General features: G+C 33.1%; 13 protein-coding genes, 1 long non-coding RNA gene and 1 pseudogene across 25 annotated transcripts in view; 10 read left to right on the top strand and 5 right to left on the bottom strand.

Annotated features, from left to right (window-relative positions):
• The first annotated feature begins 380 nt into the window (after nt 1–380).
• Nucleotides 381–1,346, top strand: LOC144561866 (alkane hydroxylase MAH1 pseudogene; annotated as a pseudogene).
• An 834-nt stretch (nt 1,347–2,180) lies between these two features.
• LOC144561705 (cytochrome P450 704C1-like) lies at nt 2,181–4,913 on the bottom strand. Its single transcript, XM_078310770.1, has 6 exons — nt 4,472–4,913; nt 4,180–4,395; nt 3,764–4,048; nt 3,341–3,679; nt 3,055–3,258; nt 2,181–2,558 (listed from the first exon to the last, which is right to left on the bottom strand). Exons 1-6 carry the CDS (start codon nt 4,784–4,786, stop codon nt 2,379–2,381), a joined length of 1,539 nt encoding a protein of 512 aa, XP_078166896.1. The 5' UTR covers nt 4,787–4,913; the 3' UTR covers nt 2,181–2,378.
• Nucleotides 4,914–8,407: 3,494 nt separating this feature from the next.
• Nucleotides 8,408–8,977, top strand: LOC144561391 (putative ripening-related protein 1). The gene has a single exon (XM_078310358.1). It carries the CDS (start codon nt 8,408–8,410, stop codon nt 8,975–8,977), a length of 570 nt encoding a protein of 189 aa, XP_078166484.1.
• A 41,118-nt stretch (nt 8,978–50,095) lies between these two features.
• Nucleotides 50,096–53,144, top strand: LOC144561589 (Endosomal targeting BRO1-like domain-containing protein). 3 transcript variants are annotated; one of them, XM_078310594.1, is made up of 12 exons: nt 50,096–50,450; nt 50,700–50,985; nt 51,059–51,133; nt 51,228–51,286; nt 51,368–51,503; nt 51,630–51,726; nt 51,842–51,908; nt 52,004–52,102; nt 52,185–52,274; nt 52,365–52,519; nt 52,639–52,740; nt 52,847–53,144. In XM_078310594.1, the coding sequence occupies exons 2-12, from the start codon at nt 50,733–50,735 to the stop codon at nt 52,968–52,970; spliced, it is 1,257 nt and encodes a 418-aa protein (XP_078166720.1). In that variant the 5' UTR covers nt 50,096–50,450; nt 50,700–50,732; the 3' UTR covers nt 52,971–53,144. The 3 variants fall into 3 exon arrangements, with proteins under 3 accessions (XP_078166720.1, XP_078166719.1, XP_078166721.1); XM_078310593.1 differs by having other exon boundaries at nt 52,636–52,740; XM_078310595.1 differs by having other exon boundaries at nt 50,097–50,450; nt 51,074–51,133; nt 52,636–52,740.
• Nucleotides 53,145–53,252: 108 nt separating this feature from the next.
• LOC144561590 (GroES-like zinc-binding dehydrogenase family protein) lies at nt 53,253–55,729 on the bottom strand. 3 transcript variants are annotated; one of them, XM_078310597.1, is made up of 10 exons: nt 55,596–55,729; nt 55,389–55,525; nt 54,954–55,000; nt 54,536–54,858; nt 54,363–54,445; nt 54,200–54,275; nt 54,043–54,104; nt 53,860–53,955; nt 53,620–53,781; nt 53,253–53,533 (listed from the first exon to the last, which is right to left on the bottom strand). In XM_078310597.1, the coding sequence occupies exons 1-10, from the start codon at nt 55,636–55,638 to the stop codon at nt 53,423–53,425; spliced, it is 1,140 nt and encodes a 379-aa protein (XP_078166723.1). In that variant the 5' UTR covers nt 55,639–55,729; the 3' UTR covers nt 53,253–53,422. The 3 variants fall into 3 exon arrangements, with proteins under 3 accessions (XP_078166723.1, XP_078166722.1, XP_078166724.1); XM_078310596.1 differs by having other exon boundaries at nt 53,860–54,104; XM_078310598.1 differs by lacking the exons at nt 54,954–55,000; nt 55,596–55,729 and having other exon boundaries at nt 55,389–55,528.
• Nucleotides 55,730–57,415: 1,686 nt separating this feature from the next.
• LOC144562344 (Mitochondrial substrate carrier family protein) lies at nt 57,416–60,046 on the bottom strand. Its single transcript, XM_078311557.1, has 6 exons — nt 59,825–60,046; nt 59,649–59,724; nt 59,425–59,520; nt 58,764–59,268; nt 58,154–58,289; nt 57,416–57,821 (listed from the first exon to the last, which is right to left on the bottom strand). Exons 1-6 carry the CDS (start codon nt 59,939–59,941, stop codon nt 57,633–57,635), a joined length of 1,119 nt encoding a protein of 372 aa, XP_078167683.1. The 5' UTR covers nt 59,942–60,046; the 3' UTR covers nt 57,416–57,632.
• A 2,026-nt stretch (nt 60,047–62,072) lies between these two features.
• LOC144562194 (uncharacterized) lies at nt 62,073–66,059 on the bottom strand. Its single transcript, XM_078311364.1, has 10 exons — nt 65,748–66,059; nt 65,365–65,599; nt 65,179–65,265; nt 64,915–65,084; nt 64,675–64,817; nt 64,406–64,586; nt 63,578–64,097; nt 62,841–62,953; nt 62,506–62,749; nt 62,073–62,421 (listed from the first exon to the last, which is right to left on the bottom strand). Exons 1-10 carry the CDS (start codon nt 65,936–65,938, stop codon nt 62,194–62,196), a joined length of 2,112 nt encoding a protein of 703 aa, XP_078167490.1. The 5' UTR covers nt 65,939–66,059; the 3' UTR covers nt 62,073–62,193.
• A 7,709-nt stretch (nt 66,060–73,768) lies between these two features.
• On the top strand, nt 73,769–75,980 carry MIA40 (Cox19-like CHCH family protein). Its single transcript, XM_078311615.1, has 4 exons — nt 73,769–73,919; nt 74,802–74,836; nt 74,940–75,065; nt 75,623–75,980. The coding sequence occupies exons 1-4, from the start codon at nt 73,901–73,903 to the stop codon at nt 75,803–75,805; spliced, it is 363 nt and encodes a 120-aa protein (XP_078167741.1). The 5' UTR covers nt 73,769–73,900; the 3' UTR covers nt 75,806–75,980.
• A 3,064-nt stretch (nt 75,981–79,044) lies between these two features.
• On the top strand, nt 79,045–81,261 carry LOC144562385 (ribosomal RNA small subunit methyltransferase J). Its single transcript, XM_078311605.1, has 6 exons — nt 79,045–79,569; nt 79,661–79,759; nt 79,855–80,032; nt 80,512–80,615; nt 80,733–80,794; nt 80,894–81,261. Exons 1-6 carry the CDS (start codon nt 79,135–79,137, stop codon nt 81,009–81,011), a joined length of 996 nt encoding a protein of 331 aa, XP_078167731.1. The 5' UTR covers nt 79,045–79,134; the 3' UTR covers nt 81,012–81,261.
• A 2,485-nt stretch (nt 81,262–83,746) lies between these two features.
• LOC144561960 (ankyrin repeat protein) lies at nt 83,747–86,801 on the top strand. Of its 3 annotated transcripts, none has more exons than XM_078311067.1 (6): nt 83,747–84,012; nt 84,137–84,207; nt 84,550–84,598; nt 84,683–84,789; nt 85,235–85,314; nt 86,394–86,801. In XM_078311067.1, the coding sequence occupies exons 1-6, from the start codon at nt 83,964–83,966 to the stop codon at nt 86,656–86,658; spliced, it is 621 nt and encodes a 206-aa protein (XP_078167193.1). In that variant the 5' UTR covers nt 83,747–83,963; the 3' UTR covers nt 86,659–86,801. The 3 variants fall into 3 exon arrangements, with proteins under 3 accessions (XP_078167193.1, XP_078167194.1, XP_078167192.1); XM_078311068.1 differs by having other exon boundaries at nt 83,761–84,012; nt 84,509–84,598; nt 85,232–85,314; XM_078311066.1 differs by having other exon boundaries at nt 83,762–84,012; nt 85,232–85,314.
• Nucleotides 86,802–87,000: 199 nt separating this feature from the next.
• Nucleotides 87,001–90,184, bottom strand: LOC144561958 (hydroxyproline-rich glycoprotein family protein). Of its 3 annotated transcripts, XM_078311065.1 has the most exons (6): nt 90,046–90,184; nt 89,027–89,186; nt 88,465–88,598; nt 88,223–88,395; nt 87,651–87,850; nt 87,001–87,226 (listed from the first exon to the last, which is right to left on the bottom strand). In XM_078311065.1, exons 1-6 carry the CDS (start codon nt 90,080–90,082, stop codon nt 87,118–87,120), a joined length of 813 nt encoding a protein of 270 aa, XP_078167191.1. In that variant the 5' UTR covers nt 90,083–90,184; the 3' UTR covers nt 87,001–87,117. The 3 variants fall into 3 exon arrangements, with proteins under 3 accessions (XP_078167191.1, XP_078167189.1, XP_078167190.1); XM_078311063.1 differs by having other exon boundaries at nt 88,223–88,598; XM_078311064.1 differs by having other exon boundaries at nt 88,223–88,598; nt 89,027–89,141; nt 90,046–90,181.
• A 3,573-nt stretch (nt 90,185–93,757) lies between these two features.
• LOC144562363 (putative aquaporin TIP3-1) lies at nt 93,758–94,903 on the top strand. Its single transcript, XM_078311583.1, has 3 exons — nt 93,758–93,991; nt 94,094–94,341; nt 94,441–94,903. Exons 1-3 carry the CDS (start codon nt 93,859–93,861, stop codon nt 94,804–94,806), a joined length of 747 nt encoding a protein of 248 aa, XP_078167709.1. The 5' UTR covers nt 93,758–93,858; the 3' UTR covers nt 94,807–94,903.
• Nucleotides 94,904–113,042: 18,139 nt separating this feature from the next.
• LOC144562312 (GDSL esterase/lipase WDL1-like) lies at nt 113,043–118,418 on the top strand. Of its 4 annotated transcripts, none has more exons than XM_078311512.1 (7): nt 113,043–113,229; nt 115,543–115,679; nt 115,762–115,839; nt 116,842–116,982; nt 117,528–117,604; nt 117,701–117,850; nt 117,920–118,418. In XM_078311512.1, the coding sequence occupies exons 2-7, from the start codon at nt 115,569–115,571 to the stop codon at nt 118,131–118,133; spliced, it is 771 nt and encodes a 256-aa protein (XP_078167638.1). In that variant the 5' UTR covers nt 113,043–113,229; nt 115,543–115,568; the 3' UTR covers nt 118,134–118,418. The 4 variants fall into 4 exon arrangements, with proteins under 4 accessions (XP_078167638.1, XP_078167639.1, XP_078167636.1 ...); XM_078311513.1 differs by lacking the exon at nt 113,043–113,229 and adding an exon at nt 113,476–114,407; XM_078311510.1 differs by lacking the exon at nt 113,043–113,229 and adding an exon at nt 114,444–114,920.
• Nucleotides 118,419–137,352: 18,934 nt separating this feature from the next.
• Nucleotides 137,353–140,545, top strand: LOC144562303 (uncharacterized). The gene is made up of 3 exons (XR_013514049.1): nt 137,353–137,503; nt 138,647–138,757; nt 139,363–140,545. It is a non-coding gene; the product is annotated as an uncharacterized LOC144562303 (long non-coding RNA).
• Nucleotides 140,546–142,638: 2,093 nt separating this feature from the next.
• The window catches only part of LOC144562311 (GDSL esterase/lipase WDL1-like), a 3,406-nt gene continuing 2,474 nt past the window's right edge, over nt 142,639–143,570 (top strand). The window contains exon 1 of the mRNA XM_078311509.1: nt 142,639–143,439. Coding sequence (XP_078167635.1) covers nt 143,329–143,439 — 111 coding nt within the window. The 5' untranslated portion in view covers nt 142,639–143,328. The remainder of the gene's footprint in view (nt 143,440–143,570) is intronic.

The raw sequence follows: 143,570 nt of genomic DNA, 5'->3' as shown, positions 1-143,570 counted from the left end.
CCAAACACCTTCAATTGGAGTGTTGTTATAGGGTTGTAAATGTCCTCTTATCTTGCTATATAGAGTCACTATAGAGTGCTCCAAACACCTTCAATTGGAGTGTTGTATTTTGGTTGTGAATGCCCCCTTCTCTTGTCATTTAGAGACTCTAATCGAATGCTCCAAACGCCTACAATTGGAGTGTTGTTTTAGGGTTGTAAATGCCCTATTATCTTGTGATATGGAGACAATACTAGAGTGTTTCAAACACCTTTAATTGAAGTGTTGTTTTATCTCTCTCTCGCTTCTGTGCTTATGTGGCACAGTCAAGCTGAGACAAGGTGAAGAAGGCACTCCTCCCTTTCTTGGTTCATGCATCGAAACTATGTCAAGGTGTAGACATGCAAGATGTGTTTCTGCTATTAACTTTCGACATCACTACCAAATTGGTCTTTGGTATAGATACTAATCGCCTATCTATTGGGTTGCCACGGCGATATCTTTTGCACGAGCAGTGTATGATGCTTTGGAGACTTTGTTATTTCGGCATTTTATTCCAGTGGCTATGCGGAAGCTTTTACAGAGACTAAATATGGGAAAAGAAAATAATATAGCTGATGCATGGAGAGTGATTGATCGATTCGTCGAAAAAACAATTGAGAAAAGGAGAGCTGAGAAGAAGGCAAGAAATGGGTCAGAGAACTTGCCTTATTTGTTATCATCCTATTAGATGACAACAAACGGGCAAGGTAGACAAGTTCTCTAGAGATACGACTGTCACATGGTTCGTCTGGCTGCTTATGCAAAATCATCGTGTCGAAGAAAAGATCATAAATTAATTGAATTCAATTCCTCAGATCTTCACCTTTGATGGGATGGTCATATTTAATCCGGAAGATCTCGAAAAATCAGTCTACTTACATGCCCCACTAAATGAAGTGCTTCGGCTCTTTCCACCTCTTCCATTTGAGCACAAAGGGGTGTTGAAGGACGATATGCTACCGAGTGGTTTCTTAGCAACTCCTGGCATAAAGATTATTTTATCGATTTACGCAATGGCAAGGATGGAGGAGGTTTGGGAAAAAGATTGCTCATAATTCAAACCTGAACGATGGATTTCTGACAAGAACAAGTTGAAATATGAACCATCAAATAAATTTATGTCCTTTAATACTGGTCCAATGAGTTGTTTGGGAAAAAACATAACATATACACAGATGAAAACAGCAGCCGCTGCGCTGGTGTATAATTTTTATTTTGAGGTGGTAGAAGGCCATGTCATTGCTCCGAAGCTATATGTTGTTCTCCTGATGAAAAATGGGCTAATGATGAAAGTAAAGAAGAGAAGTGATGTATTCTTGAGATAGACTAATTTCTACTGGGAAAGTATGTTACTACTTCTGTGTATTTCAGTTGCTATGACTGTGATCCATTTATATTATCATCAGTATTTTCTATTTTGTCAACTCCACTAGTATATATTTATATATTCCTTGTATTATAAGGTGTAGGAGTATTTATAATATTTAGCAAGTAGTTTGGTTTTACTGTAACTATTCGAGTAAATTTATATGCTTCTTAAATCTAATATAATTTGAGAGAAAAGAGAAAGTAACATAAAAAACTTTTGTTTATTATTTGAAGCTTCAATATAATATTAATTTATAAGTTACAAGGTCTTAAGAGATGTTTAAGTATTCCTATCGTTATCTTCCTAATCAATTATATATTAAGTAATTAATTCAGCATATAAGCACAACAAATCATATATTTTAAGAGAAGATAGAATAGAACCATTCTATGTTCAAATTTCGCTAGTTTCAATCAAATCATAAACTAGTGGTCTTCTCTTGATCTAGCAGGCTATAATAATTGGGCTTGGGCTTTGCCTTGCCATATTTTTTCACCAACAATTTAAACTGGCAATCTCTGCTTAAAAATTGAACAGAGAGAATAATCGTAGTTCATTCAATTCTCGTCAGAACTGAATAGCTTCCTTAGCTTTTACCACAAACTGAATATGAGCTCCATAGCGCAAATAACGATTTCATGTATTGCCGAACGGCCCCACTAGAACCTAGCTGCCATGACAAAACATGGTCATGGGTCAAAGTGACTGGAGAGTTCCTTTGTACTATCTTTTCTCGTTTTCTTTCAAGTTGTAGTTGTAATTGAAGAAGAGAACGAAAAAGTGAGATCCCTAGACACAAATTTGCAACCATTTTTTGTACAAAGAAAACAGTGGATACATAGTTACAACCATTTTATGTTCAAATCAATAGGAGCTTACTCAGTTCTTTAACTTGTTTTCTTACAAAAATTACCATCGTTTTGGATATCTAGTTTGGACCCACCATAACTCCCCAACTATCCAATTACTTGACAAATAAAATGCCTTTTCATCTATGCATGGCACAAAGATGAAGTCCCCCATCAATTAGAAGTGTTATCATTGTTCTACATTTGACATCTCTCCTTGAATCCCACATTTCAAACTTGAAGAAATACAATAGAGTAGCTGCCACAATTTTTATCTGCCTATAGGCAAATTCTTTTCCCAAGCAGATACGAGGTCCAGCCTAGAAAACAAAACGAGTTTACTAATTACAAAATTTAGAACTCAAATGATACTGTTGCGATATGAAATATGTACTCAAACTTAAATAGTGAGGCTATAGTACTATGCATAGCGCACACCGGTCCATATTATGGCTCGATATCTTCAATTGCACAGTCCAAGCAGTCGATCCGAACCGCTCAACGTTATCTCAATATGAAAATGTACATAGAGTGCAAATTTTACATTTTTTAAATTCTTTTTACTATTTTTGAAATAGGTAGAAAATCAATCTAAAGATTCTCGACCATTAGAAAGTAGTGATTTTCTACCTATCCAAAAAATAGTAACAATTATAAAAAAAATATAAAATTCAGTCAACAAATACATTTTCATATGGAGATCATGTTGAGTGGTTTAGATCGACCATATGGGCTTCAGAAACGGAAATATGGAGTCATAGTACGGACCGGTGTGTGTTATGCATAGTACTGTAGCCTCACTCCAAATTAAAGTACCTGAAATGCAGTAAACTTGAAAGGGCTTTCTGGCATGAAGATGCCATTATTGTCAAGCCATCTCTCGGGTCGAAATTCATCTGCATCATCTCCCCACAGAAACTCCATTCTGCCCATAGGGTAAGGTTGGTAATTCACCAAATCACCTTTATTTATATCAAAACCATCTGGTAATGTGTCGTCCGAGAAACAACACTTTACATCCTACAAGAATGGACGATAAAACTATTTGTTTTAGGCACATAGTGGATATAATTATGAACAAAAAGGATGTTTAAGTTCTTACGATAGGAACTGCAGGATAAAGCCTCAGAGTCTCTGTAACAGCTGCATGGAGATACTGCATGCTGCTGATCACTTCTTCAGTTAAATAATTCCCAAAGTCATCAATTGTAACCTTTTTTTCTTGCAATTTTGTTGCTGATCGCACTTCTCTTGCAACCTTATCCTGTAAATGTGGATGCTTGCACATCATATAGAAAAACCATGACAGGGTCCCAGCTGTGGTGTCCCTCCCCGCAATCATGAAATTCAAGATAATATCTCTGAGATACTTATTATCAATACCACTACCAGGTTTTTCTTTTTCTAGGAGAAATCTGGACAAAATATCTTCCTTCTCCAGCTGTAACGAAGAAACAGATGCACAAATCAATTTTTAGATACTTCCACGATTTACTGGTTATTTGTAAATATAGTGTACCCTTACCATATCTTGCCCTTGCTCAGTCATTTGCTTGGTTTTTCTATCGATCACTGTATATACAAAATCATCTATCAATTGGAGGTTCTTCTTCATTGTTGCCTCTAAACCAATATTCAAAAACCTCTTAACTTTCCAGAATATGTCAAAGAAGCGATATAAAATCTGACAACTGGCCTCATCAAAAGCTTTTGAGAATGCCTTGCCCTTTTCTAGCCCAGACAACACGCCCAATTCAACACCAAACCCAATTTTGAATATTGAATCCATACTGGATTTCATCATCAAATCCTAAAAATGCCATATTTAAAAAATTCAAACAAAAAAGGAAAAGAGAAAGAGAGAACAATAAGCTGAAATGATGAATAGCTCTATATTGCTACAAGAAATTAAGAACAAAAAAAAATATGAACAACAATTACTTGGATATCCATCACTTGATTAGAAGAGGCTAAGTCTGATATTATCTCAGTAAGCCTCATTGCTGAGTTCCTAAACACTTGACTGCTGTAATCTCTTAGCATCTTTGTAGAAAATTCAAAACTAGCAATCTTTCTTTGTTGTCTCCACTTTTCCCCATCCACGGTGAATATCCCATCCCCTAATAAGTCGCTCATCACCTCATAAGTAAGATCTCCCTGCAGGTCATTTCAATTCAATTTTACAAATTACAAATACAATTGCAAAGTTTGAAACTTTATGGTCTAGAGGTACCTTTCCATAGTTTGCGAAGTTGGTTTTGAGGATATACTCCACGTTGGCAGGATCAACAGTGTAGATATAGTTGCCAAAGGGGGTGAGAATGCGAAAAGTCTTGTACTTTCTGGAGAGGCTGGTTTGATACTCTGCAAATCTGTGCAAATTGAAGAGGGTGTGAAAAATTGTACCAGCAATTGGTGGGTAATTTCGCTTCCTTCTTGAATGGAGCAACAGACGCCTAGTGATGAAGAGGTAAATCAGCATAGCAACAAAAGCTGGGGCAAAAAGCGAGGTTGGAATTGAAAAAATGGTTGTCAAAAAGGAATCCATGGTTGACTCTGGTTTTTTTTTTTTTTTTGCTTATGGTTGAATCACCAGTACTCTTGCAAAATTTAGAATAAATCTGAAAAAGGATTGGGAAACAATATCAATTCCAATCTGTGCTACTAAGCCCTGGTTTTTGTCTCGGGCAGTAAAGTTGAGTGCTTGGTTCTGAAGGGTCTGATCGGAACCAACTCCTTTTAGAAAGAGAAATAGAATTGACGAAATTGCAAATCCGCTGATCAGAATACACACAGCACCGAGAGATGATTTCTTTTGGAGCAATTTAGACGGAGATTTTTACTTCAACGAATTATCGTGAAAATCGGAGAGTTTTGACGAGAGTTCAATTCACAGAAAATAACACTATTTTTGTTTCCGTCGATACCCTTTTTGAAGCCCTTCGCTTCTCTTCGAATATTCTCTACTGAAGCGAAGAAGAGGGAGAAAAACGGAAAGGTTACCACAAGCCCTCTGACTAACCCGATTCTTCAAACGCACGTGATTCGTCAAACAACTCGTTTGATATCATTTTAGTATATTTTGATTTTGTCTACTTGTGCATATCTCACTCAGTTTTTGGATAAGTAGTGGGTTCATATTTTTGTCTACTTGTGAATATCTCAGTTTTTGGATAAGTAGTGGGCTCAATTGAAATAATGACAAGGAGCAAGCCGTAAGAGAAACGCACAAGTAGCTATCAGCATTGTTTTGAATGATACACATAATTTATCCTTTCATTATGTATTATTTTTTTACAAATTTAATTTATCCTTTCATTATGTATTATTTTTTTACAAACTTAATAGTCTTCTTAAAGAAAAATGTCAAAATGGTATCAATATAGTATACTGATAAATTGGATCACGTTTTGGCTTTAAGTGGAGCGTTTTGGGAACTTAGCACGCTGAAGTATTAGTTTTGTTGGGGTTTCGAGTGATGTAATTGATCTCTCAAAATAGCTCAGGTAACGATTGGTACTGTCTAGTACCGGTGCCACATATATGGTATAAATCTGTTATGTTCTGAAAATAGCTGAACTGGTTGTTCGATAAACATCTTTATAATACGGTGAAAATTCAGTGATTGCAAGTACATATTTTAAGGGTACAAGTGTCATTTTTACTCTATTGAAATCATTTCTCTTCTATTTTGTATGTTTTATAATTAATAATTAGAAAAGAATTCAATCCTTTTCTAATTTGATGCCAATCAACAAAATTTAATTGAAAATCGTCTCTATTGAATTATATTAAATTGAAATCAATTCAACTCCAAAAAATATTGGTTCCAATCACACCCTAATTTTGCTTTATATTTTTCCATTTCCACAAATTTGTCTTTTCTTGAAGCACAAATTTTGGATATAGTTCATGGAAGTCTCACATCACCGCCTCTTCTTCATAGCTACGAGCCTACGACCTCTTGAATCCCTCCCTCCCGCCCAATTTATCTCTGGTAAGTGTTCTTAGTCTCCCTCTGTCTGATTCATCCATCCAATTTAGAAAGAAAGGTCAAAATATACAATCCAACGACTATGGCAAATTGGAATATCATAAATCCCTAGCTAGTAATCCAACGACTATGGCACCATTCATTCCCCTCAAGTCATTCTTCACTGGGTGCCTCTATTTACACATGAAAGAAAGCCCCAGTTAATTGATTCAAAAACGAATAATTCAAAAACCTGTAATTGCGCAAGAAGAATTTAGCAGCCCTTGAGATATTTTGCCAAATTACCCATCCTTATCTCTTATAAAGCAATGAATAAGTAGTAGTAGTTTGGCCATCTTCTTCTAAATTCTGTGATTAATAAAATTTGTAAATCAGTGGTCCCTGTTTGGAGAAGAATTAACAGAGTAGCTAAAGAAATAGTAAAAAAAACATCTTGTTCTCCAAACAACGATTTTCAATAAATCTAAAGAAATAGTAAAAAAATTCCAAAAAATGTAAAATTTGGTCCTCAAACACATATTAATATGGAGAACAAGATGAACAGTTCGGATTGACCGTTAGGATTTTGCTAGCATATTCCCTAATGTAGATCCTCCTCAACTCAATCCTACTTATCTTCCTTGGTACAAACATGATCAATTAATCCTGCCTGGCTTCATTCCTTCCTTTCTTCAACGATCCTTGGTCAGGTGGTATCCTGCACCTCATCTGGTGACCGAGAATTGAAGGGGCAGAGAGAGAGAAAGGAGAGAGAAGGAGGGTATAATAGTCATGTTTTATAAATAAATATTGTTTAGTAAATTTTAAGTGCTTGATTATGTTATTTAATTGTTTTTGGATAAATATGAGAGTTTCTATGATTTTGAAGGGTAAATACGATATTAGAAACTTTTTTTTTTGAGAAAAGATATTAGAAACTTTTGAGAGAGAAATTATTAATATTGAAGTTTTTGAGGAGTACATGAAATTTCCCCTTCCTTTTTATGTCTAACGGAGGGATTAACTGGTGTTATAATTAATCAGTACAATCTTAATAAAATTTAAATCCTACAGTGCTTCGGATAAGGAGTCCAGTCCGAAGATGGGTCTAACGGAGAGGGGTTAAGTGGTGTTATAATTAATCAGTACAACCTTAATGATATACTATGAAACGGGTAGCAGATCTAGAATAACTCAGATTATATTAATTCTATTCAATGCCCTAGTCAAGGGTAAAACTTTAGTCAATGCAATTTTAGATGGGATGATGCGGACTAATTAGAATGCGGATAACAATTAACAGGGAATGTTGACTTTCTGTCCATTCTCTTCAGCCACCATGATGTTATTTTTGTTTTGCAAACGATAACTTGGTAAAAGCTAATTATTGACTTAGATTTTTTCATTGACTACAATAATTTGAGTAAGGCTGCTATGGATAGCATAACACTTTATGTGCTACGGTCTTAAAAATCTATCGTATAAACTGCAAATTTCGATCTAAGTAGCTCAGTAAATTAGTTATATTTTTTATGATTTACGATAGATAGCAAAAAATGACTTAAAAGTAAAAGAAAATTGCTAATATTTTAAATCATTTTTTGTCATCTTTCATAAATTATAAAAAATAGTAAAAAATATTCAAAAATAGTAAAATTTGATATTCTACAAGTTTATTATATAACTAATTTATTAAGCTACTTAAATCAAAGTTTGAAATTTATATGATAGGCTTTTGACGTCGTAGCACGAATATCCTTATGTCATACTCAAATAATTAGACCTACTTCAAAGTGAGGTTAGCGTGTGTTGTGATAATTAAGAGGTCTAGATGAGCTAAACTTTAAAAAATGTTGAATTGATTTTAAACGAAGAATTCAAACCGTTTATCTACGTACAAATGATGTGTGTACATATAGTCAATCTTTATTTTTTTTACCGCTTAATATGATAGATTTTGAAATTAAGTACTAACGTGAACCTAACACGCGCGCGCTGGCTTTGCTTAAATATTTATGTTATAATTTGTATTATATGCTGATTTTAATGCATTGTTTTCATATGATGTTATGTAAAACCTTTTTTAATATTAATATATCTTTGCCGCCAACTATAAAAGCAGTACTGCAGGAATATCAAGAATAGCCATCCCAAATCGCGCACTCTTTTCGACCCAAATTTAACAACTAATTAAAGATGTGTAATCGCTTCGTGCTTGCTCTAGCCACATACTTCCTCCTCACACAACCCTACCTTCTCCATGCAAATCCATATCGTTTCCTTGCTGAGTGCCAACCGAGCGGATACCTCAAAGGTACATCCACCGCGAATTGCAACACCAAGAACAACTCAGAATGTTGCGAGGCTAACAAATCCTACCCTCAATACCGTTGCTCGCCACAAGTCACAAGCAGCACACAGGCCCGAATGATGCTTAACAGTTTTGCCGAAGGTGGGCATGGTGGCGGCCCATCAGAATGTGATGGAAAATACCACCCTGACTCGGAGCTGGTAGTCGCGCTGTCAACCGGTTGGTACAACAAAGGCAGTCGATGCGGTAAGAACATAAGAATCAACGGTAACGGGAAATCAGTTCTGGCAAAGGTAGTGGATGAGTGTGACTCAGTGAACGGCTGCGATTCTGAGCATTCGTACCAGCCACCATGTGGCAATAATATTGTTAACACGTCTAAAGCTGTTTGGGATAGCCTGGGGTACTCCGGAAATGATGTGGGGGATGCTCAGATCACATGGTCTGATGCCTGATAATTAATTAATAGCCTAGCTAGCTTATTAGGTAGAAATCATGCCAAGTCATCAATGCTAAAATGTTGGCCTAGCAAGCCATTAGTAGCTTATGGCCTATTGGTGGGTCCTATCAAATTAAATAAATTTGATGACAAATTGGTTTGGGATAGCCTACGTACTAAGATTAATTATTTATCGTATGTTTGCACATGTACTGTTCTAGCTGAATAAAAGCCATGTTTATGTGCATGTTTAATTCGGTAATGTGCTTATTTCTTGACTTCAGAACCTAGCCAACAAATCTTGAAAATGACTCGGATATATATTGTGCTCCCTAAATTGTTAATAACAAGATACGGAATTGCTAATTACAGGAATATAATAGACTGTGTGTCTATGTCAGCTAGCCTCAATATTGCTCTCTCTTGATCTCTCTCAATATCTTTCCATCTGATTTCATTTCTTCTCCTAAATGTCGAAATTTTCTTCCAAAACTGTAGAATTGATCTATTTGTTCGTTTGGTTTGAAATTCATAGTACATGTAGCTGCACGGTCACGACGATAAAGATTTTTCTCCTCTCTTCCCCTTGATCTTTCTCTCTAGCCATCAGCTTCACCCTGATGCATTTAGCTCATCTTAATATTTGTATTAATTCATTTGATGGTCCCATGTTTCGTTGACACTTGATTCGTTTGGAAGGGTATTTGTGGGATTTCTCAAAATTTTATATAAGCGAAATGAATCAGATGTATGTTTGCGTAAAATTTGGTAATTATTAGACGAATTTTGATGGCCAAACCAATCATGCACAACAATACATGGACAGATTCATCTAGACGGATTGCTCATATCCCAGTTCATATTGTGGCAAGAAAGGTGTGCAAGAACTTTTAGAGACACGTCTAAAACACTATAGCAGCTACAAGAAGACATAACAATGCAGCGGCAATACACCTATTTGATATAGGTACTTTTGGCATCACTGACGGGGGTACCTGTACCACTGGTATGAGTTCTGGTACAGAGGGTGCAGAAGATCCGGCAGGGATGATTACTGGTAAGGATATGGGTAAATCAGTGTCTGGTACGACTTCCAGCACCACTGGAACGGTTCTGGTAGCGGTACTGGTCAGAGGTACTGACACCGGTACCCCTGGTACGGAGCCTGGAGACGAGATAAACTGCACCAGAGTTGGATGAGAGGCAAAGCAAGCAAATTTTTTGTTATATTTTCTAATTTTTGTTTTCTTAGACTCAATTCAAATTTTCCCTTTCTGTTTTTTACATTTTTTTTATAGCTCAACTTTGAGCTTTGTTTTCATTTTCAATTGTAGTTACAAAACCCTTGTAACTCGTTCAATGAAATCAAATGGGAGCATGACCCACGATTTTTCTCAAGAAAAAAAAATATTTGTCTAGACGGGTCATCAGATTGCTCTAGAATTTTTTATGAATTTGACTGGATTTTTCTAAGATTTATGGCTCATTTTCAAAGTATTTATCCTTTTGTCTTCGGATGGCTAAATCAAAATTTTGGGGAATTTTGGGGAAATTTATATATTTTGGGGACATTCAAAATTTTGATTTATATTCAATTTTCAATTTATATATAAATCACATTGAAAAATTTTCAATGTGATTTATGTAAAGCTTCGGATGGCTAAAGCGACCTTAAATTTACAATGTGATTTATATATTGAATTATGAGTGAGTCTATGGTACTATGCATATTACGATTTGTTACCGTGCTACGGCTCTATATTCTAGTTTTCAAATCCTAACGGTCGATCCGAACCGTTCATCTTGTTCTCCATATTAATATTTCTTTGGAGACCAAATTTTACATTTTTTGAAATTTTTTTACTATTTTTTTAGATTTATTGAAAATCACTGTTTTTGAATGGTCCATAATTTTCAGATCAAGTGATTTTCTAAATATCTAAAAAAATAGTAAAAAATTTTCAAAAAATGTAAAATTTGGTCTCCAAACACATATTAATATGGAGAACAAGATGAACGGTTTGGATCGACCGTTAGGATTTGAAAACTCGAATATAGAGCCGTAGCACGATAACAACCCGTGATATGCATAGTACCATCGACTCACTCTTGAATTATTATAAGAATAAAGCAAAATTTATTTTTTATAATTATTGCTTCAAGACAATGGCTTCTTTTCTAACAAAAAGTAACTACAAAACACTGTATCGTACCTAAATCACATAACTGACTTCAAGTTATGAGCTAATTAAAACTTGACAGGGCCAGTGGTACGCAAAACACTGTAGGGTAATGTATTGATGGTTCTAAATAGCAATTATTGTGTGGTCGCGAACAAATAAAAAATTATTGCGAATAGCGTAGTTGTAATGGAAGCTATTGTATATAGCATTTTGTTTTCTTTTAAAAAATTATATTATATATTTCTACTAATTATTACATTATTTACATTGGAGAATTGTAGTAACAATCAAATGACAACTAATTTAAGTTTATATTTTTTTTTAATTATACAAATAAGAAAAAAAATACAGGGGGATCATTTAATAGTTCATAGCTCGTATTACAGATTATAATAGATGAAGAGCAATTAATTTTAAACGAAGTCAGTACCTATTTGATTATTTTACAGATAACAATAATTGAAATCAGCTTTTAATTGAAACGAAGAGTAATAATTTTACAAGTGAATAATAGATGAAGAGCAAGCAAAATGAAGAATTAATATTTAAAATATTTTTTGATATAAAATAAGACACTAAATTACAAATATAAACATAAACAAATAGTTCAATTTAGCATATCTAACATGGCGGACTATGTAGCATCACAAATAGGAACAAAGCACATAAATTCATATAAATTACAAAAAATAAATAAATAAGAAACCAATGCAGTATAACGGTCAGCAATAACGTATAGCGCATAGCAGTAATAGCGATAAGTTATTATAGTTATAGCGGTCGTAACTGAATTAGCAAACTTTTATTTTATAACATAACTTTTATGGTCCGTCCGAAAAAACTATAGCATGACTACAACTAGTTATTTAAAACACATTGTTATAAGTAATTTTGAATCGTTTTTATTGTTATTTATGTGGCTGACTGTCAGCAATTGTATTTATTAAATATACGACACGTACGTGCAGATGATAAATATTCCATAAAAAAATACGAGCCTATAGTACTATGATATGGAATACGTATTCTCTGCATTAATTCAAAAGAGGATCTTTTGAGTTAATGAATATGAACCATCTGATTTTAAACGGAACTAATCTGATACTTGTTTATAACATAGGAGGTCTTTCAATATTAGTGCAGATTTAGTCTGCACGAATTTTAAAATAAATCGAACGGTTGAAATTCATTGCCGAGGATACGAATTCCTATGATATGGCGGATTGGTCGTATTATAGATAAATAGTTTAGTTTTTAAAATTTAAAGAGACTATCTAAAGTGTTTAACATGCATGATTTATATATCAAAATGTACTCGTAAACTTAATTTTTTTTTCCTTTTTAATATTACTATCATTTTACATAGGTAGAAAATCATTACCTTTTTGAATGATTTAGAATCTTTAGATCAAGTAGTTTTTTACTTATTTAAAATATATATATATATATATATATATATATATATATATATTCTTAAAAAAATTGATTAACAAATATATTTTCATATGAAGATCATGTTGAGATTCATATGTTGAGCAGTTGAGGTTGAATGTTTGAATTTTGAAAAAGAGATATTGATTCATAGTGTGTTATGCATAATCCTATAACCTCACTCTAAGTTTTAATATTTATAATATATCCATTAATAGTTCCTTTCATTCATTTTATTATTTCTCGTTGTTTAATATAATTATAGTTAAATGTCCCTGTGTAAGTATTAGAAATAAAGAAATTATTCATTTGTTTTCATAATTAGATCAATTATATAGCTGGTATTTTTATGAAACATACTACATTTTTTAATTTTCACAAAATTAATTCTATTGAATGTACCAAGTAATTATACTATGCGTTAGTTATATCTATGAGGAATAATTATATCAGGCGATAATATTTTTCGAGAAAATCTTCAAGCACAGGAAAATTCTTCAATGACATTGGCTGCTCTTCTCTTTTCTCGGGGCGAAGTCCGGAAAAAAAAAATCTCTAATATATATCTTAATTCTAACTACATAGATCATTGGTTGCTTTAAATTTTTGTAGTTCTTGGGGTAGGAGGTGCTCTTATTTTTATATTCTCTCTTCAAATATTTTTTGCGTTACTACTCAATTTCAGTTTTATTTTATGGTATGGACTGATTTGGTAATTTTGGCAATATTTTACATTAAATTTAGTGACTGTTGATATTTCATCAAAAATAATTAAATATTAACCTTCGCAAAAATTCAAATTGGCTGACAGATTGTAGAACTTACATAAATTTAATCACTTTTGATATATATAAAAAAATAGTGAAAATAACAATTTAATATGAGATTTTAAATTTTGATGTTATTAACAGCATTAGTAAACATTATCAAATTATTTTATTGCTAATTATTTTGATGCTAAATAGGTTTGTGTTCAATGGGCTTTAAGACCGTTCGGTCCGCTTCAAAAATTGTGTGCATGATAATTAAATCGGGAGTGTACTAATATTAAGCAGTATGTACGGATCGTAAAGCGAATCAGACAATCTTGAAGCTCATCGAACCTAAATAGTTCCAATGTCTATCTTTAATATATATTTAGAATCTGAGATAACAGGGGAATGAAAATTTAAATAAATCTATAATTAAGTTCTCAAGTAATGGCCGATGGAGCCCATAGGAAGGACAGCCAATTGTTACTTCGGTACAAAATGTATTTGGAGACCACACGATGGACTGTAAATTAAAACAAATTGTTATTAATCCATTGACCCAATAAAAACAAAGCAGTTATTATTGGGTTTCATGTACCCAAGGCAAAACGGCCTGTACGAGTTTTTAAAGGGTACTTATTGCAGAATTCACATCTTGTCCATTACCTGATAAGGGAATCTTTTACAATTAGTAGATTTGGACCGTTAATTTAACTTGGCACGAATCTCAAAGCCCAATAATATTGCCCCTCCGCTAGCTCGAATCTCAAACTGGCTAAATTTAATCTCAAACCATAAAGTGAGAGTAATCCTCTACAATACTTAGGAGGGTGGTCGGCATGGACTCCTTAGAGTGAAAGATTAAATATTTAATCCTCACTAAGGAGCACTAGTTTGTTTGATACTAAGATTAAGAACAAAGGCTTAATATAAATAAAATATTGATTATAGTGTGTAAAGACCTAAATACCCTTGCATATATTTTCTTTTAATACTTCACATTGACAAGTCTTCCCACTCAAATAATAATTTCATTAATTTTACTGTCTTCAGACAAGATGCATAACTTAAAAAAAAAAAAAAAAAACGATAATTTGAACCAAATAAAAAAGCAACATTCTAATAGAAGTTATTTCTCTGTGCATATATACTGACTTGTTTGATTATTTCTTATTATAATATATTTTGTTTAAAATTTGTATTCGTCATGGAATATGCATTGTTAAAAAAAAATGCACTTTGGAAGGATTAAAAAAATATGCATTGTTAAAAAAAAATGCACTTTGGAAGGATTAAAAAAATATGCAAGTAAGGCTTGGGTGCTATGGATAGCATAGAGGGCCACCGTGCTACGGCTCAATATTCAAGTTTTCAAAATCCAAACGGTCGATCCGAACCGTTCATTTTGTTCTTCATATTAATATGTGTTTGGAGATCAAATTTTACATTTTTTGAAAAAATTTTACTATTTTTTTAGATAGGTAGAAAATAAAATATCTTAATGGTGCAGAATTTTTTAGATCAAGTGATTTTCTACCTAACTAATAAAATAGTAAAAAAATTTCAAAAAATGTAAAATTTGGTCTCCAAACACATATTAATATGGAGAACAAGATAAACGGTTCGGATCGACCATTTGGATTTTGAAAACTCGAATATTGAGCCGTAGCACGGTGGCCTTCTATGCTATCCATAGCACCCAAGCCTTACTCAAAATATGCTATTCGATATGCACTTTTGAAGGAACATACCCATAACAGAAATACCTGAATGCACTGTACCAATTCAAATTTGCATCAACAATTGATTTAAGAGTAACAAATAAGAAGGGAACTACTTAGATTGCATCAAACCAAGGTGTACCAGTAATAGAAAAACACCGATATCATTGGTGCCAATGTACAGAGAGGTGCCACGAAGTATTTGTATTTTCTATTTACAATATAAATAAGAAGCACCAAGATTACAGTATAAATTTGACCCCATAAAACCAGAAACTTGTGTCCTTGCAACCATATAAAAAAAACAAAAAAAAACATAAACTGGTACCTATAACGGTACCTATGTCATTCCAACAAATTAGTTTCCACATCTTCGGCGATTTCCATTGCGGTTATGTATGTTCTCCCACAAAACATTTCTAATATCTGTTTGAAGCAAATCTCCAAGTTGTGTATCATTAAGTCCGTGGTTACTCCAGATTGCTTAACATCTTCATCATCTTCTCCCTCATCTACGACCTCTTGTTCCCAAATAAATATCACTTTCTAGCTTCTGCTTCGTTTGTTTGCTTTTTGCTCCTATTGATGTTGTCGGTGTTGTCTACCAGTAATTGATAGAGACTGGTACAATGAATCAATGAATAATAAAAGAGGATCTGATGAATAAAACCAGTGGCTGCCATACATATAGTGTTTTTATTTTATATTATTTTACTTAAACAACAATTAAAAAGTATATAAGTGTTATTTGAAAGGTTAAAAGAAAGTTGAAAATGTGAAAGAAAGATGCTTGATGACCTAAATTTCAATGAGTGCTCATTTATGCCAGGAACTGCAGTACAAAATTTGTATAATATCTTGGAAGTTTGTTACATATATATACCAGTAGTAGTGTTAAAACCATATTTGTAATTGCCTTTTGAGCTCAATTATAAGACTACAAGGAAATGTGTTTATTGAGAAGTAATACATAATTAAAGGCTAGCTATGCAATAGGGACAATTTGATGGTTGAGACACAGTTTGGATCTAATTGAAACTTAAGTGAGGCAAAATCTCATATACAGTTTTAGTCATGTTTATGACATAACTCATACTATAACAAACCAATCAATGGGTAAAAGTAATTGATTTTCTGATTAAATTAGACGTAAATTGTTCTTTTTCAAGGCACAATTTATCTTAGATGCTTTTATTATGAAAGTCCACTGCCTAAAGTAATGAAAGAAAAAGAAGGTTTTTGACTTCATATACAAAATTTAGGATTACTCGAAACTGAACAATTTAAGCGGACAAATTAAATATGATGATGACAAAGAACAACTAAAAATGAGATATTCCGAGTATCGTACTTTAAAAGTCCATTAACAAACTTTAGTTTTTTCCTTCTAGACTTTCTCCGCCATGAACTCTTACTTGGATTTAGCATGGCGGAACTAAAAATTTCATAAGAACAAAGAAAAAAAACGCTTGTTGTGCTTCGCCAAGGCCAACTCCTGAATCATGTAATGAAGGTAAGAACGGAGAGCACTTAGCTGATTCTGTTAAAACCGGCATCTTGAGATAAGAGCTTAGAAGACTTGAAATCCTCTGAACAAAAGGGATGTCATTGGAGAGAGAATCTCGATACGAACGAAGCAGGGCTGTCGGATTGGAAATCCGGTAGCTTAATCGCCGTCAATCTTCGCCGAAGAGAAACACCTCTTTTCTTTGGGAATCGCTCCACAACAAAGAGAGAAAGGCAATAAAAAAAATGAAAAGAAAGAGGACCCTCCTTAAGGAGTTCACTTTTAAGGGTATATTTGTCCGAAAATGTACTGTTTTGATCCTTAAGGAGACGCAATAACGCAAAGGAGATCGAATTTTTAAGGAGAGGGGGAGGACGACTTAGCTAAGGAGGTCTTTAATCCCGTCTAAGGAAGAAGCGTTCGTCAGACTTAAGGAAGATTAAGGCCCAAGGAGTTCTAAGGAAGCACCACCGAACAGGTACTAGGAGAATACGAATCCCTTATTAGACACCACCAAACCAACTGTAGATTCTTTTTTAATATGAGTAAGACTATGGTATTGTTCAATACGTATTATAAATCTATATTTTTATTTTCCAACTTCAAACAGTTTTTCTGATGATCACTTGATCTCAAAAAAATTTTAGAAATCTATAAAATTTTAAAAAAAGATAGAAAATCACTTGATCTGAAAATCCTGAATTATCCGAAACTAGTACTTTTCTAGTCCTAAATTTCTAGATCAAGTGATTTTCTATCTATTTAAAAGAAAGTAAGATTTAAGAAAAAATATAAAATTTGATCACCAAATATATTTTCATATGAATATCATATTTAACTTTTCAAATAAACGGTTTAAACTTTGAAATTAAAGATATATATCTATAGCACAATCCACAATATGTATATATATTACCTTAGAGTGTGGTCTACAAATAAAATGTATAATGGAAAGGGAAGGAAACGAATTCACCTCCTCTATACCGCAAATCGAGTGTGAACGAAATCACCAAATTTCTATACACAGTTTTCCTCAGTTCACTCTCATTTTTTTCAAGTCTCGAGCAAGTAAACGTCTCTGAATCAAAGGACTTTCCTCTGTTCCCTGTCTGGAGCTAACCTTTAACGTCACCTTTTTGAATTTACATTACGGGGGGCAGATATTACCAGTACATACATACTGCTCATTGCTCAATTGAAAGCCCTTCTTCAATTACAAGTATTGGTCCGTAAAATAAATAGATAAAATGTTCAGAAAAAATAATTGGAAACTCATATATTTCTGTTTTCTATTTCAGGTTGATCGAATCATTTAATCAACTTTACATCGAGGTAGAAAATAACAAAAAATTAGGTGGAGAAGTTATCCATTTTCTGAACTAGAAATCAGTTTTCTGGCTTAAAATGATCAGTCATCTTACCTTTATAAATAATATTGAAGTTTAAATTTTTATTCTCTAACTCAATGTAAAGTTGGCAATCTGAAGTTCGTAAATTTCTACCTCAATAATCAGCTCTCATGTTTTCTAAATTTTCACAAAGCATTAAAAAAAAAGTTAGCAATCAGCTGTTGCAGCTGGTAATGAACATTTTATCATTCAAAAACTGAACAACATTTATTTAATTATTTAGAACGAGTATAATTCTATTTCCAATTATTTAATTTTTTTTAGTATGTAGTGTATAGTTCTTTAAAATCAAAGGCCCAACTTTTATATCAAAATCATTGCACAAGAAATAAACAATAAATGCTTAGATTCTCAGCTAATTAGTAAACAGAAAGGCAGAAAATTCTATATCCAAAACCTTACACACGCTCATAAACAATTCCACTTTCCTAAAGGATCTTTAAGCACCCGATTTAAGCTCCAAAACCCACAAAAAAAAAAAAAAAAAAATGAAGCAACCTACATCCCCAACTATGTCTCTCTCCTTTAGATGAGAAAAGCAGATGCACAACCATCGTCGAAATTAAGAGCGTAGCTAAAGGGATCGTAATGGAAGCTTAGTTTCTCTCGCCTTCCCCTGATTCCTCTTCCCACTTGCCTCATTATCTCCGCTCTCAGTCTCCAGTAGAAACCGCACCCCCTTCTCTTCCCACCGCCGCCTCCTGTTTGTACGATCCCAGCTTCCACAGCCACAACCACCGCCGCCATAGAGAGCACGAGACCGAGAGAGAGGAAGAAAGGGACTTGAGAAATGATTAGAAAGGGAAAAGGGTAGGCTTTTGTTGAGAGTAGTAGTGTGACTGGGGGAGTGAGAGTGGGAGAATGTGGGTAAGAAAACGAAACGACGGATAAGACGGGGAGATAAGATGCGCACTCCCATCTCTGTCCCTCTCAATTCATATCACCTATAGTACCTCAAATTTTGAGTTTGGATTCGAACCGTCCGATGTATATTGCACGAATAGTAAAGCGTACCCTTGAATTCCACCCACGTCTAAATCCAAAATCAAAATTTGAGTTACTTTAGGGAGCAGGACTCTCTGAATGACAAAAGATAAAACTTACAGTTACAGAATGAACTCCCCAGTAAAGGTTAAAACACACACACACACTCTTTTGAAGCTAACATGTAGAGTGGGAAAAATGACACGGCGGAGTCAGCTTCGTCACAGAATGGTACGGTTACGGTTCGGAACGATACGGCACGTGTATCAGTTACGTGCTATGACTCGTGTGTTACGTGCCGTGATCATTTTTTGAAACTTTGACATGTCACGTGAAAAATCTAGTTACAGCAAGGCACGTAGTCACACGAGTCATGTGTAATTAGAACTATTAGATATTGATTAAATGGTGAATCTTGAATAAATTAACTTAAATTATAATTAAATGGTCGCGCGAGTCACATGAGGCACGTTTGGGCACAGCATGACCATTCGCATATTGCGACCATCCCTTAATATTTTAGTTACAGCGCGATATAACATGTAAAAAATTAACTTGATTACAGCACGGCACAAGATCAAAGTCACGATATGTTAGTCACGGCCCATAGCACGTTTTTTCCACTCTACTAACATGCTCCCTTCTACTTTTATAAGTTTCACATCTAAACTATGTGAAACTATTGTCTGGCTAAACTTGGGTCTTACTAGAATTTTCATTTGAGAATCATAATTCAATTCTGAAACCTAGGTTTATTTATAGTAACCAAAGAATATGCTTGACAATGATTTATCTTGAGATTTTCATCAAGAGTTACAATGTTTATTTTGGAGGGTTATTGTAAATTTTCATCCGAGATTCAAAACAGTAAAAAGTTCACATCACGGCTCTTCCGCTTTTCTCTTTCTTTTTTTTACCTTTCGCCCGTTTTTAGGAAGGTTAGGCAAATAGGCTCTGTTTCTGGTATGGTTTAAAAGGAACTGTTTTGCTCTTCAGACCGCTGTATTCATTGGAGAATTCCTCTGGACCATGCAACATAATACTTGGTTCCAAATAAAGAACAGGGATCGCTGGGACCACGGATCAAGAACAAGATATTCTCTGATCTAGTGTTAACTGAGATTTCACGAGCTCATGCAGTCATGCATGCCTCGTGGCATTTTTAATTGAATTTTTTTTTTTTTGAGGTTTAGTGGTAATCCTACTAAAAGATATATTAATAATTAAAATTGTAACAAAGTTACGACAACCCACAAGGCCACAAGGCAGGCTTGCCGTAATACTCAGGAGGTTATCATTTATTTACAAAAAAGGCCCGCAATAAGAATTAGAAAAGATAAAAAATTATCTAGCTCAATACATAACCTAAACCTAGACGAAGGTATTAATTCCCTATATAAATAGAGGTTTTCGTTGCTGTGAGAAGGTGCGTCGGTTCCTTTCCTTCCACAGTATCCATGCGCCTGCAGCCTATGCAGTATTCCTTCTCCTACCCTCGCCATGTAGCCTCTTGCTTCCTTTCCTTTTAATTGAAAAATTAACGAGCTACATTATTTATTATGTTTAAAAGTTTAGGTTATGGCATGCATATTATGGAACCGTGTTGTGTTATGGATTCATAATTTTTTTAAAAAATTGATATAATCAATATGAACATTAAATATGATCTAAATGAATTTGGAGAACAAATTTGATATTTTAAAAAAAAAAATTACTATTTTTTAGATGTATACAATTATTTATTTTTAAAATTGATATAATCAATCTAAACATGATCTAAATGAATTTGGAGAGCAAATTTTATATTTTTTAGATGGATAGAACTAGGGCTGCAAACGAATCAAACAGAATTGAATTTAACCTAGTTCGAGTTTGAGTTCGAACCAATTTTGAACTGAACTGATTCGAAATTAAAGTAGGGTTTTGAACTGAAAGAAAAGTTCACATTTGATTCGGTGCAATTCGAACTGAACTGGTTCTAAATTGAAGTAGGATTTAGAACTAAAAAGAATAATTTCGAATCGAGTCAGACTCAGTTCACGATTCGAATCAATTTCGAACCAAACTGGATTTAATTCGTTCCGGAACCAAGCTGGTTTGATTTGTTTCGAAGCGTGAGTCACAGTATAATATGCATATAACCATAGCCACACCGGTGTTGAAATTAGCTTTCGTTAAAATCACTTGCGTAATCTTCTACTGTAAGAATTATTGTTGACTTATTAAATTGTCGTCATGACTGCAATATTCTTCTTTTAATATTATTAATTGTTGTCATTATTTATGCTTTTAATTGTCATAATTACAGATCCCGTGCAGCGGTGCTTACATGTTTACAGTGAAGTTGTTGAGTGAGCCCCGGAGCAATCCAGTTTACAGGGTTTCCTTTGGACTTTTGTTTCATGGTTTTTATTATATTGGTTTTCCGTAAAATCCTTCAGTTCAAAATTGAACATTTAATTTTTTTATTATATTTTCAGGTCAGATCAGAAAGTATAAAGATCCCAAAACCAGCTTGTAAATTTGTGTCTTTTATATATAGAAAACATAACCTTAATATAAAACCAATTTTTGAAATTAGAATAATCTTTCAATGTTTATTTAATACTTATATACTACAGATAATTTACTATTTTCCTCTTATTACTATTACGTTATAACTTGTAATAATATATTATAATATTATTGTTATTTTCTTTATTATTTTATTTCAATTGTCATCATTTCGGAAATTCAGGTAGTATTTTAAGTGACGGTGAAGTTGTTGTGCTACAGAGAAATCCAGATTTCAAGCTATCTTTTGGACTTGCGGTACTAAAAGCAAGCTCCAGTGTGATATTTGCAAGTTCTCCATTGGAAAATTTTGTCCTGTCAAAATTCAAATTGTCAAACATTTAAAAATTTTAATTAATTAGGTATTATGGCGGAATATGCTGGGAAGTCTCTCAAAAAAAAAAAAAAAAGCTGCTTTCATTTATATAATTTTGTGGTTATCTCAAATTCTAACTGGTGTGCACATGTTAGCATACAACGAAACAATGGAGGCGTCCATTTTATAGTACTGGAGAAACAAAGAATTGCTTTTGAAACAGTGGTTTGGTGGTACTGGAGTACTGGACTACTGGTTATTCTTTTCTGACGGACAAAAGTCGCCATCGTGGGTCCACCAAAAGGGCCGTTGAAATTTGTCTCCTTATTGCAGCGAATAAATCTGGGATTCCTTTCTGCTGTTTGGGGGACGTATATTCGTTTCATCGAGTCCTTTACTTTTAATCAATTTGAAATTATTTTGTTCTTCAGTTTCTCTCGAATCTTTGTTTTCTTCTGAGAAATTGTTTACCAGTCAAACCTGTCGCGCAACTTGTTAAGCCAATTTGCATCTTTGGTTATCCCTACTACGGAACTAGATTAATAAATTTGGCGCGAGGTGTTTTTACTCGAAACTGTGAAACGCAACATGTTTATATTAAAACATGCTCAAACTGTGTTGCCAGTGTGCATATGGCAATATATATATTATAGGAGGAGAGACCACTCTACATTTTTAAATTTAAACAGTCGATCTAAACCATTTAGTATGATGGATATATTAAAATATGTTTGTAGATCAAATTTTATATTTTTCGTTTGAATTTTTTTTTATTATTTGTTAAATTAGTTCCAAAATTCGATGTACGAAATAATGATTTTGTTAAATACATAATAAATAGTAAAAAAAATTTAAAAAAATGTAAAATTTGACCAACAAGAACATTTTAATATATACATCATACTAAACGGTTTATTTTTATTTTTAATATGACATGGTATAACATAACATGATTAAGTAAGTATTTTGTCAGTATACATTAAGTCAGTATTTTGTCATTCGATACTTCGGAGAAGTGAGTTTCCCCGTAATGGAGGGACATTTGGTACCTAGGGGACCTTTTTGAGATTCGTTGCAGATTAAGATGAACGACTCATATGATCGTATATATATTCATATCTCATTTTACACGTTCATGTATTGTACAGGATATGAACTTTGAGTAGAATTAGGGTGTTTTTAAGCTCACCAAAGTGTTTGGTGAGCTTAACTCTAAAACTCATTAAATCGGTTTCAAATTATGAATCTGAATCATTAGAATCCGCCTATCTTACGTGTGATGTGTCTACATGTGAAATTTTAAAATATTCGAATTAGTTTAGTATAAAGTCAATTGGTCAAAATTAAAAAATTAAATTAATTTCAGTGCATTCATTTTTTGAATATTTTTTGACCGCTTGACTTTATACTAAACTAATTCAAATGTTTAAAAATTTCACATGTAGACGGATCACACGTAAGATAAGCAGATTCTAAGTTTCTAACGGTTCAAATTCATCATTTGAAACTGATTTAATGAATTTTGAAGTTAAACTCACCAGATACTTTGATAAGCTTAAGAACATCCTAGTTCTACTCATGAACTTTTGCAGAACACCAGAGAGAATTATTAATGACATCTCTAGGAGTATAGAGTGAGCGATATATTCGGTCTAAGGTATGGTCGATGGGATCAAGGGAGTGGAACTTGGAATAATAAATAGTTCGCCACCCTCCTCCCCCTCCCCCTCCGAACTCGTATCTTCTGAGATATCTCAAACTTTGTGTGACTTTAATCTCAAACACCCCCCCCCCCCCCCCCCCCCCCCCCCCCCCAAAATTCACATCCTCTCTAATACTTGATAAGGAAAACTTTTACGATTATTAGATCTGAACCGTTCCTTTTAACTTGGCACGAATCTCAAAGCCCAAAAATACCGCCCCTATGATGATCTCAATCCCAAACCGCCCCCCCCCCCCCCCACCACACACACACACACGCACAACCAACAATTACAATTCACATCCTCTCCAATCTTTTACAATTATTAGATCTGAACCCTTCTTTTTTAACATGGCACGAATCTCAAAGCTTAAAAATACTGTCCCCGACCCGAATCCCAAATCAGTTGAGATTTTTAATCTCAAACCGTAAAGTGAGGGTGATCGTACCTCGTGTCCCTAAAATATTCTACTTTTTCTAACTCGGCTTGCGAAAAATGAGAAGTCAGATCTATGAACTGTAGTCTGACATCCCACTGGGGACTTGTTGGTAACACAAGTACGGAAACCCTTAAAAGTCATGATTCATTATTTTAAATCACCCAAGGTAACGCAATATTTATATTTAGATCCGGACCGTTTAATCATAATCAACACTCATATTGAAGGGGTCCGAATCCCCTAAAGTAACTCGATTTTTGGATTTTAGATGGGAACCGTCTAATTCAAATCTGTCGCTTGGAATGTGTGTGCTTCACTTAGAGATGGATTGTCGCCGATTAAAATTGGACAATCCCAATCTAAAACTAAAAAATTCAGTTACTTCACAGGATCTGAATTCTATTAGGCCATGTTCGGCAGTAATCCCGAAAGTTACTGTTCACGTAGAAAAAAAAAAGTTCACCCAGACTGAATTTTTTTTTTTGTCTCACATGAACAGTAAAATCCAGTTCAAAACTTTCAATTCCTATACCCATTTCTATTCTCTATTAGACTGCCGATCAGGCCCTTAGACCCCATATATTTTACCTCGGATTGACTTAGTTTGAATTATGATCCAACGGATCTAAACATAAATTGTATGTTATCTAAGAGGATATAAAGTCATCTTAGTTCCTTGCCTTTTGAATTTTTTTACTTTATCTATTTTGCACATTACTAATAAGATGTTGAGAATTTTTTCTTTTGAAAAATAAATAAATAAAAATGGAGAATTAAATTTGTAAGTACTTCATTAGGCATATAGATAGATTTAACAGTTAAGTTTGGTAAAAATTAAATGTTACTTGATATGCATTAAGAATGATTAGTCTTGAAATTTTAAGTCACATGTACACTAAAATATACATCAAATTTATTATATTTATACAATATAATATGTAAACAATATATACATTTGTATTGTTAATTTTCTATTTAAATTATATTTTTGCATATTATTAGGATTGACAAAAAAATAATTGTCAAGTGATTTCCTAAAAAAACAATAACACTTATATTTTTCAATTTAATATATAATGATTAATAAGACCGTTTTGATGTTTTAAAAATTTGTGATTTTGTAGGCATGCGTTCAATTTATATAATTGTTCTAACTAGATGAATAATTCGAATCTGTCATGTATTCCGAGAAAACATTTGAATGCACAACACCTAATTTTTTCCAACCACATATTTTTTTTTTTTTAAATTTCCGTTCAAATCTGTCCCTCGTTTAAAAAATAAACTGACATAGTTAATGTTCGAGATATTGATATTAATATTTTTAAAATATGAGACAGGCATATAAAAGGAATATTTTTTATAAACTGTTATAAAGCAAAAATAAACAAACACAAACAAGATGGAGAGAATGTAAATAATGGCTATTTCTTATTCATATATTTCTCATATGTACAATACAAGATTACAATGCCTCTATTTATAGACTACCAATTGTAAATGAAAAGTTATTACAATAATAAATACAAAATGAATTCTAAATAGTAGTGGGATATAAATTCTAATGGTAGTGGGCTAGTGGAGATTAATATTGAGAGTTACAAATGAATGAATCATCCATTATATTCATAACACTCCCCCTTGGATGTCCATTATATAAGAATATGCCTCATTAAAACCTTACTAGGAAAAACCCTATGGGATAAAAACCTAGTGAAGGAAAAAGAGTACATTATTCTTTTAATGCGTATTAACTCCCTCTCATGACAAGATCTTTAAGTCGGCGAACTCCAATATTATGAACTAGTTTTTCAAATATTGTAGTAGGAAACGCCTTAGTGAATAAATCTGCTAGATTTTCACTTGAACGGATTTGCTGAACATTAATAGTATTTTCCTTTTGGAGATCATGTGTGAAAAAGAATTTTGGTGAAATATGTTTTGTTCTATCTCCTTTAATGTATCATTCCTTTAATTGAGCAATACATACAGTATTATCTTCATATATGATCGTCGGGATCATTTTTTCAGAAGACAAGCCACATGTTTGATGAATGTGCTGAATCACAGATCTTAACCAAACACATTCTCGACTTGTTTCATGTATTGCTAAAATTTCTGCATGATTAGAAGATGTGGCTGTGATCGCCATGATATAGCTGTTCCACCACATGTAAATAAATAGTCTGTTTGAGATCAGCCATTATGAGGATCAGATAAATATCCAGCATCCGCATAACCAATTAATTCTGATTTGGATACCTTTGAAAAGAACAAACCCATATCCATTGTACCTCGGAGGTAGCGAAGTATATGTTTAATTCCATTCCAATGCCTTCGTGTACGAGAAGAACTATACCTTGCTAATAAATTTACAGCAAATGATATATCTGGTCTTGTATGCCCAGAAAGATACATAAGTGCTCCTATAGCACTTAGATATGGTAGTTCGGGACCAAGTAGTTCTTCTTCGTTTTCTCGAGGTCTAAAAGGATCTTTATTCATATCTAATGATCTTACAACCATTGGAGTGCTTAATGGATGTGATTTATCCATATAAAACCTTTTTAGCACTCTTTCAACATAAGTTTCTTGATGCACAAAAATACCATTTTTTAAATGTTCAATTTGCAATCCAAGACAAAATTTTGTCTTTCCAAGATCTTTTATTTCAAGTTCTTCCTTTAAATAATTTACTGGTTTTTGAAGCTCTTCAGGAGTTCCAATGATATTTAGATCATCAACATAAACTGCAATTATAACAAACTCATTTCCAGTTCTTTTCATGAAAATACATGGACAAATTGTATCATTTTTATATCCATGTTTCAATAAATATTCACTAAGACGGTTATACCACATGCGTCCAGATTGCTTTAATCCATATAAAGATTTATTCAATTTAATTGAATAATGTTCTCGAGAACCCAAATTACATGCTTCAGGCATCTTAAATCCTTCAGGGATTTTCATATATATATCATTATCAAGTGAGCCATATAAATAGGCTGTAACAACATCCATTAGGTGCAAATCGAGCCCTTCATGTACTGCCAGACTAATTAAGTACCGAAAAGTTGTTGCATCCACCACAGGTGAGTATGTTTGTTCATAATCAATTCCAGGTCTTTGCGAAAATCCTTGAGCTACAAGACACGCTTTATATCTTACAATTTCACCTTTTTCATTTCTCTTTCGCGTAAATACCCATTTGTATCCTACTGGTTTTATGCCTTCGGGTATTGGAACTACAGGTCCAAAAACTTTTCGTTTTCAAGGGAGTTTAATTCTGTCTCGATTGCGCTTTTCCATTTTGGCCAATCATTTCTTTGTCGACATTCATTAATAGATTTTGGTTCATGATCCTCATTATTCATTACATCTAGCGCTACATTATATGCAAAAATATCATTAATATCAATTTTATCTCGGTTCCATCTTATTCCGTTCATGATATAGTTTATCGAGATCTCTTCATTTTTACTAATTTTAGATTCTTGAGTTTCTGCTGGAACTCCAATATTAGTTATAATTTGATTTTCTTCTGAAATTTTTTCTATCATATCCTCGACTTGGCCATTTTCATTCTTTGCTCCTTTTCTTTTTCGAGGATTTTTATCTTTGGAACCGATTGGTCTTCCACGCTTCATGCGTGTCATAATCTCATTAGTTTGTCCAATAGGGACATCGACTTTTATTGGAGCATTAGTAGCTGGTACATGTGATTTGGTCACTTTCTTTGAGTCTGTAAATGCGTCTGGCAATTGGTTAGCTAATATTTGCAAATGAATTATCTTTTGAACATTTAGTTCACTTTCTTTAGTACGAGGATCAAAATGTGATAATGATAATTCATTCCAACTAATGTTTTTTTCCAGCTGATTATTTTCTCCCCCTAATGTTGGAAATTTTGATTCATCAAAATGACAATCGGCAAACCTAGCCGTGAATAAATCTCCTGTCATTGGTTCCAAATATTTTATTATAGATGGAGATTCAAATCCAACATAAATTCCCAACCTCCTTTGAGGTCCCATTTTAGTGCTTTGTGGTGGAGCAATTGGAACATATACCGCACATCCAAAAATTCTTAAATGGGAAATATTAGGTATGTGACCAAAAACTAATTGTAAAGGAGAAATTTCATTATAGCTAGTTGGCATAATGCGAATTAGTGCTGCTGCATGCAAAATAGCATGTCCCCAACAAGATATTGGAAGTTTAGATTTCATAAGTAATGGTCTTGCAATTAATTGTAATCTTTTTATAAATGATTCTGCAAGTCCATTTTGTGTATGAACATGAGCTACAGGATGTTCAACATCAATTCCAATAGACATACAATAATCATTAAATGTCTGAGAAGTAAATTCACCAGCATTATCTAGACGTATTTTTTTAATTGGATAATCAGGAAAATGTGCTCTTAATCGGATTAATTGAGCAAGTAATCTCGCAAACGCCAGGTTGCGAGTTGATAATAAACTTACATGTGACCATCTTGTTGATGCATCAATTAAAACCATAAAATATCTAAATGGTCCACATGATGGGTGTATTGGTCCACAAATATCACCATGTATACGTTCTAGAAATGTAAGAGATTCATTTTTTATTTTCGCTGGTGATGGTCGAATAATCAACTTTCCTTGAGAACACGCAGCGCATGACAATTCATTAGATTGAAAAATCTTCTGATTTTTCAATGAATGTCCACATGAATTGTCTATTATTTTTCGCATCATTATTGATCCGGGATGGCCTAACCGGTCATGCCAAACTATAAACATATTCTTATTTGTAAACTTCTGGTTTACAATAACATGTGATTCAATTGCACTAATATATGTGTAGTATAAACCGGAGGAAAACATAGATAATTTTTCCAATATATATTTTTTATTTGAGATTTTGCTAGTTATATATAGATATTCAACATTTTCTTCATTAGTTGTCTCAATATGGTATCCATTTCGATGGATATCCTTAAAACTTAATAAATTTCTTTGAGACTTAGAAGAATATAGTGCATCATCAATATAAAGTTGAGTTCCTCTATGTAACAACAATATAGCTCTTCCGGAGCCTTCTATTAAATTTGTACTACCCGAAATAGTACTAACATTGGCTTCTTGCATTACTAAATAAGAAAAATATTTTTTATCTTTAAGAATGGTATGAGTTGTTGCACTGTCGACAAGACATATCTCTTCATTATTGATGTCGCTGTTAACCAAAGAAATATTCATTCTTGAAAGAAACATAAAAAAAAAAACTAATCAATATATATATAAAATGTTAATCAATGATACAATAAATGACTAAATAAAATTTTATTATTATTATTTTTTTATCACTAATCCAACAACAAAACAAAAATTATTAATCTATTTATTTTTATATTCTATCAACACTAATCAAGTGATTAGTTTTTATTGTCTTCGGTAAAGAAATCAGCAACATCCAAATAAGTAACATCAAGTTGGCTAATATCGAAATTGTCATCACAAACAAAATTTGTTTCGATATTTTTCTCCTTATTCTTTAGTGATGCTTGATATAGGTCAATAAGATGCTTTGGTGTACGACAGGTACGTGACCAATGACCTTTACCACCAGAACGATAGCATGAATTCTCTTGTTCTTTATTATGCCCACTTTTTTCTTTTTCAGTTTTTTCTTCATTATTTTTTCACTTCTGGTGGAGAGATATGTTCTTAGAATGATCACCACGATAATAACCTCTGCCGCGGCCTCGGCCACGACCTCGACCACGGCCACGGCCATTGCCACGTCCACGTCCTTGAAATTGTCCGGAATTGTTATGCATTGCTACATTCACTTCAGGGAATGAAGCAGAACCAGTTGGACATGATTCATGATTTTTCATCAAAAGCTCGTTATTTTGTTCAGCCACAAGAAGGCAAGAAATCAATTCAAAATATTTCGTGAAACTTTTTTCACGATATTGTTGTTGTAAGAGTATATTGGATGCATGAAAAGTGGAGAATATTTTTTCTAACATATCTTGATCAGTAATATTTTCTCCACATAATTTTAGTTGAGAACTAATTCTAAACATTGCTGAGTTAAACTCACTTACAATTTTAAAATCTTGTAATCTCAAATGCATCCATTCATAACGAGCTTTTGGGAGAATAACAATTTTCTGGTGATCATATCTTTCTTTTAAATTTTTCCATAAAGTAAGTGGGTCTTTTACCGTAAGATATTCAGCTTTCAATCCTTCATGAAGGTGGTGACGAAGAAAGATCATAGCTTTGGCCTTATCTTGTTTAGAGGCGGTATTACTTTCTTTGATTGTTTCTCCAAGGCCATTTGCATCTAAATGAATTTCAGCATCTAACACCCATGATAAGTAATTTTTTCCCGTAATGTCAAGAGCCACAAATTTAAGTTTGGCAAGGTTCGACATAATGATACTATCACAAAAATATTAAGTAAGTTAAATAATATTCCATACTATAAAAAAAAAAAATTAATATTGAATGATCTAATAATTCTTCTTCTTTTTTCTTTTCTTTTTTTTTTCTTTTTTTTTTAGTGTTGCATTGAACACTCTCTGTTTTATACGAATCAATATATATATATTTTAATGTAATTATTTAATACAAATCAAACTATCCGTATAATACAGAGAGCAAATCAACAAAAAGAAAATTAATTAATTAATTAAAATAAAAGGGAAATTTAAAGGTGTCGGAACTTTAATCATTAATTATAATGAAGCTTTGTTAAATCTAATACCGTATATTATGAAAAAAAATATTACAAATTATAAATTTATGATTAATATGTGGCTTCAATAATTTAATTCTATAATTGAACTTCGGGTCAATTGATAAAATTGATGAAATAGCTTCGGGCCAATTTCATTAACATAATTTATATTCATATGGCTTCGAGCCATTAAATTAACATAATAATATTATCAAATGGCTTCGGGCCATGTCATTAACATAATCTATGTTTAACACAAAATAATGTAAAATGATAACATAATATTATTAGATGGCTTCGGGCCATGTCATTAACATAATCTATGTTTAACACAAAATAATGTAAAAAGATAACATGATATTATCATAATATAATATAAAAAGGTAACATAATTAAATATTAAAAATATTACCTTAAACCTTCAAATAGTAGAGCTCTCGTGCTGATAACGTGTTATAAAGCAAAATTAAACAAAACACAAACAAGATGGAGAGAATGTAAATAATGGCTATTTCTTATTTATATATTTCTCATATGTACAATACAAGATTACAATGCCTCTATTTATAGGCTACGAATTGTAAATGAAAAGTCATTACAATAATAAATACAAAATGAATTCTAAATAGTAGTGGGATATAAATTCCAATGGTAGTGGAGTAGTAGAGATTAATATTGGGAGTTACAAATGAATGGATCATCCGTTATATTCATAACATAAACCATAATGAAAAAAAGAAGAATTTTTTTATAGCAACCTCATTGCTTGATTTTTACAAAAATCATAAGAACTGAAACGCCACTTCAGTCTGAACATTTTTTTTGGGACCGAAATAGCAATTCATCCCAAAGTGATTTTATAGGTTTTCATATCAATGGCCACAGAAAATCTGCAAAACTTTCTGAATCAAGATGCAATTTTAGTCCCATTATTTTATTTTTTAAACCTGAAACCTCTTTTCTCTTCTCTTCTTTCTCATTTCTAAGCAAAACCTGTTTTTTTTACCTTTCTAAACAATTTATAAGCAAACCCTAAAAAAAAAAAATGTTCGGACCGAAATGTCATTTTGGTTTGGGCTAAAAAAACATTGGACCGAAATGACATATCGATCCATAAATGTTATACCGAAGGCTACACATGTGTTTTCTGAAAAGATGTGAAACAACCTCGAGCTGAATTGCCATTTTGGTCTGAAAAAAAAAATTCGGACCGAAATGACATTTCAGCTCTTTATTATTTTTTTGAAAAAAAAAATCATAATAATTTTTTTAATTATGATTTATGAAAAAAAAATTATAAAAGCTCCTACGCTTTTTACCTGCTCTCTCCTCATTGGTCAGATTCAATGACAGACCTCCTTTCAATCTGTCTTGCCAGGTCTTTAGTTTTTTTTTTTTTTTAATTTGTAGCATTTTAGAAAAATAAAATTTAAAAAGTAACATCCTAAAACGAAAAATTATAATTAGTCTGCGCTTCATTCCTGTGTTAATATGCATTTCACTCAGGCTGAAATATCCATTTTTTTAATGAAAAAAAATATTGATGTTTGAATGAAACATTATGAATCAATGCCGACATTTTTATTTTTACTCAATTAAAAAATTATTTTAATAATAATAGCCACGGTTTAGGAATAATTTTAAAAATACCCAACCTTGGAATTTTTCCATGGTTCCAAGCTTTTTTTATTTACAAAACAGAAATTTGTATTTATTTTTTTGTATTAAAATATTAGAAATGTTAGATTTATTTCTTTGAAAATAGATGAAATACAATATAATTTGATTTATTAGAAAGACTGTAACAAATAACTCGGATCAACATTTTTCAAGCCGAATTTTTTGTGGCTATAAGAAAAATTAATATATTTCATGATGTGTTATTGTAAAAAAATAAAAATGCTTGAATTCTGAGTTATTGATCTCGATTGAAAAGTCACTTTTAAGTAATAAAAAAAATATTGTCATCTTTCTAGTACATTTAATTTATAAAAAAATGTATCCATTTTGAGAATTATTTTTAAATAACAATCATTAAATAACTTAAAGGTTTTTTTTTTTTCAAAAAGAGATACAACTTTTTATAAATTAAATGTACTAGAAGGATGACAATATTTTATGTATTACCTAGAAGTGACTTTTGAACCGGGATCAATAACTCAGAATCCAAATATTTTTATTTTTTTACAATAACATATAATGAAATATATTAATTTTTCTTACAGCCGCGAAAAATCCGGCCTGAAAAATGTTGATCGGGTTATTTCTTACGGTCTTTCTAATAAATCAAATTGTATTGTATTCCATCTATTTTCAAATAAATATATTCAATATTTCTAATATTTTAATATAAAAAAATAAATAAAAAATTTGTTTTGTTAAAAAAAAAAGTCAAAACCGGTTACCGGTTTCAATGAATTCAACAACCAGTTTTTTTTTTTAACAAAACAGAATTATTTTTTTATTTTTTTTATTTTTTGTATTGAAATATTAGAAATGTTGAATACATTTCTTTGAAAATAGATGGAATACAATACAATTTGATTTATTAGAAAGTCTGTAACAAATAACCCGTTCAATATTTTTCAAGCCGGATTTTTCGCGGATGTAAAAAAAATTAATATATTTCATTATGTGTTATTGTAAAAAAATAAAAATGTTTGGATTCTGAGTTATTGATCCCGGTACAAAAGTCACTTCTAGGTAATACAGAAAATATTGTCATTCTTCTGGTACATTTAATTTATAAAAAGTTGTATCTCTTTTTGTAAAAAATAAAAACTTTAAGTTATTTAATGATTGTTATTCAAAAAGAATTCTCAAAATAGATACAATTTTTTATAAATTAAATGTACTAGAAGGATGACAATATTTTCTGTATTAGCTAGAAGTGACTTTTGAACCGTAATCAATAACTCAGAATCCAAGCATTTTTATTTTTTTACAATAACACATAATGAAATATATTAATTGTTCTTACAGCCGCGAAAAATCTTGCGTGAAAAATATTGATCCGGGTTATTTGTTATAGTTTTTCTAATAAATCAAATTATATTGTATTTCATCCATTTTCAAAGAAATATATCCAACATTTCTAATATTTCAATATAAAAAATGAAAAAAAATTCAAATTTCTATTTTGTAAATAAATAAAAACTTGGAACCGTGAAATTTTTTCATGGCTTGGAATTAAACCGTGAAAAAATTCCACAGTTTGAGTATTTTTAAAATTATTTTTAAACCTTGATTATTATTATTAAAATAATTTTTTAATTGAGTAAAAATAAAAATGTCGGGAATCAATGTCTCGCCAGGAGTGAAATTCTGACTAAGCATCTTTTTTAATTTTATTTTTTTCAAATGCTACAAATAAAAAAAATCGGCTCTTTAAGTGCAGGAAAAGGAGGACCCAATACGACTATTTTTTAATTAGAATTAAACAAAATTATTCAAACGGATGGGGCATTGGGCGGAGGAATTTCTGTTTTTTAAATTGAGCAAGAAAACATAAAGAAGGACAACTTTCTGCCTGGAGCTTTTTTAGTAAAATTTCTTAGCTCAATGCCATTCATTTGAAGAATTTTGTTTAATTCTAATTACAAAAAAAATCTCCAATATTAGGGGTGTCAACCGGGACAATAAAGGTTTGGTGGAAGCATTTTCATACCCGTATCTGTTACAAATTGTCTTTATCTATATTCTACTCTTACCCGCTACAAATTATCTTATTCGTACCCTTCCCCGTTATGATTGTCGGATAACGAAATAGTAGCAGATAAATAACATGTAATACTAATATAATAATTAATTTTATTATTTATTAAATAAAACATTACAACATATACATTCATTTCATAAATGTATAGTACTTTATTGAAAAAATATCTAATCATGCTAAGCACAAGTAAACCAGTTAAAGTACTATTTTCAATGCTTATTAATATACATAATATATATAACTTTTTTTATAATTACCTGATTGGGTAACAGATAAAAAATAGGTTTTATTGGTACCCTTACCTGTTTAGATAACGGAAAAAAATCTTTACCCGTACCTATATCCGATAAGTTTAAGAAAAAATATCTTATCTGCACTCGTCTTATCGGATACGACACAGATTGGGTAAATGAATAAAAGGATGCCATTAACACCCCTGCCCAATATGCACCTTTTTTCCCAGTGAAGTCCACCAAAAAAAAAAAATAGTAAGACCAAAAAGCCCTTAAGCCCGACCCAATAGATTGTACCTTAGCATACAATTAAGACACTAAACACCACACGATATATTCGTTGTTGATTTTCTATTGGGCCAGGAGATCAACGTACTATAAAGGCTTAGCTGGATCGATAGCTCATGCTGCAACTTGACAAAAAAAGGTGTTATTTTCAGCCTATTTTGCTCTTTGAATTATCTTATTTATTAAGATTGCTTGCTAATGCTGTTTCCAAAACATGGTGTCACAACACGAATGCGACCGTACAACAAAGAAAGAAAAATAGTTGCGTACGCATTAACTCAGCGACACGTCATTATACAGTTCAATAAAAATGTACCAGTTCGTTTCATTTTGAATAGTTTTTATGTTGTCTGTTATAGATATAAAAGGCATGTTTCATGAGATGAAAATGATGAAAGAGACTCGGCAATATCTTGGGTAAATATTTTAACAGAGCAGTTTTAACTGCATGCAGCGCACAAGCTATAGAATCAAAACACCACTACATCTGATTATCACGCTGCATGAAGTCAAAACTTACTCTGTTAAAATCATTACCCAATATCTTGCGCCAAATAATTGAAACATTAATGCATTTGACAAGTTTTTTTTATGTACAATTGTACGTAACATCAGAAGGGACTGAGCTGTATTTATTTTAGTGTGCACATTTGCATGAAGAATATGCCAGATGCACAGAACACTATTAATCAGATCATCAGAACATAAAATTCATTATGTTTTGGTTTCCTTCAAATGACATTTTTAATGCAAATATGAAATTGAAAAAAGAAATATTCTCTCTCTATTTTTCTCATAGTATTTTTTTTACACCACAATCATTGATAATGGATTAAATTATGTGAAGAGCGCATGCACCTTATAAACAAAAAGAAGAAAAAAGAAACAGTTAAGATGACAGGCAAGAGTTTCTAGATATGTGATGTTTGGCTCATCTTGTTTCTGAAGAAGAAGATGAAACCATTTTATAACTTTTTTACTATTTTTCTTTATCCTCTTCTAGAGGATGAAATTCATTGCAAGAAAAAAATAAAATTAATTTTCAGTTTATAGTTTATGCGCGACTTACAACATCAAATAGATGAAAATCTTCAATCTATAGTTCTATACATGGCTAGTACAAACGAGTTGTCAACAAACTAACTCGGTTTGTGATTGGCTCAACAAAAATCAAATTCAACTTAATTGGTTTTAACAGTTCAAACTAATTTATCTAATTCGGTTCAACTTGGTTTGTTAACAACCCTAAACCGTACATCAAAGGAGCAGCCCAAGTTGATGAATCAGTTCAATTTCATGACATTATCATGAATATATATATATGTCATGAAATTAGGAGAGAAGGAATCCTAAGCAGAGCGATAATACAAACATTGGTAATTAGTTGTAGAGTGGAAAAAACGTACCGTGCCATGCTGTGTCGTGACTAACATGCCGAGACCAAATGTATCGTGATTAACATACCGTGACTTTGGTCTCGTGCCGTGTCATATCGTGACCAAGTTAATTTTTCACGTGCCGTGCCATACGTGACTAAAATGTCAAGGGGTGGTCACGCCGTGTCTAAACGTACCGCGACCAAACGTGACTCGCGTGACCATTTAATCATTATTTATATTAGTTTATTCAAAATTCAACATTTGATCAAGATGATCTAACGGTCCTAATTACACGTGACTATGTGTTGTATCGTGTCGTGACTAAATTTTTCACGTGCTGTATCGTATCGTATCAATTTTTTTAAAGATGATCACGGCACGCGAATGATCACGACACTAACCGACACACGTATCGTGCCGTTTTGTACTGTAACTGTGTCGTTCCGTGACAGAGCCGGCTCTGCCTTGCCGTTTTTTCCACTCTAGTTAGTTGTGAGTGTTAAACCAAAAATAATTAGTTCCAAGAAGGAACAAACATGTCGCCATTGAACACTTTTAGGCATTAATTTCTACCTTTTTGCGGATCTGGGCATGTACAAAAATCTCAGTCAGTAATTATCAGTATATATCAACCACAACAGCATGCCAGCAGCCAAGATACGAAAATATATTTTAAATCCTGTCAATTTCTTATCATGACACGTGGTTTGCTCATAAGGTTCACTTCTCCAGTAAGTTATTGTTGACCATTTAAGATAAGAAGGACACCCTTCTTGTCCTTGCTGCTCGATCAAATCATTGTAAAAGTGACCAACTATTGAAATTCTAATCGTCAATAATTTGCGGCTGTAACATTTTTTTGGCAAATTACTCCACAAAAAAAGAGTACAATTGAACGGTAGGCATAGTGCAAGATAAAACTTTCTTTTAATTTTTTTAAGATAGTTGGTGAATTTGGTTTGAAAGTACGTTAAGAGTTATGCTGATTTATTTAAAAAAAAAATAAGCACATAATAATTTTATACATAACCAGTCAATCCGGTCAGCTAGCCTAATCAAATTTACGATAAAAATTCAAATATAATTTAGTTGAAAAATATTATATTATAATTAATCTCATACAATTTAACACAAAAAAAATCTGTCTTATAGAACCCGTTTTAACCGACGAATGATACTCTTCATTAATGTGTCCTCTCTCTCCATCCTTCTCTTTCAAAGTTTTTTTTTTATTTACATTGTCATTCTTTATTAATAGTTTGTTTGCTACTAACTTTTGAAATACTAGATATTTTGTGCACCATATATGATATTTTTTTGTGTGTTTTTAAGTATAATTTCATTTGTTAACTAATATCAGCTAAACGGGTATTTAGTTTGGGAGATCCATAGCATTTAACAGTCCATAAAAATTGAGTTGATAATTAATTAGCCATAGGCAATCAATTGGAATTAGAGCTGAACCAATGCATCCAAAATATATACTAAATTAAGTTAAATTTAATGGCTCATTGAATAATGCAAATGTTCATAAAATAGTATAAAATCATTTTCTCTCACTTTGAATGAGTTAAACTTTGTTAACCCACAACTCATTCTTATTTTTTTTTAAGATAAGAAAGGAATCAAGCCCTTGACCTGTTTATATTTTTACAAAAATGAAACAAAATTTCCTACACCGAAAAGTTTAAATAGAAGGTTCAAAATACATGAGCTGAAAAGAAGGTACAACAAAATAGAAGCAAAAAACTTCAATAAAAAAACTGTAAAAAAACAAACAAAATAAAACAATATAGTAATTTAATAAAAGAAACAGTAGAGTTCAGTTAATGTCTGTCGGAGCAATTCATCAAGATGAGAAGAACAATATCTAAATATATGATTATTATTGTCCCTAACGAAATCTAGAGGTGAATATGATGACTTAAAAGACTTGAGATGTTTTTTCGTGATGTAGGTAAAACAAACAAATAATCGTAATTAATCAACAATGTAAAGTAAATAGCTAGATAGATATATAGAGTAAGAAAAATTGACACGCGGGATGATAATGGAGTTCGGCTTAAAATGCTTACGTCTTCAGGACAACGCAACATTGTCGGCACGCCTTCTCTATTACTCAAGGTAGAAAATGACACAACTCGTGACACGTGGGCCCAAACAAAGGTAAAAAGTTATGGCCTAACTCGTCTACAAAGTTCAGCCTAGCTAGAAGCTCGTGTTGGAGAGTTCTAGACAAATGATAGTCACACAAGTATACAACTATGTTTATATGTGAGCGGAAACGCTCGAGCTGGTGAGCCCTTGATGCCCTACAAGCGGAAAGTGGTGTGGCTATAGAAATGGAGTACTAAGTAGATCTCCATACTATCGAATAACGAACCAACACTTTAACTTAATCTAGAAGTAGATTAGTCAAGTGGATTTGAGATTATCAAATAAGTATTGAAGTTTTAGCTCTCTCAAAAAAGAAAGCTCTCAAGAACACATAATAAGTGTTTTTTGAAATTTAGAGGCAGCTAACTTAATTATGAAGTTAGAGTATTAACTCTATTTACAGAGGGAGCTCCAGATCTAGGTATTTGAACTGATTCGTTTAGTACGGTAAACTTTTGTTCGAAATGATAGTTCAAATGTATTGTAGTTTAGAGTTTTCGCTTTTTTTGAACTTTATACTAACCGTATAGTACGTTTATGTCTGTATCGAATGAATAATATATTTTATTCCAATTCTATGTAAACTAGCATACAGTAGAGACAATATCCGTTCATAACAGAGTGAAACTAGGAGTCTCTGGATGTTACGAGGCTTTTCCATTCGAACAGTTGTCACACGGAATAAATATTTCGTACTGCAACGCTTCATTATTAATCGTGCAGTACCTACCATTCAATACATTTCATACTGAATGGTTTGCTTCCATACCAAAAGAATAGTTTCATAAATGAATAATCTCAAATATATTTTACTTCTGTATTTGATATTACAATTTATAATCTTAATCTTCGTAAAATTTTGCTGATTTTATTAGTTTTTCAAACTTTAATCTTACAATTATAATATTTTTTGAAACTGCAAACTCACTCATACAATACAATGAAATTGTTAAATACAATTATATATTTCTAGCTATATAATGAAAATATAAAAAAATGAGTGGACTTTTAGATTATTATTTATTTGGAATATTATGATTGTGTAGAAATTACAAATAGCTGGTGATATAACATATAAACGCGTCTTTGAAGTAATGGCCACCTCATCATATACAAGTTCATAAAGCGGTGAAGGTGGTACGTGCAATTAATTAATTAAGTTCGTCTTGCCTTCTTTACAGCAAGGCCGTGACCGATTCTTTCTATTCTGAGTATTAATTCCTAAATCAAAGGAGAATTTGATCCCATATTTTCTTCATCCTCGTCTTGCAATTAATCGACGGTACAACCGCTAATAATAATAAATTAATAATCATATTATTAGTTCTCTTGCTTTCTTTTTGCAAGGTTGCCAGAACTAATCAGAATGTAATAATTAATCAAAATGCAGCAAAGATCTTCCCAACAAATCTATTTATTTTAATTTTAACTACAGCTGTCTATCAGATGACCGCCACGTGGCAAAATACCTCTTCAAATAGTTGTGTCGTGGCACGAAGATAGATGAGGAAATGTGTGCTGATAAAGATATGGACCAGTCAACCACGTGATTACCTGTTGACCAGGTTAATCCTCTCTAACTGCACGTGACTAGCCTGGAGGATTGATGTTTACAGTTAATGAAATAATGCAAACAAACAAAAGTTAGCTTTTTGCCGAGTAATTAAATGAAATGGATCCTATTGCTTTTAAGGCCTCTCCGATGCAAACATCACAACAACTATCCTTTTTTAAGACGTCGAATCCTTAGCTAACCATTGGTGCTTGGTGACACGTGGACAGTCCAGGTCAGTCCGGCGGTGGTCGGTGCGGGACGGTTTCTCCGTCGTCATATTTTTTGCCCATTTTTCTTATTTTTTTAATAGTTAAGGAGGTTTTTTAATCCAACGGATTCTTCTATGCATCTTTCTTGTGTGACGATTGGTGTGGTATACCGTATATATCCTCAATTCAGACTTCAGAGGAACCTTTTGAGAAAAATGAACTAAAATAACATTCGATATTGGATGTTACCATAGCTAAGAATCAAAAGAAACACTATTTCTTTACTTCCGATATCTAAGGAGATTCATATTCAATAATAATTGTATGTTTCTGAAGTAAATATGTTGAGAGCATGGTTAAATCCATAGTTTTGTGCTAATGCTTCATATATATATATATTTTTTTTAAATCTAAATGAACCACTCAGTATGATCTTCATATTATAATGTAGTTGGAGAACAAGTTATATATTTTTTGAACTTTATTATTATTTTTAAAGTACAAAATCACTATTTTAGATGATACAAAACCTTATGAAAACAATGATTGTGTACCTATCCAAAAAAGAGGAGAGTTCAAATGCATCATCATTTTGGTGCAACAATATGCACCACGTTCTTTATCTCTATTTTTAAAGTCCGAACAGTCAATCCGAACCGCTCAACATGATCTTCATAATAAAATATGCTTGGAGACCAAATTTTATATTTTTTAGAATTTTTTTACTATTTTTTAAGATATATACAAAATCACATTTTTAAGGAGATTCTTGACTATCCGATAAAGTCATATTGTACCTATCTAAAAAAATAGTAAAAAAATTCTAAAAAATATAAAATTTGGTCTCCAAACATATTTTATTATGAAGATCATGTTGAGCGGTTCGAATCGACTATTTGGACTTTGAAAATGAAGATAAGGGACGTGGTGCATATTGGAGCACCAAAATGATGGTGCATTTGAACCCTCCTCTCCAAAAAATAGTAAAAATATTTCAAAAAATATAAAATTTGATCTCCAAGCACACTCTAACATGAAGATTACGTCCAACGATTTGAATTGTATTTTTAGACTTTAAAACATAAATATGTGGAGCTTGATGAAAGCACAAAACTAATGATGTATTTTAATCCTACTTGATATTAATATATGTTATCCTGATAAGCGAAATTGTTAATACATATTTTTTTTTTTTGCATTTCTTTGTACTAATAGAGAATGATTATTCTTTACATGTTGGGCGAATGTTTGAATAAAATGCTGACTTTTATGTTTTAAAAATCTTAGATGACATCAGAAGATGTCAGATTATATAATTGTTGTAATATTCTATCTACACACAGAAAGTAGTAGGGATGGGCTAAAATGCTTTATAAAGCGCATGTCCTTGTACTTTATGCTCATATTTTCGTTTTCAAATTTCAAATAATTGATAAAAAAAATATTCAACATAATCTCCATATTAAACAAAATACTTAAGACAATATTTTATATTTTTTTTGAAAACATTTTACTATTTTTTATTTTGAAAATTATTCATTTTTAAAATAATAATTCTAAAATAATAATTTTCAAAAATTCTAAGAAGATAGTAAGATATTTAAAAAAATGTAAAATTTGATCTCCAAACACAAGAGATCTCATTAGGAATTTGGGTATATTACAGAGTGCACTTTTTTCTCAGACTGCAAAACCTTGGTGGAGGCGGTCACACAGCACAACCCACCAACAGAGGTTGACTGGAGAGCCTATACAGTTGTCTTCAAAGCTTGGGAGGAGTTCATGCTATATGAGGGGTTTGAATGTGTTCACATAGATAGAAGGGCAAATGAATTTACTGATAAACTGGCGAAATTGGGTAGGTTAAATGGTTGGGACTGTATTGGGTTTACCAGTTAGTAGAGTTTTCTCATTTTATTAAGCTGGATGTTTAGGACAGAGGATGCTATTAAATTCAGAGGTTTAGGTTCTAGTGAAGAATTCATGTATCTGTATCGACCTACGGGTCTTCTGGTAAACAAAACAAAAAAAAAAAAAAATTGATGTGAGAGAGAGAATAATAAAAAGGTGCTCCAACCTCCACTATCCCGTGCGTACAAAAGACTGGTACTTTTCGCGAGGATAAAAAGTGATTTTTGACGACGGAGTACCGTCATAAACGTGTTTTTTCTATTCGTGACAGTATTTTTTACAACGGAATACCGTCATAAATGCGTTTTTTCTCTCACAAAAATTGCCTAGTTTGTTGTTCTGGTGGTGTTCCTGTGTTGCTTAAAAATCCTAACACTAAAATATTTGCAACTTTATATGTACATAATAACCTCTCTTTCTAAACAACATATTTCCAGCTAGGTACCTTTACGACAGAACCCAAATGACTATGTTAATGACTAAGCATAACAAATATGCATGGAATATTTAATTGTATTTCTTTTTATATGCAAGGACGGAGTCAGACTTTCGAATTATAGACGTCAATCATATAAAAGTTTCTGCAAAGTTTGAAGATCAATTTTATCGTATTAGAACATTTTACTTTAAATTATATAAAAATCATACAAAAATACAAAAAAGAAAAAAGAAAAAAAGGACCCATTATCCCTTCTTCAATCCGCCATTGCTTATATGCACGAGATATCACAATTTTAATAGGTTTATTTTCAAATCTGGATTGAAGCTTCAATATGAAAACAGTCATGTTGTGATAATTATATCTACAAGATCAGGACACTGTAACTCTTAATAATTATACAAAAAATAATATTAGCAATAAGTCTGAGAAAACTTATAGATCCATATTTTTGTTTTCAAAGTTTAAACAGTCACTCTAAATCCCTCAACATGATTTTTATACGAAATTATACTTAAAATATCAAATTTAATAGTTTTTTTTATATTTTTTTTACTATTTTCTAATAGTTAGAATATCATTAATTACTTTTATACGGTCTGAGTCTTTAGATCCGCTGATTTTCTACTAATATTAAAAATAGTACAAAAATTCTTAAAACATATAAATTGTCAAATATATATATTTGTATCCTGTATACGAAGATAATGCATATTGAACGGATTAGATCGACTTTTTGAACTTTAAAATCGAAAATATAAATACATATCACAGATGTTGACTTTACAATTAAAGTACCATAGCGTCACTTTAATCGAATAGTGAAAAAGAATTTGACCAAAATGACAAAACTTCCACTGATCTTTAGATTCATAAATTGATTAACAATATATAACACATGCAAATCTAAAGGCACTCATGGTATGGTACAAGCCTTATGTACCAGCAACAGAATTTTTTTGTTATACTCCATAAATATTTCCTTAACCCGCACACTTATACTTTGATTTAGTTCTTCAAAACTTTTAAAGCCAAAACTAATAAGAATCTTTATCGAGATATTTAGACTGGAAAACCCATTTTGACAACCACAGCAAATAATTCCAACTCAAAATGATTCCGAAATTTGTATTAATAACCTTAAAAACAATTAAATTTAGAAAAACTAACCTGGTTTTCAACAAAATTCCAGAAGTATAATTCAGAACAAAACCGCTGAATAATTATCCAGCTGTTTTGGAAATGACATGGTTTTGCTGTTTAATCCATCTATTTTTTTAGAAGCTATTTTATATTTTTAATATTTTCTTAAAATCACTTCTAGAGATATATACAGATAGAGTACCTTAGAATTTGAATTTATTAGAAGGACCATGATATTTTTTTTTATTTACTCAGAAGTGGTTTTAGAACCGGAATCAATAACTCAGATCCAAAATATTTTTATTTTTTCCAATAACACACAAAAAATATTTTAATTTTGTTTACAACTGCAAAAAAAATTGCCTGAAAAATGTTGATCTGGATTATTTGTCGCAGTCTTTCTAGTAAATTCAATTCTATAGTGCTCCATCTATATTCCAAAAAACATTTCTAATATTTCAATAGAAAAATAAAAAATGAAAAAATTAGAACATCTTCTATTCAATTAAAATAAAAAATCAAATTTGATAACAACGATATCTGAATTTAAATTTTAAAAAAGAAGAAAAATCCTATTTTCGCTAGATAACAAAAATCACTAGATTATTTAGCGAAAAGATGTCTTCCAAAACCGTTGAATAATCCACCGGTTTCGCTCTGAATTACTGGTGGATAATCCAGCAATAAGGTTACTTATGAAATTTTATTGAAAACCAGTTAAGTTTTTTTAAATTTCATTATTTTTTAGGTCATTAATAAAAAATTTGGCAAAATTAGCTACTATCATTAATTTATTATGATGATTCTAAGACAGTAATTCTGTAAAACCAGCAAACTATTTAATTCCATTTTAGTATACCTCTAATTAATATTACCTTCATATGAGTATGTCATCTTCAATATCCACTAATTGGGTTTATATTAGGTAACTCCACAATATTCCAAACTTAAAATTTACTCATGATGCTTATTCATCATTTAGCATCTACTTATATCAGATATGAATTATCACAAGCATATGAAATCGTAGTTGGATCATTCTTCATTTTAATATTATTATCAAATTATTACAAATACACAATATAGTCCTTTAAAATTAATTGCAAATCTCTTTACTTCATGAGATTGTCTCAATCTTTCCTAATGGTCTATATTCTCCTAATTTGTACCATGTATAACAATCTTATTATAGACTGATTATTATGTATGAATTCAATATTCCACATATGTACTTAAAATATAACTGAAATTATAATTTCATTAAAATTCACATGTCGAGAATTTCAACTCCCACTGCCGAAATTTTTATTAATACCATTTAAAAAATAAAAATAAAGCAAAATACTTCTGAAATTGAGGAATATAAAAAATACCAGGGCTGCAAATTGAATTGGAGCCCCCAAAAAAATCTAAATATCAGTATATTACGGTGTATTTTTGAATTTTTTTTAGGCCTCTAATTCAATCTTGTGCCCCCCTTCAAGATTAAGACCGCAGATTGAATTGACGGGTCCGGTTATTTTTTAAATTCATACGAAAAAATGGTTTTTTTTTTAATATGATATAAATAAAATTTTCGGCTCCACTGTTTGCGTTATGCTCAATAAATCTGTCCACATTTTGTGTCTCAAAAATTCTGGTACTAAAGAGTAAAGATAGTCTACAATGATTATATACTTTTCATTGCGAATTAGATTCGTGAGAGTCAAAAGTTCTCGAAGCATCTTCAGATCATATCAACACAGACACCCAACCTCAAATATGTAACCTTTCGTATAGCGGGCGATACCTAGCTAACTATTCTAAATGTGCTTCTCATTATTATATAGATTTATTTTGATATCCTTTAAAAGTACAAATTTCAGGAGAATAGAGAAGTAATTTACATTTAAAGTAAATAGAAGGATTCAAATATCTTTATTTTATAGGCCTCCATATATACATTTAAAGTAACCTCTACTTTTTAATTTTCTAGATTCTAAGATTCTAAAATTTATATGTTAAAATAAAACTATTAGATTTGATCTACATTATTTTTAGTACATACACATAAAAATAATATTATTTTTTGAATTTTATTATATGAATTAGTATGTTAAAAAATTAATGTTAAAAAATTATCCAATTCAAATAACATTAAAATGTCATAATCTTTTACACGTGCATAGATATAATAATATATATCAAATCTAACAGTTTTATTTTAACATTTAAGTTTTAAGTTTAATTTTTTTTTAAATATAAAAATAGAGACATGATATAAATACAAAATAATAAAGGTATAGAAACCCTCCTCTACTTTAAATCATTATTATATCTTATTGTGCTTGTTATTTGATCTGGTAGTTGAGTTATTATTAGTTTATTACATCTTCAATTATAAGATGGCAGTAAGCCTATCTAATTTATTTTAAGGATATATTATAGAAGAGAGGGTTCTAATATCTCATATTTTATATCTTTGTTTTCAAAGTCCAAACTATTAATTCGAACCGCTCAACATGATATCCATACTAAAATGTGCTTAGAGACTAAAATTTATAACTTCTAGAAATTTTTTACTATTTTTTAAGATAGGTACAAAATCACTGTTTTTGAACCGTTTAAAATAGTGATTTTGTACATATCTTAAAAAATAGTAAAAATTTCTAAAAATTATAGTATTTCATTCCCAAGTATATTTTATTATGGATATCATGTTGAACAATTCGAATCAACAATTCAGATTTGAAAAAAAAAATATAAAACATGAGGTTTGATGAAGTAAAAAAAAATGAGATATTAGAATCCTCGTATTAAAAATCCCACATGATATAAGAATATAAAACTTGTCAATTCTATAAAATGCAACATGATTAAATTCCACAGGAGAACCATGAACAGTAACTGGCCAACCACATAATGACACGCAATCTACCTTTCAAATTAACTAAGTGGAGTTGGTATTCTTTATTTATTTATTTATTATTTAAAAAAAGTAGCCTAACTATATATTCTAAATCAGTACGTAGCGATTGAAAATAAATTGACCCAATTAATTAACACAAAAGAGGTCCTTGAATTGTAACATCAGATCAGGGCCGGTCCTGAAGATTTTGGGGCCCGGGGCAGAAGAAAATTTTGGATCCTTTATATATATTGGTGTTGTAAAAAATGATTTTAACGGCTAATTATATGCTTGTTTAATCGTTAACGGTGGTCAAACCTGTACGAATATACTTATCAGAGGTCTATTAGTGATTTTTTTTCTGATTAATCGGCCGATTATTCTCGATTATTCTCAATTATTCTGTTTATTCTCGTTTGATCGTCTATATATTTCCGATTATTCCAGTAATTATTTATTTTTACATTGCATTTTTTTCTGTGACTGTGTGATAATAAATTTCATAAATCATGTATTGTAGTTTTATTTGTGTTTAGCTATACATTCAATTTTTTATATGTGTTTTTTCTTCTTCCTTATTTTGAATTAATTAATTAGTTCCTCTATTATTTATATAATATATTTTTCGTTCTTACTGATATAATTTTTTCAATTAGTACTGCATGTTCATATATTAAATTAAGTTGTTATTACAAACTAAATTTAGTAATTTTATGTTATAATGTTTCATATCTTTCAAATAATATAGTATTAGTATTTGAAAAAGTTTAATTTCGAATTTATTTTTTCATTAAATAAATGTGTAAATACATATACATGCAAAGTGTGTGTGTATTGTTAAGCGTAGTGTCGTGTTATAATAATATAACTAAGTTAAATTAAGTTTATTTTGATAAGTTTGATGAGTTAAATAAATTATGAATATATACACATAATTTTAATAAAAATACAAAATTATCCGTATAATTCTGATTAATCACTTGATGGTATCCCGTCGTCAGACACGCACATACCGTTATTTACAATACTTATATATATAAATTTTTTTATTGATATGTCAATAGATCGTACCTATTTACAGAAAAGTTTGGACCCTTTATATATTCAAAGTTGGAGCTCTAATATTTTATTTATTTAATATATACATTTTTTTAATATATGCAAAATAAATTTTTTATTTTGGAGCCCTCTTGAATCTTGAGGCCCGGGGCGGTCGCCCTGGCTGCCCAGCACCAGGGCCGGCCCTGCATCAGATCGATCTTATATGTTCATTTTAAATCGTACGAATTAAAATAATAAGACCTAATTTTTCCTTTAGAAAAAGTAGCAGACACACTGATCCCAAAAGATGAAAGATCTGTTCTAATATTATTTTATTATTTTATTCAGGCCAGACCCATACGCTTCTAAAAAAAAAGGATTACTTGATTGGGGATCGAACTGACGTGGCATCATAAATTGAGGCCATTTGTTCTGTTTGAGCAAAATAGAAACAAATATGAACTAAATAATTGAATAATAAAATAATATGGGTATCTCGACAGGTTTTATAATATCAGAACTCTCTACGCATTTCCTACCTTTCTTTCCACACACTTGTCTAATGAGCAGATATAATAATATAAAAAAATTAATTATATTAACAAGTTCTTATATATATTCAGATACACGAGTTTGCTCCCTTTCCATTTTAAGAATACTTGTTTGGTCTTTGAAGACTGAGCGCACCCAACAATTGTCAATCAATCAGGGTGTGTGCACGGGAAAATTATGATACCCATCTTGTCAGTTTTAGACCTTTTCATGGTTTCTCTATGGCGAAGACACCTGCTGCATTCTGTGTAGCGAACTACTTTTCCTTTATTGTCATAGCACTCTCAATTCTCAAATATAGTTTGAGCGAAAAAAAAAAAAAAAAAACGAGTGGGTTCAATTAATTATATTCTTAATTATATAAATTTTGAATGCATTCGAATATTGTTAAAGAAAATTTCTATTAGTTGATGTCATTAGTAAAAATCTTGTCTTTGTCATTGAACTCTTATATCACATATATTTAATTTTATTAAACCAGAGATATAAAAAAAATGGAAGGACTAAGATCGCGATATCATCTCATAAGATAAATAATTATATAATTGTTAATTTTTATGAGCCTTTTGTGAGCAATTGAATTACTTTAAAACATTGATCATCCTTCGTTAACATGTTCTATTTGATTGTTTGTCTTTTACTTCATGAAGAAATCATCAATAAGTTTTTTAAGTGTTTTTTGCAATAATAATTTGGATGTGAACGATTATGGATGTATGTTTGATTTTTGAATAAGACTTATAAGATATATTTGGATGCATGAAAATAGCATTAATTCGAAAATAATTGTTTCTATTTTGTTTGAATGTAATTTAAACATATTTTCTTGTTTTTAAATATTGCTTAGTTATCGCTATTTCTCTAATCAAATTTTTCCGTTAAAATAATGAACTAAAACCTTTTCGCTATTTTGCTTTTTCGCTAATCAATATTCATATTATTTTGAATAATACAAGAGTAACACGGTTCCCTTATATTTAGATTATACACTATTCCACAAAATAACCTTAATAATACTTCAAGGACTATTATAAAGTTTCAATACCATCGCACTATAAATTAATAATTTTTATACATTGAAGCAGGTATACCTATATATTACTAAACATTAATTTAAAAATTTTAATAGCTTTATACCATATGATTAAATTTATTAATAAATAATGATTAATCTAATAATTAGAAATATTTGTTGAGTTGGCATATCTTTTAGAGGTCTTGAATCTAAACTATTTTATGAAATATTACTTTTTGTACTATTCTATTTATTTACCAATCTAAAAGAGATACATGGATACAAACTATTCATTTACTTTGAAACCTATCTCAAAAAATCCAAAACATAAATCCCACGGGACTAGATAATAAGGAATGTTGAGCATGATTTCCAAGTTAGGCGATACCACCGGCCGCATATATTGCCACACATCTTATGTAACAGAAAAGCCATTTTGTTTAGATTGACGGAATATGTTAGAATTCGTATCCTCTGAGATATCTCAAACTTTGATGACTTTATGGAAAATTCCAACCGTTTAAATACGTTCTGCACGAATCTCTAAGCACACATAATACTGACCCCTACAATAAGCACCTGACACGTCGGTCACGCAAAAGTTGAGATATCTCAGAGGATACGCACTCAATATGTTAATCCTTGACTTCCAAGAGATCTCCATTTCTTGCTTGGCTTCTTATGAAAACACCTACTTTATATACCTTCGCAGTTAGCACCCAAAATTTCCCAATTAAGCGCCACCGTTTCTTCTCTCTCTCTCTCTCTCTCTCTCTCCTTCCAAAGTGGAGGTTTCTCACCATTAATTAATCTCTTCACTTCTCTAATTCCTGGGCAATTTCGTAATTATTTTTTGCTTTATTTCCAGCAAAGCTCAGTGCTTAGCTTCTTAAATTAGTTTTAAAAAGATTCCACCTTTTTCACACAACTTGCAATAGCTTATGACCTATTCTTTTCTGCCTAGTGTCACCACTATCTTTATATTTGGCAAGTTGCGTATCGCTCTCTCTTCGCGTTAGCTTACCTTGGACCATATTTTTCCAAGTGGATTATAAAAACAACGATATTCTTTCTTTTTCCTTTTCACTTTTTTTTCCCGAAAATTACAGTTTTGTACTCGCTCCATCCATCCACCAGAGCACCACTGTACAAGCCCAAATAGAATAAGCGGGATTTGGGTTTAAAGGAAAGCAAAAAGGAAGAATAAAGGCTGGGAATTAAAGGTAAAGAAAGTTATGTTTCAATTTTTCCGTTTTCTCTTCATTTTTTCAAATTCTGATGCGTTATGTACTGTTTTCAAGCTTTTCCAGTACAAATACATGTGAACTAATCTCGTGAGCCACCTAATTCAAAGACCTTTTTCAGTTTGGCATTTAATTGGTTCATCTCCAATCTAACCACATATACTATCAATGCGCTAACTCCATGATGTCGTTTTAAGTTTGAATTCATAACCTATACATTTTTTTCAGAGAATTTCAAGCAACTCCAACAAATTTGGAAGCATGGGGTGTCTGGTGTCAACACCAAGTGATGCCAGTGGACACAGGAGAAGGCCGGGTAGTATAGGGGAATTGGTCGTGTACATTCCGGGGTTTCGAATCCCAAAAGGCATTGATTTTAATCAATCTATTGGTGAAAGCTTACCGAAAAACTTAATTGACCGCATCTCTGCTTTGCATACACGGATTGTTGTCATGGCAGCTCAGGAGTCCCCTGTAGCTTCAAAATCACGACGAAGAACAGCTACCAGGCATGGTGAGCAAGGTCAACTCAAAACTTATAATAACTGTTCTAGAATTGAGAAGAGATGATGATATGGTTTGTGCAGGTGGGTCAAGTTCAGATGATCTTTTACAAGCTTTAGAGGAGTATCTACCGGTGCTTCTTGGATTAGTCGAAGATGGTAAATTTTTTTTGTCTATTTATAATTTTTGTTTGCTTAAGAGTATAAATTCTGCACAACAAGAATTCTAATTACTTCACTTGAGCTTTTGCAGGAAGGCAATTGAGAGATAAGGTGAATTTTGTATGGCTTAACCAAGAGGACGATGCAGAAGTGAGTCGACCTCTCTTGTTACTTAGAATATTTTTCAATTTGAGAATTGGACGATGATTTATTGTGATTATTTATGTGTAGGAAACAGGCATGGCAAATGTCTGGTACGAGGTGTTATCAGTTCTACATCTCATGGCTCTGTTGTGTCTATCACAAGCTAATGCTTTGCTTGTACCTAAATCTCATGGTGATGGCTATCAGCCAAAAATATCTGAAGGTTTGATATCATAAACTTAAAAATGTTCATATTGCAAGATATTGATCCAGTAGCATTTAATCATCTTTCTTAACATTGATATAAACTATTATTTCTCTTGGGGGGTGGGGGTACAATACAATGCAGAGAGCAGAAGGAACTCGGTCGATATATTTTTAAAGGCATCAGGGTACTTGGATTGTGCTATAAGACAAGTTCTTCCTCAGATTGGCAATGACATGTGGTTTTCTATTATTACATATTTATTTATTTACTTGTGTAAATGGCAAATTAACAATCCTGAGTAGTTGAAATCGAGTTGGGCTGACGTGTTGTTTTCCTTGAAATACTATTACCAGGAGAGAATTACCAGTAGACCTTGCAGAGGGAAATCTAAGGGCTATAAGCTTGCAAGCCTTGGGTCAGGTACTGCAATCTCCAGTAGTTATCCAACTTGTATAACCTTTTGTGTAAAAATTACTTATCTTTTGTGTTGTGTTCCTTTATATTTTGAAAAATAGGCAGTGGATCTGCAACTTGGCATGGCAATTGACAGCCCAAAGGCTACACTTGCAGTAAAAAGAAGGTTAGCTTGTGAGATGGTTAAGTATTGGCAACAGGTACCTCTTACACTATCTGGTCTCCAATTCTGATAACCACCCACCTGTTCCTGTACTGGTTCTGAAAAATAGATTTGTATAGGCTCAGGATAACATTGCAGTACTTCCTTTGCAAGACGGCTGGGGGAAAAAACACCAACTCTTTATCAAGTGGAAATTCCTCGAATCTAAGGTTTCTACATTTAATTCTAATCTAGATTATGCTCATGTTTTTATTTTTGTTTAGAGGAGTGACTTATATAATTAAATACATCAATGTCAGGCTGCTGCGTACTATTTCCATGGATTAATACTTGATGAAGGAAACACTGAGAAATCCCACAGAGCAGCTGCGGCAGCTTTACATGCTTCAGAGGAATTTCTCAGAGAAAGCAAAAAAGCTTCTGATGCCTTTAACTCTACTTCTCCTACTTCAAGGTTTTAAAGCACCCTTTCCTAAATCACATCTTTACATGTATAATAGTAATGTATCATCGTGTCAAAGTTATCGTCAATAGATCAATGCTAATGTAAACATATATCTGGTTTCATAGTAGGAGTCCTGCTTTATGGGGATCCATGAAGTACCTCTCTGAGAAGATTCCAAAAGATGCCTCAAGCAAGGTCAGAATAAATCGTGATCTATATAGTCAAGAGAGGTAAGGCACCAAGGCCGGGATGGAAATTTAAAATAACTTCTGTTAAACTGCAGCTGAACAATGTTGATATGCTCATGTTATTTTGGTTATTTTGTGTGGAATGCAGTGTAATTGATACAGCGCCTGTATTGCCTGATTTCCCACTGGCATTAAAACCTGATGATTATCAACTACCACAAGCCGATTTATCATGGAAGAGAGATAATAAACAGCAGCAAGAGAATTTATGAGGAATATGAGGCACATAGTCTTTTGAAAACTAAGTTAAGAGTTTACATCAGAAACTTGTAAATTAATGCAGAACTTCAGTTATTACAATGAAATTACATGTTTCCTCTCCAAGACAATTATTATTGTTTTGGTTAAGAAGAAAATTTTCTAATATAAATTTATAATTAATTGAAGTCATTTGTTTGGAGTACATATTGCCAGATCAGGAAGTTAGCATGTCTTGTCTTGGCAACTGGTAAACTGGTACATGATCTTTTTGAACATAACAACCAACGCAAATAACTAAAGTGGATCAGTTATCCAAGAAATGTTTCAAAATGGATCCAGTTACAAAGTGCATTTTTGGAAAACTGATCAGTACATCTTTCTGCTACTGATTGTTCTTCAACTTGGAACAAAAATATTGTTAAGTAAACACTCATTCAAGAAGCTTTCCTCATCATAGATAATTTCACATATGAAGCACACAGCGCAGGCACTTCTGTTCTCTCATAAGGTCCAACGCTTGATTAATGCTAGCAAATGGCATATCATGTGACACGAGGTTGTTTAATTCAAATTCCTGTAATTTATATTTGAAACAAAAATTAATGATCTTAAAGTTAAAAATAAAATGGCTAATTATCATCAGATATAATTTGAACTTACATTGTTCATATATTTATTAACCAATAAAGGCAGGTCAGATTTAGGTCTCCAACCACCAAATAAAGAGCCTTTTAATGTTCTTCCCGATAGTAACAATCCATAGTGAGCCGTTACCTCTGGTTTAAGTTTTGGCACACCCAAAGTGACCGTTAAACCCCATCCCTGCAGCAAATAAAATTAGCAAAAGAAATAATAAATGATATATTGTAATATAGTAAGTCAGGATTGTCAGGAAATTACATCACAGCATGATTGCAATGCGGTGGTAACAACTCCAGTGTCGCCAACACATTCGAAAGAATAGTCTGCACCTCCATCTGTCAGTCCCCTGATTACCTTCAAGAGAATAGAGAAAAAAAATGTAATCTCCTCCAACAGTAAAATTTTAATGGAGTAAACAGAAAGTTGAGCAATCGATACTACCTGTTGAACAGGCTGACTACATGTATCAGGGTTTATGAAGTCTGTTATGCCAAAAGCAATTCCTGTACCATAAAAATGTAACTTGATAATAACAAATATTTTCTATGTCTATATGTTAATTTATTTTAAGTCAATAAGACATAGCATCAACTCATACCCTTTTCATGCTTTTCAGGGTTAGTATCAACACCAATTATCTTGGAGGCTCCTCTTAATTTGGCACCTTGTGCAACCTAAGCATATGAAAATGCATATTACGAAAGGTCTTATCCACTGCACAAGTACATTTTGATTTTTTTTTCTAATAATTTGGTACTGACCGAAAGTCCTACTGTTCCCAGTCCAAAAATAACTACAGTTGATCCTCTAGTTATATCTGCGACTTTCCATGCTGCACCAAGGCCTAAAATAAAGAAACTTCAAATCAAATTAGCCATTTACAAGACATGCTCACTTCAGAAAACAAAAATCTATATATAAATATATAATTCACCTGCAGAAACGCCACAGCTCAAAAGACAAACTCTATCCATAGGAACAGCAGTACCAATCTTGACAGCACTTCCAGAGTGCACAACTGTGTATTCACTAAAGCTAGAAACTGCACAGTAGTGGTATACCGGTTTCCCTCTGACAGAGAAACGGGTTTTCTGATCAGTGTGCATCAATCCCTTTCTTTCCAAGCCCAGTTTCTGGCAGATGTTACTTTTGCCTGAAACACAGTGCTTGCAATTCTTGCATTCACCTATAAATACTGTTAATACATGATCGCCAATTTGAAATTCAGTGACTTCTTCACCAACACTCTCAACTATCCTGCAGGGTTTAATGTTTCAAACCAAATTTAATGTTCATAAAATTGAGCAAAACTGTATGACATATGATTAAAAGGTTAAATAAAAAGAGCAGACCCAGATGCCTCATGACCAAATATTCGTGGAAAGAGGTCAGATTGTGCCTGCAGAAGTGTCAATTAAGAGAATAATGTAATAAGAAGCATGATCATGTTCTTCTTTTTGAAAACATTAAATAGTGCATCTAACCTATTGGACTGGTTCAGGGATCTGGTAAATCAACTTAGCTGATCATCTTCTTCTTCTATCTTATTTTTATTTTCCTTTTAAATATACAATAGTTGCAAATAATACAGTGGACTGGTTTAGGGATCAGGTATATAGAAAACTAAAACATTAAGAATTATATGAAAATTACAAACTTTTTAATATGATATACATCATGGATATTGTATTGAGCAAGCTTAACAGATAACACTAAAGAAAGCATTTTAATTCCAAGCTTCACACCGTACTAAAAACTGAGCAAATCGAGGTCGGTAAGACGGTAACCTTGTTCTCCCATTGAGTGACATCACTGCGGCAGATGGAGGTGCATACGACCTTAACTCGGATCTCCATCTCCTTGGGCGGATCCACATCCACCTCCTCCATTACCAGCGGCTCTCCTGGGCCCCATGCCACAGCGGCTGCATAAAAACAATTTAGTACTCAGGCGTAAAACAGGGAGCTTGTAAATTAAACGAGAAGAGGTTTTACCTTTGCATTTGATCACGGCAGGTGATTTGTTAACAGTACTCATCTTTATCCCAAGCGAACTTCTCTTTTTCTTATTTTTTTTGGTTTAGTTTCTTTTCAGAGAGAATCAGAGAACTGTTGACCGGGAAGAGTCTCCAATTAAAAGAAGGGTTAATTTCATGTATATCCCCTCAAAGGTTTCAATATGTGATATTTATCCCTCCAAATCCATAATTACGTATTTTAATTATTCATCCTTGAAAATCGTACAAACTCACATATTTGTCAAAACTAACTCTATAACATATCAAATATCTTCAAAAATAATTAAATAATATTATTTTAAACTTAAGAAAATTATTTTATAGTATTAATTAATAATATGTTTACTATTATGTCCTTTATTTTTGTCTCTTTAGTCTGCTTAAATTCTCTTTTCTGTAAGGGGTCAAACATCACGCCTCTCTCTCCAAACAAAGCTGGAAAATTAAACAGCAAGGGGCAGCATAAATCTGCGAGAGGGGAGGCGACCAGGGAATGCGGAGAGAAATCTGTGATTTGGCGCATTTGGAGAGAGAAACGGGAGAGCTTTAGCGTCTTACAGAAAAGAAAACTCAGGCAGACTAAAGAGATCGAAGGGCATAATGGTTAACATATTATTAATTAATATTGTAAAATAAAATTTTAAATTTTAAAATATTATTTAATTATTTTTGGAGATATTTGATACGTTATAGAGTTTAATTGGACAAATATGTGAGTTTGTACAATTTTCAAGGATAAATATGTAATTACTAATTTTAGAGGGACAATTAAGTAATATTGAAACTTTAGAGGGGATATACATGAAATTCCCCCTTAAAAGACAATTCAGCCGGAGTGGCGGGTGAGTTGGTGGAGATAGGAGTAGGTCTGATGGCATTAACCTACTTTTAGGTTCAATTAGCTCTATCGTTGTAGAATTAGCATAAGGTCTGTGTACACGGAAATTGATACAGGTACACACGGATTTTAATACGAAGTGCACAAATCTTGATGCAACTAGATGGTCATTACAACCATCGAACCAAAGTAGGTCCGATGGGCATCGGACTACTCCGAACACGAGTTGGTGAATTCAGTGCTCTGCACCTACTACAGACCTAACCAAATATTTGGGAACATTACTGGGCTGGTAGGCCCAAAATTGAATCTATAAATTCTACATTACCATCCTTTCATTTAATGAAGTATAGAATTACAAAAGTCAATACTGGCTTGAGCTGCCAAATTTTGCAACAACTCCCACTACAACGTAGAAATTATATGTTCAAAACCTCAAATTGTACAAATGAAACATGAAATATGCATCATAAACAAAACATGACAGCCTTTAAATCTGTACAAACAAATTCAAACTGGATCTCGTAACAAGCGGGCAAAATTTTCAACAAGAAAAATGTCTATTTAATATGAGGAGGGTTCAAATGCCTTCATATTTTTGTGCATCCATCATGTTTCCATCTCTCTCCATTATTTTCAAAGTTCAAGCAATCGATCCGAACCGCTCAACCTAACCTCCATACTAAAGTATGTTTGGAGACCAAATTTTATATTTTTAGAAATTTGTGTACTATTTTTTTAGATAGGTACAAAAATACTGTTTTTAGATGGTTCAGATTTACTGATTTTGTTCCTATCTAAAAAAATAGTAAAAAAATTCCTAAAAATATAAAATTTGGTCTCCAAACATATTTTAGTATGGAAGTTAGGTTGAGCGATTCGGATCGACTGTTTGAACTTTGAAAATGATAGAGAGATGGAGACATGATGGAGGCACAAAAACATGGAGGCATTTGAACCCTCCTCATTAGATATAAGTTTCAAACATCAATTTCTGCCCCCCTACCTGAACAAAATTATTACATATCTTGCATAAATCAAATCAGAATCTAGCCTCAAATGTCATATATGGAAAGCAAAAATTATTCATTGGACATCAAGATCATTTACAAAACCGCTTTTCTAATATATGACTCACTCATCTCAGCAAAATGTTTGCATCAAATGTGATGCAACTTATAAGAGATAATCAACAGCTAAGTAGTAGCTTCCAACAAGTCCGAAAGATGCAATTCCACAACGTGCCATTCGCAACGAAATGCCACGAAATAATATTTTTCTATCAGTTGGAGACGTCCCGGTAAACCTCTCTATCCAGACTCCAGGTGTTTTCCATTTAAGAAGCTTCCTCTCCATCATCACGTACTAAAAAAGGTTTCATGTTTTTTCAGAAGAGAGGAAATATAGTATTTGTCAGTACCAGGAACTAAGACAATTTTATTAAAGCACCAAACTTATATGTTTGTAATTTTAAAACAGTTTATTACAGTAGAAAAAGCAGCAGTACTCTTGATATTTAATAGCTACTGTTTCTATAAAATAAGACTAAGAACTGCTTTTTACTAAGAGTGTTGGTTCAAATAGGAAAAAATAGGCTGCTAATGGCTAGGCTAACATTATTCTAATTAAATTAATTGAGTTTCCTTTCAAAGTGGAAATAAATCCAAAAAGAAAGTAAAAGAGATATGAAAAACTACCTTAGGAAGGACAGCAGCCTGTGACCTCACTTTGGCTGTGTCAAAGGAATGTGAAACCGCTGCAGCCACAGTTGCAGAAAAACCGGCCGCTAGACTTGATGCAAGTGGACTTACAGGTCCTGCTTCCTCAAGAGATCTGATAAAAGGGAAAAGGAAGAAATAGAAAATAAGAAATAAGCACTAAACCAATCCTACCCTCTGATATTTTTTATACCAATCCCCAAACAGGAATTTGAATACAGACTAGATATAAATCCAACCAAAAATTAATCTATATTCTAAACTTGAACTGTGCATGAAATGCATTTATAGAAGTTTTATCGAGCTTGCTAGTCCCAATCAGTCAAAGTTCAGGATATCCAAAACATATTCATAAAGAGAACAAAATCTTTGCAGTGTTCTTAACCAATTTTAACCAATTTCTTCAATTAAAACCAGACTTGAAAGATATTTCTAAATTAAAGTTCAGGATATCCAAAACATATTCATAAAGAGAACAAAATCTTCGCAGTGTTCTTAACCAATTTTAACCAATTTCTTCAATTAAAACCAGACTTGAAAGATATTTTTAGATCAATACATGGTTAATATATAAATACACAGAACTAACTTTGGAGGTGGATTAATATTGAGAGATTTCCAAGTAAGCATCCCTTCATGTAGAAATTGCCATGTGGCAAAGAAGAAACCGCCAAAAATAGAATCTCTAAAGATCCCTGGCCGGATACCCCTCCAGAGAGCTCCTAATCCCTCTAAAGAAACAACACTGCTCAATCCTTTGACCTCAGAGGCCACAGGCACCCTCCCTGAGCCAGTCAACATCCACGGGTCTGTTTTAAGAGCGCCTAGCAAGTCTGGATGCTTAGGCGAGAGAACTGACAACAATTCGACAGTGCTACTAAAAGCCTTTGGGGAGGGTGAATAACCTGGAAGTAATTTGGAGCTTAATGGGGTCGGCATCGGTGGTCCGATTGGCTTGATTTGTGAAGTTGAGGAGATCTGGTGGCGAAGTTTTAGGAGTTCAAATGGGGTACACGTAAGGGATTCTATTGCACCAGAAGTTATACCTGCAAGCATGGCTTCTGACACATACACATGATTGTCCTCCCTTCCATCTGCAAAGGAATATAATGTGAAAATTTTATTTCTACTGTGATACAAAATTGGTTATGGATCAAATCGCTGATAATTATTATAAGCAATAGCTAAAAAGGAAGCAAAATTGACAATGTATTGCACTGTTACAAGGGATGAAATTTAGAAATCACAACCTTTGTAGAAGGCAGTTAAAATTTCATAGGTTCCGAAACGGGCACCAACTCCAGCAAATTTGCCGACAATTGACCATCCAAGACCACTATAAAGGCCTAAAAGCAACATTTAATAACTTAAGCTAATATGAATTCATAATTTGGATGAGACTATCTACAATTGATCCAAGACATGCTTGGACATCATGTCAGAAATTTCTACAATGATTCAAGAAAAGACACACCTGCAATGCCAGAAGCAGATTTGACCTGATGAACCACCTGAGAAAGACTCAATTTCTGCTTAGGCCCAGCACCTACCTAAGAAATAAATCAAAAGAAAACAAAATCGGTTTATATCTGTTCCTTGATAAGGAATTTAATGTAAATATGAAAGATTGAGCGAATAGGGATTTAGTGCCTGGATGAGGGTCTTGAGAGTATCAAGGGGGTGGGAGAGTGAGGTGGCGGCCGCAGTTGCAGTGCCGGCGGCGAGGGCATGGCCGGCGAACATGTGGTCCCTCAGAGGGCCCACCATTATCAGATAACTCAGTTAGAAGTCTGAAAAAAAGGAAGAATTTGGATTTATCAGAGGTTTTGGCTGCGTCTTTCCCTTGGTGTTCGGTTGAGTCTTCCTCGGAGTAGCAAACGGGCGGGTGAGCTCCTCAAAACGGGTCTCGGGACCCAATTCGAATTTCCTAAAGTAACTTAAATTCTGTGTTTAAATCCGGACCGTCCGATCTGATCTGGCACGAATAAAAAGGACCCGTACAATCGTACATTAATAGGATTGGTCTGGATTCTGATCAGACGGTTGGGATCTAAACTAAAAATTTGAGTTACTTCGGCTTTCAGATCTAGTCTAAGTCAGGACCTTTCTCCGTATTGTTCTGTTCGGCCATTAATATAGGGTTAAATTGTAACCCGTACTAAGGATTAAGAAGGGAAGCTTGAAGGTTGAAGGACACAAGAAAATTTTAAAGTGGCTTAATTTAAAATAAATGGTGCTTTAAGAATGTACTTGTAAATTGTAATAGACACAAGTTAGAATTTATCCTTCAATTTTCATGATTTCTGATCATAATGAGACCTAAATTAACTTAAAAACATAAACGGGCACACCAACATTGTTAATGCATTTTTAACATAATTAAAAAATTATTTGAACCCATATAACATTTGGTATTTGAGTTATGAAAGTCAGGAATTTTTTGCACTTGCATTGTTGCTTTATGCAACATTTTTAAGTTCATTTGTAAATTATACTATGATGAAATTAACTTAACGCAAATTATTAGGGAAGAGAAGATATACATAATACAAGATTAAATAACGAGGGTATTTTAGTCCTAATGAAGTGGAGAACCTAAAGATAAACAAAACAAAAAGTGTGTTCGTACCAATTGCCATACCATCTCTGGCTAATGATTGAAGACAAAATCCTCACACAGGAAACACTGACAAACAGAGGATGCGAGGTAACACCGGGATGCGTGCTGTGCAATAGTGATTCTCTAGAAACCAAAGACCACCTCATGTGGACATGCACCTACTCGATGAGATTTTGGAGAGGGATGAGAGCGCAACTCAACCTCCCGTCTATGACAAGACTAAACCCGGTGGAGATTTGGTGGAAGGAAAGGAAGAAACTATCAGGAAAATGTAAAAAACATTGGGATACAACTTGGGTAGCAGGATCATGGGCCATCTGAAAAGAGAGAAACAGGAGAACATTCTCACAAAAGAGGATGGCATCGTATATTCGGATCAACGCAACTGTAATCGATGTACACAACTGGACTCTATTTGCCTAGAGCAAAAGGGGACCTTGGAGGCTTAGATATTTTACAATCTTTTCTAAGTTAGCACAATTATTTACTATCTAATATATGTATATATTAGGGCCTCAATATTACCATAAGTCTATTTAGGCTGGGCAATAACACTGTAAAATTTTTTTACTATCAATATATTTCTTAGTGGATTTCCCCACTAACCATCAAAAGAAAAAATGAAGTGGAGAAACTTTACCTCCAAAAACTGTGAATTGTCACAGCAATTTTGCTTGTGCTCTAAATCCAGACATCCAACTGTACTGAATTACTGTTGGGTAGAGAATTAGTTTTTGGTCCGGATTTCAAGCATACGAACCTTTATTTGGTACCTTTTACTTGTCTTTTATCACTAAAGATTGGTTTTAAGTTCAATGAAATTAAATAAATGACCACTTTTAAATCCTCTATACATTAAAATTCCGCCCATAATTTTCTGAAATGCTGCAGGTGATCGTTAACAAGCTTAAGAATGTTTTGATGGAACACACTGCACAGGAATAAAGCAGTTGCACATGTAGCTTGATGGCACTAATGCTGACACCTAGAATATTTGCATACAGGATTTAGTTGGATAGCAAATAACTTCAATAAAGTTCGACATCTGGGTCTACAGACACGCGCTCTTTTTTCTTTTTTCTTTTGAGGACACATGCTAGTTAAAGGGAGCAGATCACCTGCCCCCCGGGGTGCAGGATTTTCCTGCCCCCTCAGTCACTGTGGAGGTGGGGTCAGATTTAGGGTGGGTGGGGCCGGATTTAGGGTTTAGAGTTTAGAGGACCCACTAACAGTGACTCTGGGAGCAAGAGATTTGATCCCCTAGTTAAAAGGTATATCTTGATTCAATATATGTTGCCATTCCAATATTCTAATATTTACTATTGAAACACCACCTTTCGCACATCTTTCTATTGCCAAGGCAAAAGCAAAAAAAAAAAAAAAAAGAATGAAAAAGCTGTCATCTATTTTTCTCGTCTCTATTTGATCTAGTTATCTGTACGGGCACCACAGGAATCCGGGCCCACCAATCTTTGAACCTCCTCCTAACCTTGCCAGTAGTGTTTTTTCTGAGTGGCATCTCCCTTGTTAATGTCTCAACAACTGTCACCAGCACCAGATGCTTTATAGGAACTAAGATAAGAAGTACCGCCACCAACACCAAAGCCAATACAACCATGTCAGTTGCCTGAAACCAGAAGAAGATGTTACCACATGGAATTTATACATAGTAATGTCACCAAATTTTAAATGGTAAAGTACATCAGACTACCTTAGGAACTCCAACAAAGACTAGAGCTCTCAGTTTTAAAAGTATAATGTTCACTTCCTTCACTATCTCATCCATTCTTGAAATACAGTCCTGTATTATGAAGATTTGCTCGACTGGGTTCTTACTTGTAGGAGCTTGTATTGTCAAAGCATCCAACGGCTCTCCATTGCTTCGTAATTTGCGCCACATTAGTAAGGCAGCAAAGAATATGAAGGAAATTGGTATTATGTAGTAGAACCACCCTCTAGAAGATGCACAAGGGAGCAGAACAATAGACAGGTAAGGCTATTAAGATGTAAACAGGTTTTGAGTTGAGATACAGAAAAAAGAATTACCTTCTAATGAGATCGAGTACGAAAACCAAGAATACTGCTGATTTCCAAGGGTCGTCCCAATTTATGAGAGAATAAATTACTTTGCCTGATTTGATCACTGGAAACAGTAACTCCTGCAATATATTATGACTCATTGTTATTTGATCCAAGAAGTTAATTAATAGAAAGTGGAACAGATGGCTTCCTACGAGAAAGAGTACTGCTACTGTAATGATCTTCAGAAAGATGCAAATTTATGAGAGTGCAAAACTGACACTTCAGCACGATAGAACAAATATTACAGGTTGAGTTGTAGCTGATGACTAAGATAGGGCTAAAATTGGTAAACATTCAAGAGATATGCATATTACAGATCGATCCGTGCTATGGATCCATATCTCTATTTTCAAAGTTCCAATAGTCGGTCCAAGCCATTAAACATGATCTATATATGACAATGTACATGGAGACCTTTTACATTTTTCAGAATTTTTTTACTATTTTTTAGATAGGTAGAAAATCACTACTTTCAGAAGGTCCAGAATTTTCAGATCAAGTGATATTCTACCTATCTAAAATAATAGTAACAAAATTCTAAAAAATGTAAAACTTGGTTTCCAAGTACGATTTTATATGGAGATCATGTTTAATGGTTCGGATCGACTGTTTAAACTTTAAAAATAGAGATATGAATCCATGACACGAGTTGATCCATAATAGGCATATTACCATAGCTTCAACATTCAAAATAGCAATACCTTCATCATGATAAGGTTTGTTTTGAATCCTTCTGTTCTAACCAAATCCGAAGTTGCAGAGGCTGCCTTTGACTTTTCTGAATCGCCAAATGATTCTTCCAGAGCCTTTTCTAGAGATTTAGGCAAACCAAAGCAACAGAAGCAACCATCTATGTTCCTCTCAGATGTAAAACCCAATTTACCTAGCGTATGCAGATAAAAAGGTGAAGGACAAGCCTTGAAGTAATAATCATATAAAGCTTCTAATATCAGTTCTCCTCTAGGAAGCCGGTTTGCCAAGTTAAAAGGTAGTGTGGTCTTCAAATTTGATGGGATTATACGCAATGCCTCTTTAATTGCAATGTATCGAAAGATGGAAAGTGTTGCCTTTGAAAGAGCTTCTCCTCTTTCAATTTCTTCTTCAAGGTTGAACTGCCTAATAAAGATATGTGCTTGTAAGATTTCACAGATCATCTCCAAGCAATAGTCTCTCCTTGAATGGCCTCTTAATTCAGTAAACTCAAAGTATACTGGCTCTTTTCTGAAATAAAGAAGAATTGAAAATGTTAAAACAGTGCATATTTGGAAATTAGGGATGAGTAAGGACATCTAAAAGAGAATTCATTATGAGCAAGCAATATGCAATTCATATCAAAATCCTCAAGCTGAAATGTAACTGTAACTAGCCAAGTTTGGATAAAGCAGCATGCCCGATGATTACACATTTTTCTTTCACAGTACACCAGTTCCCTTATAGAACTAGGGTTTTAGAGCATTGCATTTTCACCAATAAAAAAACATAACAAAAAATTCTAGAGGAACATCAAGGAAATTTCAACTCAAACTTACAAGGAGGTTGAGCTGTACATGACAGCTCTGTCAAAAAGTCGTGCACCAAGTGGTCCAGTCAATTCACGTTTTACCACTTGCTTCAAATCACAAGATAAGTCGTACTTCACTAACCCAGCATTGTTCTTACCTATCCGGAATGGCTCAAAATAGAGAGCATGTGTTGTTATTGTGAATCTCCCTGCCAAAGTGTGATTGAAAGTAAACAAATTAGGAACATTTCTGAGTTTAAAGCTTTACGTGCCTATATTTTATAACAAAGATTATACCTGGCCATGCAGACATCCCTTCATGCTTTATAACAGGATTAAGTGCTGTGTCTCCTTGTACCGTCAAAATAATCTCTTCATCAGAAAGGTTAAGTCTTAAAGCAAATCGTGAGCCCATGTAATTTTTTGCAGATTTCAGAACCCTACATGAAAAGTACAAAATTTAATACACTCCACAAAGATACATATGTTAAAGAAGACAAATTGTATATATTCTTTCTGCAAAAAAGAGATGCATACTTGTCAAGCGTTTTCAGGTACTTGTCATAGATAAAGAAATGGAGCAGGCTGGATGATGAACTTGTGAGCATATCAAATGTATTATTGATGGCTATAGAATCGGCTATTAACGGACAGCAAGATGAGATTTTAGAAAAGGCCCTCAATCCAACAGTTTTCTTAGTATCAACCTACTGAAAAACAGTTCAGGTTGAGAGGCTAATGCAATAAGAATTTAAGGCCATTTTTTCTTTCTTAAAAAAAAGTAGATGAAGGTGAACTTACTTGAACTGCTAAAGCTGTTATATCTTCATAAAAGAGGGATGCATCACTCATATCTTCAACCTTCAATGAACTTGAGAGAGTTTTCTCCTATTTATATGGTACACAAACAAATAAGGGATTGCTCTTCTTCTTTCTGACAAATAGGCAATGAGAACCAATGTAAAAGTATGACTTTAGGGAACTCACATTTGGTGATAAATGATTTTCAGTGCAATGATCTTCCCAAGCCAACATCATATCATAAGTTAGAGACCTGAAATCCCTATCTGACAAATAGTCATGACGGTTGGTCAACACATGAAGAGCTTTATGGCAACTGTACTGTAAAAACTGTCTCGCATACAAGCTTTTTTGCATCGAATAATCCGGCAAATTAGTCTCGAAATCTTTCTGAATTTGTGCCGCTGACAGTTCAAGAATCCTAAAATCAAGCAATATTTGGTCATTTATGAGAACAACAAGAAATTCAAGAAACTCATAAAAGGGAAAGAACACGACCAATTGCGACTTCAAAGCTACACCAATTTTGCAAAAAGGAAGTGAGCAAAGTCAATCCATAAATTGAGTACCGTGCGCAGCGAGACACGACGGAGTTAGCGATAGGAGAGAGCTCGGGGATACAGAAGCCATCATCGGAAAAGGTGGAGGATTCCGGCGATCGCCGGCGACTTATTCTGGAGAGGACAGATTTCAAGGGTGTATCCTTTGCTAGACGCTCGATTATACCAACGCTTCTGGTCGGTTTCGACCTCCTTTCCATCTCCCTTCCACTCGATGCTCAATTCTCACTCCAAGAAAATCCACTTTGGGTAGGCGCACCGACCAAAGAATACTTGGCTTGTGACTTGCTCTTGAGCAAATTTGAACTAGTTTACCATGGACACTTGTGCCAGAGTAAAGTATAAAAAAATGAAGCACGCTTTTTTCTGCGAGGCCGGAAACTCTAAGGTAACAGAATATTGAGTTTAGAACCGGACCGTCTGATCAGAATCTGGACCAATCCGATCAGAGGTAAAATGCACGGAGAGTCCGGAATTCGTATCCTCTGAGATATCTCAAACTTTGCGTGACTTTATGGAAAATCCCAACCGTTTAAATACGTACTGCACGAATCTCAATGCAAACATAATACTGATCCCTACATCACCCCGAATAGACACCGGACACGTCGGTCACGCAAAAGTTGAGATATCTCAGAGGAGAGAGTTCGTGGGAAAACAGATCGGACGGTCCGGATCTAAACTCAAAATTTCTGTTACTAAAGTGATATGAATTATGTTTTTATAGGCGCTTCAGTTTGTGCTCTAATTCAACAGTTTGAATGGATAAATTTATGTTAAATAAATAATTTTAGAAGCAAGATTAGGATTCTGTTGTGTAATATAATAGTAATGAACTAATGGTATGATATGACAGAACGCCGATCTTTTTATTCATGGCATTAAAAATCTAAAACTAAATCTTTTTTTTTTCTTTTTTCTTTTTATTTTTACGGTAACATTAAAAAATGACTTGAAGGAATGAAATGTATTTAAAGAGTTAGTTTTGGATAAGAGTGCGTGAAAGTTAGAGATTCACGTACTAGAATATTTAATTATGACTTAGCAAATATTGTTTAGGCATGTTTAGAGGTAGTATTATAGGCTTTAGGCCATATAATTAGAGATTTGAGGTCAAGAACGTAGAGCTTAGAATTTAGAGTTTAGAACGTTAATATATTATTAATAGAGTAGAACTAGGGTGTTCTTAAGCTCACCAAAGTGTTCAGTGAGCTTAACTCCAAAACTAATTAAATCGGTTTCAAATGACGAATTCGAACCGTTGAAATCCGCCTACCTTACGAGTGATGCATCTACATGTGAAAATTTTAAACATTCAAATTAATTTAGTATAAAATCAAGTGGTCAAAAAACTTTCAAAAAATGAATGCACTAAAATTAATTTATTAACCTTCTAATTTTGACCGATTGACTTTATACTAAATTAATTCAAATGTTTAAAATTTTCACATGTAGACGCATACGGTTCGGATTCGTCATTCGAAATCAATTTGATAAGTTTGGAGTTAAGCTCACCAAACACTTTGGGAGAATTACACCTATACCACTACAAAACTATGAAATTACTTATTTCTCCCTCTAAATTTTATAATTACATATTTACCATCAAACATTCTAGTAACTCATATATTTATCTATTTAGTTGAAAACTGAAATTAATTAGATATAATCTTATATAAAATACAATTAAGCACTCCTTTCCCTTTTCTTCTTTTTTGAACTTGAAAATTTAACGGCGTTAGTTTCAGTAGTAGCCAGGCTAACATATCAGTAAAATTTAGAATGAAGAGCTGTATTAAGTACTTTGATGAAGTTTTTTATAATTATTATATTGTCCTCATGTTTGCTTCTCTCTGTTTCAATCTCAAAAGTTGACATATTGTTTTCGAACTAAGAAAAACTGAAATTTCAGATAGAGCACTTGCTCTCCATTGTATATATTATACAAAAAAAACAGTCACCTTGAAGGATGGGAGTCAAATTAGGGGTGGCAACGAACCGAACTGAACCGAACTTACCTTAGGTTTGGGTTTGGTTTGAATTAATTTCGAACCGAACTTGATTTGATTCGTTTCGAACCGAACTCATTTCGAATCGAATTAATTACGAACTACACATTTTTCGAATCGAACCCGAATCGAATCACGAACTAAATTATTTTTTAGCAGTCCTAGTTATACCGGTAGTTTATACATTAATTTTTTCTCGCGGGACAATTCACATGGCTTCCTTTTACCGGTATGAACTATAAAATGAGTGTTTTTAAGTTGAAAAATTGTTTATAAAAAAATACATCAGAGACGGCTTTCCTGGTATAAACTATGAGAGACGGCCGAAAAGAAAGGAGAGACAGTCATCTAGGCCGGAGAGAGGAGTGACAGCCGGAGAGACAGCCAGTCGCCGAGAGCGTCGGCTAGATTTTAGAGCTAGAGGGAGAGTGAGTTAGGGAGAAGTGGAGAGAGAACTAGGTTATTGAGATTTGAGAGCGAGGGAGTGTCAGCTAAGTTAAATTATGACTCTCTATCTTGGATTTTAATTTCATCAGGTAAATGGACGGCCGATGTTATTATGAGATTCGAACCATAAAAATGATCGAACCAGATTAGGTTTGGATTTGGTTTGAATTAATTCCGAATCGAACCTGGTTTGGTTCGTTTCAATTCGAACCCATTTCAAATCGAATTAAACTCGAATCAAACCCGAATCAAACACAAATCGAATCATGAACCTCGAATTTTTTTGCCAGTCCTAAGTCAAACCATCTCAAATTCCATATTTTTATTTCAGTGGGTTTCTAGGAGCTAGGTACAGCTGTAAAGTTTGTTTGTTTTTTGTATTTTTTTATGAAAAGCTCTTAGGCATGCTGTGAAATTTGTTAATAGTGGCTCAATGCATAACATTGGATTTTCCCATATCAAAGAATACACAAATCGACTTTCCCTTTTTAAAAATAATAGGAGTGAGTCTATGGTACTATGTAGGGGTGAGTAAATCGCTCATAACTCGCTCATTAAAAGCTCGCCTAAACTCGCTCATTTATCCGCTCATTTAAACTCGCTCATTAACAACTCGCTCATTTACTTAATGAACGAGCATGAGCATGACCCAACTCGCTCATTAAGAATTTGCCACATCTAATCCCTGCCACATTTAATCCTATGTAATTATGTGTAACATCAACCTTGCCTCATTAAGATTGATAGATAGTGAGCATAGTTTCATATTTAATTATGTGTAATATAGTGAGCACAATGTAACATTTAATCCTGTGTAATATACTAATATTCATAGTTTCATATTCATTTTTTTTTTTTGTAAATCGGCAGAACCAAAACCTCCGCCTAAAGCTCAAAACAAGTAATAGTCATAACAATTCATTTAAATGAATTATGACAATTGGTTGGATTTTATTATGATGACTTTTAACAAATTTTGTTATGCATGGGCACACTATATAATTTTGTTTTGAGTCATAAGTCATAACTCGTGAGCCGCTCATAACTCGCTCATTAAAAGCTCTCTCATTTACAACTCGCTCATTTATCCGCTCATTTAAACTCGCTCATTAACAACTTGCTCATTTACTTAATGAGCGAGCATGAGTATACCCTAACTCGCTCATGCTCGCTCATTAATCACCCCTAGTACTATGCATATCACGGCCTCATGGGTTATTACCGTTCTACGTCTCTATATTTGAGTTTTCAAATCCTAACGGTCGATCCGAACCGTTCATTTTGTTCTCCATATTAATATGTGTTTGGAGACTCAATTTTACATTTTTAGAAAAAAATTTACTATTTTTTTAGATATTTAGAAAATCAGTTGATCTGAAAATTCTGGACCATCCAAAAACAGTGATTTTCAATAAATCTAAAAAAATAGTAAAGAAATTTCAAAAAATGTAAAATTTGGTCTCCAAACACATATTAATATGAAGAACAAGATGAACGGTTCGGATCAACCGTTAAGATTTGAAAACTCGAATATAAAGCCGTAGCACAGTAACAAATCGTAATATGCATAGTACCATAGACTCACTCAAATAATAGGATGAGTTATATTCTTGAAAAAGAGAAGAAGTTAATCACAGAGGAAATAAATCTGCTGCGATCCAACGGGATTGCAGGACCCTGTTATTCCAAATCAACCTTTCATATTTTAAAAAGTACGAATCTCAATAAAAGTTCTTTTTTTATGTACAAATTTCAAAATAAATGAAAGGTTGGATGTGGAATAACAGAGTCCTGCAATCCCTCTGGAATCGCAGCAAATTTATTTCTCCTCACAGATGCTTGACTTCATGTGGGGTAACGGGGACTGCTGGATTGGAGGAGCAAATATTCAACATCATATGAAGTGATGTGAAAACGTTGATTCTTTTGATTTTCTATTATGTATAACCGCTTACACAAAATCGAAAGGCAAAATAAGGGAAATGAGGATGGGAAAGAGATTGTTTAATTATATTTTATATAAGAATAAATTTAATAATCTTAGTTTTTAAGTAATTAGATAAATATGTGAGTTATTAGAATTTTGAATGGTAAATATGTAATTATAGAATTTAAAAGGGAAAATATGTAATTTTATAGTTTTTGAGTAGTATATATAAAATTCCTCCTATATTATTAGTGTAGATATAATATAGTCAGTATATTATTAATATAGGCATAATATAGTTAGTATATTATTACTATTATTATTTTTCTAATTGTTAAAGTATCAATTTATTTATGAAGTGATCCCTCCTCTAAGTATAATACATATAATAAATATATTACACTTATAAAATAATAAGACTTAGTTATATTACGAACTATATATTCTCAAAGTCTTAGATTAGCACTTATTCAGCACAACTTCTTAAGCCTCATTTATCTCTTTGATCTAGCCGAGCACATGTTCGGACTAAGACATCTCCTTCGTTTACATCAAGCTTCTAAATAGCGTTTATAGCGGTGTAGCGGGGAGACAAAAAAAAAAACTTTAGCGAATAGCGGAGCTATAGCGAAAGCTATTATAAATAGCGTTTTTTTATTTCAAAAATTATATTTTATATTTCTACTAATAGTAAAAAGAGTGATGCTTCTATGGACATAAGGGCCTATTTGTAAAATGAATATATTTTTATTTTCAAAGTTCAAACAGCCGATCCGAACCGTTCATCTTGTTCTCCATATTAATATATCTTTCGAGACCAAATTTTACATTTTTCTGAATTTATTTACTATTTATTAAGATGGGTATAAAAAATATCAAATTCAGACCATTGAATTTTGTACCCATCTTAATAAATAGTAAAAAAAATCAGAAAAATGTAAAATTTGGTCTCCAAGCACATATTAATATGGAGAACAAGATGAACGGTTCGGATCGACTGTTTGAACTTTAAAAATAAAAATATGTTCATTTTACAAATAGGTCCTTATGTCCATAGAAGGCTTTGCCTAGTAAAAACGTCTCATCAAGAAAAAAAATATCAAATTAATTAAGAAGTTCTAATATTATTCATATTAAACCAATACAAAGTTCAAATTGTCATTCAAAATATCCCTAATTCAAAAACTATCGATATATTTTATATTCAAAATATACCACTACCATATATTAATGCATGATACAAAATTTAATTGATATAGCGGTATAGCCCGCACATGTTCCATTATATTGATATAGCTTAATAAAGTAAAAAAAAAAACCAATCTAGATATTAAGGCCCATTAAAATTGCAAAATCATGTTTTCAGAAAAAAAAAATTGCAAAATCATAACCCATGTAGCATAGCGGACCGCTATTGCCGCTACGCGCTATAGCGGTCGTAGCTTGATTAGCGCAATTTTAGCCTGTAGGTTAGCTTTCTGGGTCCAAAACCGCTATAGCGGCGCTATAGCTAGCTATTTAGAAGCTTGGTTGACATTCATGATTCTTAATCCATTCTCCTCCGTGAGATATGAAGAACTTTTTCACCTCTCTTTTTTCTTTTCTTTTACTTTTACTGTTTAGAACATATTTAATAAGTCCGATCCAGTCTCCTTTTTTTTTCCTTCCTTTTAATTTCCTTTGAAGCACGTCCTCTCTAGCTTTATTACACCCTCAATAGTACCATATGAATTCGGAAATTTCAAGATTGTCGGCAGTCTATTTTTAGTTGCTTTTCGAGACCTTTGACTGTTGACCCAAGTAATCAGTTGAAAACGACCCATTATCCTAAATCAAGCCCGTTCGAGCCGAATCCGGATCCTCTCATGTAACATGAGGTGCAATTATTAAATCTGATACAATTACAATCTCAAAACGCCGATATTTTTATTAATATCCAACTTTAATTAGAAACTATCAAATCTAATCAGATTTTCTGACTTTTATTAAAAATATTCAAACCGTAGACTAGATTTACAGTTTGAAATTTTTATTCCAAATCATAAACCTAATTGACGGTTTGAGATTTTTCTTTTATTTTATTAGAACAATTAGATTCTAACATTATGTGGTTTTGGACAAATAATTATTTTTCAAAAAAAATTTGAGAGAAAAAATAGAGGTCTAGCAGCTATTTTTTATTAATTGTATATTAGAGACCTACTTGAAAAGTTGTTATAAAAGATTTTACATTTCAAAGTTACTACATCTCTCTCTTGATTTATTTACTGGGTAAATTTTAGTGAAGGTCGCCTAATTCTAATTAAAGTATGTCTACCGATGATAGAAAACTAATGTTAGTCATTGTATATTTACTGTGGATAAACTTAAACTGAACGATGTTTTTTTGAGGCACTAAATGATTTTTTTTGCAATTCTAATTTGGTCGGCTGCTTGAGGGTGATCCCCGAGGCAAAGTCCCGACCGTCTCGTCCCCCTCCTTTCCGAATTGGGATCGTACGTGCAAATCCGACTTTTCTAGTCAATGTTATGGTTGTTTAACGTATTTTAAAAAATAATGTTTCCGTGCAAAACATCGATAACGCATCAATGCTTTATGCCCGGTTTAACGACAGTAGTAGTGTATCGATGTTTCATGCCAAAACATCTATGACGCACCCATACTCTCTTTCTCCTCTAACAAATCTGCCCTTTTTTTAAAAAAAGAAGAAGATATATTTGAAATTACTTCTATAATTCTTCTAGGGCGCATTTCCAGTGTATTTGTATTTTTTTTGTGTTTTTAAATGAATTATGGTTATATTTATAGATCACCAAAAATATAATATAATTTCAGCCTATGTCCCTCTATATGCTCATAATTTTTTTTTTCAAAAGTCCAAGAGATTATTCAAGAATTACTCATATAATTATTTTAAAATACATTTACTATTTATTGTGTGTGTTTGCTTATTTTTTTTAATGGATTATGGTTTCATTTATTATTCAAAGATCATTGAAATTATCTAAGATTGTTCAATATACGTCATTTACACAGTAATTTTGTTTTTCAAAATTCAAAGAGATATATCAAGAATTACATATATAAATCTTCTAAAAATGTAGTTATAAAGTATTTTGTATTTTTGTTGATGTTTTCAATGAATTATGGTTACATTTATGATTCAAAAATCATCGAAAGCTTAAATTTATGATTTAAAAATTCAAAAATCTTTCAAACCACAGGATTGCAGAATCTTGTTCTCAAAAAAAGAAAATTCTCAAACCATGGACAAGAGTCACGGTTTAGAAATTATGGTCTCTAAAGTTTTATGCTCTCATATCTCTGAAATTAATTTTAGATTTTTTATTAAGCCACGTCAGCAACAAATTAAAAAGAATAAATAATTTGAGCCAATAATTTAGTCAGCATAGAGTTTATAAATGGTTTCTGAATAAGAAACTTTATGTATAGTTTCTAAATAAGAAACTCTTTCACATCCCTAAAATTAAATTAGAAACTGCTAAATCGTATTAGAAATTCTGATAGTTTCAAGGACGTAGATGAAAAGATGTAAAAATGTAAAGAAGAAAGGGATATTCCGACAAAATAAATACAAAAAAATCCGAGTGCATACCAAGTACCAACTGGATCCGAAGTCGAGAAATCCAAAAGCTAGACAGGTCCGACCCTCTTTGCTTGATCCGCCGCCTCCCGCCGAAGAAAAGTAAACAAAACAGTACCAGTTTCTCTCTCAATTGAAACCAAAATCACCTTCGCAACTCAATTTGCATCTACAATGGAGGCCCTGGCAGAAGGTACGCAATGATCTTCTCACTTCGTTTGGCATAATTCTCTTGTTCCCTAGCGCTGCAAGTAGTTTGTTGTTGCCATTTTTGACTCTTTAAAATTTGTGATTCTCTTATTTTGGTTGCGCTGGAAGTATCATGATGTGATCCTGAAATTTTCGGCTGTAAATACTGGCTGAGCTCTGTGCGCGCTGAAAATTGCAGAAAAATATTGATCTTGCAAGGAATTATCCCAAAGTGGTTAATTGCCCAGCAAATATCCCATGAACCACTGCAAATTAAGAAATATCTTGCATCAGCCTGAATCTTAGGAAAAACATTTGTAACTCTAAGAAATGGAAATCATTTCTCTGCCCCCCTCAGGTTTTATTTGGAAGGAGTACAGAAGCTGCCTTTGCTTGTAGCATTTGCCTTCCAGAATAATAGCGCTTTTCCTTTTCCTTTTTTATTTTTTTATTGAACTAGTAGGCAAATAAACCTCATACCTCACTTTATTTTGTTAAAGACACATCTGCAGTATCGAGATTCCGTAAAAAAAACAGAGAGAAAGGAAAGAAAGATAGTTTTGGGTGATATTATATTAAGCTTTCTAAGATATTTTGCATTTTGCTGGGGTATTGTTTAGTATTGACGTCTTGTAAGGCATATACATTGTTGAGGAATTACACCGTTATCTAACTGTTCAACATGGATATTGGGAAAGAATGTACTTATCAGTTCTATATCCTTTTAATTTCTCTTGTGCTGTTGCAATTTGCCAATTCGTCCTTGAAATGTATACATTAACTCTCTGCTTCAGAGGTTGCTGTTCTTTAATTATCTTACTTCACATTTCCTGTTGTAATACCAATGGCAATGTCATGATAATTATTCAACTATTTTTATGCGCAGAAGCAATGGCTTTCAACAAGGATGGGAAGGAGCTTGTATGTTTTCTTGCTTTTTCTTTTTCTCCCTATGAATTTGAAAGTTTTATAAAATTTTTATCGTTAAGCCTGTGATAAGATCGATATTCTTCTTTTCTCACAGTCGATGGACGAGAAGGTTCAAAGAGCACTGGAGTGTCCTTGCGTTGCCAACCTAAGAAGTGGTCCTTGTGGAACCCACTTCACAGATGCATTTTCTTGTTTTCTTAGGAGCACGTCTGAGGAGAAAGTAAGTTCTGGATCCAAATTTCATTTTTGGTTTCTTGGGGCAGGCTAAAGTCATTTAGTATGGACTGGTTGCAACAATCGTAATGGTTGTATCCCTGTATAGCTCTTTTATATGAGTCCGACAACTGTAATATTGATGGTATTTCAGTTTAAATACCACCAACTCTAAAGCCTATTGAATCGGCTCCAAACGACGAATCCAAACCGTTCAAACCGATCTACTTCATAAATATTTACATGCAAAATTTACAATTTTTTGTAATTTATTTAATATCAAGTCAAGTGGTCAAATGTGGGAGTTCTTACCATTAATTTTAATGCATTCATTTTTAATCATTTTTTGACTGCTTGACTTTGTACTAAAATAATTTGAAAAATTATAAATTTCGTATGCAAACGCATCACTCATAAAATTGATCGGTTTGAATGGTTGGTATTCATCGTTTGAAGCCTGTCTGACAAGTTTTGGGGTTGGTGGCAAATACCACCAATGTCCCGGTAGCCAGACTCCTTTTAATTAAATATCATTTAGATTAAGATTGGATTTGGATTTCGCAGGGTTCAGACTGTGTTAGTCCCTTCATAGCTTTACAGAATTGCATCAAAGCAAACCCAGATGCATTTTCAAAGGATGTTTTAGAGGAAGAATCTGATAAAGAAGAGGAGATTATTGTCAGTGAAAGATATATGAAGGCTCCTACCTGGGCTAGAGAAACACCGCCACCCAAATCTAAGATCTAAATAAACATTTTTTGCCCTTTAATCTTTAAAAATATTGCTGATAATTAACATTTTTTGCTGCTCTCTAGCAACACATGTAATCAAATAATTGTTTGGATATCATATCTGGTACACAGCAAAGCTCTGGACTTGTGTAGACTGTAGGCTTATTCTTCTTTCTATTGTTATTTATATATGTTAATGTGTAAAGATAATTATATATGTGTATGTATATAGCCGGCAAGTTGCAAACTGGCACAGTGTTAGCCAGCAACTAGACCTGATACCAGACTTAGCCAGTAATCCGGTCTCTGAACCAGCTTTTCTATGCCATCCACTGGAACTTTGTTTTAGGCTTGCACCACTAGCTTGTGATATGGGATCAAAAGTTGGTGTGTATTGAAATCCAGCTTGGTTTCACGATTCCTAATTATTTGAATGGGGATCAGTCTGCACAGGCTTAAGAGTTCATACTATCAAAAGTGTTGTACTTGAACATTAACTATAGTATGAAATAAACAATAATCTGATAAATCCATAATGAATCAAGCAGGTGCGGAAGTAGAAAATGGCTAAAATTAAAATACAAAAATTGTGATCAGCACGAATTGAATCCAAGCACTTCTTAATACTACATAAACTCTTACCACTAGACTAAAGTTAACATAAAATCATTTATGAGGGGGACTGGACTATATAAAATGTTACAAAAAAATAAAATTTAAATAAATCTTAGTATATATAACTAATATTCTAAAATCATACAAGTGGTTTAGCTACCTTTTGATTGGCTTTAAGATCCGCCCCTGCAATCTAAGTGCAAGGAGATAATATAATGGTCCCGAGGAAAAAGGAATTCAATGGGATCTGAAAGTGTTGTCTGATTGAGGGGGGTAACTCTTCACATTTTTGCTACTTTTTTTAACATAGTTGCTTCAGAATCAATTCGATAACCTCACCTTTACCTCTATCCGGTACAGAGATTGTGAAACAAGGTTGCTTTAGGCAACCTTTCTTGGTTCCCAAAGTTCTTTACCATATAATGTTAATATATCAAGCCCTTGCAATGGATCCGAATCTGCATAGAAAAATCAGATGTTTCGAGATGTGTTCTCCAAAAAATTTTGATGGCTAGATTCGGAATTGCAGGGATTTCAGGATAATGTTCACTGGATTCAGGATTGCAGCATATTTATTTTCTTGCAAAATGCCTATCTTTTTTTTTTTTTTGAGAAAAATCCGTAGGTATACTTTATTGAATGAGAAATTGTTACACTAAAGCTCTTTATTTATTTTCTTGCAAAATGCCTACTGTTATTTTTTTTTTGAGAAAAACCCGTAGGTATATTTTATTGAATGATAAATTGTTACACTACAGCTCTTAAGGAGCATACAACAACAATAACTTACTAAAGACTACATCAGAAATTAAAATCTCAACAGTAAGTAAAATTAATCTAAAAAACTTCAACTTCCTAATCTAAGAGAACACTCTAAAATGTGTATTCAAGAGGTGTCTCTCAATTCCCAGTTGCTAAATCAGAGTTTCCGCATTGGTACCGATGGACCAGTTCGGATTGCATTAGCCAGTTTGTGTGGTTGTGTCAAGGCCTCTCTTCTTAGGTGATGCAATTGTGTGTTTTGGTTGACCCTTCTCCAAGTTGTGATGCACTGAGATACCGTATCTCTAGCTTTCCATGAGGGCAGGTCCTCCACATTTTGATCCTGCACAGCCCTGACTAGGATTTTACAGTCTGAAAAAATCAGGATTGTTGAGTCAACGTTTTGAGGTGTTGCTCCAACATGTTGCAAGGCCATCTGTAGGGCCCACGCCTCCGCTTCGAATGGGTCAGCTGCCTCAAACTTACAACTTATTGCATTTTGAAGGCACCCGATTGGATTAAAACACATAACCCCAGCTCCTGCCTGTTTGGAGGTGTCCCAAGACACATCCACTAGGATTGTTGTTGCTCCCCTTGGAATCTGTATTAGAATTTGTACCGATGATGGCATTTTCTGAACTTACTCAGTTCCTGATGCTGACATTGGTTAGTCGTCAATGAGATATAAATAATACTAGTAATTGTGTCCGTGTACAGCAACGGGAGCAAATTATGTAGTAGAAAACATTAAGCTTCTTAATAAGGAGGAGAGATAATTTAAATCAAATTTGTAGAGAAAAATAGTTAAATACTATATTTATCTACAAGATAACACATGTAAACTCTAGTGTAGTGGTAAGAATTTTGGCACCAACATAATCCAACTGGGTTTGAATCCCGCCAATTCATCTATGTGCGATCTGAAAATTCAACAGCTAAGCATCATTCTGAAAAAAAAAAAGTAAATCGGAACCCTTGCAGGATCTAGACATTAAGCTCCTTAATAAGAAGGAGAGGCAACACTCAGTCTGTAGTGTACAAGTACAACCGACTTGAAACAATAAAAGAGAGATGAAGAGCCAAGATTCTTTACACAGTACGGCAGTTGTGTATAATTGACTCATCTAAACATAAGATAATTGATAAATAAAATCAATGGAAGTTAATGAAAGAAATATTAGTGAATTATTCATTTCTTATAAACTTTATTCACTACAATTAGGGGTGTTCAAATGGTCGGTAAGGTTGAACCGAAATAAATTAGGTAAATCAAACTTTTTTTTTGTTTTAAAAACCGAACCGAAACAACTAAATTGAGATTACCAACCGAATAAGAATTCAACATTTTAAAGTTTAAACTGAATTAAATTTTGATTTGTTTGATTGAACTTAATAAAAGATATTAAATTTCAAAATATCAAAATTCAATGCATTAGTAATTTCATAGAAAACCGGCCACTTTAGTAATAAAAAACCGGCCACTTTTTTAAGTCCTTAGTGCAGCTTAAATTTTAAGCTTGTGACCCTTGCCAACCACCCTCTATATGTTCTAAAATATACAAAACCAAAATGGAAAGAAGGAAACGATAATTGAATCAAACAAAACATAAATCATACTTGAATCACTATTTTGCCGGTTTGATTTAACTGGTTTTGAAAAAAATAACCGAACCGATCCATTTAAACCGAAATCTTTCAGTTCAGTTGAAAACCTAATAAACAGAACCGTTTGAAAACCGGCCCTCACTGCAATCAGTGCGTAACAGCTTCCTACTTTTTAATTTCTCCTCCTGCTCTTCAAACGAGGTTAGTTTAAGCAAACTATTTGGATCATAGCCCAAAGCCCAAAGCCCAATTTCTTCTTAATTCTTTTTCTGACTTTCAACGAACGGTCAAAAATACAATCACGGAACGATCCTATCACCTTCTTCCTCCGATAAACCCTAAGAAGGATCTCCACCGTTGGCTATGGCTTCTACCACCGCCACCACCTCCCATCTCCGCTTTCTTCACTCCGTCCATGCAGCACCCCAGCACAGTCGCTCCTCCTCTCTCTTCCTCCCTCCTCGTAAGCTGTTCCCTCTCCATTCCGCCCGCGCCAAAGCAAAACAGAACCCCACCTCTGTACAATCCAATACTTCAAAGCAGGCCCCTTCAAAATTGCAAGAGCAGGAGGTGGAGGTGGAGGTGGAAGAGGAGTTGCCATGGATACAGGATAAAGCTCTTGACTTGGTCGAGTTCACTGGAACTGTGACTCAAGCAATTCCTGGACCGAGAGTCGGTCAAAGTCCAATGCCTTGGCTGTTGGCTGTTCCACTAGCTTACGTGGGATTGACATTTGTTATTGCAGTTGTAAAAACTGTGCGCAAGTTCACTTCTCCAAAAGCCAAGCGCAAGAAACTGGTTTGTCAGATTATCTATCAGTCTTGCTCTTTTTAATTCTTCTGATTTAATATTATATATGCATTGACCATTGAGCATAAAACTTTTGTAGGTGGAAAAAAACATATTTTTGCTTGATGCCATAGATAATTTATTTAAAAGGGGCAGAGAAGCAGTGTCTAATTCAGCTCTCAAGGGGCTTATGAAAAAGGTACAATGATTAAGTTGCTCATGTTTTTAGTCGATTATTGAGCATACTAAGGTAACATCATCTCTGATTGATGTATAATTCATATTTGGATTCAGACAGGTTTTAGCATGGATGAAATATTGAGGAAGTACATCAGATATGCATTGAATCAAAATAAATTTGATTTAGAAAGGGTTATGAATCTAATCCACCTCAGGAAAGCCACCATGTTGGCCGATGATGATGTAGCTGAAATTCTAAATGAGATTTCAAGGCGAATTGTGAAGGAACACGGTACCATTCTATTTTTTTGCTAGATTCCTAGTGTAATATAAGCAGTATTCTTTTTTTTGTTCGAAGAAAGGAAAAGAAAAACACAGAAAGATGAGAGGTGTGATGTCATTTACAGAGATGCATAAAAGGAAAGTTATTAGAAAATAGGAAAATATGCAGTATATATTTTTGTTAGTGTTGCCGCCGCTGCATGTTTGGAGTGGGCACACACTAACGGGGCATAATATAATTGTGCCCAATGTGCTTTAGCCATTGGATTAAATGTCTTAGTTACAAAAGGTAGATAATCATGTTGTATATTTATGATATTTACTTGCACTCGTGATCTTTCTTTTAGAAACCTAAAACTCAATGCAAAAAATTAAATTATACGAATAATGGCGTAGCCACTCTAAACCTAATGCTTCATATGTTTGCAATATCCATTTCTTTTTGGTGTGCTGGATGTTAACTTGGCTGTTTTGGTACTGAATTGTCAGGACCGGTGTTTATGGACCTTGACCTTTCGGCTTTGACTACAAAAGGTCGGGATAAAAGAGTTTATGTTCGAGGATTGTTTCAAAAAATCCTCTATTTAGCTGAGGTATGCTTTTTACTGTCCGCCTTTTACTGAATTTTTTCTGTTTTAAATTAGTTTACTGTCAAATTCAAAATTGCCTATTCAGACTATATACTAATTGACATTTCAAATTTTGCCCAGCTTCCTGAATTCTGCACCGTGGATAACTCGCTAATCATTAAAGAGATTTTTGGTGTTACAGAGTATGACAATATTGCTGCGCTTGTCGAATCTTCTATATAATTTTGCACTTGATCATGTCTTATTAATTTTGTATACTATTTTTTTTTTTTTTTAAATAGTGAGGATGCAGAGACTATTCGCTATCAGACCCTATCTGAGTATGATGATGTTGAATCAATGATGAAGAAGGTATCTGATTCGGACTCTGACACAGAAGAAAGAGAAGACAGTACCTAGTAAATTGCTCGAGGTAAGTCACTGGATAAACTGACGGCATGACCGAAGGTTCTATTTGGTATTTTTGTCCATTCAGCTTTTGTCATAGGGTTTGAATTTCTTTGAATTAGAAGAGGAAAGTTGTTTGCGGTGATTTTATGTGGATGGAAATCTTGTGTTTCTCTTGTGTTGATCTGACTGAATGAAAATCCAACGAGTGAGAATTTGGTGATATTTTGCCCAAATATATAATGCCAAGTATTGATTTCAATTTATGTGAAAAGAGAAAAAGAAGAAAAAGTAAGGAAATACGGTGATATTTTACATGAAGGTTATTGCTATTGAGAGTGCTAAAACCGTTATTTAAATTATAATGATCCTTAATTATACATGTAGTTAATTTACTAAATTGTAATGATCCTTAATGCCTCCTTATTCGTTCAACAAATGAAAGAGAGCGATTAAGTTCCCAAATTTTGGTGGTTATGCAATATTGGAAATTAGGAGAAAATTTAAGGGAAAAATTAATGATCTATGTATCACATTTCAGTTAAGAACTTATCATTCAATCTCAATGTTAGTTTAAAAGATTCCTAAAGTTTTGTATGCAGCACACTGATTCAAATTGTTTTTTTTAAAAAAAAAAAATTTTAATCAATGGAGAGTTGCAAACAAAAAGGTCTGTTTTATTATTATTATTATTTTTTTTAAAGAATTAGTCAAATATTTCTCTCTTTTTTTAAGTTAGATTAATAAATAAAAAATCCAACTAAGCTTTTTATCACGTAGTTAGACTTAGGGGTGGAACTAGAAAATCATAATAGAGGTGGCTGAAATAGTGGTGGACGGACTTTGAACCCAAATCCTTATATTTGATATTTTATAATGGTGGCTAGACTATATAAAAAGTCATAAAAACAATATAAATTAATTAAATTTTAATATACAAGCCAGCCCTGATTATGCTTTAAATCTGACCCTGGTTAGATCTAGACTAGCGTCTATTTGTTAAATTTACGGTATCATTTATAAATATATTATTTAGAAATCACATCAAGAAAATATATTGTGATGATGTTAATCATTATACAACAATGTATTCTACTTTTGAATTATATTTTAATAAAAATAACTATTAGAAAACAAATGATACTCTTCCTTGTAGTCTTTTACTTCTCTGCTAATTATTGGTTATAGATTTAAAACTCGAATAGAGATTATATAAATATTAAATGAAAGTTAAAAGACTAGATATTCATTTTTTTTATCTAAAAGAAAATAACCTCTCCTATAAATTCGCTAATAAAATAGTTTCTAAATAGTTTTCAAACCATTCCTTTTAGAATTTAACTATTTCAAATAGCATTTTCAATTTTTTTTTTCAACTACTATTCCATAATATACTTCAAACTTTTTCTTTGTTGACACTATTGCGTGTATTGCGAAATAATAATAATAATAATAATAATAATAATAATAATAATAAAATAATGGGGAATTTCATGTATACCCTTTAAAACTTTGAAATTACGTATTCCCCCTCCAAAATCTATAATAACATATTTATCCTTCTACATTATGATAATTCACATATTTATCCGTTAATCAGATTAATCATGTTTAATATATCAAAAACTATAATTAATTAGACTTAATCACGTAATTATTAAAAAGCCTTCCTAGTTATTCTTAAACGGCAACATTATTGGAAGAATAATTAGTGTGTACCTAATCACTGATACCAAGGAAGGAAAACATTTTTATATCGCTAGTTTTTATTTTTTTTATTTTAGCATATTAAAAATAAATATTGATAAAGGGATGGAATAATATTTTTCGATACATAGTAGAATTCTTTTAATTTTCACAGTTTGCATACCCAATAGCCACACGGGTCGGATAATTAAAGAGAGTTAATTTTAGTAAAATTAGGGGTGCACGATTATAGGCTCTATAGGATCCCTAGATAATTTACTGAAACTACAGGGACCAAATTATTGATTCAATCTTTATAAACCTTTTAGGGAAAAAAGTAACCCATCTATTTTTCAATAATTAAAATTTTATGTCTAAAAATATAAAAATAACCTAGTTTGATATGTTTTTTTTTTGATAAATAGTGTGATACATGTTAATTCAAGAACTATTGACAAAGAAACTGCGCTATAGTGTACTGTGCTTATCAAGAGATGTTGGTGAATACAAACTTCAAAAGTCTATCGGGTCATTTTTAAATAACAAATCCAAACAGTTGAAATTCATTTTAATGAGTGATGCATGTACATGATTTTTTTTTTAATTTCAAATTAATTTAGTTCAAAATCAAATAGTTAGAAAAAATGATTTTTTAATAAATTATTTTATGCATTCATTTTTTTGACCACTTAATCTTGTACCAAATGAATTTAAATTTTTTCAAATTTCGCATGTTACATTACTTATAAATTAGATGAATTTTAACAGTTTAAATTTATCATTTGAAATCAATTCGATTGATTTCTAAAATTGTTCTCACGAATTCTTTTTAATAAGCACATTACACCGTAATTCTGCTTGCTATTTGACATATCTTTAAACCGGCCGTCCCATCTAAATCAGATTTAACAAAATAGCGTTCACGATTGGTGAGTGCGTATCGAAGTATCGAATCAAACAGTCACAATACGGCGTGTCGGACACACGTGACGACACGTACACGGTACACCTAAGAACACGGAAAAGCACAGCACGGCCTGTAAGACTTTCCGTGTCAGGCGCTATCCGTGCCGTGTAGATGCGGTTCCTAGATCCGACAACATAGGAGCCCGATAACCCTAATCCAAAGCAGCTAATCTACCATCAGTCCGGTCGCGAAGCTTCGAGAGACCACAGCTTCTGTAGCGCGGGAGCAAACGAAGGCGAAAGATTTGGAAAATTTCAGAATCGTTGTATTCTACTCTTCTCTCCTTTATTTCCGACCAATTTCTCTAATCTATGTCGGGAAGAGAAGTTCGAGAATACACCAATCTCACCGATCCCAAAGGTTCTCACTTTTCTTTTTCATTTTTAGTATTCCTAGTGATTTTGGCCTCATGTAACTTTTTTGAGAAGGGATATGAGGTTTTAAGTTTATTTTCTTCTTCTTTTTTCTCGTTTGGTAATGGCAGATAGAAAATTGGGGAAGGGTAAAGAGAAGATAGACGATGAAGACATCACTTTCCAGCGCATGGTTGCCAAGGTTAGTGCGATCTGACCTTCTATTCCGATTTCAATAAAACTGTTTGTCGAGCATTATACAGTTGTGAATTTAAGTTTATTTAGTAGTTTCTTGAATCAAAAACCCATAATTATCTTCCCGTGCAGTATAGTTGCACTGGGTTTGGAATTAAAAAAAAAAAAAAAAACGATCAAGGACGAATGCAAATAATGATAAAATTTATAAATTAAGAAAGATCTTTGTGTATGTTATGTGCTTAGTGTATAGTATCAGGAAAAAAATGTTGAGTAGGAAGTTAGTGTTCTGATAACATGCCCCGCAGGGATGATGGAATCTCCCATTTGGGGCTATTAATTGGAACAGATGCAAGAGGTTGCTGGTGAGCGTGGTGGCTATCTCCATGGGCGAGGAGGTAATTTCACTCTTTCATTGCCTTTCTTTAAGGTTTCTAATTGAATTTATTGGTTTATGTTCCTAAAGTGTTCCTTTTCTGTAGCTCTGGACAGTGATGATTTGCTATACCTAAAAGAACAAATGGAGGCTGAGCAAGATGCTGAGCGTCTCTTAAGGCGAACTGAGAAAAGGGCCTTTGCTGCCTTTAAAATATCCTTTGTTCCTGTTTGGCATATAGCTAAATATTATTGGGTTAATTTGCTAGTTACACTGAAGATTTCACTATATTCACAAATAACAGATAACAGCTCAAGTACTTGCATCTAGCACCTAAATTTTTGACATCCAACAATGCTGGCATTCTGTCCCTCTAAATTTATTAAACCAAGAGGACTTAGGATTTTGGTTCTTGGTTTTCTTGAAAAAAGAATTAGGCATGGTACCCATTCTGGAGCATTGAAGCTCGGATAAGTTTACACATTACCTGGGCTCTAACAGTTTTGGGATTACTAGCGAAGATCAATATCTGTTGGAAAGAGAAAATTGGGTGTAGTTGCAAATAACAAATATTCTAAATGTATAGCATCCCTTGCTACTTAGTGGTATTTTTTTTTTTTTGCCCTTAATATGTTTCTCTTAACTAATTTATTACCAAGCTGCTATGTTAGCTGACTCCGTGCCTGCTCCAGTGCCTTTGCCACTTCGTGTTGAACCCAAACCCAAGAGTGGAATCAGGTATATGGTACACTATTTTGTTCAGACTTGTCCTTTTTCTTTTTTTTTTTTTTTTTTTTTTTTTTGAGAATACAGACTTATTCAAACTCTGGTGATGACAGTATGCTAGATTGAGTTGTGGATGGATTAGGTCTTGCCAATATTCAACTCCCTGGAAAGAAAAATTGAAATTAGTGGTTGTGGTGTCAGATGGGTTGATTTGACATTAGTATATATTATTAATAAGTGTATCAAATGCGAGTCGAACCCAACCATGTGCAAGTCAAGAGACACCAACCTGGCTTAAACCCATTAACCAGTCAGGGTTTTTTAGAACTTTAGGTCAACCAATTGTGGCTCTGCCATATTGTTAATTTGAGTTTGTTTTGGCTAATATAATGTCGGTTTTCTAAAAATAATCATTATAAAAGTATTGAAATAGTTGGACGTGGAGACACTATTATTTGTGGGAATATTATTCCCTGAGAGATGTGAATTTGGATCCCCCAAAGTAACTCAAATTTTGAGTTTGGATCCGGACTGTTCGATCTGCTCTGGCACTATTAAAGGGACTCAGTGCATTTCACCTCGGGCCGGATTGGCTTGAATTCTGATCAGACATCCATACTCAAGATTTGGGTTACTTTAGGGGATCCAATACCCGAAAGAGGTTAGGTCTGGCCTGAATTAACCTGCTGGACAGAGAATATGTGACCTAGACCTGAATCATTAATTCAATTGGTGAACCTTAACAGTGTTTGGTTGACCAACAATTACTAGTGCACAAATGTAATTCCACGAAGGCGGCACTATCTCTTTTAAAAACAAATCAAGAACTACTCGTAATAAAAAGTTAGATCCATAAGCCTATTTTTCAATCGACTCAAAACCCCAAATTGGAACTCAAGTTAAAATATTTTGTTTGAAAAAGCTTACATATGAGATTGGATTTTGTGTTATAAATACAAATTAGGAAAAAAAAAATTATTGAAATATTTTTGTAATTGCTACTATTTTTTTTTATCTGAATTTTTTGTTTCTATATCTTCCCGGAGTTCATTCTCCGGGTAATCCTGTTTTAATCATCCTCTTGAATGCAGGCAACAGGATCTGTTGAAGAACATCATTGAAATAAAACCAAAACGACAAAAAGTCATTTCATCTTCGGATCCAATAAAAAGTGCTAGTGCAAGTCCAGATAATAAGGTTGCGGATAGAAAGCTTTCATCCCCAAAACAAATATCAACAGAAGGAGAATCAAAGGGACAGAATTTTGCTAGCTCACTGCCGTCAAAATCTAGTGCAGATGTTACTTCTGGTAGCTTGTTAGGCTTGTCTTATGATAATTCAGATGACGATGAATAAGATTAACAATTTGTCTATTATGTGTTTGTGGGTATATTTATCATCAATTTTTGTTTGCTTAGCTCAGTTTTGAATTGTCAAATTAATTTTAAGTATCCTAGTGAACCTATATGAGATTTCTGAAAGAGTTTGAGCAGCTTTTATTGATATATTGCAAAAGGAAACTGAAATTATTTATTAAAATTGCTGCTTTAATGTTAGGTGTTTTAGTGATATTAAAATTTAAAGCAGGAAGAATTGGAATCCATTAGAGGCCCCAGGTGCCCTTTGTAATAAGGATATTTTTCTCGTTTTGGAGTTTGGACTGTTAAAATTATCACAAGTTACCTTACAAAATAGAAGAACACACAAGGTAAAAATTAGCTGACTTAGAAGATTAGTCATCAATTGTCTACATCAATGTCCTACAAAAGAAAATAATTCTATTCAAGATTCACACCAAGGGACTGAACTAATACATCAAAACTTCTTCCAAAAGTTGATGATCTTGTCAGAAATTGACTTCAGATCTCCCCAGATGCTCCCTTTCTCGGTAGAAGACTGATCATGCTCATTAGATTTTTGTTTCCTTAAAAAAGAAAAATGAATTTGAAAAGATGACGTCAAATCAGACTAGGGTTGACGGGACTGAGTTATAAAGAAACTGAGAACTTGTAAAACTGTACCACCACACACTGCTGGTACATATTGGAGCTGACTAGCATGTAATAGCAAAAAAATGAGGTTCTATTTCAACCAGAACTTGATGTCTATGTGCTATACCTATAATGCTTAGAAGAATTAACCAAACAGCAAAATTGTCCTATGGCCACTAGGTTAAAAGGTAATGATCCAGCAATACTTGGTTAATACTGGTAACACTGGTTGGTACATGCAGAATGGGCCAAGAATATTATATACTAATGCTAACAAGTTAACATTTGACTACATGATCAAACCTGATTATTTACATTTTTTTAATAAAATAACTGATCATTTACAATGTAACTTACCCTTTAATTTCTTCAGGCATGGGGATTTCATCCCTCATCATAAATTTTTCCGATTTTACTGGAGTTTCTTCCACAGTTTCAGTTATTGTTTCTACTTTTCTAGACTCTATAACCTCCTTGACCTTCAAAGAAGGCTGTGTTATTGTTTCTCTGATGGCTTCTTTAACCTCCTTGCCCTGAAAAGAAGGCTGTGTTTTATCCTATAAGTCACAAAAAAATTGTCAAGTATATCAGTAGCACCTACATCAAAAACACCAAAAAAACACATGCTCAAAGGTTCCCCATTTATACAACAAGTAGGGTTCAAATGCCTCAATCATGCCTCAAATCCTTCTCCCCGTTTTCAGAGTCCAAACAGGCGATCCAAGCCACTCAACATGATCTTCATATTAAAATGTGCTTGGAGACCAAATTTTATATTTTTTTGAATTTTTTTACTATTTTTTTATATAGGTACAAAATGACTATTTTTCAGAAGATTCCACACCATCAAAATACAGTAATTTTGTACCCCTTTCTTATTACAATACCAATTATTAGATTAGGCATAAGTTGATACGCAAATCTCATACCATGTTGGTTGTTGTGTCGTTAGTAGCCACGAGACGTCCTTGTTCTTCCACAGAGACATCAGTAGATTTACCACAAACCTCCTCTTTCTTGACCCCCTCTGCCTCAGTGCTTCTTTGACGCCCCTTTCTGGTAACTTTGTTTGCTACAGCCACAGTAGATGCAACCTTCTCTCCTATTAAATCAGAGCTCGTGCCATTGCTTGATTCCTTCAACTCAACAGGTTGGGCCAAATTGGACTGACCTGCCTGAACCAATTTGTATTTGTATTTGTATTCCAATTCTTGAACAATTTCACGTGCAACATAGTAGGACCCACCGATCTCCTTTATCACCTTGGAAACATGAGGAAACCTCCCTTCATTTGAAGCTCTGTACCTGCAATAAAGCAGTAAGATATGACAAATCATGCACACTGTGTTACGCTAAATTTTATTACCAGGATTCTCGTGGCTGGTTGAATATAACAGACCCTTTGAAGGCAGTTTTTCATTATTAAAGGAAAATAACAAACCATCAAGGACTTTAAATAATTTATCATTAAAGTCCATGCTCTGTAAAATTATTCTTAATTTTTTTTAATTAAAAAAACAAACTTCTGGTCAGTGGTCATGACATACAAGTACTAATTATGATATTTCTCCAACTTTTAACAAAACACATGCCAGTTACCAAATGATACAAGTTGCAGTGTTAGATATCAAAAAGATAAATCATATCTCAACAACAAAATGCATAATCTAAGCATAGGATAATAAAAATGTAGGCCGACAACAAGAAACATATAGAAGAATTAAGAAATGTACTTCTCCACAAAAGAAACGATCATCGCCCGTCTCTCCTTCTTTGGAATACCTTTACGGATTCTGTGCGTCTTTGTAGTCTCATCTTTTACTGATGCCGCATATGATTTACCTCGACCTACGACATTTGACTTCAATACTTCTTTGAAAATACCAATAGTTACTGTTGAAAAAGTGTTTAAATTATGGTTACAAGGATATAGATGGAATCTGGTTTTTAACAAAAACACATACAAATTATACTCAGAGCTCGTTGCAGATCACACTCAATATTGTGCATTATTTCCTCATATGTCATACTTGCACATCACATGAACCTTTTAAAAATATTCCAAATAAGACCAAACCTCTAGAAAAATTATAGCGGTTCAGTGTCAAAAATTCCACCAATTATTTGTAACAAACATTTTTTTTATTTAAACAAATATATAAAATCAACAACCAATAAGGAATTAAACCAAACTTTCATTTACTGGTTAGAAATACATTTTTGGAACCAAATCACAATACAGGGGGTAATTTAGCCAACTTCAAATTTATTTTGTTTTCATGATGACGTGTTTATCTTTACTTGGCCCAAAAGATGAGTTATAAATACAAAATCTGCAGAACAATGTTGGCTATTTGCACAAGTCTTATGCATGCCTTTGCTCCTTTTTCACCTCAATAATTTGATTTTGAATATGCAACAAAGGCTGGACATTACATAGTGCCCCTGCCATTACGAAAAATAACAAATGCAACCCCCCCCCCCCCTCCCCACAAATCATTTTTGGTACTTTAAAGTTACACTGTTCTTGGGTGCATATCATCTATAGAAAAGGTAGGCCGATCATAACGGAAAACCTTAATCTCGGATACAATAGAGAGAAACGGTTGCGCTTTATACAACAAAAAGAAGTTACCTACACATAACTATTCCCAATTTTTTTTTTTTTTAAAAAGGTATAGCACAACAAAGCAGTATGTAAGTGAACGAATTCAAATAAAAACAAAAAAAAACAAATTTGAGAGAGAGTTACCCCTTTTCGAGGAGGAGAATCTCGCAACAGCTTGCATTAGCGTACAGCTTTCACGATACAAAATAAAAATATTCTATCTTTATTCTGATTAATGGCGACTCGAGAGGAATCCCGGTTCCGAGAGAGAGAGAGAGAGAGGGAGAGATCGGCGAGCTCTAATATGAAGTGACGCTCAAGGCCGACTGAGGTTTTAGGTTTGGAGGACAATTTTTTTTTGCTAGTTATAACTAGGGGTGTTCAAAAGGTCGGTTCGGTTGAATCCGAAATAAATTAGTCAAACCAAGCTAATTTTCGGTTTTCAAAAATAAAACCGAACCAAACTAATTAAACTTTCAACCGATTAAGAACCGAATCGAACAAACTGAACTAAATTTCGGTTTGTTCGGTTAAACCGAAATAAGGAATAACAAGAAAAAAAGCACCTAAATTACTTTAAAATCAAGTGTAAAATATTTAGAACAGCTCATTGATAAATCTCTAGTTATTGTCTTGCTTTCTTCTTCTTCGATCAATCAAACTTAGAACCCGTAAAATTCAGAAAGTAAGAGATAAAAAGGGGAGTGAAGAGATTAAGAAACAAGATTGTACAATAATTCAATAAAAAAAAAAATTGCGTGTGAATTGGAGAGGAGACAGACAGCTTTGCAAGTGCAAATTTTGTTATTCAAACAAATTGTTCTTACATCGCTACTTTGAAAAAATTAGAATAGAAGATGGGAGAGAGAAGGTGGGCAGGTTGGGTTGCTTTTCAAAAAAATTAGGGAAATGTGGTTACGTGGGGGAAGAAGAGAAAGAGAGTAGAGAACAGCTGTAATGGGTTTGGTTTTCAAAATAAAAATGGATTCTGTTGAGAGTGGAGAACAACGTTTTATTTTCGAAAACGCTGAAAGATTTTATTATAAGACTGCATGGTTCGGTCGGTTCGGTTTATTTAATTTTGAAATTTTGTAAACCGAACCAATTAAGAAAAACCGAAATAATGAAAAATGGAACCGAATCGGATCATTTAAACCGAAAAACCGATCCATTTAAACTGAAATTTTTCGGTTCGATTAAAAACCAAATAAACCGAACCGTTTGAACACCCCTAGTTATAACCGACGCTCCACTCACATTGAAAAATTGAAATTTCATGACAGCCCAGATAGTATTGAAATTGAATTTCGCATCTAAATTGTTCTAAAAGGCCCAAAAGTGGGCCCAATATTCGTAATGATCCAGCTCTCTTGTCATATTGGACCGAAAACTAAATTCAATATTAATAAGAAGAAATAATTAACCTAATCTATGAGCATAATAAGTTAAGCCCATCCTATAGGGAACTAGGGAGAATTGGATGGACATCAGATTAAATTTGATATGATGTTTGATTTGAACCGGTTGATTTATGTCGAGATTTGACCATCCGGTTTAGATTTAAAACCAGTTTATAATTTTAATTCGTTGCACAAATCTCAACACGATCAAACGGTCTATATTAGACATTGGAATTCGGTCTGCTATGAGATGGATTTTTTTTTTTTAATATGACATCTCGTGTCCTTTAATTTGCCACGTCGACAGGGGCACACAAGTATTTATTTTTTCTCTATAATGTGGCTTGTACCAATAAAAAGAGATGAATTAAAATGATAAGGATCAAGAAGGTAATCTATATATTCCATCATTAAAAACGCATGAATTGCATTTATCTTATCTTAAACACAGAATGAGATGCATATCTTATGCAATGCCAGACTGTTAAACCAGTAAACCAGTGTAATCCACAGAAAAAGTTTTCACAAATGGACAAGATTAATTAACAAATTCTTGTTGTCTCATGAGTTTCGTTTTCTAAATACAACTTACACTACCAACCGAGCATTTCCCTCTTCTCACCTTTAGCATGAAATCTTCTCTCCATTCAATATAAGCAATGGAGACATCCATCAATTAAAGATGCATTTATACTCTTTAACTTTGTAAAACTTGGTTCGATATATTGTTTTATAATTTGACATTATACGTTTAAATTCTTTGTAATCTATAAGTTTAAGTGAAAATTAGAGACACTCCAATGAATAAATACATATTTTACTAAAAGCAATGTCAATTTAAAACCTACGTACATATCATTATTAGACACTGAATAACTCCATTTGCAACAAAAAGAACAGCTTCTGAAGTTTGTCAATGCTTCACTTAATCACTTTAGGCTCTCCTACATGAAATTACCTTTTGGGACACGTGTACCGGCTCCGCTCTCTATAAAATCTTTGCTGCAGCAATTCAATCTCTCCAAACCAAAGAAAAACACTGTAGAGCAAAAGAGGGTGCCGGTTTACTTGTTTGAGAAATGAATTCAGAGAAATCTACTAATTTAACATTACATCTACCCAAATAAGTAACATAAGCCATGCATCCAACATGGTTTTCCATTGGCCAGCGGGAGGAGGCTCTGCAACGAAACACCATCTGTGCAAACGCATCTGAGCTAGCTCCCAATTTTTTCGCTTTTAGTTATGTTTCTTGGCAACGACCCCCTCACATTGAAAAATTGAAATTGAATTTCCCATTTAGTTTGTTGCCAAAAGCCCAAATAGTGGGCCTAATATTCGTAATGATCCAACACTATTGCCATATTAGGCCGAAGACTAAATTCAATATTAATAAGAAAACATAATTTATTTAACCTAACCTATGAGCATAATACCAATAATTCAAGCCCATCCTATAATCTTTAGAGCATCTATATTGATAATTTAATTTCAATTGCAAATTTTGGATGACAATGTCATTTGTAATTTTTCGTATGTATGATGATTTCATAAATAAAAAGATTTTTTAATGAAATTGCTTTCAAAACTCCATGTTAACCAAAATATTAATTCTTCTCGTTCATTATCTCAGAAATTAATATTTCGAATGTATAAATTTTCTTTTTCAATTTCTGAGCACTAAATTAAAAGAACAAAATTAATTATTTGAGATTACTTTTGAAAAAACTTTTAGTTAATTTCAGTCATGAATGAATGTAGATGCTCTAACACCAAACCGAAATAATATGGAAATTTTTTTTATATGACATCTCGCGTCCTTTAATATGCCACGTCGACAGGGACACACAAGTCTTTTTTCTATAATGTGGCTTGTACCATTAAAAGAGATGAATTAAAATGATAATGATTAAGAAAACAATCTATATATTCCATCATTACAAAACGCATGAATTGCATTTATCTTATCTTAAACACACAGAATGAGATGCATATCTTATGCAATGCCAGACTGTTATACCAGTAAACCAGTGTAATCCATAGAAAAAGTTTTCACAAATGGACAAGATCAATTAACAAACTTTTGTTGTCTCATGAGTTTCTTTTTCTAAATACAAGTAACTTTACTACCAACCAAAGCATTTCTTTCTTCTCACCTTAGAATCAAACCCCTTGATTATTATCTTGATATCTTCTCTCCATTTCATATAAGCAATGGAAACATCCATCAATTACGTTTGAAAGCAATGTCAGTTTAAAATCAACATACCATTTTAAGCCACTGATTTTATCCATTTGCAATAAAATGGACAGCTTCTGAAATTTGTCAATGCTTCACTTAATCACTTTACACTCTGATCCTGCATGAAATTACCTTTGGTGACACGTGTACCGGTTCCTCTCTCTATAAAATCCTTGCTGCACCAATTCAATATCTCCAACCAAAAGATAAACACTGTAGAGCAAAACAGGGTGCCAGTTTACTTGTTTGAGAAACAAATTCAGAGAAATCTCTACTTATTTGATATTACATTTATCCAAATAAGTAACATAAGCCATGCGTCCAACATGGTTCGCCGTTGGCCGTCGGGAAGAGGCTTTGCAATGCAACACCATCCGTGCTGCAGCATCTGAGCTTGTTGCAACAGCTCTCTATGTGTTTGCTACTGAGGGATCAACTCTTGCTCTTGGTACTAATTAAACTACTAATATACATATACAATTTCAATATACAATTTTAATTTCTTGTGAATAATGAAGAAATTTGGAAGTAATCAACTTGTTTCATACAGGAAAGTTGTACGGGAGTACATCGTACACTAGCGGGCTAGTGGCGGTTGCACTGGCTAATACTTTCGCGTACTGTGCTGCTCTAGCAGTGTCAACTAGCCTCTCTAATGGGTATGCAAACCCTGCTATCACTTTTGGTACTCTTCTCAGTGGCAGGATTTCGCTCATACGAGCCCTTTTCTATTGGTCGGCGCAGCTCCTTGGCTCCATCAGTGCATCTCTTGTTCTACGAGTTACAACCGGAGGCATGGTGAGTGGTTGCAAATCCTAATTAATGATTCTTCATACAGCATATGTTGTTACATGTTGCACTAATATATATAACTAACATATTTTGATCATCTGCTAGCGTCCATGGGGCCTATCACTGGCAGTAGGTTGTAATGAATGGAGCGCGCTCCTGCTTGAGGCAATCACAACTTTCGGCCTGACGTATACCATCTATGCCACCTCCATTGACCCAAGACGGGGTAACATCGCTGCCATTGCACCACTCACTGCTGGATTTTTTGTGGGTGCAAGCACACTCGCCGGTGGGCCTTTTGATGGAGCAGGCATGAACCCGGCCAGGGTGTTCGGGCCAGCACTGGTCGGCTGGCGCTGGAGCAGCCACTGGGTGTATTGGATCGGGCCATTCCTTGGGTCGGGGGTTGCCGGGCTGATCTATGAGTTTCTAATGATACCGGCCGAGTTGGCGCAGAGCACCTCTACTTAGCCCTTGGCTTTCTAATGATTTGTAGTGGTGCAAGTTTAGTTTAGTAAATGTTGTGTGCTTTATTAATTCCTGTGGTGTATTCTAAGTGTGGGCTTGTGTGTTGTTAGTGAACATATTGAATTTAATGATATATTGAATTGAGTAATAATCTTCATCAATGTATTTACCATAATTATGTATATTTCATCTAGAGTTATTGTGTACTTTTTTGAAGATAGTATTGAATTAAATAAAGGATTTATAATTTGTTATTTTAATTATAATATATATATTTGTTGAAGTAAGTTGTTAACAACTCAATGACCCGGAGTTATTTATTTTTTGTTTATTTAGAAATATTTGAATGACTTAAGGCCTGATCAAGTTGGATTGAGTCCGACAGAGAATGTAATCAAATGGGCTGGATCTTAATTTTGAACCCTATGACCAGGGTCGGGCCTAATATTAGACTAAGAGTCAGATCTAGAATTTGACACATATATAGTCCATTGCTATCTTTAAAGCGCGCTTGAGAACTCGGTGCTGTTCGACAACACATGGGAGATTAAATATTAATTCGCGCTAAAGAGATGTTGTTTGATAAGTTAAAAGAAGGGGTACTGAATTAAGATAGCTAAAGGAAGAGGAAAAGTGCTTTAAGAAAGAAGCAAGGGATTAAGATCCGGGCAAATATAACTTTCATACAATCTCCTTCCATCTCTATTCCGTTCTTTTCTCTGTGCGCGGGTTGTTTTGGAACACAATCTTAGTATCTTATAACTCAAAAAGTGATAAACAATACTACTACGGAAAACTAAATTAGTGTATATAGGAGAGAGTAGAGACTGCAAATCACAAGTTATTAATCAAGAAAAATGTTACATAGAACTGATTATTCAAAGATCAGAAAGTTGAGCTCCTCTCACGACTTTGCACCTTCTGGCGCGAAAAGTACTAATACAATGCCTCTTGATTTGTCATCGTATTTCACCTATCTCCTATGACCGTGAGCTCCACATAATAGTGAGGTATACAAAAAAAAATCAAAACTGTAACAGTATATGCGTAAATCATTACGTCTCACTCGAAAAATCCCCTAATTTTATGTTAATTACAAATAATTTTGTCAAAAAATTAAGTAATTTCCAGAGTATAATTCTTACCTTATTTAAGAATTAATTAAATTAATTAATTTAAAGTTTCTAGTTATGAATATAACATATATTGCTCACTATTTTTTTAGATATATATTTATAAATTGGAGAACATTTGTAACAGGGCTCGAGAATCAATATCTGATCCAAATGTAGAACTATCTACAATAGTTTGTCTAACTATAAATTGTATTTTATATGATAACGGGTTGGTTAAGATATACTATTTCTGTTGTACTTTTAGATAAATAATATTTTAGTAAATTAGTTATGCAAATTATTAAAAAAAATAGAAACAACACTTAGGTTTTTTTTTAATGTCATTGAAAACTGAACAATAAGGCACACCATAATTTTTTTAGGGAAAAAAAAAATCAAGATTCAAAATAAAAATATACATAGAATCGGAGATAGAAATTCTCCTTCAATTTGCGAATGTTATCTCTAGTACGTACGCTTCACTTAATTTTTCGAGTCGAAACAAATTATGTAGTATTATCTTTTATTAGCAACCAGATATTTGTTAGTGTTAACTTAAACTATGCTCCAATTAAAGTTAACCGAGGGGAAGAGAAGAAGAGTGATGAAAAATTGGAAGGGAAGGAAAGTTCAAAAGGTTTTCACCTTAAGCGATCGAAAATTGTCACTCTCAATGTGAGATGTAGCCGAAGGAAGAACGGGCCCATAGCAGGATTTACCAATTTTATGTTTTTCTTGTCTCTTTACACTTACCCTCTCGTTTTCTCTCCAGAATCAAGCGATTGAGCATCTCCTTCATTACAAAGTCTCCTTCTTGGCGCTCTCCATGGCAGTGCTTTCTTTTGGTCAGTGGTATACACTTCTTTTTAGCGTTCTCTATCTTTGTCTCTTCTCTCTTCGTCTTTTAGTCAATGGCAAATTCAATTACTGAAAATTTAGTTGGTTAAATTTAATCTTTGAATTTTATAGTCGCAAGTTTTAGTTGAATTCTCCTATAATGCAAGTTAGGTTAAAAACTTAAAACCCATGACAGGTTTAACCAGGTTAAAAACCATGAGAATGCTACATAATTCTTACTTAAACTATTGCTTAAACGACGGTTGTTTGATTTAATTAGACTTTTTTTTTATCATTTTCAAGTTTTTTTTTGTTTTTCCAATCTCTATTTTGTTGATATGAGAGTAAACGAGTCATTTTATATAAAATATAAGTTGAATTGAAAAAAATGTACAAGTAAATGCCTTAAAATTTTATCCTCCCTTTTCAACCCCTCCCATTCCTCTCTGCTCTGCTCTCTCTACTCAAATTTCTGGAGCACACTCTTAAGATCCTTACTTTTGTTATCATATCTAACTGAAGTTTCGGTTTGTACGGCATTTGTTTCCTCCAATATTATAGCTGTGAAATTTGCATAGTTCAAAATTTTATTTTAGTATTTTATTTTGCTTTATATGACTATTTTTTTTTTAAAATTCAAAAAAGGCAGTTTGATGAAAAAATTTAATCGAAAATCTATCAATATGTTACCAGTTTTATGAATCATTTTTTAGCCGTTCGAATAGTGAACATTTATCATCATAAATTTACTTATAAGCAAAATTGTGTCATACCAAATGAATGAACTCAAAACAAAAAAATGATGATGATTTTTCAGTGGTGCTTCTCGTAAAACAAATTTATTTCGTACCATCTTGTTCAGATTTTATTGACATTTAAAAAGAACATAGTTTTGGTTTTTTATCTTTTAATAATTTCTAAAATGGATCTCCTATAAAATTATTTATTTAGAGTACAACAGAACAGTATACAAATTAAACATATCTTAACCAATCCATTATTTAATAAAATACAATTTATGGCCACAAAAACCATACAAAGTCAACATATCTTAACTAATTATCCATCATTTAATAAAATAAAATTTATGGCCCCACAAACCGTTGTTGATAATTTCTGCATCTGAGTCGGATCTTGATTCCGAGCCCTATTAGAAATGTTCTCCGATTTAAAAATATATCTAAAAAATGAGCAATATATGTTATACCAATAATTAGAAACTTCAAATTAAATAAGTTGCGGTCTCGGAAAAACTAATTACAATTTAATAATTTAATTAATTCTTTAATTATGTAGCAAATATATATACTCGGAAATTACTTAATTTCCTGCCAAAATTACTTGTAATAACATAACATTAGTGAATTTTTAGAGGGAGAAATAATGATTTATGTATATACTGTTATTGTTCTGATTTTTCTTGTATACTGTCACATATGGATCCGTATCTTCTCAGGTACCTGACTCAACACAATTGAAAAGGACGGTCCAGATTTAATTTCATCCGGTTCTTGCTCGGGATGACTGAGGGGGCAGTATTATTTGAGCTTTGAGATTCGTGCCAAGTTAAAAAGAATAATTTTGGACCATCCGATTCAATTGTACTCAGTCCGGTAACCTGAGAGAATATGAATTCGTCACATATATACACGAAGTAATAACAAGAAAAATAGGATGTTCTCTATTAATTCATGTACTGTCTTTTGTATTCTCTTTTATTGTACTGGACTATATATGCTTGTATTTTTTTTTTGCAATGAAGTATTATATATACTGGAATTTTATTGTAGTAAAGTGTGTGTATGAATGTATATTTGACTATTTGTTATGCAAGCAACACTTTTTGTGTGCAAACAATATTGAGAAATGAGTATTATACATGTATTTTTTGTTGCAATGAGAAATTTTTGGTACTTGATTGATTGTTATTTGTAGTAAGTGTAATATTCTTGAGTCAGTGTGAACCAGGTTTTATACTTTTTCTTAATTAATACAATTAGCCACCAATCTTAAAAAAGAAAAGAAAAGAAAAGAAAAGAAGGGATAAAATATTGGGATTAAAAATAGGTACATGGTACTGGAACTATTATGTATCACTACATCATTCATGTGGAGATCGAGGCGCTTGCTTATCCTTGATTCAATTTTTATTAAAAAAAAAATTTGTTATGTTTTTTCAAAAAAGAAAAATATAATTGTGTTTAAAATAATTATATAATTATGTCATATTTTAAAATTTTCGTCTCACTCTAATTTATTTTCTGATTCTGCTCCTGACTGTCAACACGACAAGGAATTAATTCAACTATCCTCTAATAAAATATCAGCCGAGAGGTCATGATTTTGTGACTAAGTTTTTAATTCAACTACCCATTGATCATCACTCTATTTTTATTGAATTCCAGCTAACCTCGTATATGAATGTATTACATCATTCTTTTATTGACAATTATTGATTTGTATGAAATAATAAATGCATTTGAACATGAATCGAAACAAGAATCAAAGGAGACTTAATTGGAAAGTGCACTTTGCTTGTGCTTAGTCATGACCATGGAATGTGTACTTCTCAATGTAATAGAAGCATATGGGCATGATTTGAAATGCAAAATAAAAAGAGGACTTTTATTAGAGGATATGATTTTTTTTTTAATAAGGTTGAAGATTAAGTTATTCAAGTATTATGTTTTTTAGAAAAAATAAGAATGTTATCCATATTTAATTGATATTGAGTGTTACAAAGATTTTGTAACTACATCACATAAAAAAAAACAAGATAAGATAAAGAGGAGGGTTCAAATGCCTCCATGTTTTTGTGCCTCCATCATGCCTCCATCTCTCTCCATCATTTTCAAAGTTCAAACAGTCGATCCGAACCGCTCAACCTAACCTCCATACTAAAATATGTTTGGAGACCAAATTTTATATTTTTAGGAATTTTTTTACTATTTTCTTAGATAGGTACAAAATCAGTAAATCTGAACCATCTAAAAACAGTATTTTTTTACCTATCTAAAAAAATAGTAAAAAAATTCTTAAAAATATAAAATTTGGTCTCCAAACATATTTTAGTATGGAGGTTAGGTTGAGCGGTTCGGATCGACTATTTGAACTTTGAAAATGATGGAGAGAGATGGAGGCATGATGGAGGCACAAAAACATGGAGGCATTTGAACCCTCCTCTAAGATAAATTAACAAAATAAATGCAAAGAAATGGAAAGAAATCGGTGAAAAAAAGGACCCTCCTCTCTCTCTCTCTCTAAAGGATCCGAATCTGCTGAAATTCGAGGTCGGTACTGTTCACTCTAAAATCCCTGCAATCCGAATCCAGGCGTCGAACTGTTTCGAGAGACGTGCAAGGAAAAACCAGCTGTTTCGAGAAGCGTTCTCGAAAAAATTCGATGGTTAGATTTCGGATTATAGGAATTTCAGGATGAACAGTACCCGATCTCAGAATTTCAGCTGATTTATTTTCCTCTCTAAAAAGAGGTCCTTTTTTCGAGAAGATTCTCGTCTCAAAGAAATAAACTACAAAATAGAAACTAGCACAAAAACTGTGGCTAGGGGTGAAAACGGATTCAATAAAGATTGAATCCGCTCTGTATTCGAACCAAATTCGAATTCATCGATCCGGATAATTTCTCTCAATGCAAATAACTACCAAATTCGGATACGGATATTTTTATCATCAAAAGTCCAAACGGAGCGGATATTCTCTACTATCCGGTTAAGGTTGTATTATTAGCGGAACTGTATCCATAACCCGTTTTCCAAAATGGGAACTTCTCTCTCACTGCTCAGGTGTCACATCATTTAATGACTCCGAAGGCGAGGGTACATATACACAATTCAAGTGTTTTTTTTTTTGCAGACAAAGCCCTTAGGCCAATTTCATTCATCAAACGGTGCTTTTACAGAATCTGGTAAAATCGAAAACACCCTCAAAACAGACCTTTTAAAACTAGAAGAACTGCCTAAAACAATCAAAAAGGAAAAGTGAATCCACTGAAGACCCCTCCCATCCTTCTTCCCTGTTTTGCCAAAGTATCAGCCAAAGCGTTTTGGTCTCTACTTATGTACTGACAGGAGAAGTTGCAGTTTTCCTTAAAGGCCCTCCAAATTTTATATAATTCCCCAAAGGCTCGCCAATCACCATCTTGAGGCGGATGAAGCTGAGAAGACACCTCCGCCACTGTAGTGTTATCTGTGAGAAAAACACAACAGTTGATTCGCCTTTCTTTCACAAACTCAATCGCCCTCAGCATTGCCACCGCCTCAGCTTGGATTGCACAACACACCGACTCCCCACTGTACCGGTATGCAACCAATTCCCCTTTATCACTGATTATGATTCCCGCCCCACCATTCCAATCCTTCATCCACGACCCATCCAAATTACAGAAGACCCCCGACTCAAGGACAATGTTGGCATCATCCCTATCTTGCAAGCATGTCACCGGATTCGCCATATAAGATTCATATGAGATCATAGATCTATACCTGTTGAAAGCCTCAATCGATGGCCGAATTGCTGAGTAAGCACAGTCATTCTGTGACCTCCATGTGGATACGGACATCCGGACCGGACAACAACATTCTTTTCTGTTATATATATATATATATGTATATATATGAGGAGGGATCGAGTTACAACAAGTTACAACAACGATTTTCTACATTTTCAAAGTCCAAATCATCTATCCAAACCGTTAGATGTGATCTCTACAATAAAATGTGCTTGGAGACCAAATTTTACATTTTTTGGAATTTTTTTACTATTTATTAAGATGGGTACAAAAACTAGTCAAATTTAGACCATTGATTTTTGTACCCATCTTAATAAATAGTAAAAAAATTCCAAAAAATGTAAAATTTGGTCTCCAAGCACATTTTATTGTAGAAATCACATCTAACGGTTTGGATCGACGATTTGAACTTTAAAAATGTAAAAAATTATTGTTGTAACTTGTTGTAACTCAAAAATTGTTGTAACTTGATCCCTCCTCATATATATATATATAGATGGGCTATGGTGCATTGCAATGCATAGGCCATGGTGTGCATTGGACCATAAATCACCGATTCAAAGTCCAAATGACCGATCCAAACCGTTCATCTTGTTCTCCATATTAATATGTGCTTGGAGACCAAATTTTATATTTTTTGGAATTTTTTTACTATTTATTAAGCCACTTTGAAAATCGCTGATCCAACGGTGGCTTCTGATTTTACTGTTCCAAACAGTCACCGTTGGATCAGCGATTTTCAAAGTGGCTTAATAAATAGTAAAAAAATTCCAAAAAATATAAAATTTGGTCTCCAAGCACATATTAATATGGAGAACAAGATGAACGGTTTGGATCGGTCATTTGGACTTTAAATCGGTGATTTATGGTTCAATGCACACCATGGCCTATGCATTGCAATGCACCATAACCCATCTCTCTCTATATATATATCTACAATAATAAAAAAAAACTCGATCAATCGATATTCCGGATCAAATCCTTTACCATGTATTCAGTACCCTGCCTACCCAAGAAATCTCGTCCGTTAAAGATGAATCCCACGACAAAAATCAAATCGTACAACCACACTATTCTTACATATTTGAAGAAAATCACGCATCTCTATCCCAAAAAAGAAAAAGGAATTGCAGCTGTACAAATTACATCAAGAATTCAAGATTCCACATACAGTTATTTTCATATTAAATTTTTTTAATTAACATTTGTATTTTAGAAGTTCATATATCTTAATTATCCGACTATTATTCGTTTTACATCCGTATTCGAATCCGGATCCGTGGACTATCCGTTCCGTATCCATATCCGTTTATGGTGGATTTGATTTTGAATTTTGATATTCATTTACTATCCGTATCCGTATTCGTATCCGCTCATTATCCAACGAATACGGATATGGTATCAACATTATCCGCTCCGTATCTGCTCCGTTTTCACCCTAGCTGTGGCACCAATTTATTTTTGTCAAAAGTGCTCTATCTTTTTGTATTAATAAATATAGATATCAACAGTGCTCTCTTTCTCTCTTTTGATATTCTTGATCAGCACCCATCAAATCATCCAACTATTTAAATGCAACCTCTTACACGAATAGATCTTTTGCGTGCATTGTCTTTCACAAAAAGATCAATCAATAGTTATAAACTTTTAGAGCATTTGATCGAAAGAAACTAAAATTTTAACTGCAGTTCTAGTTACATCATTTCAACCATGTGATCGAACTGAAACTTCAGTTCAAGTTCTTTCCATTTCCATGTAAGCATGAAATAAATTCGTAACTAGTGACTAGTGAAAGTCATTTCTGATTCGGTGCTAGATATAATAACATTGAAAAGAAAAGAAAAGAATCTTCGAGTACGGACCATAGTGACAAATGAATGGTTCAGATTCGATTCGACGGGGACAAAATTTATAATTCGGATATAATTCGAAAATAATTCAGTATAACAAACAAACAAAAAACCCAAAAAACTCCCCAAAAAAAATAAAAATAAAAAGTTTTTTTTATTTTTCTCGCGAATAATTCATGATTCGTATTAATAATAAACAATAAAAATAATTCATGATTCATATTTTATTTGTATCAATATGTGGTGACTTGACTGCTGGTCAAAAGCGGTGACATTTAATTGTGAAAATCAGATATTTTTGAAGTTCTTTATTTATTATTGTTGTTTGGTTTTAATTAAACAAGGATCCGCATGCTGTTGTCTGGCGAATTCTGAAATCTCATGTGCGACAATTAATCAATACACAGAGTGCCCATTTGCAATTTTAAATTTGACATTAAATGATTTATGTTCAGGGTCTAATATTTATTCCTACAAACTCACTAGAGAATATTTATAATAATAAAACATTCAAGGAAAATGTTTTAATAACAAAAAAGAAAAATTAGAAGTTTTGAATAAGTTGTGAAGAAATTTGACTCAATTGAAATAAGAAAGTATTAACATAAGAAATAATCTGAAATGATTCTGAACATGCAATATTTAAATACAATTAATCTAGAAAAAAAAAAACATTGTCAAGAATTTCGTTTGCCTTTCAAATTTCAAATAAATAACTTAATTTAGAAAAATTTCTAGTGTACCCATCTAAATTTTTGAAATAACCAATTTTCCCATCAAAACACCATAATATCCAATATGCCCATACAAATTTGACATTCTTTCTTCTATTCCCATTTAACTATCTAATATTTTACTTGATTATTTTAAAAATTAAATTAACCAATATGCCCTCATCTTCTTCCCTTCTTCCTTAAAATCCATCTTTCTCCTCCTCACCATCTCTCTCCTAAATATTTTCGTGCATCAAATATTGTGCTACCACACTAGATCAACAGAGGATTTTTCGCGGATAAGCATTCACATTCCCCATTTCTTAAAGAGGAAATAATTCTTTAAGCAGTTGCAGTTATGCTAGATCAAATGTGTTAGAAGTGTGATTTTTTTAATGAATTAAATTCGAACAAAATAAAAGTGAGAACCTTTCAGTCTTTAATTAAATGTTATTTTACAAATTCGACAATATAAATCATTGTTCGACGGGATGGGTGGCCTCATAGATGATTCTTATTTACATCTTCAACATTAAAAATTTGGAAAAATAACCTGCATTTAATCATACCATCAAATCGAATACCAACTGTTGCAGAGGGCGTATGCATAACACATATCAAATGGTACAATAGTGATAAATGACCCATCGTTTGGGGCCACTTAGCATGGTATGCAGTAATGCAGACACCCACAATGAAAGAAAAAATGAAAATAAACACGCACATGTAAACTCAGACAATAAGTACAAAGAACAGGTAGTTAAACATGAATAAAAAGTAGTAAACTATTTTTTTCCCTCACAAAGAAAGTAATCGATCTTTTGTCATTTTATTGATCGGACTATATCAGAATCCCCCGACCTTTAGTTCCCGGAAAATCCCCGCGCCGTCATCTAATCCAGTCTAACGCGTTTTGAAACTGATTTTAACGGCCATAGATAGAAATAAAAGAACTTTCCCAATCTGATTTTTGGATCTTCTCTTCCCCAATCTCTCTCCTGTTTTCTTCTCCTCTCTCCTGATCCCCTCCTCTAATGGCACTAATGGTAAAGAAATTTGATCTCTGGTTCCCTTCTCTTCTCTCCTCTTTCCCGTCCCCTTCTCTTCTCTTTCTCGATCTTCTCAAATCAACCAGGACCGCCACTTCTCTCCCTCCCAATCTGCGCTCATGGTGGATCTGAGAATCCCGCTACTACTGTCTGATCCCCAATCGTGATCTCGCGGTGCTTGCAGCTAAGGCGAACAAGTCAAGGCATAGCCACCGAGCTTCTCCTGGCAGAGCTGAACAAGTCACAAGCACCTCTTGCCTATCGTCCCAGCCTGGAGATTGGAGAGTTGTTTGAACTACAAAAGGTAAAACGAAACAGAGATAAAGATAGATTCAGATGAAGAAATATTTCATTACGATTATTATCGTGTCGATTACAGTGTACATAGATGAGTATATAAAGAAAAGTAAATTTGTCTATATCTATACAAATGGATCCTTTCTGTTATTATAAACAAGTTGAGCATATTGCCTTATTTCTGTTTCTTGAGCCAAAGACCAAGTTGTGTCTAGATGGCATGTCACTGATTCAGGAGATAATATAATAGAAGGGAAAAATTTCTTCCTCGATTCTATATTTTGTTATTTTTTCACTGCTTCTAGGTATTTGCTTGTTCAATGTATTATCCTGGACATAATTAGTGCTAATTTTTTTGGACCTGTGATCAATAACAGAATCATGACCATTGTTATATCTTGCTTCCTTTTGATTTTAGATTTGTAGTTGTTACATAGGTGATTTGGGGTTGTATTTGAAAGAGGAGGTCAAGTTTTCATGGGAGTAAGAGCTTGAAAGAGAAGCAAGAGGTATTTTTAGAGCAGTAAAAGGAGTAGGTAGATCTCGGTGTAACAAGGAGTAGGTAGATCTCACACGAGACGGTAACAGCGAAGAGACGACAACGGTAGATAGATTTGCACCTGTATCGGGTAAATACTTGAGCCATTTTTACTTGATGCTTGATGTATGCTTGCGTATACTTATCGATTGGATCATCGAGTGGGGTTTTGACCTCACTGATACTGTTGCTGGTACTAGCTGAGATGTTTTTTCTTTGGATTTGGCTTTAATGGTACTGATACTGGTACCAGTCTGGTGCTGACCTTATTAGGAATAGTATAAACTTTTTTACAGAACTGTTGTGGCTACATATTATATTGACCTGTCATATTTAATTGGAAAAAATTAGAGGTAATTCTCTGATACGTTGTGAATCTGCACCTTTCTTTTTAATTTTTAATTTTATTTTGTAAAGGGAATTCGGCACAGCCACCTAATGGTACCATGATCAAACCTCCGAAAAGAGACACTGATGTAAAGCTCCAACTGAATAAGTTTTGGTATCTTGTTGTTAGTTTTAAATCAGATGCTATGACATGATATTGGAGTTGAGTATATAATTCAGATTCGATTCTGAGTAACTTATATAGTACTAAAATCATTGTTCCTTTTGCTTCTGTGACATAATGACATTGTAAGATTCACGTAGTTTATTTCTGTTTTTTTTTCTTGGAGATTGTTTCGAGAGAAGTCCAGTGCAATGCTGCTGATTAAGGTGAACAATTGTACCAGACAACGGTAATGGACTTAGATTATAATACTATTTAGGTATATTATAATATTATTCAAGTGTTGTCTGAGTTTACAACACTCTGACATGAATAAAAAATGTCATGCTTTAATTAGTATTATTTCATTTTATTATTTGTTTCGAATTCTTTGTTATTAACTTAGACTATTTTGTTATATTATTCATGTAGACTATTTGTTTCGAATTATACTAAATGACCATGTCTGCAGGTTGTAGTTGCAATGTGAAACCAGTAGTGTACTGGTACAGGCTGTACTGTTGCTAAGTGGTACTACGGTTTCTGATATCGGTCTGCAGGTTTTTTTTTTGTTCATTATGGATGGCAATTGTTTTACTACTCTGGGTCTTTTTTGTTAACTGGAACTGTTTTGTTATATTATTCATGTAGATTACAATTTATTTAATTGTCTTTTATGAATTATACTAAATTAATGACCATGTCTGCAGGTGGTAGTTGCAATGTGAAACCAGTAGTGTACTGGTACAAGCTGTACTGTTGCTAAGTGGTACTACGGTTTCTGGTACCTGTCTGCAGGTTTTATTTTTGTTCATTATGGATGGCAATAGTAGACCATGCTATCCGATCTAATTCTGTGAGTTTCTTTCTTTTTGTAAAAGATCCAGAAGTAACCCCAATTAAGACGTCAGTTTACCTCTCCTTGTGCAACAATCACTAGTTTAGCTGAATATTTCATCCAATTTCACCCTGAGCAAACCTTAATATTAAATACTGCCTCAATTTTGGATTAATTTTAGCCCCAATTTTGCTCAATTAGGTTCTTGGTTATTTTATTATTTTATGCAATGGAATACAAAGCCAACTTGAGAAACTATCAAACCGGTACAGTTGCATACCAGAACCCATATTAAATGATAGGAAGAAGTTAGAATTAATTTGCACCACACCAAACCAATTGAATCTGTGCAATATCCTAGCTAGTATGCTACTAACAGGAATTTGCATATATCAATGCAGTAAACTCTCAAAATGATTTGACTTTCTCACTGTTTTATTTTATTTTACAGACCTAATTTGTTTTGCAATTTCTAATTAATCTTTTAGTCCTAAAATTGTGTCAAATTCATAATTAAGTGTTTGAGATGTCCTTTACCTGTTGTATAAGTTTCAAGTCCAGATTCCAAGTCATTTTTATTTAGTAATTTTTTTAGTGTTTTGGTCCATTTTGCCCCTAGGTCAGTTTTATAAGTTCTTTTATTTTCTACTATTCTGTTCATGTTTTGATGGCTAGAAAAGGAATTTGCATTAAATATAAATGAATGTACAGCCAAAAAATAATCGGGTATAATATGCATTTCTGATGACCCTTTCCTATGAAAAACTTTATTTTTTGAATTTGCATTAAATATAAATGAATGTACAGCCAAAAAATAATCGGGTATAATGCGCATTTCTGATGACCCTTTCCTATGAAAAATAATATAATCATGACAGAATTATATATTCCTTATTGCATTGCTACTGATGTTGTCACTGTATACTTGTTAATACAACTGTTGCTATTGGTATTGCTATTAGTATAGATCATTATTAAATTTGGGAAAATTATGAGTATTTCCTATAATTCATTAAAATTGACTCTTTTTTTCAGACAAGTTGAAGAAATCTATAGTTTTGGAGGCCACTGGTATACCAGTATATGTTGGCAAAAAAGGATGTGAAAAAAAAGTAGTTTTGGAGGCCACTGGTACTGTAAGGAGGGGTTGTTTTTATCTTCTAATGTATTTCTATTTGAACCCTTTGTTGAATCATTTGTTGTGGAATCATTTGTTGTTGAATATTTAATGTTGTTATAAAAAAATTGTCTTTACTATAAAAAAGTTGGTATACTATTTGAACAGTAGAGCTAGGGCTGCTAATTTATTCTGCATTTGTATCTTCTGTCATAATAATGTAGAAAGATCTAAATCAGCAAAAATATTAGAGTTGTTTCATAACTTATTAGTATTTATTTGTTACCAGTTTACAGGATTCAACGAAACTATCTATAGAGTTATGTGATAAGGTTTACAGAATTTAAAATAATTGAAAGTAGCATTTAGAAGGATATTTGAAAGAGATCAGTTTAGATTTCAATCATGAGAAATTTTGCTATTAGGTACTGATAAGTAAGAACAAGGAAATGATGTCATCATGCTAAAGGTCAATTTTACACAAGCTGCTAATTGTCATAGTTTTTGTGGTTATATTAGTATTGATGATTAAACGAAACTATTTATAGAGTTATGTGATAAGGTTTATAGAATTTAAAAAAATTAGCAGTAGTATCTAAAAGGAGATTTGAAAAAAAAAATCGAATTCTTTTTTACATTTAAAAAAAAATAAAGTTTGAAAAAATAAAATAAAATATTGAAAAAACTTAAAAATTAATTTTTTTTTACCGGTTTATAGGATTAAACGAAACTATTTACAGAGTTATGTAGTAAGGTTTACAGAATTCAAAATAATTAAAAGTAGTATCTAGTTGAATTAGTTTACAGGATTTAGTATTGATGTTTACAGAATTAGTTGAATTAGTTTACAGGATTTAGTATTGATGTTTACAGAATTGAAAGTTTTATGTTTACATGATTTGTTGAATTAGTTTACATGATTTAGTATTGATGTTTACAGAATTAGTTGAACTAGTTTACATGATTTAGTATTGATGTTTACAAAATTGAAAGTTTTATGTTGACAGGATTTGTTGAATTAGTTTACAGGATTTAGTATTGATGTTTACAGGATTTAGTATTGATGTTTACAGAATTAGTTGAAAAAAAAATTCGAATTCTTTTTTACATTTTTAAAAAATAAAATTTGAAAAATAAAATAAAATATTGAAAAAATTTAAAAATTGAATTTTTTTTACCGGTTTATAGGATTAAACGAAACTATTTACAGAGTTATGTAGTAAGGTTTACAGAATTCAAAATAATTAATAGTATCTAGAAGGAGAAAAAAATTTTGAAAAAAAATTTTGCAAAAAAATTTCGAAAATAAAGTTTTGAAAAAAAAAACTCGAATATTTTTTACATATTTCTGTTTACAAAGTTTTAATGTAGTCATAGTTAGTTTTTAGTTTTGAAAAACTGTTAGAGATCTTCTAGATGTGGTCCTAGTCAAAGGTCTAGAAGTGGTCCCAGTCAAAGTAGTTAAAGTGGTTAAAGTGGTGGTTAAAGTGGAAGTTATTGGGGACCACACATAATTGAAAGTTTTATGTTGATAGGATTTATTGAATTAGTTTACAGGATTTAGTACTGATGTTTACAGGATTTGGTATTGATGTTTACAGAATTAGTCCGGGGATTTTTGGGGGACTGGAGTTGGGGGACTGTTAGCTGCTTCCATGAATTAAATTCGAACAAAATAAAAGTGAGAACCTTTCAGTCTTTAATTAAATGTTATTTTACAAATTCGACAATATAAATCATTGTTCGACGGGATGGGTGGCCTCATAGATGATTCTTATTTACATCTTCAACATTAAAAATTTGGAAAAATAACCTGCATTTAATCATACCATCAAATCGAATACCAACTGTTGCAGAGGGCGTATGCATAACACATATCAAATGGTACAATAGTGATAAATGACCCATCGTTTGGGGCCACTTAGCATGGTATGCAGTAATGCAGATACCCACAATGAAAGAAAAAATGAAAATAAACACGCACATGTAAACTCAGACAATAAGTACAAAGAACAGGTAGTTAAACATGAATAAAAAGTAGTAAACTATTTTTTTCCCTCACAAAGAAAGTAATCGATCTTTTGTCATTTTATTGATCGGACTATATCAGAATTCAAAACCAATTGAGTACTATTTCAAATTTTCTGAAAATAGATTAACCTAGTAGCTTGCATGAACCAATCAAACAAAATATGAACAATATTGAAACATCTCGTTAACCTGGACTGTTAAATTGATTTAATTTGAAGGTCCCCTTTTTTTTTATCTGTGGTAATAAGGAGAACGGGTTGATGAAAATTGAGAGAGAAGGGCATATTGGTCAATTTATTTTTAAATTTTTTTTAGTAAAATGTTAAATAGTAGAATGGGGATAGAAGAAAGAATATTAAATTTTTATGGGGATATTGGATATTATGGTGTTTTGATGAAAAAATTGGCTATTTCAAAAATTTAGATGGGTACATTAGAAATTTTTTCTTAATTTGAAAGTAATTTTTTTACTTCAAATTTTGCAGGTTCAAATTAGAGAAATGAGATGGATGTCAGAAATCAGTATTGTCATGTAGTCTACTTGTTTTGTATTTTTTTTTTCTTAAGGTTATAGTCTACTTTGTTATGTGGATGTATCCTCCTAGATCAATTCTACCTAAAATATCGCACGTTATGAATCATTCTTAGTTCAATTCTTACATCAATGCTTTTATTGGCAAAAGACTTCATGCCTTTATTGAATTGGGTCAAATTTCTTCACAATTCTTTTAAAACTTCAATTTGATTTTTTTTTTCTTTTAAAAGGAGTTTGGTACTCAAGAGTGTAGTCTAAGGACCAACCTTTTCAAACTAAATCTATGTTCATGCTAATTTTCAAAAAAATTCTAATATCATGCTAATTGTTTTGAGTATTAAATTAGAGGTCAAACAATCCAACTATTTAATATTCACAAGAAATTTTTCAATATAAATTTTATGATGTTTCATACAGAGAATATTATATTTGCTGCTAGATCAAAAACTGATTATCCAATATCATGTTAATTTTGAATTTCTATTTTTTTATAATGCTAAATAAAAAAAATTCGGTCAGCTAGCATGAATCCAGATCTGATGAGGTAACTCAAAATTTTGAATTTGGATTCGTCTTATTAGAATTCGGAATAATCCGGATACAATATCGTTTTTTTAATATTCGTGTCAGAACAAAATCGGACGGTGCGGACATAAACTAAAATATTGAGTTAGGTGATGCTAATTCAGCTAGCAGAGTGCAGGCTCTACTCCTGTTCCCAACGAATTCAGATCCTCGTCGTGCCGTAAAAAATGAATCTTTTACAAGAGTAGAACTAGGGTGTTCTTAAGCTCACGGTGTTTTGATGAATTAACTTCAAAATTTATTAGATTGATTTTAAATAATAAATCTAAAATGTTAAAACCGATTAACTTCACAAGTGATGAATTTATGTAAAATTTTTAGAATTTTGAATTAATTTTGTATAAAGTCAAGTTGTCAAAAAGTGTTAAAATCTTTGTATGTAAATTCATCACTTGCGAGATAAATAGATTTCAATGATTTAGATTTGTTATTTGAAATCGATATAATATATTTTGGAGTTAAACTCATCAATCATCTTGATGAGCTTAAGAACACCCTAGTTTTACTCCTTTTACAATTAGTTGATTTAGACCGTTCTTTTAACTTTGCACGAATCTCAAAGCACAAATAATACTACCATGGGGGTGTAACGGATCTGATATTATCCGATTTCGTCCAGATCCGAATTCAAAAAATTACTTAAATTATCTGATCCATATTTGAGACTATCTGTACCACAGATAAGAATACAATAAATTTTTTAACTATCAGTAACTATCTGTATCCAACTGTTTACATACCTAAACCACAACAAATGGACTCTATGTTCTTAAATTGATTTATTAAACTGCATATTCATACCAATAATCTATTAAACTGCATATACATATATATTTTGATGAATTATATAATACTATGACATAATTAGTGACTAATGTTTTGATAATATGATATATGTTTTGTAACCAACAAACTTATTATGAAAAATATTAGATCTAATTTATGAATGAAAAATTATATTTAGAGGTTATTCTTTACTAGAATATACATTAGTAATTTATCTTTAATTATTTGAGTTATATTCATATACAATCCGTATTCGTAGTGTTTAATATCTGATCCGTATTGGTAGGGGCGGATTGACATCAATCATATAGGGGGCAATTGACCTCCATTAATTTTCAAAATAAAATTGTTTTTCTATGTTATTTTCTATATATTTTTGAATGAAATGCTATAAGTAATGTAAATTGACTCCATTCGTGGTATGGAAATTTTATATGATTGACCTATGTTTATATTTGACCTTCATAGATTGAAAATCTGACTCCGCCCCTACGTATTCGTATCTAAGACTATCTATATTCGTATTCATATCTGAAAAATTATAACAGACAAGAATACGATTTGACCACTATTTAATCCGTATTCAACCGTTTAAACCTCTAACTAGACCCGTGCGCCATCCCAAATAGGCACCGGCTGAGGAGTAATCTGGACCAAGCATTATTATGGTTAGGGGTGTTCAAACAGTTCGATTTAATCGGTTTTGGACCGAACCGAATTAGTTCGGTTTAAACGGTTCGGTTATTTCGGTTTATTGGATCGGTTCGGTTGACTTTTCAAAATCGAATAATAAGTTTGGTTTGGTTTGGTTTTAAAAATTCCAAACCCGAATATACTGAACAGACCGAAGTTTATTTCTCTTAATACCTGCGACAACTTCTTCACCCACGCCCCTAATTGAACTAGGTCTTCAGATCGCTTCTCCTCTCTCCCACGTCTTCTTGTCTTCACCCACGCCCCTAGTTGAACTAGGTCTTTAGATTGCACGGTTTCCGCTGCTTCTCCTCTCTCCCACGCCTTTTGTCTTTACCACGTCCCTAGTTGTACTAGGCCCCACGATCCCACACCCACACTACTACTACTACTGTCAAATCACCGAACCATTCTCCTCTTCAACTGTCAGTCTCTCTTAATCTCTTTACCTCTTTCTTACATAGTTACATTTGCACAGACTAGATTGAAGGTTGAAACAATTTTCTGAGTTTTCTTTCTTCTCTCGTTTTTAGCTGTTCTACGGCTGTGGGTTTATCTGAAATCGAGGGTCTAAGTTGAGTCTTCTAAACATCGACGTGCCTTAATTAGTATTGTGAAGTGATGAAACAACAAATTAAATGAAATAGCTTTTTCTGATTTATTACACACATCTTTTACATCTATTTATAATGTTTGGCTAATCAGCCGTTGCCTAATTTCTATATTTGATTCTCTTAATCTAGTTGATTTCTTTCTCAGATTTGATCTATGATGATTTATGAGATCAATCCCTTTATTCTTGTCTAAGCTTTTCTCAAATTTGTGATATCGCGATTTGTCGAAATTTTTGGTTCTGATTTCTGGTAAATTTTATATGTGCTGATATTTTTTCTGGTATACTATTTTAATTTACTGGTATAGAATTTGGTTTTCAATTTTGCTGGTTTGGGTTGGGGAAAACAGATGAGAACTGGTACTGTTTTTTATACTTCGGTTTGAACCGAACAAACCGAATCAACCGAAATAAAACTTTGGTTCGGTTCGGTTCGGTTGATAGGCTAATTCGATTCGGTTCGGTTTGAACACCCCTAATTATGGTAGTCGTGAAAGATTCCTTTTTACGGTACCGAAGAGGATATGGATTCGTTTCGTACTTTTTCCATTGCGTCAGTAACTCGCTATAGATCGAAGGACACGTATAGCAGCTCTAATCAGAACTCAGATCAACGCAATTAATACCTCAGTAGCAGCTCAACTGCCGTCGCTGGAGTTGGGAGATAACTTAAAAACCTCAAAAGCATGAAGATATGGCGCGATCCCTATTCCCAATTCATTCCGTAGAGAATTCGTATCCTCTGCATCAACTCAAAAAGGAATTTCCTGAGTTAATGCATCTGGACCGTCCGATCAGCTTTAAAAATCGTGCGAATTAAATCCGCACTAATATTAAAGATCCTATATTTTTAGAATCGGACGGCCAGTATGTATTATCTCGAAAGATCTTTTGAATTAATGCAGACGATGCGGACTCTTCCTTAGATGGGTAACAGCCGCGGAAACACCAACCAATTTAATACATATTGGCCAGTGAACCTCTTCTACGGTTGACTCTACCCACATTAAATTTTATACAAAATATCGATTGTTTTTATTATTATTATTATCATAAATAATCGTAATAATAATTTAATTACCAACAGGGAGGTAGGTAAGAGTCAGACCAGTAGACAGGGGAGGCAATTTATACATAACAACTTTCAATTTTTACAGAACATTATTTTTAGACGGACCATTTTACCCAGAGAAGGAAACGTAAACCCCTCAAATCCCTTCGCTCCAGCTTCTCTCTCCCTCTGTCCCGTCACCCCTGTCTCTCCCTCTCTTCCGGATTAAAACCATTGTTTTCTCTCTCTCGGATGAGAACAATCTCTTTACCTCTCTGTCACACTTTCTTGTGGGTTCGAATTTTTCCAATTTCAAACCCGGTTAGAGTTTTCTCCCCTCTTTCATCTTGAGTTGCGACTTTGCTCACAACCCGTTAAGGATTCTTTGTCCCTGTTGCTTACTGTCAAGTGGGTTGAGCTTTGTGCCGTCAAGTAGGTTGATGAAATTTCCGGTAAGTTATCGAAGGCTTTGATTTCTTTCTTTTCATTTTCGAGCTTTGTGGGCTGAGCTTTGTTGCTTTTTGCTTGTGGTTTGGAATGTGAAAATCAATCCCTCAATATGCTTAATGTGATGAATTGTAGACCCTATTTTGTCTAGTGAGATGAATAGTGTGTTACTTGATTCAGTATTCTAATGCTGCCTGCAGATGAAATTGACTCAAGTTTTCAATGGATGAACCTCAGCCTGAAAATAACAGTGCTGATATCAATGTAAATATTGATATATAAGATAAAAAAATGAAGGGATTTGAGGGGTTTACGTTTCCTTCTCTGGGTAAAATGAAGGGTAAAATGGTCCGTCCAAAAAAAGTGTTCTGTAAAAATTGAAAGATGTCCTGTATAAATTGCCTCCCAATAGACAGTAGTACAAAGGTAATTAATTAAGACTGTCTCTTCTCAATCATTTGCTTTTTTGTTTTTGATTCTTTTTATTTCTTCTCTCTTTTCTATCCGCTCTTTTTCGCTCCGTAGTTATTTAGCTGACAGAAGGTTCTGTAGTAGTTTTCTACTCCTTTTTTTATCAGGGCTCAAATACAACTGGAAGTGATTTCATTTAGTTTTATAATGTGCTAGATTGCTTGTGAAGAAGAAAAGGAAGAATGGCATGGCCAGAAAGACCAGTGATTATGCTGTTTGGATCGTCTATTGTGCAGTATAGCTTCAGCAATGGTGGATGGGGTGGTATTCTTACTGACATTTATGCCCGCAAGGTCTATACTCAATTTTATTATCAACCTAATTTATTTCCTTGAGGAATATTTATAGAAGAAGAAAATGATATTTTCTGTGCAGGCTGATGTGATTCTACGAGGATACCAGGGATGGAACTCAAGGCGAGCAGTCCAGATCCTTGACAAAGTTTTTCCTAAGGTTTGTCCCTAAATTGATCTATTTTGGTACATATTACTTGTTCATAGCTCATTTTATAATGTTTTCAAATTCAGTATTGATGGAAGCTCAGTTTTTGAGAATATTAGAACATAAACCATATACTTAGAAATTCATGTGCATTAAATAATTAATAGTTTCAGATAGTAAAGTTACAACTGGACCATTAATATCCCCAAAATGGATTGCTGAGGTTTGCTGTTTCAATCACTATAGCGGGACCGTGCTGTTGAAATAGGGTGCTTGTGATTTCAATTGGATGATATGGATTTAAGAGATAAAATGACAAGGGATAGCTTTACTATCTGACTGTGCATAAAGCAGTCCACGACCTTCGGGTTTGATTGAGCATCTTAAAACCTTACTGTCAGGCATTTTGGGTTTTCAACCAAATAAATTAATAATTTGACCTGATTGTGTATATGCTGATATTGTCATGTCTTGTACCATTAATAATGAATGGTGCTGAGATTATCTGCAAATTATGCTTTACTGCAAGTGATAATTGAAACTTCCAGAATTGATGGAGGTCTTTTAGGAGGCTAACTGCTAAATTACCATAGTCATCTAAATGGATTTTGTAGAATCACGGTTAAATGAATAAGTTTAATTTTTGAAATTCAAATAAAATTTGGAAAGTATCTTGTTCATTTGATAGGTTTGGATTATGGCTTTCAAATAAGTTGATTTTGGAGTCGCAGTTGGTTTTTTTTTTTGGGTTTATTAGGTCACAAGTTGGGTTGAGTAGTTATGTTTGGATTTGGACCTAGTCAGCCAGACATCAGCTCTGGTTTCAAACCAGCTTGGTTTTGGGTCTTTTTGAGTTACAGGCATAGTTTGGTTTAGGTTGCTTGGGTCAGTTTGTGTTTTGGGTCATTGTTTTTCAAAAACTTATAAAGGGTGAGTTCTGATTTGGGACGGGTTAGATCTTGCAACCTCTAAAAAATGTACCAGTTCTGATTTTCATTTTCATACTTGTCTTAGGATGCACCGGTGCAGCCTTCGTTGGTAATTGTATATTTTGGCGGCAATGACTCGATGGGACCTCACCCGTCTAGCCTTGGTCCCCATGTTCCTCTTACAGAATACATTGAGAACATGAAAAAGATTGCACTATATCTAAAAGTATTGATTTTCTTTCCCTTTAATTTATTTTCAAGAGCTGCACTAGCTGATATAAGACTGAACTGCTTTAACAATTACTATCAGATTGGTCCATAGGATAGCTTGGATGATTTATTTCTCTACTTTTGACGCATGCACTGTAACATTTTAGGTATATGCTTGTGTAAGTGTCAGTAGTGGAGAAATGACTCATTTGCCCTCAAAAACCGACCAATTAGAAGATTGTCATTTTTCTGGACATGCTACATATTTTTTATTTTTCTTAATAAATAGTAAAATGAGTACTTTATAAATTTAAAATGAGTTTTAATAGAAAAGACAATAAAATGGGTAAATTTGTGAGTTTTTGAAATTTAGAAGGGTAAATTTATCATTGTTGTTGTATGTGAATTTTAGAGAGGAAAATATGTAATTTCAAAGTTTTTGAGGGATATACATGAAACTCCCCCCCTTAAATGTAGCAGTAAGGTTGAGGTTTTACGTTTATTGGTATTTTCATATGCTTTTGTGAATAATTTTACTACAACTAGTTGCTTCCTCTGTAGAGTCTGTCTGAAAATATACGCATTATTTTCCTCGGTTGCCCTCCATTGAATGAGGAGATGCTTCGTAATGCAACAAGGTGATGTTGTCTCCTAGCTATTTAATTTGGATATTTATCAGTGTGCATGTTCAGTGCTTTTAACCTGTATATTAATTTTATTTTCATGTATAACAGTACTGTCCTTAGCAAATTAGATCGAACAAATAAACTATGCAAGGAGTACTCTGATGCATGCAGTGAATTGTGCAAAGAGATGGACATCAAATTTGTTGATTTGTTCAAGTCAATACAGAAGGGAGATGACTGGGCCACCATTTGCTTTACGTAAGTACATCATGCACAGATCATGAATACACAATGTCATGTGAAAATGTTAATGGATTGATGATGCAGGGACGGGGTACACCTGTCAGAGGAAGGGAGCAAGAGAGTGGTGGCGGATATATTGGAGGTTATAAAGGAAGCTGAGTGGAAACCATCCCTATACTGGAAGGATCTTCCAACTGAGTTTGGAGATGATTCACAGTATGATCTGGTTGCAGTTGATGGTACATCTACTATTAACATTTCTGAATGCACTTTTCATCGCCAGATTAAATGGGACTAGATCCAGCTACTCTTCATTTTGTTATTCAACTTTTTCTTTAGCTGTTTCATTTCAATGGGGGGTATAATTGTCAGTTTGATTTTTGTTTTTATTGCCTTACATTGCTGCTTGACTGATTGCTTTTTAGTTATATTATGAAATTCTTGTATTTGTCAGGTGCAATTGGCACATGAAAATTCAAGTTCCCTCATCATAGTAGGATGAAAATAATGTAATTTAGATGCAGTGTTATTATGTTCAAAATTATATTCTAGTCCCATTGAGGAGTTATGTTTGATTTTTAAATCTTTAAAAATTCTTTGATTTTGATTTTTAAATCACATTAGTAGTTTAAATCTTTTTGAAAGCAATTAGTAGTTAAATATATCAGAGATTACTTCTTAAATCAGGTAATCCAATTCGAGAGAAAAGTTCAAGCTCTTTATCAGAAAGACATCGGTTTTTGCTCTTGTGCTTCTAGTTTATAGGAAAAGAAGCTAGGATAAGGCCGCTAATTCATACTAGTAATATTACATTGAGCTGATCATTTCTAGCAAGATATTTCATGGGCCTAGGTGGATATTTCATTCATTTTGAAAGGGGTTGTCTTCCATTTTGTTTTTGTTTTATTGGTGGTTTCAAAGACAACAGTCACTTGTGAATAACAGTTAAGTGTTGGCCCGACCCCCTATGAAAATATTATAATTAGAGATTATCCAACATACTGAAATTAAGGCCACCGCCGTAGTTCTCTCCAATGAAGCACCAACCATCGATATCTTCTCCGTCTGATTCCCTGACAAATTCAACAAAATATAAACCCAAACCCACCTCTTCTTCTAATTCTTCTTCTTGTTTCTCCCCAATCAATCCATTCTCATCATGATTTCCTCCTGCCCCAAACTCATCCAAATACATGATTTCATAATCCTCATCAAACTCATCATCACAATTGATATCAAGATCATCAGTCAATTGACTGAGAAGCCAATTCGCATGATCAAACCGGACCCAATGTGTCTGGTTTGCCGATCCAACGAGCAAATGATGGACCGCAACATCAGTACTGTAATGGTGGAACTTGTGGGTCCCCTTGGCTTGGCCTTGTGATTTGTCACTGCACAGAGGGCCCCTACAGCTATAAGACCCCCCGGCCGGTGTAGCGAGAGTGGTTTGTCGGTTTAGACGAGACTCGGGTCATGAACTTGGTTGTGGGTACAGTTTTTAACTCGTTCACTAATCTGGTTTTGGTTTGTTTATATCAGGAACAGGATAGAAGATCGATCTCTCTTCTCATCATTTTCTGTATTGTTGGCTTGGGTACGTACAACGGTCAACGGGGTCGCAATATATACAACTAAAGGATAATTTTGATCTTCTTGAGCTACAAGTTTGGTGCTTTCAATAATTAATTAACATGGTCGGATATTCCCTTTTCTTGTTTACATTAATTGCAACTTTTTCAAAGAAAAATTATGTATATATTGCTACCCAGTCAGAAAAGGATTTGATATATATGCGGCACCAGTAAAGCAATTATAATGATATATAAATATATAATGGTAATAATATAAAAATATTAGTAACAAATGTAGTAATAGTCATAACAACAATAATAAATTAATAATAATCACAATTGAGTTAGTGTTATATCCCGAAATTTTAAAACCTAAATAATTACACTAATCTAAAATTTTCACTCAAAGACATAACACTAACTCAATTGAGAAATACCTAAATAAATTAATAATAATCACAATCAGAGAAAGATATAACACTAACTCAACACATGAGAGTAAGATAGCAGCCAAGAAAAAGAAAAAAAAACGAGGAAGAGGAAGAGAGGGCCTTTTATAACCGTAGATAGGCAGGAGGAGGGTTCAATCACCCCCAGAGAGTGGTTAGATGACCCACGCGGAGAAGCCTTTGTTGGTTAGCTATGTGGTGCTAATTACCCTCCTTGATTGTTGTGTTGTGGGTGCTTGAGATTATATCGAGTATGGTTTTGTATGTTTACCAGAACATTGAATTAACAGGGGCCTTTTCATAAATTAATAAGATAGAGGGGTGGTTATGCTAATTACCCTTGTTTATGTAAATAAATTAAATAGAGGGACTGAATTGTAAAACATATAACCTTATGTGATTTGTATGCATTAAAGGGACTAAAATGTAAGAGGTAATTTGTTTGATATTATGGCCGGCCAGGAATATGAATTATGAATTGGGCCTATGCATTAAAATTGTTACCATTAGGCTTGAAATAAGTTGTTTTAGAAATGAGCCTTATAATAAATGGTTATGGCCGTATGCATATTTTAAAAGGGATTGGGCCTTGAATGGATTTGAGTATGTCATGATATATATATATATATGCTAATAATTGGGCAGAATCCTAAGATATAAAAGAAATTGAAATGGACTTTGGCATTGGAAATAAAATCGGAATTCGGCTTGCCAAAATGCGTAATTGTCGGATTTGAAAACGTGGCTTTAAAAGTTTAAATTTTATAAGGAATCGAATAAAAATCGGATACTTACATAAACTAAAACACTACTAACACATTTAAAATAAAATAAAAGTTTCATAATAAATTTTTAAATTAAAACATTTCTTCTTTAAAATTTTGTAAGACTAATTTACGTGTCTAAATTATAATATAACTAAAAGTATATTTTAATACTTATTAGTTTAGTAATAATTACATAATTTATGCATGTTTATAAAAATAGTAGCATTAGGAATTTTTAATAATAAGTTAACTTTTGAAACCGCATTGCGACCGATTTAAAATAATTAGAGTTACGCTAAAATAAATCAAATAGATAAGTAATTAGGATATATTAATAGGTAAGACACGTTTAAAATTACTGTAACTAACAAATGATTATTTTTGCGAATATTTCGACATTAGAATTTTTACAAGTAATTTATCTTCAAATTAAATTATTAGGAATATAAATTATTTTAGAATTAAATTAGATTAATTTAAATCAAAGTAAATAATTAATATCTGACAAACTAGTTCAGTCAGACTGACTGAATCGGTAAGTTTTATAAAATCGAAATAATCGAGAAGTTGACTTGCACATTAATTGGGATGAGGGTTAGAATAAAATTAGCGTAGATTTTAATTAGTTTAAATCATGTGATCACAGATCAGTCAACTCCGTACGAGTCCGACCCGTGGGCCGATCCGACTGACCTGCAGATTGGAGCATACGCGGAGCACGCTGATTTTTAGCGACAGAGACTCCAGCCCCCTCAGGTGTGGGATATCTGAATTATTCTTTTCGTGGGCACACTCTTACCAGTCGATCCATCTGACCTGACATCCGCACTTTATTTTAAGTAGTTGCATTAAAACTTTAGAGCATGTTTATCCTTTCTGCACTGTAGGTAGAATTGCAAAAACCCTGAAAAACCCGAATTTACTGTATTTTAAGAGTAGAGTAATTAAATAATATTATATATATATATCTTATTAGAATATTAGGTTATTAGTTGTCTTCTTCTCGTAGAAGACTATATTATTATTTTACGTGCATATGCATGCATTGGTGAGAGCTGAGCAGGGCCGAATGACTTCGTTCCGTCTTGTGTCACTTGTTATGGGACGGCCCGATAGCCACTGAGCCGAGCGTCACTTGATTCTCGGATGGTCTTAGGATTTATATTATATGTACTAGTTGGATCTATATATTTTTCGTTTCATTTTACATTTTTACGTGCACCGGTTCGAGTCCGGATGTACGAACGATTCGGGAGTTTCCCCACCTACATTAGGAGCTACATGCCTAGAACGGGTTACCCCATCGGTGGTTCGAGGCCCCGATGGCATTGTTTCAGGGCTGCGCAGTTGGACTGGCAGCCTTGATATTACGCTACACGGTTCGAGGCCATGGCGTTGTGTTGCACGGTTCGAGGCCGTGGCACTTTAGTGCACCAGTTCGAGGCTGGCACTACTTACTGATCCCGTGAATCCGGCCGGATGAATGGAGTTCTCTCCTGCTCATGAGGGATGAGATTGACTTATTTTACGACTTGCATTGTATGATTTCTCCTATTTTATATGTTTGGTTGATGAATCGTTTAGGCGAGATGACACACCGGATTTTGATATAACCATCGGCTAGTGTGCTGTTCTTGTGGGGCAATGCTCGATGTCACTAGGCAATGGGTATCGTTGCACTTTGATCACAGTCCTTGGATTATATCGCTGGATCTTGTGATCATATTGGCACGGCACGGTGTGATTTACTTTATCCATATTATCATTATTATTTTTGTATTTGGGCACACAGTGCAATGAGTACTGGATTCCGATTTGATTTATATCCGATATTACACCTTGATTTTATTTTGGGTTTATTTTGCATGTTGGCATAATAGAATAATCGCATCATGGCATCATTGAAAAGTATTATAAGTTCTATTAGATATTAATATAGGTTCACACATGTGCATATTTTTAATTGTATTCATTTTATAAATAAAAGTGATTTGACCGTAGAGGATCCCTGAGGGAATAATTCTGGGTCACATACTGGGCGATTCGTCGCTCACCCACAAGTTGTTTCGTGGGTTTTAGGTACAGGTTCTGGTGGTCCGCAGCAGGATATGTCAGCAGCTGTCCCCGAGGGCCACACCACTTGACCTAGTTAGGATTAGACTTTTGATTAGGTTTACGAGTCCCGTATTTTCTGTGTTATATATACGGGCTCGATAGATCATGTATCCCCTTCTATAGATGGTGTGATTTGGATCCGAGATGGATCGAATTATATGTTATGTATGTGTATGTTTATTTATTCCGAATTTTTTATTAATAGAAAATAAATTAATAAAATATCGAGATTGGAGATCGGTTTTGATTTTTGTCGAGAACTAAGAAGTACGGGCTACGTTAACCCGTCCAGCGGACGGGTCTAATTAACCCGTCCAGCGGACGGGTCTAATTAACCCGTCCGGGTTACATCCCTAATTAACCAATTCCTAATCTTAGTGGTTAAAAAAACAAAAAACTCAAAACCCGGACGGGTTTACCCTTCCCGTTCAGACTAGGAAAAAAAAAAAAACCCAAAACCCGGACGGGTTCACCCTTCCCGTCCAGTCCAAAAAAAAAAAAAAAAAAAAAAAAGCAAGCCCGGACGGGGAAGTAAGACCCGTCCGAGAAACTTCACATTTCAAACATCATGCTTATATATTTTTTGTTTTTTCTATTATATTATTATATTATATTATGTTACTTTTTGTTTTATATCGAATATAATAATATAATATAAAAACAAAAAATAATATAATATAATAACATAAAATAATATAATATATATAAGTAGGGCTGTTAAAAAAATTCGTAGTTCGTGATTCGATTCGGGTTTGATTCTAGTTTAATTCGATTCAAAATGGGTTCGAATTGAAACGAATCAAACTAGGTTCGGTTTCAAAATTAATTCAAACCAAACTCAAACATAGCTTGGTTCGATCGAAATGGGTTCAAACCTAGCCTGGTCTAATTAACCCGTCCGAGTTACATCCCTAATTAACCAATCTCTAATCTTAGCGGTTAAAAAAAAAAACCCAAAACCTAGACGGGTTCACCCTTCCGGTCCAGACCAGGAAAAAACAAAGTTCGTGAACCCATTTCGATCGAACCAGGCTAGGTTTGAGTTTGGTTTGAATTAATTTCGAAATCGAACCTGGTTTGATTTGTTTCAATTCGAACCCATTTTGAATCGAATTAAACTAGAATCAAACCCGAATCGAATCACGAACTACGAATTTTTTTGCCAGCCCTACTTATATATATTATATTATTTTATGTTATTATATTATATTATTTTTTGTTTTTTATATTATATTATTATATTCGATATAAAACAAAAAGTAATATAATATAATATAAAAAAATAATATAATATATATAAAATCATAATATAATATAATATAATATAATATAATAATATAATAGAAAAAACAAAAAATATATAAGCATGATGTTTGAAATGTGAAGTTTCTCGGACGGGTCTTACTTCCCCGTCCGGGCTTGCTTTTTTTTTTTTTTTTTTTTTGGACTGGACGGGAAGGGTGAACCCGTCCGGGTTTTGGGTTTTTTTTTTTTTTTTTCTTGGTCTGGACGGGAAGGGTAAACCCGTCCGGGTTTTGAGTTTTTTGTTTTTTTAACCGCTAAGATTAGGAATTGGTTAATTAGGGATGTAACCCGGACGGGTTAATTAGACCCGTCCGCTGGACGGGTTAACGTAGCCCGTACTTCTTAGTTCTCGACAAAAATCAAAACCGATCTCCAATCTCGATATTTTATTAATTTATTTTCTATTAATAAAAAATTCGGTTTATTTATTTGCTATGTGACTGAAGCTTGATATTTATATTATTTTGCTTCCGCTGCTGTTTGATTTATTATTGATGATTAGCCTTGCGTGCTTAATAATTAATTAAGCACGAGGCGAGGTTGATCACACCTTAATCCAGAATTCCTGGTTGGGGTGTGACAGTTAGTTACCACTATTAACTCTTTACAATTGCGAAGATGTTCTGTTTATGTAGAATTTAGAAACAACAATTGATTCCAGATTTTCTGCATCATGTCTGTGTAATCAAATATGCAACACATCATAATTTTTAAAATTTATTTTTCAAGTAGTGAAAAATCGAAATGTCAACACATATGGCTCAATTTAATACCTTTCAAAAGTCGTTTTTTAAACGTGAAATTTAAGATATCAATAATTATATAATTTAATCAACTTACTGTCTCTATTTTTTGTGAAACAAAATAATTCGAATATCCACAAAAAAATTGACAAACAACAACAACAACAACCAAATCTTCTTATTTATGCCAACCATAAAAAAAAGAAAAGAAACTAAGCCTTCAATCTCAAGCAAGTTAGAACAGACTAGAAATGAAATAAAAATATATTAAATTATAAACACTTATTTACTCACACCATGTTTAGTTGTGGACTAGAGAGTGAAATAAGAGTTTTAAACCTCAATTATTCCACCAAACAAGCATTAAATAGGCTGGCCTAACTAAGTGTAAGCCTAAAGTTAAGGTAGCCTAAACGTGCCTAAACTAAACCACCTATTGAGGTGCCTTAACTTTTTAAAGGCGTAAATTGGAGTTATGGCGAAGATTTGGAAATTTCACCCTTCCATTTCTATCGACACCGTTCTATATTATGAATCCCTTCATTCTTAACTGTTATCACGTATAAACTTATTTAGATATTTTCTTTATATTTTGGTTGGAACTTTAATTATGTATGTACTTATTCTATTGTATGACTTTTGTAAGTTCTTTTTTACATTTTAGTTGTTGCTTCTTTGTGTTAAAGTATAAATTTGAATAATGTATGGTTTTCATTGAATACGTACTTCTGATACATATAAAAAAAAAAATTCGCTCCATATGATGCATGTTTCATATTTTTTTAAACGTTCAAGTATGCATGGTTCCAATATGCAATTTTATTAGAGTGATTCTTTTTTGAGAAAATAATATTTCTGTTTTGCCAAATAGTTACAATTTTATTATTAAATAAAATATTATGTCTTAAGACACCAACCTCTTATCAAACAAAAAATAGTTAAGCCAAATTATAAATTTAGACATCAACTAAACATGATTAATTTAGATCGGCCTAAATTGAAATAACCAACTTAGGCCTCCTTAGCTTTAGTCCACAACCAAACATGATGTAACAGTTTAGAGAAATCCAAGCAATTGATTTGAACTCTACTAATTACAAATCCCTAGATTTCTCACTGGTTTTATGAAAAGTGTTAAAATGAGATCTTCCCATTTCTATTACTCTATTACTCTACTGTCTTTAGTGCACCGGGTAAAATTATCCGGTGTTAAAGGAAACACGAGTAGTTACATTTGAATAAGCATAGAATAACATTTGAATACAATGGGTCAGAACATTTTTGACTGCATGAATAGCAAAATTATTGATCGAAGCATCAGCAACACCTTTGGCTCAACAAGAATCGAAGCAAAACATCCTTTAATCATTGTATTCCCCTATATTTTTCTGTGAACATTCCGGATTCTAGATCTTCTAAATTTTAAACCTACTTCTAATTCAGACTGTTCGCACTTAACATAAATATATAAGAGGTGTTGTGTTAATCAAGAGAATCGCAGAAATGTCTAACTGCTGGGGCCAGTGCTAGGGGTGTTTATTGGGTCCGGTTTATTCAGTTTTGAACCGAACCGAATTAGTTCGGATCAAACGGTTTAGTTTTTTTTCGGTTTAATAGTTCAGTTTGCTTTGCTTTGCTTTTTAAAAACCGAATTATAATTTCGGTTCGGTTCGGTTTGAAAAATTTCAAAATCAAAATAACCGAACTGACCGAACTTTTATATATCATGAATTTGATCCGGACCACCCCGGTTTATTTCTTAATACTCTGCTTTATTTCTTAATCAATTGCTTTAAATACTTCGGTTTATTTCTTAATATCTTAGTTTATTTCTTAATACCTCGGTTTATTTCTTAATATACTTCGTTTAATTATAAATTAATTGTTTTAAACATAAAATTAATATATTTCGGTTTGAACCGAATAAACAAAACAAACCGAAATAAAACTTTAGTTCGGTTAGATTCGATTGTATTCGGTTCGGTTCGGTTCGGTTCGATTCAGTTATATTTTTAAAACCAAATTATAACTTTAGTTTGCCTAATTCAACGGAACCGAACCGATGAACACCCCTAGCCAGTGCGGTCTGAATCGCAGAAATCATGCTTTTGATTTTAGGATTTTTGTTTTATTGAAACACTGCGAACTTGATAACTTTTCTTGATAATGTAATTAAATTGTTTTTAGATAACTTGAATTCTTCATAGCTAGTACGTTTTAGTTGATCGTTTATTATATTGGCGGCCATTTTTATTAATATCCCTAAAAAAAAAAAAAATTTTAAAAATGCCCCTCTGTAAAAAATTTTTTTATAGATGCCCTGACCGCCTGGGCCTGGGGCGGCCCAAAACAGCCAGTGAGGCGCCCCAGAGCCCGGCGGCCCATACCCCAAGTGAGGCGCCACCCCCTGGGGCGCCCCACTAGTAATTTTTTTTTTTTTTTTTTTTTTTTTTTGAGAAATCTTAGTATTTTGATTTGAATAATTTTGTTGAAAAAAAGTGTTGAGTTTATGTATATGTGTATGTAAAAAATTAAAATATTATGTATATGTGTATGTGTATGCCAAAAAATATAATATTTGATATATTTACGAAGTGATGTCGTAAATTTGTATAACTCACATACACACATGCACATACACATATACACATATACACATATACACATACATATATACACATATACATACAAAAAAACTCACATATACATATACACATAAATATACACATACACATACACATACACATACACATACACATACACATACATATACATACACATACATATACATACACACATACACATACACATATACCAAATAAATCAATTCGCATAAGCAAAATAGCAAGTTTATCTGCCACCACGTCTGAATAAACCTAACAAACGACTAGTTCTTCTGGTACTAGTGGCAGGTGCGGCATTACTTGTAGAGGCTTGGCTACTAGATGATTGGCTTACAGGAGGAGGGGGTTGTGTTCCACCGGTAGCTTCAGCAACAACTCTGGCATTTTCTCTTTCGTTGTGTTCGTTTATTGCATCTAAATGTAACAATGCAATTCAGTTAGTAATATAATTAAAGCATAAATAAATTTTGTACAATTCTACGTACCTGCCCTGCGCCTGTCGAAAACAGAACGGCGAGCCCGATTTCCCGACGGTCGCCTACCACCCATCTCGTCCATGGTCATTACAATACGCTTGTGTCTCCTCCTTCCCTTTCTTATCCATCCTTCCGAAGGTAATATTCTATCTCCGACATATCCAGGCCACTCATGCTGATCAGGATAAGAATGGAAAGATCCACCCCAAGTGGAAGCAAGGTAATCGGTACGGTACATGTCAGCAACATAGTGATCCTCACAGTAGTTCCTCACTCGGCATACCGCCATCACGTGACTGCAGGGTATGTGACTTAGCTGGGGTCCTTGGCATGTACAGGTTACCGCCCTGGCATCTCCGAATTTAACCACGTACTTGCAAGCCCTCTTGACAAACGCCATAGTGCCGTCTGGTTTACGGGTGGTAGGAACGTACTCATTTGGATTTTGCACTTCGAATTCTGTTCCATCGTTACCCATCGGGATCACGGTCATGGTTGCACCTTTGTCTCTGTGTTGTCTTAGTTTCTCCTCCACCCATGCTATGCCCTTGAATTGTTTAGCTCCCTCTATTAGTACACCGTCTTTATCAAAAAAAGGGCCATGCCATCGCTCATATACGGTGCCGACATTTGTACTTGCCATGGCCTGGAGCAATGGTGCCAGATAGCCATATGAGTCCTTCCAACTACCAAATATCCTGCAAATCGCAAGTTCACGACCTCTCCACAGCCTGTTGTATTTTTGGATTACATATTTGTATTTGTGTCTGACGGTCATAGCCACCGCCTTGATGCTTATCGATGGATCCAACTTAATGTCCTCCTCAATTGCATCGGCAATTAGTGATGCTGTCAGATTTGAATGGTCTGTCCTTGTGGACGCAGACTTGCATGTATGAGGTGGTTCGCACTTCTTAATCATCCATGCTTCCCCTGAACCCGCAGGGGTTGCAAAAAGGCGGAACTCGCAGTGCGGGTGAGTTGAACAAAGCACAACTAACCTTGTTCGGTCCCTTTTGTGTATTATACATTCCCAGTTGCCGTGAACATGAGTCTCATGTATTGTACAAAATTTATTTATGCTTTAATTATATTACTAACTGAATTGCATTGTTACATTTAGATGCAATAAACGAACACAACGAAAGAGAAAATACCAGAGTTGTTGCTGAAGCTACCGGTGGAACACAACCCCCTCCTCCTGTAAGCCAATCATCTAGTAGCCAAGCCTCTACAAGTAATGCCGCACCTGCCACTAGTACCAGAAGAACTAGTCGTTTGTTAGGTTTATTCAGACGTGGTGGCAGATAAACTTGCTATTTTGCTTATGCGAATTGATTTATTTGGTATATGTGTATGTGTATGTGTGTATGTATATGTATGTGTATGTATATGTATGTGTATGTGTATGTGTATGTGTATGTGTATGTGTATGTGTATGTGTATATGTATATGTGAGTTTTTTTGTATGTATATGTGTATATATGTATGTGTATATGTGTATATGTGTATATGTGTATGTGCATGTGTGTATGTGAGTTATACAAATTTACGACATCACTTCGTAAATATATCAAATATTATATTTTTTGGCATACACATACACATATACATAATATTTTAATTTTTTACATACACATATACATAAACTCAACACTTTTTTTCAACAAAATTATTCAAATCAAAATACTAAGATTTCTCAAAAAAAAAAAAAAAAAAAAAAAAAAAAAATTACTAGTGGGGCGCCCCAGGGGGTGGCGCCTCACTTGGGGTATGGGCCGCCGGGCTCTGGGGCGCCTCACTGGCTGTTTTGGGCCGCCCCAGGCCCAGGCGGTCAGGGCATCTATAAAAAAAAATTTTACAGAGGGGCATTTTTAAAAATTTTATTTTTTTTAGGGATATTAATAAAAATGGCCGTTATATTGGTCAAAGAAAACCTCCCAAAAAAAATAAAAAAAATAAAAAATAACATGCCTCGTTGAAACTTAGTTGGGGTTGTTTCCAGCTCATAATTGATTAAATTTATAGGCACCGACTTTATCTTGTTTCAAATAAAAATCAGAAAAATAATATTATCATTCTTGCGACTAATTAGAGATTATTAATATTGATTAAGATATTAAACATTTAGAAGAATGATATTATCATTTCGGAACAGTGACATAACCACGTATACTTTGACATAGATACTTATCAAGCGGAATATCATCCAAGGTAACTCAAATTTTGAGTTTGGATTCGACCCGTCCTATCTTTTAACAAAACTAATACATTGGGAATATAGCCCCTTGATATGTTAACAGTTCTTGATTTTTTTTAATGTAATATTGATTTAGTTATAGTGGTACCCTACTGAATTGTTGAATAAACTTCATGTGTTCTTATAATTGCTCCTAATGGAAATCTTTATCGTGCGCATGTTTTCGAAAAAGAAATTAACAATTTGTGTTTATTTGTTGTGTAATTTTGGTAAAATGCTTTATAATTTTATTTTAGTTTGTAGATTTGTAGTTAGATCTTCTTTATTGGTTAATAAAATTTAGGATAATTCTATAAAAATCTTGGGCAAACTAGTTTTACAACACTATTGAAATATTCTCACAATTAAAATCGATTTCCACCCATTGTTGGTTCTTTGGTTGATTTTTTTTTTAAACAAAATAGAAAAGCACCCAAGAGTAATTGCAGATATTTTTTGCCGATTTTTTTATTTATATCCAAAATAAAATATAAATTTAAAAAACTAACCAACTAGTTAATGAAATTGCAAAACTACCCAAACCGGTTAACCATTAACCGGACTCAAATCAAATTTCCGGTTATTGGTTTCCCGGACCCATTGAAATAGTCCGGTTAACCATTAACCGGAAATTTAATTTGAGTCCGGTTAATGGTTAACCGGATTTGTGTATTTTCCTTTTCTTTTTTTTTAAACAGAATTTTTTTTTGTATTAAAATATTAGAAATGTTGAATATATTTCTTTGAAAATAGATGGAATACAATATAATTTGATTTATTAGAAAGACTGCAACAAATAACCCAGATCAATATTTTTCAGATCGGATTTTTCGCAGCTGTAAGAAAAATTAATATATTTCTTTATGTATTATTGGAAAAAAATAAAAATGCTTAGATTCCGAGTTATTGATCCCGGTTCAAAAGTCACTTCTAGGTAATCTAGAAAATATTATGATCTTTCTAATAGATTTAATTTATTAAAAGTTGTATCTATTTTGAAAAAAAAAATAAAAACTTTAATTTATTTAATGATTGTTATTCAAAAATAATTCTCAAAATAGATACAACTTTTAATAAATTAAATGTACTAGAAAGATCATAATATTTTCTATATTGCCTAGAAGTGACTTTTGAACCGGGATCAATAACTCGGAATCTAAGCATTTTTATTTTTTTTCCAATAATACATAGAGAAATATATTAATTTTTCTTACAGCCGCGAAAAATCCGATCTGAAAAATATTGATCCGGGTTATTTGTTGCAGTCTTTCTAATAAATCAAATTATATTGTATTCCATCTATTTTCAAAGAAATATATTCAACATTTCTAATATTTTAATACAAAAAATAAAAAAAAATTTGTTTTCAAAAAAAAAAAAAAAAAAAAAGAAGAAGAAGGAAAATGCACAAATCCGGTTAACCATTAACCGGACTCAAATCAAATTTTCGGTTATTGGTTTCCCGGATCCATTGAAATAGTCCGGTTAACCATTGACCAGACTATTTCTGTTAGTGTTGGTGTCCTAGACCCAGATCATATCTATGATATGTTTAGTTTATTAGTGAATAATTTTATCATTTTGTACCTTGAGTATTCATATTAGTGGATCATTTGAGTTGATGACTTAAATTGTAGAACTTCACAATGAATAAATTTGTTTACTCTTAAATGTTCCTTATCTTGGCAATCAGCAAAGGTACACTGGTTGACCATATAAGATAAGTGTGGTGATTAGATGATGGCCATGTTCTATAGGTTATACGATAAGGAGTTATCGATCTAATCACACATGTGCATACATGGAGATGTATGGCACTGGACAGACCCGAGAATGAAATATCATATGGATTGTGTTCTGTGTCATTGATATTTCATTGTGTCTAGAATTCTTTGGTTGAGATATTTATTTTTCTTACATAAGGGATGTGTATTGTTGGTACTGTCTAACGCTCTCTTTAACCAGGAGTTATAAAGGCAGTTACTGCAGTGCATATAACTTATGCGGAAGAACGATACGTATCAAGAAACCATTGTCCCTTATATGTTAATATAAGTGATGATATCTCTGGGCCCCTTGATAAAGTTTATATTATGTGCATGCAATATGATTATATGATAATCATATCATAATTAAACTTCAGGAAATCAAGAAAGAATAATTGGTAAGGATGACACATTCCTACCTTACGATTATTTGGATATCATGTGGCAAGGAATTGACACAACAACATTTTTAATGTTACAGGGATCGTGATTTTGCACTGTGTTTTTTCATCCACGCCATTTGGGTAATCAATATACCATGCCTAGTTGTATCATTGATTTATGGAATTAAAAATGTTTAATTCTATTGCCATAATGATGGGATCCCATAGGGTCACACCATATGAAAGATTAAAAGAAAATATATTAATAAAACATATGTGATATGTATATAATATGTGCTATGTTAATTATAAGAAGTTATAATTAATTTGTACAAATTATATGTTATTAATATATGAACAATTTTATGACTTGGAGATGTTATAAAATAATCCTAGTAATATTTAAAGTATGTGTGACATATTTTAAATAGCTTTTGACACATGAGAGATGCATATAAATTAACATGGAATATTAATTTATATGTTGGCCTTTTTTTTAATGTATGGGATTGTGGACTTAATTAAATATTAATATGATTAATATGTTTAAGCCCAAAGCCCAAATATATGCTGGGGAGAATTGATTAGTAATGACATGATTTAAGGAATATTTAAATATATCATTAAATCTAATCAATCTCATTAAAGAGGAAAGAAATTTCTGGACAGATATTTTTTAGGTAACTTTGAACTGGAATTTGAAAGGGCAAATACTAATTATTCTGGACGTATGGCCTATCTAATCTGTAGCCCTTGGAGTCTAGATTCCAATGGTGAAGATTTCAAGTCGTTTGGAGTTACCTAGAAAAAGATATAAGGATTTTAGTATCGAAAGGTCAGAAATTCTGTGAAAAATATTTTGGCCGAAATTTGCTCTTTTCTCCTCTCTTCCAATTTTTTCTCATGTGTTGAGATTAGGGGTGAGTAAATCGCTCATAACTCGTGAGCCGCTCATAACTCGCTCATTAAAAGCTCATCTAAACTCGCTCATTTATCCGCTCATTTAAACTCGCTCATTAACAACTCGCTCATTTACTTAATGAGCGAGCATGAGCATGACCCAACTCGCTCATAACTCGCTCATTAAGAATTTGCCACACCTAATCCCTACCACATTTAATCCTATGTAATTATGTATAACATCAACCTTGTCTCATTAAGATTGATAGATAGTGAGCATAGTTTCATATTTAATTATGTGTAATATAATGAGTACAATGTAACATTTAATCTTGTGTAATATACTAATATTCATAGTTTCATATTCATTTTTTTTGTAAATCGGCAGAACCAAAACCTCCGCCAAAAGCCCAAAACAAGTAATAGTCATAACAACTCGCTCATTTAAATGAATTATGACAATTTGTTGGATTTTATTATGATGACTTTTAACAAATTTTGTTATGCGTAGGCACACTATATAATTTTGTTATGAGTCATAAGTCATAACTCGCTCATTAAAAGCTCGCTCATTTACAACTCGCTCATTTATCCGCTCATTTAAACTCGCTCATTAACAACTCGCTCATTTACTTAATGAGCGAGCATAAGCATACCCTAACTCGCTCATGCTCGCTCATTAATCACCCCTAGTTGAGATCTAGAAATCCTCTAATAAGTTTTCAGAAATTAAGAAGAGGGTTAAACTAGGATTAAGGTTCTACTTGTTAATCTCTTACTAGCCTTAGAGATACAAGTATTTCTTTAATCTCTCGGTGGATACCTAAGAAGGCTCGTCATTTGAGGGGCTAAAGCACAACCACCATTGAAGGAGGAAGGGAATAAGAAGTTGCTAAGCAAGACAACTCTTCTTGATTTGATTTGGAGATCAAATCCAAGGTATTATGTTATTTCATTCTTGATTAGGCTAATTAAGATTGTTTCTTGCACTTACAATAACTAGATCGTTTGTTTTGAGTCGAATAAAATTTTTGTTTTATTCCTTGCTATCTAAGCATCAAAAACTTTCAATTTCAATGGATCTGGGAAACCAATAACCAAAAATTTGATTTGAGTCCGGTTAATGGTTAACCGGTTTGGGTAGTTTTGCAATTTCATTAACTAGTTGGTTAGTTTTTTAAATTTATATTTTATTTTGGATATAAATAAAAAAATCGGTATTTTTTGAGTCTGGTTAAATTGGTCATCCGACATTACTAGTTCAAACTGCTGTTAGTTTGTAATAATCTAGAAGTCAATAATACGATAAATTAATCATAAAGCTTTGTTCATGAATTGAATGTTTATTTATATATCATTTTGTTGCCGTGAGTATTATTACATTTATGGATCATTTCGAGTTCATGACTGAAATTGTGAAACTCCATAATATAGATGATATATACTCTTAAAAGGTCACTGACCAAGGTAATTAGCAGGAACACTAATTACCGCTATAAGGTTAGTATGTGGATTAAAAGATGGTTAAGTTTTACAAACCACTTGACACGAGATGTCATTTTAATCACATAGATACATGTTCTAGGAACATGGTATTTAACAGACCCCGAATGAAACATTAAATAGAATTGTGTTCGTGTCATTAATGTTTTCATTCAGTGTCAAAGTTCTACAGTATGAGGTATTTATCGTTCCCACTAAGAAATATATATGAGTAAGTGTTATCTAACGCTGTCCGTAAAAAGCAGTCATAACGGCAGCATTTCCATATGTATAACTTAGTTGAGGAAGTGATAGTCTGCCAAGAATACTATTTGTCCCTTGTATCTCTATACGAGCTATAGCATCACTGGGCCCCTTGATAGAGTTAGATTATCTGCATGCGGTATAATTACAAGAGTAATTATATTTGATAATCTACTCAAGATCAAGAAAAGATACAGTTACCAAGGATGACACACATCTACCTTGAAACTGATCTGATAGCTATGAGACAGAAGAACTGACACAAGTAAATTGTTTAATGGATCGTGATATTGTACAGTACAGCATCATCTGTGTAATTGGATGGTCATGATGTGTTGCCAGACGCCACCCATGATTATAGAAGTTAAAACAGTTTTAACTCTGTTTACCAACATAACACAGATCCTATTGGGTCACACCATATAGGAGCTACTCGGAGAATCTTACTGATTAATTATAAATTGATTATAATTAGTATTAAGATGGTTATAATTAATTATACATGATATAATTAAATTATAAATGTCATTTAGAATGACAAGCAGAAACAACGGTTAATTTATAAACGCACACGTTACGTTGTATAAAAGTTACCGAACAACAACCGAAAAGAAATATAATTGTATATGACAATTATATATATTTGATTTGGATTTTAATTTGTTAATTATGGGTTTGAATTATGGATTTAAAAGCCCAAAATAATCAAAGCCTTAATTAAAATTAAAAGCCCAACACTATTCATGCCTTAATGGACCAAGGGTAAAATGGTCTTTTTACCTTGGTGCCGACTTCCCATGTGTTGACATGTGTCATGTGAGGTGGCAAGGGTATTTTGGTCATTTCACATGATAAAAGGATGAGGTGTCAAGGGCTTTTGGTAAATAGATTTGTTTTGAGGGGTATTTCGGTCTTTTGCGAACCTCCTCAAAACTCTATAAATAGAGGGGTAGGGGTAGAGAGAAAGACTCACTAATTCACGTGTTAATCTGATTACTTCGTTAATCGGTTTTTCTCTCTTCCTTGATTTCGGTTATTTCGAGATTAGGAAATAATATATTTTGTGTAATCCTGCGGTTTAGCTTTTAAGCAAAACCGAGTTACTTCGGGACACAAATATATTTATTTCATCATTTTCTCGGTAAATAGTGTTTCTGCAAAATTCCGCGGTTTACGGTATTTCTGGCAGAAGAAATAAATCGCTCTCTGGTTAGTCCTGGTGGATAACCAATAGAGGTATCACACGTGTGATACTGCGAGTCGATTCCATCCCTGGTGAGGCTCTACTCGCTCGGTCTGCATTCCAACTGAGATTTGGAATAAAGGTATAAATTGTTATATTAATCTATTTAATTTGTAAATATATTTAATGCTTTAGGAAATCAATTATGGAGTAGATCTGTAAATAGGATTAAACGAATCTTCTTGATTCATTTAATCGGTAGCTTAAGTTAGATGTAAAAAAATTTGTTTTACTCTTTCCGCAGCTTAAGCTAATTAAATGGGTTTGAACCGTTCCTCAAAACCCAACAACTGTGCCATTAACAAATTTGCGTGTTCTTTATTTTTTCTCTCTTTAATTGCTTTTGTTTGTGAACTTATGTAACATCCCGAAAAATTGAGTCATTATTATTAATAATTAATAAGTTTTTGTTATATATACTGAATATACTATATATGTGTCTTTTTTTTTAAAAAAAGTTTCTCAATAATATAATTTTAGGTAAATAAAAAAGAAAAAAAATGAAAAAAATATATCATTCTTGTTTTGTTCTGTAAATCATAAATTTGTCTAACTTTATTTCTATTATTACTTTATTCTCAAATCACGAACAACAACAATTATTTCCATTTAAGAATTTAGTAATTAATTAAAAAAATAATAATAATACGGCCATTAATCCCTTCTCCCTAATTACCGCCCACCCCAAATATTTTCATTTTTCATATATTTTTATTTAAATATAAATATTTATAATTTATTTATTTTTGGTATTGAAATATTAGACATATTCAATATATTTCTTTGAAAATAGATGAAATACTATATAATTTGATTTATTAGAAAGCCTGCTACAAATAATCCGGATCAACATTTTTCATGCCAGATTTTTTGCGGCTATAAGAAAAATTAATATATTTCTTAATGTGTTATTAAAAAAAATAAAAATGCTTCGATTCTCAGTTATTGATCCCGGTTCAAAAGTCATTTATAAATAAATACAGAAAATATTATCATTATTCTAGTACATTTAATTTTTAAAAAGCTGTATCTAATTTTGAATTTTTTTTTAAAATTATTTAATAATTGTTATGAAATTTTTTTCTCAAAATAGAAACAACTATTTATTTATAAATTAAATATACTTGAAGAATCATTGCGAAAGGGTTTGAATCTCTCTCTCTCTCTCTCTCCGAGCTAGGGTTTGAATCTCTCTCTCTCTCTCTCTCTCTCTCTCTCAAAAGGCTTTAAGACGACAACCATAGCTTTTGCAATATTTTGTTTCCCTTTTTCACCTTGTTTGGTTCTCTCTTAAATCCGTCATCAATGGTTAAGTTGATTTCTTAGAGCAACGAAAAGGTAACTGTAGAGGGTGTAGAAAGGTTAAAGATTCTTTCTTTCTGCTTATGCCAGTTGGTACCGCACCTGGGTAAGGATGCAGGTACGGGGTTGAATCCGAACCTGGTACCGGCCTCAAATAGCGTTGTACCATACCAGTGCTTTGCTTCTCTTGTGATATTGTGGATGTTGTTCTTAGCCAATATTATGGTTCTTGGGACCGATTTGTAAGAATAGAAAGAAAGGCGGGAATAACTTATAAAATTCCCGTTCATTGGTAATATGCCCTTGTCAAAGGGGGTAATTTGTAAAATTGTGAGCATTTTAAACCTGGCTGGAAACTAAGAAAATGAAAATATGATTTGAACTGTAGGTAGTATGCTGGAAGTTGTCATTCGTTGGCAATATGCTTGATGTTTCCATTTGGATGTAACTGAATAACAAAAATAGCCGCATAAAAAAATTGAAGTCATAGTCCTGTTGATCTCTAGATTAACCAAATATTATTAAAACTGCCAATATATGGATTTTAACTGAATATCAGAATAGATGTATTAAACGAAGCAGCTGATTATTTGGGGAATATATCAGGGTGAGTTTACAATCCTTAATTTTTGTTTTTGATCAACAAGTCAACAATTTAATTACTCTCGACAATAATTAAAAAATTAATTGGCTAATTACATCTTCTCCTCTCTTTTTTGTGCTGATTTGATTATTTGTTGTTCAGTCCTGATAAAAAACCAGCTGTTTTTACATATGTGACATTTTACCTGCGAAATTATTTTTATTCTGGAAAGGATACTAGTGTTTCTCTAGCTGTACAGTTACAAGTAGAAGTATAGGTCTTAAATCCTTTAATTTTGTTGCTTTTTAGCATTTTCGGTGGGCATGTCATTCTCATTTATTGACACATCTTTTATGTGCTAAAATCCTGAAATGTCTTAAAATGAAAACATTATGTTATTGTAAGGATCTGTTTGCACGGTAGGAGAAGTATATATGGACTAGCAGAGATTTCTCTTTGTGAAGCAATGTGATATTTTCTTCTCCTCTTTATATTGCATTTACTCAGCTTGGCATATGTAATGTAGCTCCTTCTGTTCATCTACCTAATTGAGTGACATATATAAGAGTTTGACATGAATTAGTGTCCTCACGCAGGGGGACAGCGCTGTGCATTTCCTTTCATGCCAACAAATTTAATCAGCTGAGAGCAGAGTGAGGAGAGAGGAGATAGAGAGGAGGTTTGATCTTTGCCGATCATTAAAGGAGGTAAAACCAATCTTTCCTCTTTGCCAATATACATGAGAGTTGTGTCTCTGAAGTACACTCAGGATTTACTAATTTGCTCTGCTTAGGGAAGTATGAAAATTACATGGCGGCAAGTCTCTGATGGCTAACCTAGGAATTCTATAATTTGATGTTGAACAGTATGGTTTGGGTATGTATAAGTTGGCACCACTTGTACCAGTTAGATTTCGATTATTTTTTCTTTTTCTTTTTTTTTTCTACTATGACTTGTCGGGCTTTAGAACTAACTAATGTACTGGTTAGCTTTTGATTTATTTGGTTTTCTATGATGACTTGTCGGGCTTAAGAACCAACTAATGTACCAGTTAGCTTTTGATTTATTTGGTTTACTACTATGACTTGCCAGGCTTAAGAACCAACTAAAGTATCAGTTAGCTTTCGATTTATTTGGTTTTCTACTATGACTTGCCGGGCTAAAGAACCAAGTAATGTACCAGTCAGATTTGGATTTATTTGGTTTTCTACTATGACTTGCTCTAGCCATGAAACATAAAATCCTATATGAATATGAATTCTCATAGGATAGGCATTGTCACTAATTTAAAACGATTCTTAATTATGTGCAGGTTAATTAACTAGAATTTCATGACTAGCTGGTCGGACCTCGACTACGATGTGCTTGGGCACATCGTCACATTTCTTTCCCTGGCAGATCATCATCGATTTAGTGCTGTTTGTCGCAACTGGCGATGGGTGGCAAAACACAAGCACTGCTCTCCTTGCGCGCAGCTCCCGTGGGTGGTGATGCGTCAGGAAGCTTCCGGCGTGAGACGCAAATTCTTCAACCTGACAGAAAACAGGGAGTACTACATTGACATCCCACACTTGTACGAGCAGTATTGCTATGGTTCATCGTATGGTTGGCTTTTCATTGTTGACCATAAGTTCAAGGGCCGTCTATTGAACCCTTTCACTAGCGAGTTTTACGAGCTACCTGAATTTCCAAAATGGATGAAAAAATGAACCGGGGTAGGATCATTAAGGCTATCTTATCTGATGACCCAAGCGTAAAATCAGATTTCACCATAGTATTTTTATATGCTAGTGAGAGGCAGGCAATGTTTTGGCACCCTGGTGATAGTGCCTGGACATACATAAGGTGCATGCAGGGGACTATAAAAGATGCTGTTTTCTTTCAAGGAAGATTGTATGTTGTTTATTCAATGGGTTTGATTTATACAATCAAACTCGGACCAAATCCAACAGCAAGGCTGGCGGGACCTCAGGGCCCGCCTCTCATGGGATTTTGTTATCTTGTGGACTTTATGGATGAGTTACTCCTGTGCATAGGAGTCTAAAGAATATAGGAGATAGCTCAGATAGGCATCTGGTCACAAAACATTTTGATGTGCACAGGGTAGATCTAGAGAGCAGAAGGTTGTCTCCATGCATGGACCTTGGTGATTATGCTATATTTTTGGGTGTTAGTTCACCTGTGGTGGTTGATTCTAAGCAATTTCAAGGGTGCAAAAGAAATAGTATCTATTTCACGGACACGTTTTGTAAATTATCATCACGTGAATACGGGTGCCATGATCTTGGTGTGTACGACATGAAAAAAGATATCGTTGAACCATATTATCCACCTGAGATCTTCCAACCAATTTGTGAGCCGCCAATTTGGCTGACACCAAATTGCAACAGACTTTTAATTAAATGATTTATTCCCAAGATGGTGAGAGACCAATTAATCAATTATGTTTAATTATATTTAGTTATATATCATAATGAAATAAGCTATTTGTAATTTTAAATTTGGAAGAAACAGTTAATTGTTTAGCAATTATTACTTAATGCAATATTTGTTGTGGAGAAGAGAAAACGTTTATATTTTGATGATAAAAATATTTATGCCTTGGATTACTAAAATTAAAAACATTGCAAGTTGTATTTTTTTTTTTTTTTCATCTACAACAAAATTTCAACTTGAAAGTTTTTGAACGATAAATTAAAAGTTATAACACGTTGTATATGTATACATATAATTGTTCTGGAATTTAGATGTAAATAAATTCTAGAATCATTATAAACATATTATAAAAAAATAATAAGTGTAAATATTTTCGGAATGCAGATTAGTGACAAAAAAATTTCTCTACATTTTTAATATAACTATAAATACGTAAAAGGTAAGTTTTCAAGTTTCTTTATCATGCCAAATCATCTATATTATGTATATCTTGTGAGTTATTGTCTAGAGGTAACTAGGTTACATTTCTATATAAGGCTATTTGTCTCGACTGTCCTAATTAATAGGCTTTAAGACATAAACTGTGTTGTTCAGACATTAACCAGAAGTCCAGAACTACTCAAATTGAGTTAACCAGAACTGTGTTGTACTGTAACCTTGCTATCAATGAGAGATTAAGAAGATAGATTTAAAAATAGATAAGTGGTTAACTCTGCATTCCATTCTTAGAGCGTATGCAATTCGATCAATCAACGTACCAAAATAATCAAAGTTTGTCTCGAACATATTTTTTAAATTTAATTATTCAATTAATTTATGAAAATTAGTTGATTTTTTTTTCACAATTTTAACACAATTCTGATTTAATTATTTATAGTTTTTATTTTAACAGAATAACTGCTACTACAATTTATCCTAAAATAGTACACTATCTAAAAGAACATTTCAGAAAAAAAAAAATAAAGAAAGAAAGAATGAAAGACACGCACACACAAACCAAAGAAAAAGGACACCTCCAATTCGTACAATGAGAAACATTTAACATTTCGTTCCTTCTGCTGCTCTGCATGGTCTTCACCAATTGCAAGTAACATGAACCGAAACTATTGTACATCAAATATCAAATCTAAATACGGGCCCCACAATAGATTTGCTTAAATATTGTGATTTACTCATTTATTATTATACCACGTCTATCTAATATACCACATTACATTAGGTTGAATAATTAGAGCCGTTGTGAGTAAGATATGGAAATAAATCTGCTGCGATTTATTTCCGATACAGCATCTCATCTAATTAATGCTAATAAATTGTTAATGACTTGCGCTGCTACGCATACCTCTCTCTCTCTGAACAAAATGAACTCCCAAACGGGTAACCGGAGCCGAGGTGACGTATCTAACAAAGGTAAGGCCATCACAAACCCCCATGACAGTGATGATCACGACCTTGCCGTTTTCAACGCATTTTTGGGCGAGCTAGATACGTAAGTATTATATATTTGTATTAGTATGTTGATCATTCATTAGCTGTATTGTTCTCTCGGTTTTAGGAAAAATTTTCAGTGTACCCATGTAAACTTCTAAAATAGTCAATATCCCCATGAAAACTTTAAAGAATTGCTTCCATCCTCTTTTATTCATTTAACTTTTTTATTTGAGTGAGTCTATGGTACTATGCATATTACGATTTGTTATCGTGCTACGACTCTATATTCAAGTTTTTAAATTCTAACGGTCGATCCGAACCGTTCATCTTGTTCTCCATATTAATATGTGTTTGGAGACCAAATTTTACATTTTTTGAAAATTGTTTACTATTTTTTTAGATATTTAGAAAATCACTTGATCTGAAAATTCTGAACCATTCAAAAACAGTGATTTTCAATAAATCTAAAAAAATAGTAAAAAAATTTCAAAAAATGTAAAATTTGGTCTCCAAACACATATTAATATGGAGAACAAGATGAACGGTTCGGATCGACCGTTAGAATTTAAAAACTTAAATATAGAGCCGTAGCACGATAATAAATCGTAATATGCATAGTACCATAGACTCACTCTTTTTATTTAGCTATTTTAAAATTGAATGGACAAATATACCCTCATCTCTTCCAAATGATCCAGAAACCCAAATTTCTGATTTTGTCTTGCCCAATTGGCCAACCTGCGGGCTTCCTGTATCGCTTCCCTTGGTACCTGCTGTACCAGTACCTTGTTTTGTACCTGTTGTAGTTGCCTTGCGCATTGAGCGACCGCCTCTGCTGCCTTCCAGTGTGGCAAATTATCTTGTCTGTTTTGTTGTACCGCTACTACCAAATTTTTGCAGTCTCCATAACACACATACCTGTTATCGCCCCTTTGCTCATGTTCATCTGTTATGTAATTCAGTGCCCAGGATAAGGCCAGTGCCTCTGATTCGATTGGGTGATTTGCCCTAAATGCCCCTGCATGTATCTGTTGTAATTCTCCTTTCGTATTATATATTACCTCCCATTCCAGCATTCTGACTTTTTTCCCATGAGCCATCTTACACTATGATGGAACTGTTTTCCGGAACCTTAATACTTGTTGAGTTTCTGTACCTGTTACCAGCAGGGGCAATTTTTGGTATCATTTCCATTGCTTTAGCTTTCTTTATGACTTCTGTTGGTGAGCTTTTCTTCCCTTGAAATATTTCCTCGTTTCGGGCTTTCCAAAGGCACTTTAGCAAATTAGCAAAGAGTGTCAATTGGTCTTTCTCTAGTGCCTGTGTTATCTCTCTAAGTGTTTTTGGGAATTGTAGTGGCAGTGCTTCCACTTTCAGGCTGATAGTAGACGCAAACCAGACTGCACGGGCAATGGGGCAGAAGAATAACAAGTGCATGACATACTCGTTTTCCATTTGGCATCTGGGGCATTTTGGTCTGATTGAGGCAATTCTTACGAGGATACCAGGGATGGAACTCAAGGTGAGCAGTCCAGATCCTTGACAAAGTTTTTCCCGAGGTTGGTCCCTAAATTGATCTATTTTGGTACATATTAGTATATTACTTGTTCATAGCTCCTTTTTATAATGTTTTCAAATTCAGCATTGATGGAA

The sequence above is a fragment of the Carex rostrata genome, chromosome 11 (genome assembly GCF_964058835.1).
Source record: "Carex rostrata chromosome 11, lpCarRost1.2, whole genome shotgun sequence".
Classification (NCBI taxonomy): Eukaryota; Viridiplantae; Streptophyta; class Magnoliopsida; order Poales; family Cyperaceae; genus Carex; species Carex rostrata.
The sequence above is the reverse complement of the archived record's forward strand: the minus strand, read 5'-3'. Positions and strand labels throughout refer to the sequence as shown.

Excerpts from the sequence above, each read along its gene's own strand:
- LOC144561705 (XM_078310770.1), bottom strand. The coding sequence starts at position 4,786 with ATGGATTCCTTTTTGACAACCATTTTTTCAATTCCAACCTCGCTTTTT. Across the intron at positions 4,049-4,179 it reads ATCAAGTGATGGATATCCAA|GATTTGATGATGAAATCCAG; the intron begins GTAATTGTTGTT and ends TGGCATTTTTAG. Across the intron at positions 3,259-3,340 it reads TTTATCCTGCAGTTCCTATC|GATGTAAAGTGTTGTTTCTC; the intron begins GTAAGAACTTAA and ends CCATTCTTGTAG.
- LOC144561958 (XM_078311063.1), bottom strand. The coding sequence starts at position 90,082 with ATGCAAGCTGTTGCGAGATTCTCCTCCTCGAAAAGGG. Across the intron at positions 89,187-90,045 it reads ATTCTCCTCCTCGAAAAGGG|TAACTATTGGTATTTTCAAA; the intron begins GTAACTCTCTCT and ends CTTTTTCAACAG. Across the intron at positions 87,851-88,222 it reads ACGACACAACAACCAACATG|GATAAAACACAGCCTTCTTT; the intron begins GTATGAGATTTG and ends TGTGACTTATAG.
- LOC144562312 (XM_078311512.1), top strand. The coding sequence starts at position 115,569 with ATGGCATGGCCAGAAAGACCAGTGATTATGCTGTTTGGATCGTCTATT. Across the intron at positions 115,680-115,761 it reads CTGACATTTATGCCCGCAAG|GCTGATGTGATTCTACGAGG; the intron begins GTCTATACTCAA and ends TTTTCTGTGCAG. Across the intron at positions 115,840-116,841 it reads TTGACAAAGTTTTTCCTAAG|GATGCACCGGTGCAGCCTTC; the intron begins GTTTGTCCCTAA and ends TACTTGTCTTAG.
- LOC144562363 (XM_078311583.1), top strand. The coding sequence starts at position 93,859 with ATGCGTCCAACATGGTTCGCCGTTGGCCGTCGGGAAGAGGCTTTGCAA. Across the intron at positions 93,992-94,093 it reads GGGATCAACTCTTGCTCTTG|GAAAGTTGTACGGGAGTACA; the intron begins GTACTAATTAAA and ends TGTTTCATACAG. Across the intron at positions 94,342-94,440 it reads GAGTTACAACCGGAGGCATG|CGTCCATGGGGCCTATCACT; the intron begins GTGAGTGGTTGC and ends ATCATCTGCTAG.
- LOC144561590 (XM_078310596.1), bottom strand. The coding sequence starts at position 55,638 with ATGAGTACTGTTAACAAATCACCTGCCGTGATCAAATGCAAAG. Across the intron at positions 54,859-54,953 it reads TTTGGTCATGAGGCATCTGG|GATAGTTGAGAGTGTTGGTG; the intron begins GTCTGCTCTTTT and ends TAAACCCTGCAG. Across the intron at positions 54,276-54,362 it reads TGGGAACAGTAGGACTTTCG|GTTGCACAAGGTGCCAAATT; the intron begins GTCAGTACCAAA and ends TCATATGCTTAG.
- LOC144562385 (XM_078311605.1), top strand. The coding sequence starts at position 79,135 with ATGGCTTCTACCACCGCCACCACCTCCCATCTCCGCTTTCTTCACTCC. Across the intron at positions 80,616-80,732 it reads AAATCCTCTATTTAGCTGAG|CTTCCTGAATTCTGCACCGT; the intron begins GTATGCTTTTTA and ends AATTTTGCCCAG. Across the intron at positions 80,795-80,893 it reads GAGATTTTTGGTGTTACAGA|TGAGGATGCAGAGACTATTC; the intron begins GTATGACAATAT and ends TTTTTTAAATAG.
- LOC144562194 (XM_078311364.1), bottom strand. The coding sequence starts at position 65,938 with ATGGAAAGGAGGTCGAAACCGACCAGAAGCGTTGGTATAATCGAGCGT. Across the intron at positions 65,085-65,178 it reads TAACAGCTTTAGCAGTTCAA|GTTGATACTAAGAAAACTGT; the intron begins GTAAGTTCACCT and ends GTTTTTCAGTAG. Across the intron at positions 62,954-63,577 it reads CAAACCTTATCATGATGAAG|GAGTTACTGTTTCCAGTGAT; the intron begins GTATTGCTATTT and ends AATATATTGCAG.
- LOC144561391 (XM_078310358.1), top strand. The coding sequence starts at position 8,408 with ATGTGTAATCGCTTCGTGCTTGCTCTAGCCACATACTTCCTCCTCACA.
- LOC144561960 (XM_078311066.1), top strand. The coding sequence starts at position 83,964 with ATGTCGGGAAGAGAAGTTCGAGAATACACCAATCTCACCGATCCCAAA. Across the intron at positions 84,013-84,136 it reads CAATCTCACCGATCCCAAAG|ATAGAAAATTGGGGAAGGGT; the intron begins GTTCTCACTTTT and ends TGGTAATGGCAG. Across the intron at positions 84,790-85,231 it reads GGGCCTTTGCTGCCTTTAAA|CAAGCTGCTATGTTAGCTGA; the intron begins ATATCCTTTGTT and ends CTAATTTATTAC.
- MIA40 (XM_078311615.1), top strand. Across the intron at positions 74,837-74,939 it reads ACAAGGATGGGAAGGAGCTT|TCGATGGACGAGAAGGTTCA; the intron begins GTATGTTTTCTT and ends CTTTTCTCACAG. Across the intron at positions 75,066-75,622 it reads GGAGCACGTCTGAGGAGAAA|GGTTCAGACTGTGTTAGTCC; the intron begins GTAAGTTCTGGA and ends TGGATTTCGCAG.
- LOC144561589 (XM_078310593.1), top strand. The coding sequence starts at position 50,733 with ATGGGGTGTCTGGTGTCAACACCAAGTGATGCCAGTGGACACAGGAGA. Across the intron at positions 51,287-51,367 it reads ACCAAGAGGACGATGCAGAA|GAAACAGGCATGGCAAATGT; the intron begins GTGAGTCGACCT and ends ATTTATGTGTAG. Across the intron at positions 51,504-51,629 it reads TCAGCCAAAAATATCTGAAG|AGAGCAGAAGGAACTCGGTC; the intron begins GTTTGATATCAT and ends AATACAATGCAG.
- LOC144562344 (XM_078311557.1), bottom strand. The coding sequence starts at position 59,941 with ATGGTGGGCCCTCTGAGGGACCACATGTTCGCCGGCCATGCCCTCGCC. Across the intron at positions 59,725-59,824 it reads CTCTCAAGACCCTCATCCAG|GTAGGTGCTGGGCCTAAGCA; the intron begins GCACTAAATCCC and ends TTTATTTCTTAG. Across the intron at positions 58,290-58,763 it reads AATATTAATCCACCTCCAAA|ATCTCTTGAGGAAGCAGGAC; the intron begins GTTAGTTCTGTG and ends CCCTTTTATCAG.